The sequence below is a fragment of the Camelus dromedarius genome, chromosome 8, assembly GCF_036321535.1.
Source record: "Camelus dromedarius isolate mCamDro1 chromosome 8, mCamDro1.pat, whole genome shotgun sequence".
Taxonomy (NCBI): domain Eukaryota; kingdom Metazoa; phylum Chordata; class Mammalia; order Artiodactyla; family Camelidae; genus Camelus; species Camelus dromedarius.
The window spans coordinates 61,044,715-61,167,599 of NC_087443.1; the positions used below are offsets into that span (position 1 = coordinate 61,044,715).

The window sequence follows — 122,885 nt, forward strand, 5'->3', positions numbered from 1 at the left end:
ATATTTGTCAAAATCCATAGAATGTACATGGACTTTAGTTAATAATAATGTACCAATACTGATTCACCAACTGTAACAAATGTACCACACTAATGACACAAATGCTAATAATGGAGGAGACTGTGTGGTTGGTGGGAAGAGGAAATGAGGAGGTGTATGGGAGCTCTTTGTAATTCCTGTTCAATATTTCTGTAAACCTAAAAGTGCTCTAAGAATAGCTCTATTCCTACAAGGATTTTTTAAAAAATTATATATACATATACATATACATGTATGTATGGCTAATACGTAGAAATGCTTATTGTTACCTTAAAACTAGGGCTAACCATCAAGCTTTTCTTATAAATCAAACTGTGGTCTGGGTTACAGAAGCCTTTAGAAGAGAGATTGCTCCTCCTAATTGTTTTTAGCATTTCAGATTCCGCTTCACAGCAGTGAAACAAGCACTTGGGATAAGCAACTAGTACAAATACAAATAATTAAAATTATGACTATGACAGGTGCTTGAATGTGAAGCGTGACTTGCAACAATGAAACTTGAACTGAAGTGTTCATCCAGGCCTTCAACACTAGGAGACTACCTGGAGAAACCTAGACTTGGGTTCCAAAATTCATGCCATATTCTTTGAGTTATTTTGTGTCTGGATAATGAAATTTCCAAATCCTTTTCTTCCATGCCTCTAAATAAACATGGAAAACTTAGTAGGATAAACATGGAAGAAGTAACATGGCAGCCACACCATGAGGTGAGGGCTGCCCAAGGCTACTCAGCGGATTGGTTTCCTGTAGTCCTCAGAGATCAGTCATGACAGTCAATACCTAGAAATGTGCTAACTCACCTACTTGTCAAGAACAAGCAATAGACAAGTTACTCTGAGCCTCAGAGGAGTTCTGAGACAGAGATGAGTCAAGATCTAATCATCTGTGTTTTCCAAAATTTGGATAGCTACCTTGTTCATTGCTGAAGCTATGAGCTTCACCAATGTGTCTCCTTGAGGATGACTGGTGACGAGCACAGGATAAAGCAGGACATGTTTCCTCCACATTTCCCATTTCTTACTCCCACTCTTTGGGCTATCCTCATATACAGTGACTCCAGGAGGTACAGATGCACTCATTCATAGTATATATCATAAATAACAGAAATGTATAGCAACTGAGATTTTTAAAGATACATTCTGTATTTGTAAGGCACTGCTCCTCTAATATAAGAGGAGTTAGGAGATGAAGAGTTGGGCTCTGCATGGATACTTAAGTAAAATCTTAAGGGTGCCCTAAAAACCAGGACTCTCAAGCTTCAGAAGATGGGGTTCTAGCACTAACAGACCATGTGCTTCTGCAAGTGCTGGAGCATGGAGATGATATGGTGCTCTTTGCAGAACAGCATGAAACAAAGCCACATTTAATTTTGTCACTGGGAGCAAGAATGTTAGCAAGAAAAGTGACCAACCTACATGTTTACAAGTCTATACACATACACAAAAAAGAAAACCTTTCATAAAACAAATATTTGTTGAAAGTTGAATAAACATTTCAAATATATCAGTTTATCAATGTTTCCTCTTAATATTTATTTCTACCTTTTCATTCTGTTATCTGTCATCCATTAGCAGACACTAAAGTTTTCAGAAGAGTATATAGAAAAAAATTATAATTGGAAGCATTCTACTTCTTATTTACATTTTCCTACACATTTAGAAAATATCACCCTAATCTGATTTTTATCTGTGGCTCACAGAATACCATTGTAATATTAAAGCACAATTTGAGAAATTTTGGCTAAATGAAAGAGAGGAGAAGAGTTCTTTCATCAAGTAGCTCTCTTGTCCTGTGCCTGCCACGTGCCTCTATCCTCAGCTTAAGGTAATCACCACCTTCACCACCATTATGTTGAGTGTTGCTACCTGCTGAGTTCCATATGGAGCACATTATCTGCTTCATTACATTTAATGGAGTAGATATTATTACCCCATTTTAGATAGTATAAGGAAACAATTTAAGTGATGCCACCACTGATACGGCTTATAAAGACAGGGCTGAGATTTAAACCCAGGTATGTCTGACTCCACTGTCCATTCTCTTAACTGCTACCTATACTTCCTTCTTTATGACCTAATGTACAGCAACAAGAGTGGAAAATAACAACTCATTGTATTTTGCAAACCTGTCCCTAGGTCCTTTAATCAGGTGTTTAAAAACTTCTCAGTCGTAAATCTATCACTGTATTACCCAAGGAGTATCTCTGTCCTGTAATTAGGTCTATATACTTACAGAATATATTTTTTTTTTTACAGAATTAGTTGTTAAAAAAAAAAAGATGTTGATCAAAAAGGAAGAAGGAAGAGTCTATTTGGATTGTTGTGAAGGCAATAAAATATAGCTCTAATATAGCTTTTTTCCCCATGAAGCTTTCCTAGGCTTCTGGGGACTCTGTAAGCACTTTCCCTGTACTGTTGGCACTTTATCTCCCAACTGAATCCCCCAAATCTGCTAAGCCTTTTGTGCAGATGCTGGGGACACAGAGATCAAAGACAAAGTCCTTGCTCTCAAACAGCCCATGGCAAAGTATGTATTATGATACTCACAAGGTGCTTTAGAAAAGGAAAATCATTTAACTATAGCTAGAAGACGCAAAGGAGGGAAATAAAAGCGTTCTTTAAATGTAGCCCAACATATACTCACTTCTTGTTTAACTACTTGATTTGTTTCCCTGAAGCTGAAGTTATGGTTGGATTTCCATGGACCTGATTTAATCTTTACTCTCTTCCCTGGCCACACAGACTGAAAATTATGCTGTCTTTCACACGAGGATTGGGTAAAGGACAAAAAAGACAAACCTGTTAAAACCTAACCCATCGTGAACAAAGCAACTCAAAAGTACCACTTCCAGAGGGCTGGTGGCATCAACCAGAATGGCAGACCATCTTAGTGCTTGTTTCCACCACGGTGAAAGTAGCCTTTTTCGGTCCAATGACAGAAGCAACCATAAGAAATCATACGACATGCAGTTGAAAGCTTTAGATTTGAGTTTTCCCGAAAGAGACACTGTTCAATATGGATATTAGTTATGCCAGAGAATATTCTTCTCTGGAGATTTTTTTTGAGATTGTGGTAAAATATACATAAAATAAAATTTACCATCTTCACCATTTTTAAGTGTATTTTCTGTAACATTAAGTACATTCACATTGTTGTGCAACTATCACCACACCCATCCATCTCCAGAACTTTTTTTTATCATCCCAAACCGAAACTCTGTCCCCATTGAACAAATACTCTCTATCCTCCTCTCCCCCCAGCACCTGGTAACCACTATTCCACCTTCTGTCTCTATGAATTTGACTCTCCTAGGTATCTCATATAAATAGATTAATATAAGTTGCCCTTTTGTGTCTGCCTTATTTCATTTAGCATAATGTTTTCAAGGTTCATCATGTTGCTAAATATATTGGAATTTCATTCCTTTATAAAGTTGAGTAATACATGTATGTATATACCACATTTTGTTTAATACATTCATCTGCTGACGGGCATTTGGGTTGTTTCCACCTTTTGTTTATTTGTGAATAATGTTGCTATGAACATTGGTGTACAAATATGTTCAAGTCCTTCTTTCAGTTCTTTTGGGTTTATACCAAGAAATGGAATTGCTGGATCATATGTGTTTTAGGAAAAAAAATCCAACCTTTCTGCCTGTGTCTCTCCTTACTCTCACACCTTACCGTGCACACAATAGTTTCAGTCACTAAACAGTGGGTTTTTTCCCCCACACCAAGTAGTTCTCAGTGACAGCAGCTGGGTGTCCTATGATTTAACTCTATTCTGACACTGTCTACCTGGACATAACATCAGATTCCACAGGTTAAGGGCTCAGTCCCACCAGACTGTTCCCCCACCTCAGATGCCAATTGCTATTAGTAGGCCCCCAGGTTACCTACAACTTCTGACGCATTTGGCTACAAATTGGAGGTTCTCATGTCCTCTTTCCTCTTGGATTTGATTATTTGCTGGAGTAGCTCACAGAACTTAGGGAAACACTTAAGTTTACCAGCTTATTAAAGGATATGATAAAGGACACAGATGAACAGCCAGATGAAGAGATGCATAGGGTGAGATCTGGGAGGGTCCTGAGCACAGGAGCTTCTGTCCCTGTGGAGTTGGGGTGTGTCACCCTCCTGGTATGTGGATGTGTTCATAAACCTGAAAGCTTTATGAACCCCCTATTAATTGGGATTTTATGGAGCTTTCTTATGTAGGCTTGATCAGTTACTAACACCATTTCCAGTTCCTCTCCTCTCTAGAGAAATGAGGGTCTGGGGGTGCGCAGAGACCAACATACATTTTTTTCTATTGTCTCACAATATGATAATTCCATGCTTAGTGTTTTGAAGAACTACCACACTGTTTTCCACAGTGGCTGTACCATTTTACATTCCCACCACCAATGCAAGATCTTTTTAAAAATACAGGATTTTGCCTGGGGGGTTTACAACTGCTTTTCCCAAAACTCAGTCTTCATTCACCATGTCATTAAAGTCACTAGGCATTTCACTTGTATTGACCGTATTTAGTTTATCATCATTTATCTTTTTAAAGAGGGATACATTGAATAATTTGTCAGTAATTTGAAGGGCACAATAAAAGGTCTGACACCTGTTAATACTCCTTCTGTCCCTCCCTGTATTAGACTGCTACATTGTCACTCTTCTTATCTTGTTTGGAATTCTCACCTTTTGGGTTACTAATTAAATAATTAACCCATTCACCCTTACATTTATCCATTAAAAACACATTTGTTGAGTATCTACAGGTAAGCATCAAATGTTAATAAAGGCAAGGGCTTGAGTTCCAGAAGATGACAGTAAAAGCAAGCAGAGTAAAGCAGGAGTGTGTCCTGCAATGGCAAGTGGTGGGTCAGGGGAGTGAGCCTACCCTGGGCTTGGGAGAGTGAGACTCAGCTGATGTGGGAGGGCTGCTAAGAGGAAGGAAAGGTCATTGAAGAAAAAAGTCCTCCATGTAACAATTTTCCCCAGGGTTGGCACTGATTGAATTTACGTGTCCTTGGATTTTGTAAACTCCTAAAAATATATATTTACTTTTCCATCTTCAGCACCAGTACATCTTCCACAGTATCATCATAACGGTAGTTTTGATAAGGTCATAAATGAGAAAAATGAGGCCATAGAATTTAACTGAACCTGCCAGTCACATAGCTCGATAATTGTCAGTGGTAGGGTCAATAAAGAACTCGCTGCTCTGATTCAGTCTGAACCCCTGCTGCAGCCATAATTTCCATTGAAATGGGTGAATCAGAGAAAAAGAGTTGTAAACATCAATGTGGGTCATTTGTATTCACCAAACTTGTATTCAAATAAAAATCCCAAATGGCTTCCCCATTTTCCCCAATTTAAACTAACCCGTGATTATGTCATGTTTAGTACAGATTTAAGCAACCTCACCTTCACAATTTGTGACCACAGCCCATTTCATTCTCAACTCACTGCATACGGCAACAAAAATCAGCAAAGAAAAGGTTTGGAAGGCCAAAGAAAGATCAAGTGAGTGAGGTCTGTGGCTTTACAGCCTTACTCATTTAAAACTTCACCAACTGTAAAATGTGGCTTATCTCACTTACAAAATATAATCAAATTTAACCTGATTATTACAATACTCTATCAGTCCTAAGAAAGTATACCTATGTCTATCATGCATGTTTACATCTTCATTAATCATAAAATCTCGAACTTCCATAATCCTTTGTAGTTGATTCTATCAAAGGGTCTTAAGAATATGAAGAATGCATTTCTTGTTAAGAAATCATGATATGCTCAGAATTCAACCCCAGTTAAATGGGCTCAGTTTTTGTGGTGTTTGATCTGCTATTTGGACCTCAAAACCCAGGTTAAACCTGTAGGATAATTTGTGGTATGGAGTAAACAAGCCTATAATCAGAAATCTCATTATAAAAAATAGTGCTTTAAAATACAAGTTTTGTTTTGCTTTTTTAAGGGAAAGACACATACAGTAAAGATGTCTCCCTCCCTTCCCTTACTCTCCTACATAATTCTTGGCTGTGAATTTTGAGCTCTTGAGGACAGCTTCAGCTACAAACACAGTGGTCCAGGAAAGCTTCCTGTAATCTTAGCTTCAGCAGTTATTGATTGAAAGGTGATGGGCTTGGAAGGCTTGCCTTGAGAGCTGCTAATTAGTGTGTAAATGTCCAATTTCAGCCTCATAGGTATTCTCAATAGTCTACATAATTCTCACCTGCAGTCTTTCAAATCTGTGATAACATGCTATTTTTCACTCTTTAAAATCAAGTCACTTCAGGTACTGGCTCACTGCATCTACTGTTTGATATCTATGGATTTCTTTTTCTGAAATGAATTCTCTTTCTATTTTGGGGACTTAATCCCATTCTGAGTACAGAAGAATTCTATCCAGATTGAGGGGAGCAGTAAGCCTGATTCTTTCAAACTATAAAAATGGAAAATATTCATAGCAGACAGGGTTGTAGTGCTGGGTGAAACTGGTTGATTGATTTATCCTAAAAACAAATTGCTTGGGGGAGGGGGCTGTAGCTCAGTGGTAGAGTGTTAGCCTAGTATGCATGAGATCCTGGGTCAATACCCAGTACCTTCATTAGAAAAGCTTTTTTTTTTTTTAAATTAATAAATAAACCTTAAAAAAAAAGAAAATTAAAAGAAATTGCATCCCTGTAGACGATTATTGGAATGAAACAAGGTCAGCTTTACATACTTTCAAAACCTGAATAAAACAGCTCTAAGTGAAAATAGTATGTACTGGGAAACTGCTTTTTTAAAAAGAGGAACATCTTGCCAAAGATTCAAACTCATTCCTTTTGGGGCAGCTTAATTGCACAAGCTTTATGCTAATTATTGTTATATTAAAGATTTGGCAGCTTTACAAAAATCTTAAACTTGTACATGCAGGTTCAAAATACCCTATTTCAATGGCCTAGTGTTAGGCTAGGAAAGCATTTCAGATATTGCCAACCTGTAGCAATGCTTGTTTTTTTTTTCAAATGTATGGGTGGTTTATAATTTATAGTTTCATAGAAATTTGCTTAACAAATGTGGATGTGATTAATTGCCTGCCACCAAAACCCAAATCTGTGTTCTTTGCTATCTGCCAAGTGACAGGCTTTCAAAATTCAAGACCATCTTTGCTGCTAAATGTTATCCCTGCACTTGGTATGAACTGCACTTACAGCAGATCTTCAGCAACACAAAGGTTGAGTTTTCAATATCCAGCATTTATAAAAGGGCATCGATTCACAGGTTACAAAAGAGTGTAAAGAAGAGAGTTAACAGTACAATGGGGATAGAGTAAGCCATCATTCCCATGTACTATGGAGTATTGGAAAACAATTAAGTAACTCTCTCTTGATTAAAAAAAATAAAAGTCTGAAAGCGGCTGTAAGAAATGGATAATTTGACTCAGAGCTAGTCACTTACATCAAGTGAAAAATAATTGAGATGATTAGGTACTTGAGAGCTGCTATAATAATAACCAGAGTGGCACAAAAGGGGAAATTTTGGGAGGTGGAAGGGTTGGGAAGAGTTTGAGCTAAAGGTGTACACTGTTAAAGGAAAAGTATTATCTGTCTTAATTTTAAAGTCTAAATAGCTGGGTGAAATCTTGGAGAACCACGTCAGGGTGAATGTAGGCTGTATTGTATGTTTCATTTCCGGGATCCTATCCGTGGGAAAGATATTTTTCACTATAAAAAATAGTGATATCATTTGCTGATTGTGGGCCACCAGAATCATTATTAAACTTCTCACATTGTTTTTTAGCAGCTATAGAGGTGTGGCAGAGATGGAGAGCTGAGTAATGTTGACGTTATTGACAAGCAGTATAACTTAGACAACACAGTGCAGGAGACATGGGCGCTAGGCATGACCTTGGAGGTGGAATGGAGAGGATCAAGGAAGAAATGACTTTGCTCAAGCTGCCTCCCCCACCTTTGATCATGCCTCGCCAAGGGATCCTCCCTGGGGATTCAGACCTCTCTGTCAGGGTTTCTGCATTCAGTGGGTATGGTACTGTTCATAAAGGTCCATGATGAAAATCTAAGACATTTACGTTGTCTTTGACAGTGGTGGGAAAGGGATTAAGTGTCAGTCTAGCTCTCAGATCCTGAACTGGGCCAGAAAATTCCTGGTTATAGGCTGATTCACAGATTTTCTCTACTTACTATACTTAGCATCAAAGTTTGCTAAGGGGAGGAAGAGCAGAAGCCAAAGCTCAACAGAACATGGCAAATGGTCTTTTAACTCCTTATTTTCCTGGTACTCATAGACACTCTTACTCCCCCATCTTAAAAAAGCATCACCAAAAAGAAACCTTTTATATTCTCAAAACTAAAACAGTAATGAGAGGCAAGAGTAGAAAACTGAGTTGACTTCACCGGCACTTCAAACAGATTTCAATACTGTGAAATTATCTTGGCAGTTGTTATCTCTCAAACTTCAGGTGGTTAAAGATGATTATAAGACATGTTCTGTTGCTTAAGGATTTGCTGACATCTATTGCCTTTTTTTTCTCCAAATGAATGCAGGGGTGACATTTCTGAGTTAATAAAGGATCTAAGAAAGATGTGGCCTGGAGCAATACTTTTATTACCATTACTTTTCCACAATCTAACTCCTCTGCCATGACCCTCCCACTCACCCACACCCTACCCTCTTCCTCACCATTATTAATTTCATGTGAATCACTCTATTCTTCTTCAAGAGAACACACCCCACTAACAGCAGTGAATCACAGCCACTCTTGCTTCCCTAGTCTCTAATGGACCTGACAAAATGCCAGAGCTAATAGAATAAAAGGACAGGAACTTCAGGTGAAAGGAGCTCTTTCGATTCTTGTTCAGCATATTACCCTCAATATTAATTACCAGATAAATTTTCTGGTTGCCTCGTGGTGAACAGTTTTTTTTTTTTTTTAAATCACATTAATACTACTGAACTTCCCCATATCTCCATGCTTGAAGTAGTCATCCTACTCAGTAAGGCAACCTCTCAGGCATGCCTAAGAGCTAAGTAAAGGGCTCCTTCATCTTGAAGTTTAAAATAAAATCCTAAAGATGATTATACAGTTTACCCTCAAAGGTCACCCTTTGATATCAAAGTCTTCAATAGTCTCTACAGATGAATCAATCACACATTACAGAATTCCATATGAGATATTTAGGTAACAGAAAAAAGAAACAGAAATATTTTGTCAATTACTCAAAGGAAAATTTATGAGATGATGGAGCACTAAAACACATCTTCTTCACCATGGCTAGGTCTATGAGATTGAGACTTGAATTCATGACAAGAGAAACCCAGAGGAGAGATTTTGAAGGTGATTTTCAACTTATATACAAATGTCATAAGAAATACTGAAAGCCAGCTGAGAGAATTTACTAGACTTTCTTTTAAGTGTTATACACTTAGTTTAACTTGTCCTAATGGACTTATCAACTTTATCATGTGGATTTTATAAAGTTCTTCACTCAAGTGGATTTTAATTCTGGTTTTAAGTGTGTATTTATATTTTGTTTAAAGAATACCTGTGGATACTATGTCTACATGATACGAACATTTTTGTTAATATCGAAAAGTCAATGGAAAGAAATTTAGGTCACCCTGAGATTACTGTTAAGATTTTTAAAGTAATGCAAAAGCCAAGAATTTTTTTAAAAAAATCTACAGCAATAAAATTTTAAATTGTGGCTTAAAAGTGTGTGTGCCCTTGGTTGTATGGAGACAGAGACAGAAAGGGACTATTCACTATTCTCTTCTTGCTATTAAACAAGGAAAAAAAAAACCTCATAAAGGTTTTTAGGTTTATGTCATCATCCCACCAACAATAATCATAGACAAGAACAAACGGAGGAAGCACTTTACCACTCCCTGATGAATAATAAAGCATCTAACAGTAGCCTTGGGTATTGAATAAATTTAAAAACACAGAGAAAGCCTGCCTTAGATTAGTATTAATTACTATTATCATTGAATTCTATTGCTCAAATTGTTCTCTATGGTGGAGTAGAGTCCTTGCCTTCTGGTTCTCTGGGGCAGTATTTTTCCCAGACTGAAAAGTTTCATATGAAACACACAATGTCCTGCATTGAAAACAACAAACTCCTTATAGGCCAGTAGACTTCAGTTCTTAAAGACATGGAAATGGTTGCTAGGCTTTATCTAAAGGTACAACGAAAAGTATAGGAACTATATTCCAGATCCCTTACCTAAATTGAGAGTGAAATGTATGTTTCCATTTTAGCATGTGACGGGAATAAGTAAAATGCAAACTTGTATATGGGAAAATCATTCAATTCTAACAACACATGGAAGTCAGAAATGTAGGTCACCAAATGCACATTTCTGAAATACTGGTTCTTCTGAGTACTTGTTCTGAAGTTCTTTGAAAATCTGGCCAAAACAATCCCATTTAGTATACCAGTTCATGTAAGCAAGTCAGAACAATTGCAAGGCAAGATGTTTTCCTTTATGCAGCCAGTAAAAACACAGCTCTAAGCTTAGGTTGTAATGATAAAAGGCTTTTGGAGCAGCTGATTTTCGGGAATCATAAAAACAACCCAACTTTACGCCCCAAGGTGTAAAGAATATGCAGAGTGTGCACTGTGCTTCTAGTTCAGGACAAATCACTGCTTTTTTCAGTATGAAAAACTGGTGCTAATGGATAAGTAAATGGAGAAACAAATGTACAGACTGAGACCTGTGGCTTGCTGAGGTGAGTAACACCTGTATCACAAAATTGTAAGTTCTCACTTTCATTCTGTAAATTCTTTGAGCTTAATTTATATACTTTTTGAAAAATTTAGGAGAATATATTATTAATTGTATGTGGAGGCTCCAAGTTTTCTGCTATTTATAGCTTAAATTGTGAGGGATCCTACAGATAACAGCATCTTTAAAAAATCTGTGGCTTTTTTGCGGGGGGAGATAAGTGAAGGCATGAAAGAATTATATAATGCATTCCTTTAAATCAAATGAGTGGTGAATATAGCTGCACATATAACGTGAAAACTATTGAGTGCTTCCTAGATACCTACCGCCATTCTCACTGCCTGTCACGAATTTTCATTTTTCAATCCCTAGGAGGTTGATACTATTATGCCCACTTAACAGATGAGGAAACTGGGGCACAGAGACAGTACATTACAAAGCACATAAAATAATGATGCTGAGATTTGAACCCAGGCACTTTGACTCCAACATTTACGTCTTTAATCACCGCATTAGGCTGTCTTCAGGTTCTGTAACTACTTTCCACTGTTTAGGGCTCAGTTCATTTCTTTTGGGTCCTGGCTACTTCTAAGCCATAATTACCAGATGTTAGTAAAAAGCGTCAACGTTTAAAATGGCCATTCCCCGGGATTCAAAACACGGGCCCCTTAAAACTCCCAACTTCCATGTGACTCAGAAATTACTCAACTGTCTTTTCCTAAACCCAGTGCTCCACCCAACTGAGTTAACTTTGTTTTGCACAGCAACGGAACCTCACCACACAGGAAACCAGGATTATTTTAGACGAAGGATGCTGCTGCCCACTACTCAGCAAGGGCCCTCTCTGCCTCAGACACCCCAGTTCTGGACCAACCCAATCGTATTTAGAGATTGATCTGATTCCTATTGTGGCACCACTACAAGTTTCCTTGGGCTACATTTTCTCTCAGATTTGACGAAAAGATTCGAAGCCAACCTAAGGAATCTAACTTTTCAGGTAGATTCAGCAGAAAAGCCGCGGCGGGACCGCGGAGTTTGCGGCAGCAAAGACTAGAAATGAGCTCAACTGCATCCGCTGGGACTGTTGGAGGGATTTCTAACCTGTTTGATTCTCAACAGGCCATTTAGCCCGGCGCTGCTCTTTTGCGGTCTCTGCCCTTGGAGTTTACAAGCAGTAAATTTAACACACAGGCGGCCTCGCGGCCCTCGGTCCCGTAGCGGCAGAAGAAGGGTCTCTGCTGTGGGGAGCACGAAGGCGAGACTGACGGGAGCTACCAGACCGGGAGGGGCGTTCTCAGGAGTCCTTCCCACACAAAAACCAGGAAACAGGGAGGGAAGGCGCAGCACGCAAAGGGGAGGGAGGGGGAAGCCGCGAAGAGAAGAGCGCCCTTCTCGGGATCTGTTCGTCGTTTGGAAGCTCAGTCCAGCGCGCGCTCGACACCCGCGAAAGCCCGCGGCCGCGCGCGCGCGGTCCCGCCGCTCACTGGCGCTGGGCGGAGCCCAGCTGCGCGCGTCAGTCAACCTGGCCAATCGCGCGCCTCTTCCGCCTCCCGCGCGCGGGCCCGCCTCTGAGACGCCCGGCTCCCGGCTCCGGCAGCGCGCTCGCTCGGCAGCGTTGGGCATGGCGGAGGGAGGTAGCGTGTGGGCGCGTGGGTGGCTGAGCGCTGGACTCCGAGGATATGATGGGGAGGGGAGTAGCGCTCTCTTTCCGCGGTCAGGGCACCGCTCCACTCCATCTCAGGGCTGGGGTCTCTCGAGGGCTCGTGCGGGTTTTCTGCAGTGGCGGGAGGGGAGAGAGGACTCCTGCCTCTTGTTTTTTCCTTTTCCCCTCTGGTAAAGTCGATGGCCTTTGTTTGAGGAACAAGCTTCAGTTGACTCTCCTTTTCACCACAGAAACGATGCGGACTGTAGTAAATTTATCTGTGCCTGAGCGCCTTACTCCTCAGGCCTGGAGGGTCATTCGTTCTAGTGACGCAGCTTTTAGGATTTGGAGGTGTGAGAGGTCTGATTAGGTTTTTCTGAGTCACGGTTTCAGTTACATTTCCTTTCACTGTGAACCTGGAGTAATGACCCCTCCACATCGCAGTTTTTGAGGATATTTTGATTGATAAAAACAAATGGGGGAGTTGTTTATATGAGGTGCTAGCTAGTTATGAAAAAATTAGTAGTCACCATGTGGACCAACACAATGATTTAAAAGGTAAACGGAAAACTGCAAAAAGTGCAAGAATGAATCATAACTAAGTGAAAGAGGAAGTCGCCGGATTACTTGTGGATGTTATGTACAATAAAAAATTATTTGATAAAAATTGAGGCATATATCGAAGTGTGGGTTAATTTGATTTTTTTTTTCCCCGTAGAATTAAGCCAAGATATCAAGATGGGAAGCCCATCAGACTCAGCTGTTATTTTACCTAGCACTCCACAGGCCGGTGCCAATCCACTACCTCCCCAAACAAGTAGTTCAAAAAAACAAGTATGAAATTTTTAATTCTTTCTATTCTGTATTTCTAAGTATTGTGGCAGTGGTGGTTTTAAGCCCACTGATAATTGTTAATTAACATAATGTGTAGATTAATAAGTAATTTTATTAACAAAGAATTTAGGTCTTTCCCCTAAGATAATGAATGTATTAGACCTCCCCTCCCCTTAATTTTCTCTTGACTCAATTATTTTCATTTAATTTCAAGTTATTACAACATTCCAACAGGAAGTTTGAATCTGTGATATCATGAAGGTCTGTTGTGGAAAGATCTAGGACTTTTCCTTAATTCCTAACTCCGAAACACCTAGAACAGTGTCAGGTATGGGCTAATTTCTGAACAAATATTTGTGATTACTGGGATGAGTGTCTCAACACTGTTTTAGAAGGGTGCTGACTAATTGAAATAAAAAGAATAAAACTTAGTGGAGTTTCCAGGAATTAAAGGCATTTTGTGATGATTACTTGAGATATATGGAGACAGAAAGCCATCTAGTGGTGTCTGCCATAGAAATGTAACGTCTTGATTTCTAGTATATTTAAGACTGTTTTTCCTGATTAAGAGTATTAACTTTTGGTGCCTTTTTCAGCCTATGAGTGCAACCCTTAGAGAACGATTAAGGAAAGCTAGATCTTCATTTAATTCCTGTTACAGTGTGGTGAAACGACTTAAAGTAGAGAGTGAAGAAAATGATCAGACCTTTTCAGAGAGACCAGCATCTTCAACAGAAGAAAACTGTTTGGAATTTCAAGAAAATTTTAAACACATAGACAGTGAATCTGAAGCAAGTCCATATTTGAAAAATACCTTCAAGAATATCAATGTGTGTGAATCTAAATCACCAGATACTGAGTCATGCAGTGATCTCCAAAATGACTTTATGAATGAGAATCTTCCTAAACAAGAATTAAACAAAGAAAGAGCAAAATTGGTGAAGCAGATTCAGGAGAAAGAAGACCTTCTTCGGAGGCTAAAACTAGTCAAAATGTATAGGTCAAAGGTAGGAAGAATTTCAGAATCATTGCCTGATTTTTTTTTTTTTCAGTTTTAGACAAATGGTAGGGAAGTAATTTCAAAAAGAAAAAAAATGAGTTTATTTTAGCACAGTAAGAGATAAGTATCCAGAAACCTGGCTTCCAGCAACTTTAACTCAAATATAAGTCATAGTTTAGAAGAGGCCTCTAAACACCAGATACAACTTTTTAAAAGTCCTAGCCCTCATTTAATATACAGTTGAAGTTTTTCTCTCTAGTTTCCAGTCCACAGCAGTATTAGAAATTTCAAATGTTAGTTGCAAGTGCAATGAGAACAGAAGCGACAGTTGACAGTGAATGAGTAAAAAAGCTAAAAATGGGCCACAGAGTACAATAAAAAGTATTTTTAGGAATGATCTTTTGTTCCTCCAAGTTACTGAAATGTTCCAAGCATTTTCTTTAAGAAAACAATAAATATATATTAGATTTCAATCCAGATAGGTTGAAATAAATAGAACTTGGGCACTTGGAAGAAGGTAACCCTTACTTATCTGGATCATTCACATATATTATAATTGCTTCTTCTTTCCCAGCAATGTGGAATAAATTATGGAAACTATGTTTTATTTACTTTCTTGAATTTTTAGGATTTTTCTAAATATAACGACTTGGGTTTTATGAAATAGTGAATGTTGAAAAATATTAAGTTGAATATCATCATTTTTTAGTTTTTTTTCCCCTATATTGTTGCTTCTTTACATTGTTTTACCCTATTTAATGATTTGATTTTTCCTGGAGATTAAGGGTGGCCCAGAGATTGGACCAAACAAAATAGCTATGGAATTTTGGCTTAAAATTTTAGTGACACTGTAACCATTCTACTTAAAACCATCCTACTTTTTTCTTGGGTAGAAGTCCCATTCATGTCCAAGTGTGTTACCCTTTAAAATCTACTACTCATCGACTGATTTAACAACTTGTATTAAGTAAGTTAAATTAGGATGACTATCTAGTTGACATACATATATGTTTTTCTTTTTCCTATTTCAGAACGACCTGTCTCAGTTACAGTTGTTAATAAAGAAGTGGAGAAGCTGTAGCCAGCTGTTGCTTTGTGAGTTGCAGTCAGCTATGTCTGAGGAGAACAAGAAACTAAGCCTTACTCAGCTGATAGACCACTATGGGTTAGACGACAAATTGCTACACTATAACAGAAATGAGGAAGAGTTTATAGGGGTTTAATTCATAATTTTTTCTCCAGAATATCTTTGTGAATGACAACTTAATTAAAAGACATTTATACATTTTAAAGGGAAGATATAAACCATTAGGGCTTAGAGAAAAGTATCCTGGTGAACCTGGATCAGTTTAGGCCCTGTGTTATGTAAACTTGGTTCTAAAATGAAAATTTAATATTTTGAATAAATTTGTCAAAGAAAACTTAAAAGTTAAACAAATGTGAAAAAATTAAATTATGTTTAAAAAAATAATTTGGACATTTCTGGAAATGAGTTTTAATACATTGGTTTATTGTGGTAAAAAGTTTTAAATGTTAAAAAAAAAAACCAGTCCATCTAGTGAATGTCTAAACCTGAACTTGCCTAAAAATCCCTGCCTCTCCTAAGTTTATGATCCTTGTTTCCATCCATTTACCACATATTTCCATCTGGATGGCCTAGCAGGTAATTAAATTCAGGTAAATAAAATTATATTGGTTTATGTCTCTTAATATTTGTTACTTGTATTCCTCATCTCATCTAATGAAACAACCATCTATTTCTTATAAAACCACATATCCTCATCTCCAACTTCAAGGCATCATGGCACACAAGCCCTTTTACATTGTTCTGTGAAATAGGTTCAGATTAGCATCTGCTCCATTAACAGTGACCCCTCAGCCAGAAATCCATCTTCACTGGGTTGGGGTTCTGGCTGCCATGTTGTACGTTATCTGTCATCCTGGTCATAGATAGACATATATGACCCAAGCTGCCCCTGAGAATTTGGAATTAAGCTCAGGAAAAGAAAGCCCATCTCTTTTTGTGGCTGGAGCTGTTGTATGTAAACTTGGAAGCAGAAAAGCTGGTGTGCTTAAGAAGGGCAGTGTGTGCCCTTACAGAGAAAGGCAGAGATCATAGATGGAGAGAGAACTTTGTGGATCAGTGACTTCCTGGTTCCAGTTTCCAATCTTCCTGAGTGAGGGCTTTCTGGATTTCTGTTCTTGGGTCCTTTAAAGGGCCAAGACAGCTTTCCTTAGCTTTTGTTTTTGTGTTTTTCAATCTTTAAAAAAAGATACTTCCCTACTACTTGGTAAACAGCCACTACTCTAAGCTCCGCGCCTCCCCCAGGTGCTCCTCACTTTCAGCCCAGTCCCTTCCCACGGTCTAACAAACTTTTAATGTTCAGCATATCAGGACCCTGCACTTGCATACATTCTAGTTATTAGTGCTCATGCCAGTAACTTACCCCTCCTCACCCCCTAGTCTTGCCTTCCAGACACTGCCACTGTCATTGGCTTCTATGAACCCAAGAGGACTGGCCCAGCTCTCATGTGGGCCTTCCCTGGCTCTGGGATTCCTCAGTGGGCATCCCTGGGGAGCTGTGCCGTTTTGTGCTGACCAGCCTCCACTGCTTCTTGCTACTCAGCCAGAGGCCCTAAATGTGGAGGGGAAGCAATCTCCCTGGTGATGGTACTGAAATTGACTGCAGCTACTCAAGACTAACTAGCACGTCGCCTGGTGTCCCTCTTACATACCCACTTGGGGGAACGAAAGCATCATTAGGAGTCTGATTCTGGGAGAGTTGGGGAGCAGTTGGGGTTACAGTAATGGAGATTTCCAAGGCATTAGCTTGATGCTTAGGGCTCCAGCAGCTCAGTGGGCACTTCCACAAGAGAAGGTAGGTCATGGAATGTAGATGGGGCTATGGGAAAGTTTGGGACCTAGGGATGCCCATGAGGCAGTCCCCTTTTTAATAATTACTGTTGAATTTCACCTCCATTTAATAGTATACATTTATTAAGAACTAATGAATACCATATTTTTAATTCATAAAAATGAAATCTAACACTTAACATAGCATTTGCTTTGTGCCAGTTTTAAAAGTATGTTACCTTTATATAAAATAGATAAACAACAGGGTCCTACTGTATAATACAGGGAACTATATATTCAGTATTTTGTAATAACCTACAATGAAAAAGTACAGATATGTGTGTGTAACTGAATCACTATGCTGCACACCAGAAAATAACTTTGTAAATCAACTATACTTCAATACAAATAAAGACAAATTATGTGAAAAAAAAGTATGTTAACTTGTTTGAATACTGAAATTATCCACACCCCAATTTTAAAGATGAGGAAATTTAAGATTTAGTTATTTAAAAACTGAGTGGTCATGTAAAACTTAAGTGGGCAAAGCTATAATTTGAGCCCAGGCAACCCAGCAACAGAGCCCATACTCTTAAGTCCTATCCTTAAAGCCATGTTATGTTTGACCCAATTAATTATGTTACTCCTTGATAATATAGATAATATTTTAAATTATATTTATATAATTGCTGTTAGCTCAGCAGAAGCTGAGAGGAATCAGTACCATGGACATATCAAGAGAGGATTGGGGTGCATGACCCATGTGCCCTTCCAAAGCACCTGCTAACATCCCCAAACTCTCCTGTTGAAAATCCTGTTACCAGAATACAGTTTGGGGGAAAGAAGCTCCTATTAACCTCCACTCTACCTATGCCTCAAAGCTGAGGCATTCAAGCAAGGAGCATTGCCAGAATCATCTAGGGTGGACACTAGGAAGCAGAAACCACTGGTTTGTTAAGACCTGGGAATCCACAGAGCATTGTCCAGTAGAATTTGTGGCTTTGGCTAGTAGCACATGGATCCTTGAGCAGCTAATTTAGGTGACATGGAATTTGTATCACCAGGAAAAAAAAAAAAAAAAGCCTAGTATAACCACGGTTGACTCAAGCCAGCAGGACGGAGAACTTCTGATGTTCCATCTAAGTATACAGTATTTGCACCCCTCAGTGTACACTTCCCCACCCTTGGGTCCATCCTCGCACCTCCTACAATCCAATGTCAGAGATAATTTTGAAGGACCTTGGATGTAGGAAATGTTACCAGTGGGTACCCCTTGCTTAATCAACCAAATTGACTACTTCAGGAATCATTCTAGTACTAAGGAGAGTTGTCAAAAATGACATCGGTTCTTTTATTTTCCTTACCATTCCCATCCAGCACTGATCACTATATGGGTGATCAGTTACGGCAATTTCTAAATAGAAGATTTTAAATCTTCTAAAAATTTCTTTCTAAATGGAATATTTTATATAGCTGTCTTCCTTTACCTACACCAGTGGTAGGTACATTGGATATGGTGCTGTGGATTAAACTTAACAATTTCGCAAATTGCAGAACAATGAGACATTGACATCACTTGGAGATTGTGGTCAATGATTCCAATGGCATCATCTTGGAATCTACCAGTCCATAGGCTGTGGAAAGGCAAAGCAGTTTTCTGACCAGTTAATCTTCTCATTACTACTTAATTATCATCATCTACATGAATAAAGTGATAAAACTGTTTCATGGAAATGTAAGGGTTCTGATTGCCAAGTTCGTGTATATGTCTGTTTCTCTACACCAAACAGTTGTTGAACACCATCTGGTTGTCCTACAATTCAATTCAATTCTGACACTATCGGGAGACAGTGTCAGATTCCTCAAATTAAGTCCCACATGACCACCCTCCACTTCAGATGCCAATCAAAAGCCCAGGTTGTTATCTGTGCTTCTGACCAGCAGGCTACAGATCAGAAGTTCCCATGACCCCCTCCTTCCTTGGGTTCAATTAATTTGTTAGAGCAGCTCACAGAACTCAGAAACATTTTACTTGCTAGAAAACCAGTTCATTAGAAAAGGGTATAACTCAGAGCTGCCACATGGAAAAGCTGCACAGGGCAAGGTATGAAGAAAGGCTCAGAATATGCATGCTCTCTCCAAACCTCATCCTTGTGGGTTTTTATGAAAGCTTCATTACATAGGCATTATTGATTAAATCATTGGCCACTGGTGATCACTTCAACTTTCAGCCCCTCCTGGAGGGTGGGTGGTGTGGCCAAAAGTTCCAGCCCTCTAATCACGTGGTTTGTTCTTCTGGCAACCAGACTCCATCCTTAGGAGCAATCAAATAGTCATCTTATTAACATAACAAGACAACACTATCATCACTTAGGAAATTCCAAGGGTTTTAGGATCTCTGTGCCAAGAATGGGGCTGAAGATCAAATATGTATTTCTTATTATAAATCATAATATCACAAAATGAGAAAACACTTCTTTTCTGCTTGCTAAACTCTATTAAGCAGGGCACAAAATTAAGTTCTGTTGCAATACATATGAAATAGAGAAGACTGTGTTATGTTTATGCAGAAGAAAATATGTTGTAACTTACAAATGATTTCGATAAAACAATTCACCTTGTTCTCATCGGTAGGACAGAGAATAATCTTAAATATTGAATTAATTTTTTTCTGGTTGTAAAGAAATGCTTACAAAAGAAAAAGGGAAATACAGAAAAGTATAAATGATAAAAATCATACATAACCTCATAACTTTTCTGGTTATTTTTTAAAATTAGAAATACCAGTAATGGCTAAGGATATTTTTGTTTTGTCCTTAAGACTTTCTATACTATTATCATGAAAATAAATTTTGATTGAGTTAAGTCTTAATAAAATAGATGTTGAATACATTCTGAGTTAAAATCTTGTTTCATTCTTGAAAATATAGGCAAAACGCTATCTGACATACATCTCAAAAATGTTCTCCTAGAACAGTCTACCCAAGCAATAGAAATAAAAGAAAGAATAAACAAATGGAACCTAATGAAAATTACAAGCTTCTGCACAGCAAAGGAAACCATAAGTAAAACAAAACAACAACCTACAGAATGGGAAGAAATTTTTGCAAATGAAACCCACAAAGGCTTGATCTCCAGAATATATAAGCAGCTCACATGATTTAATAAGAAAAAAACAAACAACCCAATCCAAAATGGGCAGAAGACCTAAACAAGCAATTCTCTAAGGAAGAAATACAAATGACCAATAGGCACATGAAAAAATGCTCAATATCACTAATTATCAGAGAAATGCAAATCAAAACTACAATGAGATATCACCTCACACCAGTCAGAATGGCCATCATTCAAAAGTCCACAAATGACAAATGCTGGAGAGGCTGTGGAGGAAAGGGAACCCTCCTACACTGCTGGTGGGAATGCAGTCTGGAGCAGCCACTGTGGAAAACAGTATGGCGATTCCTCAAAAGACTAGAAATAGACCTACCATATGACTCAGGAATCCCGCTCCTGGGCATATATCCAGAAGGAACCCTACTTCAAAATGACACCTGCACCCCAATGTTCATAGCAGCACTATTTACAATAGCCAAGACATGGAAACAGCCTAAATGTCCATCAACAGATGACTGGATAAAGAAGAAGTGGTATGTTTATACAATGGAATACAACTCAGTCATAAAAACCTACAATATAACGCCATTTGCGGCAACATGGATGCTCCTGGAGAATGTCATTCTAAGTGAAGTAAGCCAGAAAGAGAAAGAAAAATACCATATGAGATTACTCATATGTGGAATCTGAAAACAAAACAAAACAAAACATAAATACCAAACAGGAACAGACCCATAGACATAGAATACAAACTTACGGTTGCTGGGGGATGGGGGATGGGAAGGGACAGACTGGGATTTCAAAATGTAGATTAGATAAACAAGATTGTACTGTGTAGCACAGGGAAATATATACAGGATCTTGTGGTGGCTCACAGTGAAAGAGAATGTGACAATGAATGTATGTATGTTCATGTATAACTGAAAAATTGTGCTCTACACTGGAATTTGACACAACATTGTAAAATGACTATAACTCAAAAAAAAAGCAAAAAAAAATCTTGTTCATTCTTGGATAAAAATAACTCATAATATTTTAGACATTTATTCATGCAGGATAAACATTTTTATAATGATTAAGGCTAAAATCAATTTGTCATCAAAAGTATGCAACTAAAAGGAGACTCTACTTAAATTTCCTGATATTAAAGAAAAAGAAATCATTAAACCAAATGAAATTATTTTTAAAGTGATTAATTTGGCTTTGTGTTTCCCGCCAGCATTTTTACATTTGAACAAGAGCAGGAAATGTTTTCATCCTTAATCTTTCAACTTCAGCCTGTAGTATTGAAATTTGCTCAGCTTGTTCTCTTGAAATTTTTGTTAACTTTTGGTATTGCATCATGTTTTCATAGCGTTCTTTGGCAATCTTTTCACAAGTCAGTTTAGACCCTATCCCAAAAATGAAGAAGAAAGGAATTAGTTGTATTATTATCGATACAGAAATAGCACTCAGAATCAATTAAACATTTGGAAAAAATACTGGTAGCTTTATAACCACTGTATAGATTTTAGGCATTCTGATTACTTTTAAAGAAATTGAGAATTGATTTAAGAAAAAAAAATCTTACCCATTGCATTACAGATGTCTTTTCTCTCTGAGACAGCCACCAACTCTTCTCGTAAATTGCAGCTTAGAGTATAATTTGCTATATCTTTTTGATTGCTGCACCGTCCCAACTTTTTAAGTAGTTTTTTGCAGTTTTCCACATTCTTTTTGTGGGTCTGAAATTTTTGTTCCCATGACATCCCACAAAAATAATTTTGAAAAAAATATTTTATAAAGACATTATTCTTAAAATTTATGTACATTGCTATCATTAAGATATCTTACCACCATATCCCTAGTGCCTAGCATAATGCCTGCACATAGCAGGTACTTAAATTATTTGTTAAAAGATAGAATGGTATGTTAATATCACATTTTAGAAGAAATTTTGTATATTCTTAAAAATGAGAGAAAAATTTAAAAACAGCCCTGAGATTACTTTGTTTTCATCTTATACATGCTACACACTAAAAACTGAGCATTTGTTAAGTAGTTAGGGTAAAACAAAGTCTTTACAATGCCAAGGAAAGACTATCAACACTTCTACTACATAAATCATAACCTAATGTAAATAGGAAATTTACCTACACTCAGGTATCTCCCAAGGGGTTAATTCAAACGTTAAAAGAATTGTTTCAGTTTACCACATTAGTTATGGTTGCAAAGACACTATTCAGGGACTTCTAATTACATCCTGAGTATCAGTATAAAAGACCAAGACTTTGGTAGGTTCTACTTGAATTGATGATTTGAAAACTATTACTTTGTTCAAATGATTCACAACTATTGGGATTATAATGATCAATATCTTTGAGACCTACCTTATCTATAACAGCAATGGTTTGCTCCATTATTCCAATCTGAACGGCAATCAGAGTGTCATAGTTTGGTTCATTTAGGTACTTCGAGAGAAAAAAAAAACCACAATATATGTAGGGATATTTTTCTCTATTTCTTTCAACAGATAATTTTGTAAAGATTATCTTAGTTTTGAAAGTTGCTGTTTTTCATAAAGAAAATCTATCCATCCAAGTTAGGATTGATTTGACTTTTGTGTCATAATATTTACTTTTATTTAACTATTGATACACTCACCTATATATTAATAATTGCAAATGCCTTGAGTTTATTTTCTCATTCATTCATTTATTCAACTCACCAAATATTTATTGTGTCTCATTTGAGAGTATCTCACATAAGTCTCATATTAACAGTGTCCCAGTTAAAGACACTGAAGTAGATAACAAAGATAGATAACATGACTAGCCTTCAAGAAAAAGAGGACATGTAGTATGATTAGTTGCCAGAAGATATGTATAGTGATATGCAAATAAAAGTGGTCTGGGATGGGATGTGGTTTCTCTGGACTGGATAGATTGGGAAGTGGGAAAAAAAATGAGGAAAGATATTCCAGGCAGAAGAACCAGTACGAGCAAAGGCACAGAGGTAGAATCCTAGAAAATAAAATCAATTTGGTTTGCGAATACTGCTGTGCAAGAGGAACACGAGGAATGAATTTGAGAAGATAGGTTGAAGGACACTGAAAGCCACCTAAGGATTTCATAATTCATTTGCCAGGTAAGAAGAGGCAGTTTAAAATGTTTGAGCAGTGCAGTAATGTTACAGTAATGGAGCTAAATCGGAATGTTAATCTGATAGCTGTATATGGTATCAAGTAGATAAAAGAAAGACCCAAGGATAAGAGACCACTTAGAAGATTATTATAAAATACTCTAAACCATTGAAAAGGAAGGACTGAAGCATGGTAAAGACTGTAGGCAGGGAGAATAAGGGAATAAATGGATAAACTAGGCAAGACTTAGAAGACAAGAGAAAGAGAGAAATCAAGAAGCACAACAGCTGTAAGCCTAAATGAGTGACTGAAAGAACAGAAATAAGCAAAATAAGAGGAGCTATTGGGAGGTGGGGGATACAGAAATAGAGCTTAAGAGAGGTCAGGGTCAGAGAGCTTAAACTGAAAGTGGAATTGAACTGGAATCCAGAGACCTTGGATGAGTCTTTTAGCAGTGATCATGAAAGTCAGAAAAAGATCATCAAAGGAGAGGCATGGAAAGAAACCTAGAGCTGAGAGCAGAATCTTAAAAGAAGAGCTGTATTTAACATTTTGAAGCAAAAGAGAAATGGGTAAAAGAAGCAGAGTAGTCTGACATGTTGGAAGAAAAACAGGAGAAAACAGGGGTGATTAAAGCCAAAAGAATGGGCAATTAAGAATTAAGATGGTCAAATGCTACAGAGGTATAGTGATGACTGGGAAAGGGAACACTAGATTTGACAATTAGGAAACCCTTGAGAATTGCAAGACAGAACTATACTACTGAATGTGCTAAATAGGAATGTGTCACGAAGAACCAGAGACAGCAAATGTAAACTACCAGAAGAAAAAGAATTCATAGTCACATTATGAAATACTACTGGCTTAGAATATGCTTGATATCACAGAGGCTTCTTATTAAATATTGGCTGAATGAATGAATACATTAATAAAACTACATTGAGGGGGCAGACAGAGAGCATTTACCTTTTGATGATCTCTTGAAAAAAACAGCATCTGAATATCCCAAGCCTTCTGATTTAGATCTTCCATTTCCATCTCCATTTTCTTATGTTCCCACTCAATCTGAAATATTCCTTTGTGGACCTCTTTACTTTCCATCATGCTAGCAACCTTCTTTTGTCCTTGAGTCTAAAAAAAAGTACATTCTGATATTCATATAATATGACTCTTTGTATAGAATACAGAATATTTAAAGCTGAAAGCTTTTCTTAGAAAACACTTGGAACACAGAGATAATTCTATCTTCTTAAAAATGTAGCAAATATTTAAAAAATTACTTCATGGGCAAAATCTGATCACTATAAAGCACAATAGTTACTAAACAGAAGGGATTATAAAATACATTTGAATGGCATAACCAATTTACTTTTGTCAATGATTTAGGCAGGAACTCCTTTTGCCATCACCAATCTACCAATCTGATTGCATCTGTACCCCTACTCTGCCCTGCTTCTTAACACTACAGATAAAGGATTGTGGTTTAATGCAGATAAGCACAACAGTATTTGGTTGATAGCTAGCAGAAAAGCCAAAAAACTGAATGGGTTAAATATGATATTCAAACACCCGATGTTTTGTACTTCATTTCAAATTGCCTGCATGAAGTTCAGGAATATTTTCATGAAGTTGTTCTCGCAGATTGCTAGCAGTGAAACTACTATATCTCTAAAATAAATCTGTACATAAGTTCTATCAGCTAATGTTTTATATTTTTCCCCTGTCCTCCTTAAAAAACTTAGCTTTTTCAAGTTCATGCCATTAGACTATAACAACTGTTACTCTTTTTAAAAATTATTTTCATCTTCTGATCCCTGCTTGGCCTCAGCTCCTTGAATTTCCCACTTTTGATGATCTTTTCTCTATCTCGCTCAGCCACCTAACTCTCATGATCATACCCTTGATCTTGTTATCACCAGCCTTGAAATCTTAAGGTCAAGCATTTCTCTGAGGCAGTATCTCTCACATGGGGCAAATATTGCCCCACCAGGGAACATTCAGCTATGCTTGCAGACATTTCTGGCTGATACAATTGAAGGAGGGCATTGCTACTGGTATCCAGTGGGTAGAAACCAGGGATGCCGATTAACTTCACATAGTACACATGACATCTCCTCCCAACGAATAACTATCAGGCCCAAAATGTCACTAGTGCCAAGGCTGAGAAACACTGCTATAGAAGTACCATATCTCCTCTCTGCTTTCCTTTCAGTCAACATTTTTGTAAGATTTATTTATAGTCCCAGACTCTACTTCCCCACTTCATATTATCTCTTTAGCCATCACCTATTAAGCTCCTGCCCCAACCATCCACTGAGACTGCTCTTGTTAAGTAATTAACATAGTGCATGGTTCCCTCCTCCTTGGAACTATTTCTTTCATAGTTTCTAGGTTTCCTACTACCTCACTGGCAGCTCTTTCTCAGTCTCCTTAACTCCTTACTTAACTTCAGATCTTCCAGAGTTGGACTTTGGGTTTTTGCCCAAACTCCCTCTTCTTCTATCTACCCACTTTCTAGGTGGTCTCAAGCAATCTCATGGCATAAATTATCTATATGTAGATATCTAGATGTAATAATACATATGTAGTTAAATATATGTGATCTGTATATATCCCAACCCTGAGTTCTGGCTGCCTACTTGATATTTCCATTGGGGTGTTCTATAGGCATCTCAGATTTAATGAAGGCCAAAACTCTTCATCTGATGCCCTCAGCCAAGGCTACACCTCTGTACTCTTTATCACGTCAGTAACACTGTCATCTTCTCAGTTGCTCAAAAGCCAAAATTTTAAGATTTATTCTTGATCCCTCTCTTTACCTTACTCTTAACATTCAATCCATCAGAAAATCTGATGATTTTTGCTCTTACCCTAACAGCAAATATTGAAGGAGAATTTAAAACATCCTGAGATAAACGAAAACTGAGGGAGTCCATCATTAATAGGGTTGCTCTATAAGAACTGCTAAAGAGATTCCTTCAAACTCAAATGAAAAGGTGACACTAACTCAAAGCCAGAAGAAGAAATAAATTAAAAATAAATAAATAAATAAGGTAACTATATAGGTAAGTATAAAAGCCAATATTTATTGCATTTTCGTTTGTAAGTATTCTTTTGAAAAACTTTAAAAATTTTTAAATTTTGATATTTTTCTAAGTACTCTTTTTTTCCTGTGTGGTTTAAAAGAAAAATGCACAAAATAATAATTGTAAATCTATGTTAATGCACACATAGTATATAAAGATGTAATTCATGATAATAATAACATACCAGGGGAGGAACAAAGCTCCATAGGAGTAGCGTTTTATATACTGCTGAAACTAAGTTGATGTTAATTTGAATTAGTCTGTTATAAAATTAAGATGTCACTTGTAATTCCCAGGAGTAACCACTAAGAAAACATATGGAAAAGGAAAAAAGAAGGGGCTCAAAATAGTACTCTGCAAGGGAAAAAATATCAAACTATATACAAAAGAAAGCAATAGGGAATGAACAACCAAAAAATACGATACGCAGAAAACAAATACCAAAATGGCAACAGAAAGTTCTTCTTTACCAGTAATTACTTTAAATGTAAATGCATTAAAGTCTACAATTAAAAGGCAAAGATAGACACAATGGATTAAAAAAAGATCCAATAATTATTGTCTAGAAGAGACTCACGTTAGATCCAATGATACATGTAGCTTGAAAGTGAAAGAATAGAAATACATCTTCCATGTAAATTGTAACCAAAGACAGCTGGGGTGACTATACTAATACGAGACAAAATAAAATTTAACACAAAGTTGATGATAGAAAGCCAATCCTTCAAGAAGATATAACAATTACAAATATATATGCATCTAAAAACAGAGCTTCAAAATATCCAAAGCAAAAATTGTCAGAATTGTAGCAGAAATAGACATTTTAATAATAATAATTGGAGACTTTAGTATTTCACTTTCAATAATGGATAGAACAAGTATCCAGAAGATCAATAAGGAAATAGAGGATTTGAACAAAACTATAACCTAACTTGAGTTAAGAGACATATACAGAATGCACTACTCAATAATAGCAAAACACACATTCTTTGCAAGTGCAAATGGAACATTCTCAAATATAGACAACATGTTAGGCCATTAAACAAATCCTAATACATTTTAAAAGATGAAAATCATACAAAGTATCTGCTCTGATCACAAGGGAATGAAACTAGAAATCAATAACAGAAAGAAAACTGGAATATTTACAAATATGTGGAGATTAAATATCACATTATTAAATAATCAGGGGTCAAAGAAGAAATCACAAGGGATATTAGAAAATACCTTCAAATGAATGTAAGTGAAAACATAACATACCACAACTTATACCAATCCTTCTGAAACACTTAACAAAAAATTGAAAAGGAAGGAACACTTCCAAACTCATTTTATGAGGCCAACTTACTCTGTATCAAAGTCAGACAAAGATACCAGAAGAAAAGAAAATTACAGGTCAATACTGATGAACATAGATGCAAAAATCCTCAACAAAGTATTAGCAAACCAAAGTCAATAGTATATTAAAAGGATCATATATATACACACACACACAAACTCAGACAAATGTTGAAACTGCTGAAAAATCAAGATAAAGAGAAAATCTCCAAGACAGACACACTTCATTAAGAGAAACAAAGATTTAAAAAATACAGTAGGCATCTTGTCAGAAGTTCTGTAAGCCAGAAGAAGATGAACACCTTTAAAGTGAAAAGAATGAGAGAGAGAAAGAACCTGTCAATCCAGGGAATCTAGCAAAGTATCTTTCAACAATAAAGGTAGATCAAAGATAATTTCAGACAGAGAAAAACAGAATTCTTTACCAGCAGACTTGCAATTCGGTTAAATTAAAAGAAGTTCTTTAAGTAGAGGTATATAGTACAAGACAGAAACTTCAACCCACAAAAAGAAAGATCTCTTGAAATGCTGAAATTGAAGAGAAATAGAAAATGCTTTTTTCTTATTTTTATCACTCTCAAAGATAACTATCTAAAGCAAAAATAATAACATATTGAGGTTTCAGAGCATTTATAAAAGTAAAACATATATCAACATTAGCACATAATTCCCAAATAGCACAAAATCCCAAATATTTTGAAATTAAATAATACACTTCTAAACAACCCATAGTAACTTCTAGTAGGAAGTCACAAAGGAAATTAGATAATATTTTAAATGGAAAGAAAATAAAAATACAAAGTATAAATTTGCAGAATGCAGTTAAAATAGTGCTTAGAAGGCAATTTCTAACATTAAGTGTTTATATTAGAAAACAAGCAAGGTCTGAAATAAATTATCTAAGCTTATGAGTAGATTGAGCCTAATAAAATGGTGGTATGTATATTCGAATGAACGTTTAACTCCGTGGTCTAAACTTCTTTACCTTAGAATATCTGGGAAGCTTTGAAAAAATACCCATGCCTAGGGGCGGGGTCTAGACACATTTGTAAACTTCTCCAGGTGGTTCTAATGTACAGCCAGAGTTAGGAACCACTGATTTAACTGAGTGAAAGTGATTTATCATAGAAATGGGAGATTATGAAAAATACTTGGTACAGCAGGTGGTATGTTGTTTTTTTTCTCCTTAAAACATGATAATTACCCGAATCACAGAATTTAAGTCTTCAATTATGTTCCTGTTGATGAGGACTGCATCAGAATAATCCAGTAGTAACTGGAAATTCTCCAGTTCTACTTGTCCTTGTTTAAGGAGGATTTGAATTGTCAAATTCAGCTGGAATTTCACTTTGTCTTCTTGTAATCTAAATTGAAAAAGACTTCAAAAAGTAAGCAGTTGTAATATATTTATATTCCACATTTCACCTACTATCTGATATATAAATTCAATAAAATTTAATATATCTGATATAAAAATTAAATATGAAATTCAGACTTTATTTTCCTTACGATAAAGGAAAACATGCTGGAGATTAAAGTGGAAAATATTCTCCCAATTACAAGCTTTCCTAGAGGTCTCTATGATACCTCCTCTTACTGATATGGAATTATACTTGGGCTGCTCAAAGAACAGTATGGACAGAAACACACTCAAAAAGTTTTACTTTATTATTAAGAAAAGATTAATATGGTTTTGAATGTAAGTGGGAGAAAACAGAGATGCTACCAAATAACAAATCTACTAAAGCTCTGACCTTATGTATTGACCTCTGATATTATATTAACAGTGTTTAATCTGCAAGCTACTTATCAAATATATTTTTGAGCAGTTCCCATTCCTACTTTAGCCTAGATCTGAAAATGATGTTTAATGATGAATTTGGGAACATCAGAGAAGAATATTTATCAACATGGCTGTAAATATGGCCAAAAGTGAAGCAAGGACTTAAAACTGTGTCCCAATCACTCAGGAAAATTCAAAAAGCTCCCCTAAAGAAAAACATCTTAGCTGCTTAGGAGTCTACATGGAAATTCTTGGATATCTGCTTAATTTTCCACGCAGTTTGCTTGTGTGGCTTGAGTCCAAAAGTACTTACTTGCAGATACATGTTCTTTGTATTTCATGTGAAAGGAGATTCCCCCAAAGTTGCCTATTTGTTAAAGAAGTCACAGGGATGTAACATGCAGCATAGCGAATAGAGTCAATAATATTGTAATAACTGTGTATGATGCTAGCTGACAACCAGACTTACTGTGGAGGTCACTGTATAATGTACAGAAATATCAAATCACTATGTCGTGTGTCTGAAACTAATAGAATACTGTAAGTCAATTATACCTCAATTTAAAAAAAGGGAAAAAAAGAAATTCAATAGTGAAAAAAAAATTTGACCATGTGCAATAAGAACAATGGAACATGTAGATAAATTCCTTTCTGAAATAAGGTCTTCTATAACAAAATGCACTTTTTCAAAGAGAAGTTATAAAGTCTGAATAGGTAAGTCTGTGCCAGCTGCAATAACACAACCTAACTTAGCCCTAGCTTAGACTTTGAATAAATGAACACGAATGAAAGGTTCAAATTACAGGATGAGCTCATGGAACACTTTTTCTATTTCATGTTGCACCTTCTCATCATCGTCAGTTCTCCTCCGGAGGAAAGCCGCCATTTCCATTAAACCAGCTGCTTTCTGCTTTACCTGAAGAAACCAAACTACAAACATCTCAGAACATACCAAGCTTTAAAAATAAAAAACTAATTTTAAAGAGCTTTAGAAAATGTACATCTTTTAACTTTGTACAAAGCCTTAACAAGTCCGTCTTTCTAAAACATTAATAAAAATTTAAATCCCTGCCATTATGTAATATAAGAAACATAAAATTTACATGGTACATTTGCTTCTCGCTGAAAGTCAATATGCAAACAACTAGAATTTTTCTTAAATCTTGTCATCCTAGATAAAATTTTAAAATCATAGACACTTTAGTGAATATGCCAGCTTGATGCACGTGGCACTGAATTTAGGGAATCTAGGGGACAGGAAGCAGCATATGATCAAGAAGCAACAAGATGAAGGATTCTCTTCTCAGTTAAGCACATTTTCAAATTGTTACCCTTTGTTACATTAAAAAAATATTCTTGGTTCTGGTGAAATACAATTGTAATCTATGCAAAAAGAAATGAGGACTACTCAAGATCAGGGCAGAGAGGAGAAGGGTTGTGTCTAAAAACAGTGCTGTCCAAGAGAAATGTCATGTGAGCCATCAATGCTAGCCATATATATAATTTTAAATTTGGTAGTAGCCACATTATAAAAGTTAATTTGACTTATTTTACTTAACACAGTGTATCCAAAACATTGTCATTTCAACCTGTAAAGAATATAAAAAATATTGAGACATTTTCCATTCATTTTTTCATACTATGTCTTCTAGTAACAGTACATCTTAATTAGGACTGTCCACATTTATTTCAAGTAAAAACTAATTACATGTGTAGACAATGTGGGTCTACAAGTACAGGCCTGTACCTAGCCCTCAGTAGCACTAAGGTTAATATTTTATTTCTTCATCATCGTTATTAACACTACTAATACTATTCCTATCAGGAAAATCTAAGTAATTAGCTTTTCTGGAAGCATTGACCCCCATAAAATATGTATTTTATACTAGTACACTAAAAGAAATGAAATGAATAAAACAGAATAATAAAATATGATTATATACTTCCTGTTCATTTTCCACTTTCGTTCGTCTGGTCATGCAGAAATGATCCCAGACCGAGGGGTCCAAACCTTCTGGCATGTTATTAATATTGTCCAAGTCATCCATGGCTTTCATTAACTGGGCGAAGGCATCCTTATTCAATTTCCCAGATCCTGGTCGTTCTCCAAAAGGCACAAGACTGTTCGTATCTGAGTGCACTTTCTGTTTGTGAATCCTGGTATTACCAATAAAAGCCCGTCAAACTTTCACATTCTCACAAACACACAAAATTACTGTTAAATAATACGACCCTTGGCATATATGTGCCACTGCATAACATTTTCCTGTAGCACTTAGGGGCTGGTGGGTGGATTACCCCAAAGAGAAAAGCACCCACTTGGACCTTACATCTTCTCTGGATCCCCAGACATGCCCTTGGCTGGACTATCAATGTCCCCAACAGCTGTCAGCACTGGCAGCTTTACCTGCACTAGAAGACATCTCCCTTCTGGGTGTTTTAAGCAGGCAAGTAAATGCCTGAGAGAAGCGTGGATGTTCCCTGGTTCTGTCCTATATATTCTCTGCTGGCATCCTTGTTGCAGGTGAGTAGCCTAGAATATGTTCAGATATATACGCAAATGGGGGAAGCACCTCTTTTTATCTGCATTAATAGATTAGTTTTGTCTCCCTGGCCTGCAACTGGGAGAAGAAGGGCACAGAGATTTTGTACCGGGCCCTCACTCTCAAGGTTCTTTACGTTATGCTATGAAGTTACTACTGTTACCATCTTCCTTTAGGTGAAGGAAGTGAGGCTCTGAGGGGAGGGACTGACCAAGCCACAAGTCTGATAGATGTGGAGTTGGGGTTTAAAGCTAATTCTGTTGGACAGAAAGCTTATGCTTTTTCCACTGCTGCCTCCCAATATAAGGGAGGTCTCACTTCTTTCTTCACAGGCTTATATAACTCATTCCTTTAAAAATAGGGAAGCCAAGACATGAGACATGTTCTAGGTTGAATTCCTCAAGTTGCACGTAACCTGTCAAAGGTGAGAGAATGAGTTTGTATCTCAGACACAAAGAAGTCTATACATATTTGTGACAAATTCCATGATTTCTACATTATGGCTGAGTAAAAATTATAGAAATCTAAATTGATAAAAATTTGGAAATCTGTGAAATGTAATTCTGATGCTACTGTCCGTATAAAAATCAGATACTTTAGAACTCTTTTGATAATGGCTATTTTCAATCATTTACACTGGCATTTTTCAAACTGTCTTTTGAACACAATTACATGAGATGCTCTGAGGAAAGGGATTTGTGGTCAAATGAGTTTGGAAAACACTGCTTACTCTATTTCTTATACTTGGAGATGCAAAGGCTAAAAACAATTTCCGAAAAGTTCTTCAGTAAAGAAAATTATTTGACTTTTTCTTTTTCAATCCAATATTTTTTTAAACTTGTTTTGTCCAGGAACCCTTTTATGTGTAATTCCAATTCATGCCACAAGGGACACATACATGCTGGAACACATCTTGGGAAAAACGGTTTATAAATCTGTATGCTATCTATGACTTACAAGGAACTACTTTCATTTATAAAATAGAACCTATAATAGCACTATACCTACCTAGATACTTAACTATTTTTAAATAATGAAAAGAAATATTTAGTCTGCATTGCTTACTGTAAGATGTAAGAATAATCTTTAAAAATAGAGTTATGATCAAGACATTTGAACATTTTCATGTAAAAAAGATGTTACATTGAATATTACTAACTAATTGGGAGAAAAACCCAAATCTAATAACACTCCTTTTCATTTACAAACTTTTTCTCAGAAACATGATAGCAAAGGAGAAACAAACCTTGGTCGACGTTTAAAAAGTTTGTAGAGTATGTCCACTTGATAACTGGGAATTTCAGAAAATTCCTTTTTAAAACTGCGATCCAAAACCTAAGGACAAACATATCATTGTTAGGGTTGAAACTCTGTTCAGAAACCTTTTATTTGTTGACAGTACTCTTCAAAATATAGGGTTGTATCACTTTGATTTAAAAAAGTCCTTACACCAGAAATTGACACAGCATTGTAAACTGACTGTATTTCAATAAAAAATATAAAAAATCCATGAAAACTTGGTTTATAACATAGACTTGTTAGAGGGTGATCACTCACTGTGCAAGGACTTCACAAAGACTTACTTTGAATAAGAAGCACCTCAGTAAATTAAAAATGTTATTTCATATAAGAGGTCTTAGAAATCATTTAGAACTGAAGTTTCACAGAATATTTACCTGTAAAACATGCAAGGTACCTCTATTTTATTCCATTCTGTTCTATTCTTCTGTTTGCTTTTCTACCCTATTCTTTTCCATTATAAGTTAGCTGGTCATAGCCTAGTAAATTGATTTCATGACCAACTAATGGTGCCTGCAAACTGAAGTTTGAAAAGCCTTAAAGTCTAGATGAGCTCTCTCTTTTTCTGTATAAGAGGAAGCTTAAACCAGAGAAGTTTACAAAAACTTATTTCACACAGTGATTTTTAAAAATATACAGTGACATAGAGTGAAGTTCACACATAACTGAGAATTATTGCAAGAGAAAAATCTATGAGGAAATTAAATTCTATCCTCTTTATCTCCCCAAATTCTGGCAATAGCAACTCTCTTGCATTGATGAGTGAGTGAGACAATGGAACTCACTTTGTCTTCTGCCACTAAGTTGTCATAGTGCTCCTTGTACACATCGAGGTCTTCTCTAGCTTTCCGGATGGCCTCTGCAGTCTGGCTCTATAACAACAACAGGAATAGAAGACTGGAACTGGAGATTTTTCAGGATAAAGAAAACTATTGGGATACTAAAAAGAACAAAGAATTCCCTAGTACAAGATAAATGTGGAGTATGGATAACACTTATAGAAGAAAGTAAACTGACTGGAGACTTCGAAAGAACAAATATCCAATCAACTGTTTTGAATACAGCCAGCTCTGTATGAGTGTGTAAGTGACTAGGGAGCACACTACATTCTTGGCAGGGCAGTATGGATGATGAAATTGCACGGGATTGGGCATCGCATGGACCTGGGTTCTGAATATATAAATGGACGACGGCCAGACCATGTATAGATAAAATAAAACTCTGACCCACAACCTGCAGCAACCAGCCAGGAAGTGAAACCACATCCTCTGCAGGAATCAACCATAAACTGTCAGCACTTGGTCAATAACTTTCAGCTTTCCTAAATTCTGCCATCGTTTCCAACTTAGGACCAACCAGAGAAAGCCAAATATGTTCCTCAAACAAATCACACAGGTTGCCCAAGATGGCCTCCTCATCTGTGAAAGAAGTCCCACACCCTGAGGGCTGTTATGAGTAGGACTGTATTTAGAAGGTGCTTTGTATATGCTCTTTAACAGACTCGTAGCAAAAGTAAGTACATATGTCACATAATACTTCAAATCACTCATTCATAAATATCCATTATTAATACTAATAAAAGCTGACATTTTTTGAAAATTATTACGTGACAAGCATTTTGTATTCATTGTCTCTTTAATGAAACATACCCATTTGTGCTTCTATTTATTAGATGGTGTTTTTCAGAATATGACAGCTTTCATTCTATAAGCTAACCCATTACTTACATGTTTAGTGAAACATGGTGCTGAATGGTCCAGAGAGAACAACATTCCCTAGAGAAGAGCTTGCAACTAGCTTTAAAGGTTATATGTCTTGCCCGAGGTCCCCCAGCCAGTCAGTGCTTAAAAGCAGGCCCCTTCAACCACGAAGCCACATGACCTCGTTTTATAAAACATATGTCATAGGAAAGTTACGGTTTGTTTGACTGAATGATTGCAGACGCAGAGTCACATAACTTTATGAACAGATTGGAGTGGGCAATTTCACTGGAGCAAGGTCCCAGACAGAGAGCCAAGAATGCACACTGTTGAGTAATAATAGAGAAGGAAGGAAGAGTCTAGGCGTGTGGGCTCTTGTTAGCTGAGAGCACCTTTGTCAGAAATGCTTGTGCTCACTTATCAGACACTATACTTACTTTCTCCTCCTGCTTCCTTGTAAGGTAGTTGTTCAGGAATGCTTCTCTGGAGCTTATTTCTTCATCCAACAGTAAAGAAAAAACAAGGTTATTTATTTTCAATTCCTCCTGTAGAAATAGTTAAAAAAAAAAGGGGGGGAAAGATCAATACTCCTACCTAAGAAAGGATTTTTTATTCAGGGTCATGCACTTGGTACTTATCAAGCAAGTGCATGCCATACAAGTAAGAGAAATTCTTTTTAAGAAAAAGGGAATATAAACTGTTGCAATAATTACTCCATTATTTTTATCTTTTTCAATTTTTCATTGTAAGATAAAATATATACATAGGAAAATACGTAAAACAAATGTATAGTTTAATGAGTTATTATAAAGGCAAACCATTCTTGTAATCATCACTCAGTTCAAGAACTAGAACTTTACCACTGCCAGAAACCCATTCCATTTGTCCCCATTGTAATCTCAACCCCAAAAATAACCACTGTCCTGACTTCTACAGTAACCACTTCCTTTTGTTTCTTTGTAGTATTATTACTCAAATATATATCTTTAGGTACTATTGTATAACTTGTCCATTGAAAATTATCACATTTTAAAAGTCTCTTATGATCCACGGTTCTCTTCTATCTCTTTCTTTTCCTTACATGTATTTGCAGTTATTTCTAGTTTCATCTAGTCTGGGTTGTACTAACTGCATACTTATGGTGAGTTCATCATAGTCCTTTATCCCATATATTTCCTGAAAATTAGCAGCTGGGTCTGAGGACTGATCACATCCATGTTGGATCCTTTTGGCAAGATCATATGTGATACTGTGTTTTTTGATCAGGAAATATAATATAGTATCAAGTTGACTTTCTTTTTGAGATGTTAGCAGCTGTAGATTTTCAATGCCCAGCTCCATTAAATCGACTGAAAGCCGCGAAATGGTGATATTCTATTTATATCATCCCTTTCTCACTTCTTATAAGTTGAAATCCTTTAATAAAGGAATGCTTCTCCCTGTCTGCTGTTTGGTTACCTATTGGTATATTTCATACAGGAAAGCAGAGTAAATACTTGAGGCTTTCATTTTATTAGTTTTTGGATAATTGGTTGTTATCCTCTGAAGGCATTTTTTCTTTTAAAAATATCACAAATTCATTATTCTAAACAAATTTGATGGGTTTCAGTTAATTGCAATTGTTATCATTGTTGAATCTTAAGTTGTCCCATTTACAGAAGCTTTTAAAATTGTCCTTTAAGTCCTTTTGATATTACTTAGTGGTCTTTGATAGTTTCCTCATTGTCTTATATGAAAAGATGCTCTAAGCATCTTTTTAAAATAACAGCTTTAAGATGTATTTCACAATACATACACTTCTCTCCTTTAAAGTCTGTAATTCAATGGTTTTTAAAATTATATTCACAGTTGTGCAGCCATTATCACAATTTTAGAATATTTCATCACTTCTAAAAGAAATCTGTTAGCAGTAATTTCCCACTTCTCACATCTCCTAGAGGCCTTCCTGCCTCTGCCCCAAGGCAACCACTAATTAACTTCCTGTTTCTCTGGATTTGCCTTTTCTGAACATTTCACATACATGGAATCATTCAATATGTGGCCTAGGGTGTCTGACTTCTTTCACTTAATATGTTTTCAAGGTTCTCCATGCTGTAGAATGCATTAGTACTTTTTATTGCTGAATAGTATTTCATTATATGGATAAACCATGTTTTATTTATCCATTCATAGTCATTGGACTTTTGGACTGTTCCCACTTTTTGGTAACTAATGTGCTCATATGACTAATGCTGGAGCTTTCATTCCCAGTCTCTCCCTACCCAACTACCATATACACATTTCCTCCCTGCTGGGCTGGTGATTATGTTCACCTATTTGTGGCCATGACTCCTGAGGAACAGCCCCTCTCCCATGTCTACAGGTCTTGCTGGGTCCTGGTAGTAGTGTCCATCCTTGCCTCTTTGGTTTCTAGTTCCTGTGTGTTTCACTGTTCTTTGCTATTTCCCTTAACTCTGCCAATATCTTAGTAAAGAGTCCCTGCATTAACCTCTCTTACATTTAACCCTTTTAGGATACCATTCCTGTTGGGACCCTGACGATATAAACATCCTCCTGGAGGTTCTTTAACTTCTCTCATCTTTTTTGGTTGACCTCCCCATCCTTGCTTTGGTGAGACACATCTTTCAACAGCTTCCAGAGAATGGGTGCTTATAAACTTTTGAGACCTTCTGTTTCTCAAAATATCATTATTCACCTCTTACACTCAATTGATCATTTGACCAGGTACAGAATCTAATGTTAGGAATAATTTTCCCTCAGAATTTACAGGCTTCACTCTTGGTCTACTTGCTTCTAAGTTATTGCACACTTCATTTATATTCTTACTGCTGAATCAAATTAGGCCAGATTTTTCATCTGATCTTTTGGGGCCTGTGGATTAATCACTCATTTAACATATAGTATGAGCCCAGCTCTTTGCTGGTTGCTGGAAACACAAGGATGAACAAGATAGGCTCAGTTCCTACCCTCATGGAGCTTACAGTATTGGGAGTATTAAAAAGTAATTTCACATAAATTAAAATTCAGTTGTAATAGGTGATAGAAGTAAAAGAACAGAGTATGTAACAAGAAGATCTAACCCAGTCTGGGGCCTGACAGATGAGTGGATATAGCCTAGGAAGCAAAGAAGTCAGCAGAGAGTGTTACTGGCAGAGTTGGGAGGAGGAAGGACACTGGTGTGAACCAGGTGCCAGAGAAGTAAGTATGGCTAGTGTGGGGGAGGGGGGCCCAGATGTGGGTGGAGCAGGAGTCAGGGCCAGCGAGTGAAGGACCTTGGCGCAAGACAGGGTGTTGGTTTTTATCCTGAGAACAATGAGAAGCCCTGAAGGTCCCTTAAAAGCATAAGTCATATTACGTAAAGCTTTTATTTACCTGGTTGACAACCATCTCTGCCTTCACTCTCTTTTCAAAGAGTCTTTTCAAATGTTCATCAAAACTCTGTGTGCTTTCTTGAATAGCATTTTGAAGTTTCTTCATTTCTGCTTCTAACGACTGAAAGGAAATCAACAGCAAAGTTAATGTTTCAGAATATCAAATGTTCCTAGAAGTGGTGTTCACATTTTGCCAAAAGGAACAGGTAGAGGGCAGGTCTTGTGAGATGTTCGGGGTGCCCTCTTCAACCAGAGATGTTACTCTTGGGTCTGTTATATTGTAAATCTGAGATTTTTGCTTGAAAAAGGTTACACTGGAAAAAAATTAAAATCACTGATCAGGGCCAATGGTGCAAGCAGACATAGGCCTAGTAAAACAAACTGCAGCAAATCCTTCCAGAAAATTCTGACCCTCTATATAGGATGGAAATTTACAGGCACACAATCTGGCCTAGGGAAATCTTGATTTTTGTTTTTAAGTCATAAGTACAGTTAATTCTTGAATAACATGGGTTTGAACTGTGCATGTCCATTTATATGTAGATTTTTTTCCAACAAATTCGTACTACAGTACTATACCACCCACGGATGGTTGAATCCATGGATGTGGGGGGCTGATGGTAAAGTTATACAGACTTTGAGGAGGTCAGTGCCCTGAACCCTCAAGTTGTTCTAGGGTGAACTCTGTCTCCCTCTCCCTCCCTCTCCCTCTCCCTCTCCCTCTCCCTCTCTCTCTCCTGTTTTCCTTATGTTTTGTCCCTCCAAATAGTTCTACATCAGGGGGAAAAAAGTCCTATCTCCTTTTTCAAAATTCTACCAAGACTTAGAGCTAAGCACACAGTAGGTAAGTGGAAAGCTATAAATTTACATTTTTAAGGAGAACAACATCTGCAGATAAATCCTAGACACAGTGTTACAAACTATTTTTACCTTAAAATTTTTTGGTAACTCAAAAGTTTTCATAAGCTTCAAAATTTACCAAAAAGTTCCAGGAACAGGACAAAGAATTCCCATAAACTTTTCACCAAATTAATCAATTCTTAATATTCTTCCCCATTTGCTTTATTGCTTGCTCATTCTCCGTCCCTCCTTCTCCCTCACCCCATCTTTGGTCTCAACCATTTGAGAATAAGCTGCAGACACTGGAAGACAGGTCAGTTATTTTGTGAACTGCTGCTCAGTTTAGGTCTGTTTGGTGTTTTCTCATGCTAGACCGGCGTATACATCTCTAGCAGGAACACTGCATAAATCATACTGCATCCTTCTCAATGCACCACACCAGGACATGATGTTGCTTTATTTCACCCTGGCTGATGTGCTCTATGATCACTGGCTTAAGTAGTGTCTGCCAGTTTCTTTATTGTACAGTTACATTTTTTTCATTTGTAATTAATTTGTGGGAAAATATGTTGATACTATGTAAAAATCTTGTTCCTCATCAAACTTTTATCTGCCAGTTTTAGCATCCACTGATAATTCTTACCTGAATCAATTATTACTATGATAGTATAATGCTGTTATTTTAAATTTATTTAAAAACCAAGTTCTCTCTATGCTGGTTAATAAAGGAAGAGACTAATCCTGGGAAGATTATGGAAAGAGAAGTTGAGCGAAAAGTATAGAAACATGATGCAAGGAGAAACAGCATCTAAATTAGGCTAATTAAGCAATGAGGAAGTATTAAAAATAAAACAAACAAGTACACACCTCTGGGCCAATTTGCTTCTAATAATGACACTATCTCACAGGAATGGAAAAATCCCATGGATTGTGGCCTCCTAGTAGTTGTTTATCAAGCTCAGTTGTTCCTGGGTTATGGGAGCACCATCATACGGCAAATGGTCAAAGACTCAGCCTGCTGAGGCCAGATTGTCCAAGGGTCCCCAACCCACCCATCTTTAAAACACTGAGATTTCAGGCTTTTGAAGCTCTCTGGTCTGAAAGGAATTTTTTATAATATCAAAAAAATGCCCCACACTCTTCACATGGCAGGCCCTTCTCCATGCTTTTCCATCTGTCTAGGCTTGGGCGGATGTGATTTCACCCACCACAAACAGAAAGGCAGGGAGGATCTATGGGTGCAGTGTGGGTGAGCAGCAGATGCAGTGGTAGAAGAGTGAGGAAAATCTCTTCCAGCTGCTTCTCTTCTCCCAGTGAAATAGAAAATAAGGTGACAGTGAGCTGAGGGTCAGCTGTTAGAAGAAAACACACGAAGTGGTCCTCTAGGATTTGCTGCTTAAGGTGCAGTCCACTGACCAGCAGCAGCTGCACGGTGTGGTTACTTGTTAGAAATGCACAATCTCAGAGTTCTCCCATTTCCTCAGAATGACAGAAGCTGAATTTGCATTTTTAAAAAGATCCCCCAGGGGCTGTGGATTAAGGTAGGGGAAACTGAAAGCTAGGGGGAATAGCATCATTGAGCAGCTCTAAAGACCCAATAGAGATAAAGGTCATCAGAGTGAAACCAGTCAGTATTTTTTCTTTACCCACTGTGTGGTGCAGGCGCAGAGAAGACAGAGTCCTGGTTTAAGGCTGAGGGTCAAGGCTGGGGTTTTACCAGGTGAGCCTGGCCAAGGAGCAAGGAGGTGAAGGTGTCGGCAGCAGGCTATTTTACAATGCAAGACCATGGGTAAATGCCGCCACGTTAGGCATCTATACTCCATAACTCCTTGAAATCTTTACTGCATTCAGGACTACTCATTTTGGTGTTTAGGTAAGTACTATCTTAGGATAAAATGCAGGGGCACTGTTAGATGGCTGCAGCGAATTAAACAGGGCCAGGTTAACAATAGGTTCGAAGAGATAAAGCCACTACAAAGCTGACAAACTGTCCTGCCTCGAATGATAGTACGATTTTACTTTCTTCACAAAAGAATAAATATTATTTACTTGGTTGTATACCATCACGTTTTACATTTCTATTATAATTGTAAGCAATTTTAATGTGAGAATACTTCTTTGCAATGGAAAGAAAAGTAGAACTGCACTGCAAAAATTTCAAATTAGAACTGTATTGATTGTGTCATTCTTCTCTCAAGTCTTTTCCTTCAAATTGAGAGCAAACCAAGCAAGACTATACTGCTCAAACTGACTAGATTATATAGAGCAGTACCTTGCAATGCCTTGAACATACCATCTAGGAGTTCATTAAACATTTGAAAAATGAATGAGGGACCAAATGAATTTTAATGATGTGAAATGTTGAAATCAATAAGAACTTTAAAAATTGCTATATGTTCTTTCTGTTTTAAATGTTGTAAGTCTTTAAATTTATCTCTACTCATTTCCTCAAATTTCCTTGAAAACTTAAGCTGAAACACTATCCTGACACACTGAGAAAATAAAGAACACTTCATTTGAAAAGATACTGAAACAAAACCCTTGATAAGGTATGTTATATTCTTTGCTCTTCTGACCTTTCTGTACTTATCTCTTTCTTCATTTAACTCCTTGACTTTTTTCTCATATTCTTTGAACTTTTTCCTTTCTTCTTCAGACCACAAAGTCTCAGGTTTTGCCATGAAAGCAGGTTGAGGAATCACCTGAAGATATAAAGGAAAGCATGTAGTCTAGGTCAAACATAAATGCAGAAGTACAGTAAAACTCAAGAGTTATTGTCATAGTTCAAAAAAAAAGAGTCCTTTAAAGGGCTTTAAAAAGGACAGTTCTTCACATGACCTAACACTTAGACCAAAGGATATCAAAAAAAAAAAAAAAAAAGTTACAACTTTTTTCTGTGAGTTGAGCAAGGTGAGCATTTTGGGATGTGCCCTGACTGTTAGGTGACAGGTCAGAAGTGTAAGTTGATATCTTCATAGCTAGAACCATGCCTGAGCTTCAGGGATGCCTATGTCAGGTATTAAAGGGAATGTTTCTTGGTGTAGCTGCAGAATTACAGGTGCAGTTCTATCCTTGCTTTCTGTAGAGACCAAAGCCACTGTGGTTGCTTGTTTTTGTTCATTTGTTTTCTTTTTGTCAGACTGGAAGGCAAGCCTGAGGTTTCAAACTTCTTATTTGCTTGATGTGGTATGTTTATTAGGTACTGGGAGGTTGTATATTTGTTGCTGTAGAATTTCTAAAATTCAGGTTCACATGCGAAAAAAATGGTCATATTTAAGTAGCTCTCCCCACCCAATTCCACCTTCTATAAGGATGGCCAGAAATCTTACCATTCTCAAAATGTCTTCCTTCTTAACTTCCAGAACTCCTCCCATCATGTCCATGAGGGCTTGGCGTCTTAAGTTGGAGCCCTTGGGAAAGAGCCAGGGTCAGAAAAGGTCACTGAGCTAGAGATCTGACATGACAGTGGCACTAGGGGCAGCCCCCACCCAATGTTAGAATGACTGCATTTAGGATTAGGGAGGGTAGGCAGTGGCATGGAGGGGAGAAGAGGAGGCTGTTGAGATTCCAGTGACCTCTGACCATTACAAATGCTTTGATGTATTTCTGTAGTGCAGTATTAGTACAAGATTATTCAACCAAGTTAGGAACAAGTATCCCTAAAGGGAAAAGGGTCTTAGGTAGTTTGGGCAAAACTGCATACCTGTGACACAAGCCATTGCTCCATTTCATGGGTCACAAGCAATTCTGTTTTGGCTTTTTGCCATGCAGTAACATGTTTCAGAGTTCTAATCTGAAAGAGAAAACATAGTTTCCTGCTATTATTCTTACAAAACTCAAACCAAACTTTCCTTTCACACACTGGCAGGACGCTAGAAGGGACTAAGGGCATGGAGGGACTATCCGGATTTTGCAACCAATTTCCTATCTTGGAATGAAGATGAGTTCTAAAATGAGAGAGTTGGAAAAATAGATGGTTACTTTCAACACTTTCAACAGCAAGTGTTTGCTATTACTTCTTTTGCCCCAAAGGAATCAAGATGGCTTCATATGAGCAAGGTTATTTTCTTTGAGTATTCTCTAGCATTTCTTACTTTTTATAAATGAAATATGGTTATATTTGAATTGTTTAAGCATTTACTGTAACTGCCTCTGTGCCAAACGCCTTTTAAGAAGGCTGTCCAGTGAGCCCCATTCTCTGAGACTCACACTGCTCTAATGACCTAATTACTGGAGCTCAATCAGCCCTGCTCCCATGATGTGACCCGATCTCCCTGGGTACAGGTGCTGGACCCAAGCGGGCCAAGGAGCCCCTTCCCAGGAAAATCCAGAACTAGGGTCAAGAGAATATGGCTTGGACCAATTGCTCTCTTGAATGTAGGAGATATAACATAGAAACTGCTAGAGGCAGGTGAAATGCAGAGAGAAGAGAGTCAAGAGATGAAGAAAAAGCACTTCCAGACTCCCAACAAGCCCTACAAGGCTCCAGCATGTGGTTCCTGATTCTTTCTAGGCTTAGTGTCCACATAGTCCCCGGACTCCATGGGATTCATAAAAGAAATTATCATTATTTTCTCAGGTTATGTTAACAGTTCTACTACTTGTAGCCGAGAATGCTACCTCATACAGTTGCTTCTAGTAGAGGAAACAAGATGATGACTACATAAGAGCCTGGAAAAATGTCATGGGAAATTAGGGAAGGGATGATGTATGGATGATCATACCTCAGCATTTTCCACAACAAGGGTTCTCTCTGGCTTCTCACAGTCCTCAAATTCTGGTTGCCAGACTGATTCTTGCAAGTCCAGATCTAAAATAATTTCGTGAATTCTTACATTTCTTTCCTTTATACGGGCAATTTCAATCTCTTTTTGTTTATATGCAGCATCAAACTCATTATTGAAAGCAGTTTTTACCTTATAAATAATATCCTGAAATATCAATACATTATTATAAATGCATCACATATCTTATCTTTACTGGCATGGTCCCACAGTTTTACTTTCCCTCCAAACTCATTTTACAAATTGTAGGCAAATTAATCTTTCTAAAAATACTGTTTGTATTAAGTCCTTTCTTAGTTCGGATTAAGGCAACAGCATAACTGTTCTATCACAAATTACTTCCAGAAATGTAAGTTGTAACTCAGTGTGCAGGTGTGTTGATAAATGCTCAAGTGGGAAATGGATACTTGGAAGCTCTTTGGCCAATTCTCTCTACTTTTGTGTATGTTCTTTAAAAATGTCCATCATAAAATAGTTAAAAAGCAACATTCAGTATTTAAGTTAGGAAATGTCTTTTCTTTAGATCCTTGTTTGGGGGGATGAGGTGAGGAAAAGACGGCCTAGTGAGGTTGAAGAATCTTCCAAAGAATCACAACCATGTACAATATTCTTCCTCTTATGGACAGGTCATTTTCAAGTAGAAAGAGAACCCAGGCTGGCCAGCTGGATCAGCCAGTTACTAAGTTGGCTGTGGGTCCAACTGGATCGCCCCGAGCTCTGCTGAGGAGCAGAATGGTGAGTCAGCTAAAAGTAGCCTTTATATTACCATCAGCATTCAGTCTATATATCTAGCCTACTGAACATAAAACCATTAAAGCAGGGTGGAGAAATGATCTTAACAGCCGGCAGGAGAATTCCTCTTAGGCTGAAATTATCTTGTTGGAAAATGCCTTAATAAAGCAGCAGGAAGGTGAGACACTGAGGGCATGGGTCATCAAAAGCTGAGCAACAAAAGAGATAACAGTTCTCAATACAAATGTACAGGAATTTCAGGGATTGGAAGACATGAAGAAGAGAAAAAGATAGCAAGAGAGAGCAGTGTGATTTGGCAGGAGGCTAGAACTCAAATTGCAGACATGACTGAAGGATTTTCAGGGATAGGAATGGCCAAACATTAAATTTCAAACCATCAGCACTGGCGTAATCTCAGTTACTGAACTTTCAAAAACCTTCAGTAGGCATGTACAGATGTGTTCTGAAACTGACTTGTTTGGTTGAAAGCCTGAAGGACCCCATATTTTAACCCTGGGCCCCTGTACAGAAATCTTAGAGAGGAAATTACATTTCCCCAGGTTCAGGGGATAGATAAGCAATCATCGTTATCTGACAAGGAGGTCCTTACTGACGTCTGGGTTATCTAGCAGGTGTCATTCAAGGATAACTTTTTATCTTTGAGTTTCCTGAAGATCTAAGTAGGAAAATGGTTTGTGGTGTTAGCCAGTGGAGGGTGCTTTTTAGAAAACCTGGTATCACAGAACTAACTCCAAATGGATGAAAGCAACTCTTGTCTACAAACTCTGTTTAAAGAACATGGATGCTAGCCATCTGGATATATCTCTGTGTACTTCAAAGACATCATTTGATTGGCATTAGATTTCAGTTTAAGCCTTTGCAAGACACTTCATGGAAAATTTTAGACATTTTCAAGGATAAAGAAAAAATTCACTCACTTTCAGTAATATAATTTGGTTGATTTTCTCCTCTCTGGAATGAAGCTCCAACTGGCTGGACAGCAAAGAAGTATGTACCCTAAAATCAGTACTCAGACTGCCAAGCAGGTAATTGGGCAAGTTGCTGTCTTTTACTGTCTTATCTTCCTCTTCTTCATCCTCCTCCTCATTATGCTTTTTAACCAAGGTAATTCCAGACTGAGCCTCTACAATTTCCTTCTGCAGCTAAATATAGAAAAAGATGAAAGTTATACAATAATAAGAATTCTCTAAAGGACAGTTTTGGGGCAACTTACTTATTTCAACAATTATTTTAAGATGTTAATTGTGTTGCCAACAGCTGAATTTAAAGTGATAGATAGTTCCTGAACCTGTTGAAGAGAAAGCTTCAGAAACTGATAAACTGTGACTAAATCAAAAGAGTAAAAATTGTTCTGGATAGTATGTAATATTCATCTTTTTCTGTCAGAATGACAGCTGCTTGTAAATATTTTGAGTATTTCTTGGTACTTAAGCATTAAAAAATATACCTTCTCTTCATATTGTACAAAGGCACTTATTCACATAGGACTGGTGGGTATAGGTAAGAAGAATCAAGCATGCTTTCATTTTATGTTTCAGAAAAAGAATGGATGCAGAGTTCTAGCCAAAATGAAACTACACCCGTCGGGCAGTGTTTTGGTTACGGTTTGACAGAGATTGCTGGGGGCAGAGAGGGGGAAGCTGGGATTGCTTTAGGAAAACCATAAATCGCATCAAGACAGATTCTACTTTATCCTTGGCCAGTTATCTCAAAATACAATTGCTAGTGATAATAACATGATAAAAAGGCGTATGTGTGGATGAAGAATGTCTGACCACGACAAGAACAAAGTCCTAAATCTAATTTTTTAAAGTATAGCATCGTATTTGACAGCTAGCCAGTGTGTTAGGATATAGTCTCCCATATTCATTAGAATATATTCTACACATAAACATGGACTAAAAACATAAATACAAATAATATCTAAACTTAAGCAGTATTTCAACTCAAACATGTATTAGGAAACCTGGAAACAAAACACATCACTTAGATAAACATATATAGATTCAAGATTGTACTCTAAGACACTCTGCTTCAATATTCTTTTGCTGCACAACTTTCTTCAATTCTTTCAACTCTTCATCTGTGCGTTCTTTCATTGGGAAGTTCTCGACCACATAGGGGATGTGAAAGCACTTGGAGAAAAAAAGAAAAGCAAGATGAAATAAATTCATTTTTAGTTAATTGTTTGGAGCCGGAGCATAGTGGAGGATGTTTTCCCTGATTAAAATTAATTTATAGGTTATCATCATGCATGAGTGAAATGGCAGATGGAAGTTTTCTTTAAATTAAAACAATGTATTCCATCAGTATTGGTGTAAAATTTGTATAAAAATACCGTGCTTTTGCAGAAGATTTATTTCTAGAGCAGCGCATCTCAACTAGATGTGATTTTTGCTTGCCCCTGTCCCTGTCCTCTCCAGCCACCCAGGGACATTTGACAATGTCTAGAAATATTTTTGATTGTCACTAACCAGCATGGTAGATACTACTGGGGCCTAGAGGCCAGGGATGTTGAAAAACATCCTCCAATCCATAGGACAGCCCCCACAACTAAGAATTATCCAGCCCCAAATGTGCTGCTCTTGAGAAACCCTGTTTTAGAGCAATACTTAATCACATAAATATAGGGTGACCAATACTTCATTATCTAAACAGGGGAGCATACTTGAAAGTGAAAAATGCTGTTAATAGTTATTCTAGGACCACAGGCATAAAATGTGACTTTTGGTCACCCTACACAAAGAGGGAAATTGTGTTGGGAGGAATCTCAATAAAAAGGCATGAAAAACAGCCTTTTAAAAAATGTGGAGGCAGGCACCGGGTTGAAATGTGAACAATATTATGTCTTGTTTTCAGTCTTTGTGGAATGTGAGTGAGGTGGCCTTTTGGAATAAACAGATATTGAGACCCGGATATGGGTGGCATCATAGAGGAAAGAGGAAAAGAGGTGCTGAGACAAATCATAAGAGATGCTGGCTTAGAAGCACATGGGGACTGAGAAGGGAGGGAAGAATGAGACAAGAGAAAGTGACATACCGAGGTGGAATTCAGTACAGGAAGGCACAAAGCATGCTTCAAATGCTTTCCTATGTATAGATTTTCTTAAACTTTTTCTTTTTAAAATTTTCTGCCATGAGACTTTCCATGAAAATTCTAATTGGCTAAGGTGTCATACCTGGAGTTTTATCTGTTACCTTAAGAGCTCGGCCTTTCACAGCCATCGAATTCCAGCATTCTTCTTTGATAAGTTCAGCCAAATATCTCTTGGCTAGGTTTTGCATCTCAACATCCTTCCTTATCTTGAAGAGTGCAAATGAAAGAAAAAAAAAATGAAAATATGGCCTCTTAAAAAAAAATCTCAATTGTAAATTCATTAACCAAATGCACTTGGAGGAGGACTTTTCTGTCTTTGAGAAGCTAAAGTTTAGTCTGAAGGTTTAGGGTTTCCTTCCTTGAGAACCATGGTGCCAATACAGACTCCATGAAGGGCAGGCAGGTTCTACACAGGAGCCAGGCAGGTGTGTAGGCAGTTGTGTGGCTGCAGTGGTTGGATAGCTAACACACACATCATCACAGACCTGGCTGGTTGGTGGAGGGCAGTGAGGCAAACCCACTGTGCCAAGTCTTCCTGTTTTATTAGAAAAGTTTGAAATTTTTAATTTTATGAAACTGCCAGATATCTAAATGTTGTCTTAAGTCTTGTCAGTGTATATTTGAGGTGCCAGTTTGTGACCTCTGTCTTGGGGTCTTTATTACACTTAATTCTTCTATTATTTATGTCCACCAGGAAATGAATGTTCCACTGTTGTTGGGGATCAGATGATGTACCTTCTCCCATTTAGAAGCATATGTGTTACCTCAATCAGTTTTATCTCCTTAAGTGATTCTATTGCTTAATATTTAATTGATTAAGTATTCCTTTTTTTTAACTTTTTTTATTGAGTTAGTCATTTTACAATGTTGTGTCAAATTCCAGTGTAGAGCACAATTTTTCAGTTATACATGAACATATATATATTCATTGTCACATTTTTTTTCACTGTGACCTACCATAAGATCTTGTATATACATCCCTGTGCTATACAGTATAATCTTGTTTATCTAGTCTACATTTTGAAATCCCAGTCTGTCCCTTAAGTATTCCTATTTTAATAAAGTTTGCACAAAGAGCTGGTTTGAAAGAGACACTCAACAATCTTCAGTCTTTAGGGTCCTCTTCAGAAGTATTTTTGCATTTCACTTTGTTGGCAGAATTATTAGCAAATCAGCTAAAAATAATATCTCCCAGATTAGAAAATCTTTTATTCATTCATTCATTCATTCATTCATTCATTTATTCATTTATTTATGTTTCCTTTATCCATTGTCTGAACAAATACTTTGTTGATTTACATTTATTTTTTATTTTATCCATTGACTTAATGGCTAATACAATTTTTTTTAACTAAACAGCTATTTTGGCATATCAATTGTCAGAACCTGCTTGATTCCCAGCCTCCCCTAGACCTCCCCTTGCCATTCCTGAGGCTATTTGATCAATCCCTCCAGAAAAATACCAGTACTGTGTCCAGGTGGTCATTACTGGGTTTGGTTTTGTCCCTATTGTTGAGATTCTGGACAGGCTGGCTAGTAACCTGGTCCATTTAGGACTGGGATCCCTAACTCTTCCCAGGGAACAGTATTCTGCTCCCAGCTGGGTTTGTGGTGCCATCTGCTAACACTGTTCTGTTCTGGACTGTCTGATTCCACTATCATGTCCAATCTAGCACTTGAGCATGGAGAGAAAAGCAATGACAGGGTAAGGATGGGGCAGGTACCTACCCCAAACTCATTTTGGAATAATCAAGATGAACGGGCTGGGAGAAGCTGATGCCAGAATAGGAGGGGCATTCCAGGCCTGAGTGAGGCCAGGGCCAAGGAGGATGAGCCAGAAGCCTGGTGGGCAGACAGGGAGAGCTTCCTGGCTCAGACTCAAGTTGTCAATTCTTAGCTAAGTGACTCTAGTGCCGAAAGTTTAGTTTCTTTAAGTGGGGAAAACAATAACCTACCTTTTTGGATTGTTGTAACAATCAAGTAACATTCAAAAAGCCCCTAGATTGGTGCCTACCTGTTATAATAAGAAAAAGGGATAATTTCTAATAATTTCCTATTGTATGTTTAATAAAAAAAAGCCAAATTCTTTACCACGATACGCAAAATCTTCAGTGCCCCCCTCTGCCTACCTCCCCCATCTCATTCCATGAGGCTCTCTCCTGTTCACTGTGCTACAGCCTTCCTGGCCTTTCTGTTCCTGGAATGCTTTGAGCCATTTCTGTCCTAGGGCCCTTGCTCTTGCTGCTCCCTTTGCCTGACACTCTTTCCTCAGATCTTTGCATAGCCAGCTCCCTCTCTTCTCTTAGTTCTCAACTGAAATGTCATCTCTTTAGTTGTCTTCTTTGATCACAGAAGTAGAGCCCTCACATCTATCATAATATCCAGTTTGTTTCCATCATACCATATATAGAGATTTGTTTATGGTCTGTGTTCTCCGCTAGATTAGCCCCATGTGGGTGGGACCTGTCTGTCTTAGTCATTGTATTCCTAGCACCTAAAATAGTGCCTAGCACGTAACAGGTGTTCAGTTAAGTGTTGCAGAATGAATGAATGGATGGATGAATGATCATCCAGGTAAGTTTTACCTTCTTGAGTTAGTCCCTTGATGTATTTTTGGTCTTGATTCTGTTATCCAATATACTTCCTCTCATTCGCAGCCTCATGTCATTTGCCAATTTGATAGATCTCCCTCATTTTTATATCTTCAGTCATTAATAAACATGTTTAACAGGACAGAGTCTTGGGGCACATGATTGGAAATCTCTTTACTAGAAACATCTGTCAAATAATCAGCCTCTTTTTGGTGTAGTTGTTTAATCAACTATAATCCACTTAAATGTCCTTGAATCCAGCTGTATTTCATCCTCTTGTTAAGAGGGAAAAATATTTCTATACTTGCATGCTCAAAAAATCAAATGTACTGTGCAGACTGAGAAAGAGGTTACTTAAGAACATCCTGTGTAAAACACAGTTAGAGCTTTTACCTAAAATAAAATCCATACGAGTAAGCAATGTGATGTGACTGCCACAAAAAGATGTAAAGGATAAATTAACAGAATTATGGTATCTAGAAAAATGGAGGTTTCAGTTTATGCTTCTCTCTAAACTGGAAAGATAATAATTGGAATTCTTTTGTGGGTGCCATAAAGAAATAAAATGAAATTAGAGGAAAACTACATGGTGACGATGAAGCTATTTTAAGTACAGTATACGACAGTCACAGGAGCTGGGACAGCTAGCTTAGATAAGAGAAGATACACAGGTAATGTGGTAATTGCTAATCTCTAACCATTTTCAGAGTGGCTATGGAGTAGATGGTGCTCAAAGAGTACAACAATCAGTGAGTACAGGCATAAAGATTCCAACTCTAATTAAGAAAGAGCTTACCGAACAAAAAACGCTCGAAGTTGGCACGAGGTGGCTGAGGAGATTTCTAAAAAATGTTCAAGTATACGGTAGAAGATGGTTGGCACGAATGTCATGGGGGAGAGACAAACACAGATGCCTGGCTGGTCTAGATGCTCTTCTTTCCCCTATTCCCCCAAATTCAGAAATTCTCTGACTCATTCCATTTATATGCACTAAGTTTGCTTTATTCGCACCATGCTGGGAAAGTTTCGTTTTATTTGCATTATCCTGGGAAAATTCTGCTTCCTATTTTCTTTTTACTTTATTAAATGTTTACAGTGCTTGACTCATACCTTTGCCACTTCTTCCTCACTTTCATCATGGAGCCTTTCCAGTTCCTCAAGATCCAGGCCAAATTCTTGTGGCTCTAATTTTGCGATATTATCTACTGCTTTGTTTTCTTTCATCATGTCCAGAACCTGAATTTTCCAATAGGAAAGGATGGTGACAAGTATAAGAATTAAACTTTAAAGAGATGGTTTTCTGAGTCTCTTCAGATAGTAATCAATAAAAAAAGACATATTCTGTTTATCTAAATGTAACTATCAAGTAAAGAATTAGGTTATAGGCTTATTTAAGTTTTAAGGTTTAATCCATAAAAGCTCATGGATTATGTTTTAAAATGACATAAAATATGTAAAACAACAAAAATATGTAAACAACAAAAAGTAAATTCATTACTTCATTGAATGATATTAAAGAATTACTGATATTTAGATGTGCTAATGGTGTTACCATTATGTGTTCTCAGAGTTCTTATCTTTTAGAGATTTACATAATTAAAGATGAAATGATCTAACATCTGGGATTTATTTTAAAACAATCAAGGGAGAGGATAATGGATGAGGTATAGGGAAACAAAACTGGTTATTAGATTTATATGTTATTATTCCCTCTACTTTTATATATATTTGAACATTTCTATAACAAAAATATCTTTAAAAATTTATAGCTTCAAAAATTTCAGGGTTAAAGGATATACATTGCAATATATATGAAAAAGTATTAATAACTTCACAATATAAAGAGCCCTTACAAATTAAAAAAAATAAGGAAGACACTGTGATAGAAAAAAGATGAGGACTTCAGTTTCAGAATGGACTGAGAATGGGCTTTACAATCTTCCTTTCCTGCCCCAATCCATAAAACTAAAAGAAAGAAATGTATAATAAATAGATAAATCCAATACTGCCATTAAGAAGGGGAAAAAAGGATCCTTCAGTAGCATGTAAACTGTAACATCTGAAAGATGAAAATCAGGTGGATCTGAATAATGGGTCATAGCCCCTGGTGTCCCCCAAACTGTACTCAGCAAAAAATTGGAATACCTGCTGAAATCACATCTCCTACACAACTTCCTCCCAAGCTGCTTAACAGGTGTAATGGAATTATTTTTGGGGGGAGGGGGTAGAATTAAACATTTTTATTTTAATGTTTTTGTTTCATTCCTTTTCAGGAGAAGTTATTCCACTTATACTGGGGGGGGGGGGAGTCAAGTGCAATTTTACTCACTTACTTTTTTTTTTTAATTTTATTTTTTATTGAAGTGTAATTGATTCACAGTGTTAGTTTCCAGCATACAGCAAAGAGATTTAGTTATACATATACATACACATAGATTTTTTCCAGACTCTTTTCCATTATATGTTATTATAAGAAATTGAATATAGTTCCCTGTGCTATACAGTAGGTCCTTGCTGTTTATCTATTTTATATATACTAATGTGTATCTGTTAATCCCAAACTCCTAATTTATCCCTCCCCTGCCTTTTCCCCTTTGGTAACTATAGTTTGTTTTCTATGTCGGTGAGTCTGTTTTGGTTTGTAAATAGAATTTGTATCATTGTTGTTTTAGATTCCACATATAAATGATATCATATGATACTGTTCTTTCTCTGTCTGATTTACTTCACTTAATATGATAATCTCTAGGTCCATCCATGTTGCTGAAAATGGCATTATTTCATTCTTTTTTATGGCCAAGTAATATTTCATTATATATATCACATCTTCTTTATCCAGTCATCTGTCAATGGACATTTAGGTTTTTTCCATGTCTTGGCTATTGTAAATAGTGCTGCTTTAAACATTGGGGTGCATGTATCTTTTCGAATTATAGTTCTCTCCAGATACCTGCCCAGAAGTGGGATTGCTGAATCATATGGTAAGTCTATTTTTAGTTTTTTAAGGAAACTCTATACTGTTTTCCATAGTGGCTGCACCAATTTACATTCCCACCAACAATGTAGGAAGGTTCCTTTTCCTCCATACCCTCTCCAGCATTTATTATGTGTAGACTTTTTAATGATGGCCTCATTGTAGTTTTGATCTGCATTTCTCTAATAATTAGCGATACTGAACATGTTTTCATGTGTCTGTTGGCCATCTGGATGTCTTCTTTGGAGAAATGTCTATTTAGGTCTTCTGTCCTTTTTTTTGATATTAAGATGTATGAGCTGTTTGTATATGTGTAGTGGAATTATAATAGGGAATTTCAATTATAAAGATGAGATTACAATAATAAAAATAAAAATCAATCACTAAATATTTAGAGAACAAGACCATTGAAGAGAGGCAATAAATTCAACAAATAGAAAACTAGTTATCAAAAAAAAAAAGTTAAGATGAGCAGAATTTTACAGTAACTAGAGATGCCAAATATTATATCACAAAAATAATCAAGAGATCATGGAACTTAAAAGTTTAATCTTTGAAACAAAAAATTCAATAGATGGTCTAAATAGCAAAATGGACACAGCTGAAGATAATTAATGATCTGTAAGAGTCAATTAAGTATTCTACCTAGGTATAACAAAGGATAAGGAGATGAAAAATGTAAAAGAAAAATTAATACACATGTATGATATATCTAGAAGTACCTATTTCTAATATGACTTTTAGAAAGAGCTAATAAAGAGAACAGGGGCCATGATGTTTGAAGAAACAATAAGGGAGAATTTTTTTAAAACACAATAAAGCATGAATATTCAAGATTCAAAGAGTATAACAAGTGTTGAGCCAGCTCAGGTCTAGACACAGAAATGTAGTGAAACTTAAAAACCAAATCCTAAAACATTTCCAAAGAGGAAGACAGTACCACAAAAATAGAAGAATCAGAGTAATAGAAGAATTCACATCAGCAACACTGAATGCAAGAATACAATGGATCAATAGCTTTGGATCAAAGTTTTAAATGGAAGAAAAACCTTGAATCTCTAATTCTATAGTCAAACCATCATTCAAGTATGAGGTCAAAGAGAATTAAGTCATTTGTAAAAATTCAGGGGCTCAGAAATTTCACTAATACCTACCCCTCTGAAAGGAGTATTAAGGATGTACTGAAGCCAAAGGAATGGCAGGAATGGCAGGTAGGAAGACTAAGTCTAAATAAGATTTACACAAAGGGTTTCTTAAAATAGCAATTTAGAACTATAATCCTAAATGAGTATCAATAAGAGAAGGTGGGGGAAGCAGAAGGAGAAATGAAAAAGTAAAAAGTAAGAACAACATAAGCACTCTGGGGCTCTTGTCTTATTTGGAGGGTAGATAAGGTATGAGTCACACTAAACCAGAGTTTCTCTAACTTTAATGTGTCTATTAATCACCTGGGGATCTTGTCAAAAATGCAGATTCTGATTCATTACATCTGGGATGGGGTCAAGATCCAGATGATTGTTAATGCTTCTCTGTGCTGTACCACTGAGTAGGAAGGCACCAGGTGATGTTAAAAAAAAAAAGGTCAAGCATGTGGGCTAGAATTTTTAAAAAGAAATAAAATTATGACTCCCAAAATGGTGAACAAGTAATAAATAATAATAATAACAAAAAGTGCAAAAGAAATCCAAATAGATGGGAAGGGGGAAAAGAAAAAACTCGAAAATAGGTTAAATAGAAAACCTAAAACAAAATGATTGAAATTAAGCTTAAACATATCAATAATTATAATAAATGTAGCTAAACTCATCTATTAAAACTCTTAGGTAGGATTTACAGAAAACAATCTAGCTGTATCCTGACTAGAGGACAGAAGAAAGTTGGAAATTAAGCAACGGAAGAAGACATATAAACAAGTGCTAACAAAAAGAAATATAGCAAAAAAGTCATTATAAACCTCCCTCAAATGACATTGTGTTGTAACGGAAGAAGACATATAAACAATTGCTAACAAAAAGAAATATAGCAAAAAAATCATTATAAACCTCCCTCAAATGACATTGTGCTGTACACCAGACACTGACACATTGTAACTGACTGTACTTCAATTAAAAAAAAAACCCAAAATGTAGAGTTAAGAACATTTAAAGAGACAAAGATAAATATTTCATAAAGATAAAAGGAATAACCTATTGAGGTGATCTGTCATGTACATTTTTGTACCTAACATGATAGGAATACAAGAATAAACTGGCAAACCACCAATCATAGTCTAGAAAACAGTTTAAAGAGCAAAAACGTAAACTTTACTAAGAGATTGCTTTGTAGGAATTTAAAAACATTTTACCTGCCCCCCAAAAAACCAAAAAAACCCAGAGAATAAAATATTCTTTCCAAACACATGGAACATTTATAAAAAGTGACCAGATATAAGGCCACAAAGATAATCTCAATAAGCTTTATTTACTGAGCATAGTGAAATAAAGTTCATAGTTAGCAACAGAAAGGTAAACAAAACAATCTATAAATAATAGACAAAACAATCTGGAAATTAAAAACAGAAAAATACATTCACTCTTGTAGAAAACCTTTTGGTAGATATGTTCAAAATGGAATTACAAATACTTACAACTAAGCAATAATGAGAAAATTGCATATCAAAATCAGTGCAACATAATCAAAGTGGTACTCAAAGGAATAGAAAAAAATAGGAAATAAATCACATTTTCAACTAAAAAGAGTAACAAAATGAGGAAAAATAAACCTGAACAAAGCAAGGAAGAATGAACAGAATTCTAAGCTGATCAAATCCTAAATTTATCCAATGCATAGGTATAAAACTATGTATAATGTTCTTTTATAATAACAGAGTCAAATCAAATCATACCTGATTCTTTGAAAATATTAATAAAATAGAAATTCTGTTGGAAAATGTGATCAAAAAAAGATAAAAGGCATAAACATACAACATTAGGAATAAAGATAGAACTATAACTGAAAAATCAGAAGAGACTTAAAAATTAGAATATTATATAATTTTATATAATACATTTAGTTGGACAATTTTCTGAGAAAATATAATTTATTAAATCTATACCTGAAAAGAAATAGAAGACCTGATTAGACTAATAACCATAGAAGAACTTGAAACAATAGGAAAGAATCAACTCCTGCAACAGACATCAGCCCGAGGCAGTTTTATTTGTGTGTGTGTGTGTGTGGCAGGGAGGTAGGTGGGGGGTTTGTTTATCAAATCTTAAAGAAAAGGAGAATTCCCATTCTACACGAACTGTTCCAGAGTATAATGGTAGTATAATTCTGATACCATAATTAGACAAAGTATGAGAAAATTAGACCAGCATTACTTGTGACTAGATACACAAAAATCCTAAATAAAATATTAGCAAATTGAATCTGCTGTACCCCTTAAAATAACCAATGTCTCTCTAAGTAATACAAAGAATACAAGTCATTTGATAAATATCACAATAAAATTTACAACAAAATTTCATGGGAAACAAGGGCTAGAAAGATATTTCTTTAACTTTTTAAAGGATATCTAATGAAAACTATAGCAAGCATCACACTTAAACGTTAGAAGCACTTCTATTAAAGTTAGTAGATAAGCATGTCCACTGTCATGGCCACTATTATGTTAGAAGCTCTTGCCATAAGATAAGGAAAAGAAATAAAGTACATATAAAGATTGATAAGTAAGAAGTGTGACTTTCAAGAGATATGTAGTCTATTTAGACAATCCAAGAGAATCAACTGACAAAGCAATAGAACTAAAAAGAGAATTCAGCAAGGTGATCAGATATAAAATCAGTAACATTCATATCCAGTAGTAACCAACTAGAAAATGTAATAGAAAAATATTCCATTCACAAAAGCAAAACAAACTATAAAATATCTAAAATAAACCCAAGAAGAAATTTATACAAAGTCACTTTTGGACTATAAAACTTCACTAAACAACTTATTAAAAATCTGAATAAAGATATATATTTATTTATATATAATATATAACATATAACATTTACATTATAAATATATATAAAATTTCAAAGATGGCAAATAAATTCTTCACCAAATCAAACTGTAAATAGTTATTCTCAATCAAAATCAAATCAATTTTTAAAGAGCTTGCCAAGCTGATTTTAAAATTCTAATGAAAAAGTAAGCATAAAAAGGCCAACGCTATTTTGAAAATGAAGAGCAAAGGAAGAATTACTTTCAAGATATGAAAACATTTTATAAAGCTATAGCAATCAAAGTAGTTTAGAATTGGCTAAGGAAAAGATCAACACTCAATTTCAGAATATAGAATGTCTAGAAATAATTCATATTCATGAGAATCCGAGGACTGACAGAGGAGGCACTGTAAATCAGTGGAGAAAGGATGGTATAGTCAATAAAAAACATTGGTAAATGGGCTATTCATCAGGAAAAATAAAGTTAAATCTATACCTCATACCATTCATGAAAATAAATTACTGGTGAAATAAAGGAGTATTAGAAAAAAATACATTAGATTTGGAAAGCCTTTAAAATACAGATAAGCAAAAGCTAAATAAAATGATCAATACACTTGGATAATAGTTTTAAATTTTCTCATTTAAAAAGGCACATTATAAAAGAGACAAAACAATATTTGTAGTATATTGGGCTGAACCATATAAAACAACAGTTTCATGTGGTTCAACCTAATAATAAAGGCCACCTCTAGATTTGCCCCATGCGTGCTTCCATGTTCTTTTCCTCTGCCAGCTCAGTGGGATGAGATCAAGCAAGGCAACCTCAGAAGCCATGTGCAAGAGACAGTAGTTTCCGTCAGCCCGGGAACCTGAATATCTGCATGGAACAGAGCACCCACGCACAACTGCTGTATAGTAAAGAAACAAAACTCTCATTCCTATGCCATTATGTTTTTGGAGTTTATTTGTTATCACAGCTTAGCTAACCCTAATTATTATAAGTAAATATAGGTTAAAAACAAAAATAAAGAACTTCTATAATCAACAAGAAAAAGACCAGCAACCCAACAGAAAAATGGGCAAAGGATGTGAACAGGGAATTTACAGAAGAGGAAATTCAGTCTTTAGAATTATGAAAAGATGTTCAACCGCTTTAGTAATCAGAAAAATAAAAAGTAAGGGAAGGAAATAATTTAATAACATTTCTCAGACCTGAGAGAGAGAAGGATTTCTTGTTAAAAGTACTCCAACGCCTAGCACATCAAAGAGAAAAGAAAGCCCAAACAAACTAGCATCCTGGTATATAACATATGACTCGCTCAAATTGGGTAAGTGGGGAGAGGAACCTTTAAAAAAGATTTGGCATGGTAGGCAAAATCAGCACGGCATGATAAAGCATCTTGGGCTAGCAGCCATGGGAAGCTATCACCACTCCCGGGTCTGAAAGGCAAGTGTGGGGAGTGGTTACTGGAATCTGGGGAGATCAGTAGCTGTAGGAGAGGGCTGGCAGTCACTGCCAACTCACACAACCACAGAGAGGAAGCTGGAGGAATAAGAATCCTGGCCTTATCTTCTCCTGCCCCCGATTTCTGCTGATGCCACTTATTGTCTAAACCCAAATGGAAGCCAGAGGCAAGAGAGCCCACAAATGCCATCTATTTTGTAAAAATAGAAATGTAATCATAATATACCATGTGGCTCAGCTTTGAAAAATATCTATATAATAGTATGGATTTATGCATATACAGTATTGGTGGAGGGTATCAAAGAACGTAAATATCTATCTTCCATACCTGGAAGCCCATAGTTAGTGTCAAAATAGAAATATCAAGAAATAACAGTATTAAGAAGACCATTACAAAGGTGGAGGTAGATATCCAAACAAAAAAGCTGAAAGAACTGAAAACATTTACCTCGGGATTGTAGGAATCATAGTTAAGAAAAGCAGGGCAAGTGCTGCTTTAAAAACATTATTTTTAATTATGCAACTCTGTCTTATTTAATTTGTAAAAATGTAGATGTATAACTTTGACAAAAATATGTATTAAACAAGACAGTACTGGGGAAGACAGGGAAAAAACCACTGTTTCTATATCGTGTGATATGATAAAATTATATCCTGTTAAAGTGTCCCAGAAAACTGAGATTACAGGTAGAGAAAACAAACAAACAAACAAACAAACAAAAATGGGGTATAGTTCCTTATGCTGTTGAACAAAAAAAAGTTCAAAAAAATTTTAGACTGAGGACCAAATGTATTAGTATATGAAATCACAACACTTACTGTTTTAACAAGTGCTTTGATTCCTCTTTTTATCTCTGTCCTTTTGTTGGAAAACAATTTAACCTCCTTTTTGATGGCCTGGAATAGAACAAGTATATCATTTAAACAACAATGATAGAGAGAGATAGATGATAGAGAGATACATACATATATATATAGCACTTTTCTAGAAACAGAAATAAAGGAAAAATTTAAAGACTAATAATATAAAGTATACATGAAATAATACCACTGCAGTAGTTTGCTTACGTCTAAGCTGCTAGCATGTAAGTGACCACTGAAGCAGCTTGAAACTGATGTCAATTATAAGGCCAGCAGAAAGAAAATAATCTAGCAAAAAATTAAATAAAGAATAATTGACAAAGAAAAACCAGTCTGCTATTTTATTGGGAACTTGAGTGAGACTAGGTTAGAAGGCTAAATCCAGACACAAGCTGCCACCTACGTCACCTTCTGACATACCTGAAGCCACTATGTCTCTTCTGTTCCTGGCCCACCTGTTTTATTTACGCCAACCTTGCAGCATCCCCCAAATGTACTTCAACATGAGGTATCACAGTTCATTGTTTCCTTGGCTTATCTGCACACTTTTCTTGGGTTTCATATTAGCCTAAGTATAGCACTTAAAGCTCATATAAATTAATCTGAAAGACTGAGCTGTGTTTAGCGTGTTTGCTTGCTTTCAGGAAAGTTACACTTACACAATGTAATGCTCTGCTTAGTATCTCGTTCCACTTTCTAACTTTCCAATGGGTTTTCATAGGAAACTAATCTATTTAGCACACCTACAGAGCATTATTTCAAACCTCTCTCATGTTTTATAAATACCTCTTGAGGGGTACATTATAGCTCAGTGGTAGAGTGCATGCCCAGCATGCAAGAGGTCCTGGCTTCAATCCCCAGTACCTCCATTAAAAAATGAAGTAAATAAACCTAATTACCTCCCCCCAGAGGAAAAAAAATTACCTCTTGGCTTTTTTGTTCTATCCAGGGAATTTCTTCCATATTATCAACGTGGACTAATTCCTCTTGCGATGAGCTTGACTTCATATTCTCATTTAAAGAAGACAGACAGACATTGCTTAAATTAAAAATTCATCAAATTCTCCTACCATTTAATTGCTTTGAATCCCTTTTGCACGTGTTGCATTTTTAAAAATAATATCAAGCATTTTGCCTGCTCAAGATGTAATGTCTTATTAATTTAATTCCTTCCAGTCTGTCCTTATTATTAGCCACATTTTTCCCTGAGAAAGCAGCAATGATCAGACAGGCCACATGTTCACCAAATCAATCTCTGCCTTCTTCCTGTTACTGTAGACCAAATACTTTGTCTTGGTCCCCTTCTGTTTCTTACCATCCATTCTTCCATGAATACCTTACCCAGTTTTATGGTTTTAAATTCCATGCATATTCCCTTGACTCTCAAATCAACATCTCAAGTCCTGGCCTCTCTCTAGAACATCTATCCAACCACCTACTTGGTTTCTTGCTTGGATGTTCAATGGGATTCTCATGCTCAACCCCGGTAACTGATTTCAGATTCCCTCCTTTTTTCCCACAGTGGCTCCCCTCCCCACAGTCTTCCCCATCTCTGTAAATGGTACCTTCTTCTACGTAGTTCTTCAAGTGAAAAATCTAAGAGTCATCCTCCAGTCCTTTCTTTCCCTTTCTGTCTATGTCCAATCCATCAACGAGTCCTACCAGCTGTATCTCTGCAACCTGCTGGAACCTGCCACTTCTCTTCTCCACTACGTTCATCCACCTCCATCACTGTTACCTGAGCCTCCTAACTCCTCTCTCTGCCTCCATTCTTGTCCCCTACAGGAACCATTCTCCACATAGCAGAAGTAATTATTTTGAAAATGTAAATAAGATCTTGTAAATCCTCTGCTCAGAACACTTTAATAGGTTCTCATTACATGTAAAATTAAATCCAAACTCTACCTGGTTTACAAAGCCCTTCATTACCTGGTCTTTTCCCACCTCAAGGACCTCATCTCCTATCATTCTCTCCCTTGCTGACTTCAACTGCACAGGCCTATTTTTAGTTCTTCACCAAGCTCTTTCTCTCTCTGCCCTAGTACTTGCCCTTCCCCTGCAAATTAGCAAGCTCTTTTAAATCAGATCACAACTTAAATGTCTTCTCATTGGAGAGGCTTGTTCAGCCAAACACTGTCGCATCAACTCATTTTTATTTGGTAAACAGATCTGGTTACTATCTAACTTTTTCTTATTTATTTGATTATTTATCTCTGTCTCTCTGCTTACCCCGAACCCCCAATTAGAATGTAAGCTCCATGAAAACAGAAACTTTTTCTATCTTATTCATGCCTGTATCCCCCAAAGCCTAGCACTTTGTAGGCAATCGATAAATATCTGTTAAATGATTGAGTGAATAAATGTTCTCTAGCTAAACATATCCTAAATAATGTATGTGATGGAAAAGTATAAAGAGACTAGTTTGAACAAGCACCAGAACTGTAGTAAGGTTTTTTTTTCCAAGCAAGCCCAGACCTTCTACTATGGTTTAAATAGGATCTGAGATGTAATATTTGTGATTGCTTTGAGAAAGGCTGAATATTTTCTCTTAGATGCAGTGCATGCTCTTTTTGAAAATCATGACATAACTGGATAAAGAGAAATGTTACCAAAATATCTGCTAAAAGAAAACCACAAACTGAAAACCAGTATCTGATTTGGAAAGAAAGAGGAAGGAAGGAAGGGAAGAAAGGAGGAAGGGATGAAGGAGAAAGAAAACTATTGAAACTCAACTGCATGTTCAGCTTCTGACCCTGAATCCAAGGAATCTCTTCGTGTTATACTTAAATAATCGTTCTCTTCATCCATGGTGTTCCTCAAAGAAGTTAAAAGTTGCTGGCTATGCTCAAGAATTTCGTTAGTTAAGTTTCCTCCAACCCGCCTATATTAATAAAAGAAGAAAACACATAGGCTACAAAATCACAATTTAAAAAAGACATATTTAGCAGTATCATTTCCAGATACCTAACCATTTCTACACAGAGAAATATGTGGACATTTCTCTGCAGTGCCCTGTACTTGTTAGGACTCTGCTTCTTGGGGCACAGCCCTTTCACGGGCTCTAGGACATGACAAGACTCCTGACCTCTCTGGGGTGATGTCTCCTCATGCTCTCCTCATCCTTACCTGACATGTCCTCGGGTGATGACCCACCTTGGCCATTGCACAGAAGAGCCACAGCTCTGGCTGAACCCTCAGAGTGTACTAGGTGCTGTGCTGCTACACATACATTGTCACGTGACCACATTCAGTCCTCACAGTCCTCACTCCCCCATTGATGGAAGTATCATTACTTGCACTCAATACACAGGGCATGTCAAACCCAAGGCACATCAACATGGCCTGGGGGGTTTGTTAAAACAGATTCCTGGGCCCCACCCACAGAGATTCTGATTTGGAAAGTCTGACTGAGGCCCAAGAATATGCATTTCTAACAAACTCATAGGTGCTGCAGACTCGACCTTGAATAACATGGTTAAGGATGATTTAGAGAAGTTGTCAGGAGCCTAAGTCTTGGACCAAGGTTTCAAACTCAACTTTGTTTTCAGTCAGAGGGCCACAAGATTAGCTGCCAATGGATGGAAATATGCTTACTTCCATAAATAGGGTTCCAGCATATGTTTGCTATTGCCTGAGATGCACTTACTATAAAGGATGCATTAGGACTTATATAGTGAGATACAAGTTAATATTTTATTCAGGATTCCATGTAAAAAGTGGGCATGATGATACAGTCTTCAAACGAGTCTTTGAAATAGGTGGCTAACAAAATTTCTATGATATAGAATCTCCATAATATGTAGCATTTTCACAACATCACTGAGAAGAGCCATCCTTTATTACTGTTTTACTCAAAGAAGGCACCATGAAACAGTATTTTTGTGAAAATGAATTGCATATTGACTAGCGACATCACTGACAGATCAAACAAGGCAATATTTCAAGTCCAGGGCTCCCTACACCCTGGCCATCATCTGTATGTTTGGCTAATATTTGTTCATTTAGAATTTTAATTTTAGTCTAAGCAAAGTCTAAATAATTTAATATTGTCTAATATTGTCTAATTAGGAAAGTAAATCTGTATGAGTGTATACATATATACACACCTACGTCAGATTTTTTAGGGATAAATAGGAGTTTTTAAAGTTATCTACTGTTCATAATTGTCCTCATTCCTTGTGCTCCTCCAACAGATGTTATGAAAGAGAGTACTGATCACTTCATAGGTCTTAACTGTGTCTTTTTATTTTTTGTATTTTGATGCTTTGACATCTGGGGTCTTGCTAATAACCCTGGAGGAACTGCCCCCCCAAGGACTAGCAATTTCTAGAGATTGTAAACAACTTGCCTGGAGCTCTCCTTTCAAATGCAAATCACCAACCCAGAGACCACACCCCCAACCAGCTCCTCTACTGGGCTTTCATACTGGGGCCACTGTTTCCCTGTCCTAATCATCCCTGGGTCAAGTACCAGAGAAGCAGAGGCAGCCCCTGTGGTCCAGAACCCACTGGAATTACCCAAACTAGCCAATCCTAAACCTGCCTGCTCCTTCCCATGGAAAACATAATAAAGACTCTTGCCTATGTTTTCCCTGCTCCCTCTGCCTCCTTACCCTCCCTGGTGCTTCCCCATGTGGCCCCACATAGCATAGCATATCTCTTCCTCTTGGGATCATCAGTATAATAATCTTTTCAATGGTAGTTGTCTCCTGTTATGTTAGACTTGCTGTACCTAAATAATATCAAAATCTTTATTTTAAAACACCGTATCATGTGAGGTCACTTACTGTATACTGCACATACCTCCATCTTAGGTTAACAAGGGTGCCGTCATCTCTCCCATTCACTAGAATGTTTTGTCCATCCATGGAAATTCTCACCAGCTGAATCCCATGCCCCTGGGGAGAATGACTCCGACACCGAGCAAATGTTTCCTTAATAGTTTTAGAAACAAAGTGCAGAAATTACAAATGCAGTTCTACTACAGTTTTTCTAAGGGGGCTATGTGCACTTTTGCTTGTGGATAAATGTTTTTCTATTTTTTAACAGCATTTTAGTTGGCATGGAAGTAGCCTCTTAGTAATATGTAGCACTGAAAATTCCTAGTACAAAATACGTTCACCAGTACTGATTTGTTCTCCCATTTGTATAACATGGATGAAGGGATTATTATCACCAATTTATAATATTAAAATCAGACACAGAGAAGTGAATGGACTTGCTGAAGGCTATGAGAAGTTAGGGGAGGGGTCTTGAACAAGCAGTGCAGGCAAATTCAGGTGACTTCCAGGATTAGGCAAGTTCCTTTTATGTGCGAAGAGGCTGAGTGTGCTGAGAGAAAGTGATTGGGCACTGTGAAGAATGAAGGCGGATGCCAATTAAACCAGTTTCATTAGAATCCGGACACAACACTAACTGGTACACAGGACAAAAGTTTAAACTCTTTGACTAAAAACTGGGATTTCTGTGTCACACTAGTTATCAACTGTGATGCTTTAAAAAAATTTACATTTTTGAATAGGCAATACATTCAAATATTTCAGTATTAAAAAACTATAAAAGAGTTTGCAGTGACATCTCCTTCCTGCCCCCATTCCCCAACACCTCCCAAAGGCAATCAGTATAATTAATACCTTCAGTATCCTTTCAGAGTTTTTTTTAATGTATATAAACAAATTTTTGTACAATTTTTAACATAAATTATAACATAATACGTGCATTACACACCTTGACTTTCCCCCTTAACAACATATCTTTGGATTCCATATTGTTGCATAAAGATTTCCTCATTCTATATTATAGCATAATATTCCCTATTTTATTTATGTTCTGTACCATTATTTATCCAGTCCTCTGTTGATGGACATTGGGTTGCTTTTACAAGCAATACTGCCATGAATAACCTCTTCTGTGAGGTACTTTGCATAGAATCACCCAGAAAAACTCTGACGCATTGCCATGTCATGCTACTATTAATTGTAATGGACATTACAAATCATTTGAATAAGAGACAATGTAGCAGAGTTTGCACCTTGTTTACTTAAAAATAACTTCTGAGGGATTTAAGATTTTTCAGGTATAATAATAATAATATCACTTTTGCCCAACTGTATTCCAAATACACTTTCTTGCACAGTGAGCAAGGAGAGCTGGATGTGCACAACAAGGGCCCAATTTATCCATGCCCTGTGGAAGAGTGTCATGTGGGTGATTGTGATGCTTCAGGTGTGTGGGGTAGAAACTTGGGAAAAAATAAATGACCACATTAAATTACACTGATAACCAGAACAACTTGGTCTCAAAACGTAGAAAAGGATCTTCCATTTTTTGGAGAGAAGAAACTATGTTCATTTTCTCAGAGATCTGAGAGCAGTGGAAATCAGAGACGGTAGTGGTACTGTTAAGACTGAGGTCTGCAAGTGATGGGGGAGGCCACATCCATCTCCATTATGCTCTTCCAGCATCACGTGAAGAGGGGGTGGGAAGCAGCAGCAATCAGCCTAGAGGTCCCCCAGGCTGAGGAGCTAGCAGCAATTATTCCTAGGTTTGCATAGCAATTCACTATTTCCAAAGAAGTTTTGAATATACTTTCTCACTGGCTCTTAACAGAATCCCACAGGGTGAGAGCAAGCAAGTCTTCCCTAACACAACAAGGGAGCAACTGAAGCTCGGTGAAGCTCAGTGAATTTCCAAGACACACAGCTAAGGGGTGACTGAGCTGGGTTGGAGCTCCCCTACTGCATCCCTGCACAGTGCTCCTTCTTTGCAGATTTCAAGTCTATGGATTGGTGTTTCCTCCCTTAGAGACTCAAACCATGGCACATCAATACACCCAATGTTGAAGTCAATAACACCATCACTGGTAAGTAAGTTATGAGTTAATTCACTTAAGAAAGAGTTCCAAATCTTTCCCTAAGGGCTTTTGTTCCTCAAATGAGATCAAGACAGACATTCCATGATAGGAAAAAAAGGGAGTTTACCAAAGTTTGAATATCCCGGATACATAGAAATCCACATTTAGCTATTGTTATGAGCCACAATCCATGTGGAGACAGAGAGAGCATTCCAGGTCCATATTGTTTGCTTTGCACTTTTTGATATGGCTTAAGAATGCAAATACCGCTATGATCCTGCCAATCAAAGAAAATGACCACATTAGAGAAGAAATCAGGGGAGCAGTAACTTGGAGTTTGCAGTTGTGCACATATAGTCAGATTAAAATATGAAAACACTGTCATTGGAAATACACTGATATGTGACAAAATGGGTACCTGTATTTGCACCGCATTTTTCATCTTTGATTGCAAATAAAAGTTCCTTTTGGCCAATTGAGAAAAGTTTTCTTTGTATGTTAGATGCCATTAAAAATCCCAGCCTACAACTGACAATCTTTATTTCTCATTAATCCTTTTCATCCTTGGCAAACTCACTCCTCTGCCCAGATTGTACACAATATTTCTCCATGTCTAAATCTGACCTATTCTTCATAGTCCAGTTCAACTATTACTTCCTCCAGGAAGTTTTTCTTGACTACTCCTTACCATAAATCATTTCTTCCGTGTTTGAATGTCTGTCTCATACTTTGCTGACAATGAGAGAGAAAGCCTTTGATTAAAAGGTTTAGAAAGGAAGGGTGGTAGATAATTGGGTCAGTGTATGTAGGAAATGACACACTATGGGAAAAATTTGAAGAGAGTGTGATGAAAGGATGCCAGAAACATTGTTCAAGTATTTTGTGCAATTTTCTCTAGGGCTTAGGTACAGAAGTCTACTGAAATTCAATAATCCTGTGGGTCCTAACACTTGTGGAATAGATTTTCTAATGATAGATTTTTAAAAAATATTTTTTAAAGGCACTAAACTAATACGGTCATCTGCATGTTTATTTGACAAGTATGATATATGTGGCACAAGTGTGAGGTTGCTCAAATGTATTTTATGATGAATTAATGAATCATGCTAATATACATCCAATTCAAAGAATTTTATTACTATAATAAAGACATTTGTTGACTGGACTAGAATGTTAAAGCATGGATCATGTCTAGGTAATACAATGTGTAAATCTTGATTAATAAGATAAATAATAGCATGCTTAAGTTTTAGCATACTTTTTCAGGAAGAAGATAGCTGCAGATGTATGGCACTTGATTACAGAAGCCATATATCTGGTTGCTTCGAAAGCTTAAGACAGCAGAGGACAGAGTGTGCTCTATCTCATACACGGACTTAGGAACGAATTCATCTCTCAGCCTCCCTCGTTGATCGGCAAAGCTTGCAGAAACTATAAGATTTGAGGAAGAAGAGAGATTACTTGCACCATATATTGATTTTATTTTTTAAATTGTTATGAAAACTATGAAAAGCAAAATAAAAAACTTAAATGCTCAGTTAATACAGAGGCTATTAGGGGATAAAAATGATTTGAAAACAACTTGGCTCCATTAGAAATACTTGAGTATTAAATGACGAATAGTAAAAATATCTTTATAAGGCCTTGGTTAATTTTATCAATTAAGTAGAGACAGCATTAAAAGAGAAACTCATAAGAGTCTAGAGAGTCTTAAGACACAAAACCAGGGGAGGGTAGAGCTCAGTGGTAAAGAGCATGATTAGCATGCAGGAAGTCCTGGGCTCAATCCCCAGTACCTCCATGAAACAAAAAAAGACACAAAAGTACTTTGAGGTTTTGACTCGCTTATATGCTATAATTATATATTTGCAAAATAGCTACCTAGATATATTTGTTATCTAAAACAAAGGAAGTGTCTATTTTATCAGACCTTTTTATCTGGAAAGTTTTCTTTATAATTTTATCAGTGAAAGTGACTACACAGTAACCTATCTGTATTTGACTACATATATTTAAAGGTACGAAAAAGAGATCATAAAACGACAAATCAATTTGACAAAAGTGACAGTCAATTCTGGTTTTTTCTGTGGCAATAAGACAGATTCACATGAATGACAGGGCCTAGGGGAAAGTCCACATTTCACATTATTTAGCAGCCATTTCACTTTGTAAGATACACAAAGGTGGTGGCCATTTTAACCTCTTCACATGTTAAAAGAAAAACAATGCTATCACCAGAAAAAGAAAAGAAAAAAATTAAAAAGGAAGCTATAGCAACCACTCAACTGGGCACTCAGGACAGAATTGGTTGCTTATTTTTTCTTTACCTTGCGGAAGTCTTTTAGGCAAAGTAAGTATTTCCAGCCTGCTTCTTCCCGTTCCTGGAAGTGGGGAAAGCACCATCACTTTCACCATGTCTATTTCCAGAAGAGAAACTGTGGATATTTGTAAAATGTCTTTGCCCACCTCTGAAAGCAAACGAAAACCAACACCACAAGTGGTCATTGATACATTTATAGAATATTTTCTTTTCCCAGGTAAGATATCAAATTATAGAACTGCCTTCACCAAATCTTTAGATCCAAATTTATTTACTGGATATTTAAGTGATCTTTAAACATAAGTGATGGAAACATTTCTGATGAATAGACAGGGGATTTTCCCCATTAAATGTCTGGGTTGGCGGATTCCAACCAGCTTCTTTCTCAGCCAGGGAGTCCTCCAGAGTCTGCCCTGTCCACCCCACTCAGTAGCACCTGCTCTGGCCACTTGAACGTCCACCCCAGCCATTTGCCCACTTGCCAAACTGGATAAACCCAGGTATCGATGTTTTTTTGCATCTATAGTCAAAGTATTTTAAGTGTGGTGGGAATACACATGCCTCTATGAGTTTGTCCTCCAGAAACCCAGGTAATCTGACCTCAGCAAGGCACCTTGCCTGGGGCACACCTTGGACTCTTTCCAGATTCACTACTGCCACTCTCCACAGGGGCTGTTCTGTGCATGCCCACTTTCTCAGGCCCATTTCAGCCCCTCCCCTCAGTGGATGACCTTTCCTATGACTTAACAAGGAAGACAGAGAACATCTGACACAAACTTGACCTCAACTTTCTTGTCCCGAATCTCATATTTTCTCTCTGTTTGTTCTATCCTCCCCCTTCATTTCCTGACATTATTGTAGGAACAAAATATAACCCTTTCCACCTGTGCTTCTGAACCCACACCTCCAATGTCCTATTACACCAAGTGCTATCAATTACTTCTTTTTATTTTCTTGTGACTCCCCTATCTTCAAATTAGGACCTTCCTTCAACCTCACTTCCCCACCAGTTACTACCTAGTTCTCTTTCCTCCACTGCAAACTTCTCAGAACAGACGTCGCTGCTTACTGCCTTCCTTTTCTGACCACCACTCCCTCCTTAAACCCTTATCTCTTTTCCAGGGAAGTAGCTTTCCCAGGGCTCACACACTGATGCCTCCTCACCCTACTCACACTTCTGCCACAGTCCCTGCCTTCTCCAGCCTTCCTTCTTCATGCTCTTCCTGGAGTGGGTGACTCCCATTTCTCTCATTACCCCGGCCCATCCTCAGTTTTCTTCACTGCCTCATCTTCCTCCATCCACAACATCAAAGTAAGTAGCTTTTCCCATTCCACACTCTGACCAATCAGGTACATTAAAAAATGAAATATTTAGGCTGGGCTTGTACCCATTCTGAGGTCAGCAATAGGTCCTACCACACTCCATGCCATCTAATTTACATATTACCTGTTTGACAACACTAAGCAATTGGGTTTGCTTCTACTCTGTCTTCTTAAGCCATCTCATCAGCTTCTGTGATTTCAAGATCAGAATTCTGTCATTAAACTTTGAATTACAAATCTCCAATTCCAAACTTATACTAAAGATCACCAAGGGAAGAGCTTATTGGCTTCAAATCTATGGAGCTTGTCAGCTCACCCTATCTCTCAATCTCCACAACTGTCTTTTTCTTGAGTTTTTACTTCAATTAGTGACAGCATAAACTTCCACCATCCAGGCTAGAAACTTTGGAGTCATTGCTGATCCCTCCCTTTCACATATAATCAAATATCAAGTCCTCCCAGTTCCATCACTAACAGCTGTCCCCGCCTTTCTCTTTCTATGACTGCTGCAAGGCCTTGTACAGTGTAGATAAGAGCACAAGCCCCACAGCCAGTCTTCCTGAGTTTGAGTCCTGGCTCCACCACTACCTACCTGCATGGCTTTGAACAAGTACTAAATCTCATTGTGCCTCAGTTGGGCATAACAGTAGTTTCTATCTAAAACTTTGTAAGAATTAAATGAATTAACGCATGCCACATACTTAGAACACTGGCTATCCCATGGTAAGGAATCCCTTAATAAATGTTGGCTATTGTTACAATTAGTATCATTTCTTGCTTGAGTTACTATAATAGTTTCCTAACTCATCTTTTTTACTGCATTCTTTTGCCTCTCTACTCTAGCCTTCACAGCAGTGCCAGAGTCTTCCTCTAAAAACCAAGTCAAATCACACCAGTCCCAGCTGACAATATGTCATTAAACACAGAACAAAGTCCAGACTCCTTGGAATGATGTTCAAGACCCTCCATCTTCTTTCAGACTTTGTCACCATGATCCTTATCTAGTAAACTCTTCTATTTACCTGTTATGCCAAACTTCTGACCATTCCAAGCACCTTTTGCTCAGACTTTTGTCCTGAGCTAGAATCCTAACAAGCCCCATCCTCCACTACTTTAAATCCTTGGAAAATTCTCCCCCAGTCCTCTGTGCCCTCCCTGCCACTTCACCTCACTCCTTTCCTCACATCTGGCAGAATTAATTGCTTCTTCCCCTGAGCCTACACAGCACTCTGCTATTCCTCCTCCACTAATTGTCTGCTTGACCTTTCCATGCTCCACAGGGCCTAGGGTCAGCATTTTACACCTAGTAGGCACTCAATTTTTAAAAATCAATAAATGGATTTTACAATCTATTTTGCGGGAAAATATACATACATATTTGGTATGTAAAGCTAGAGAGAAAAGTATTAGTTCTTACTATGCATCACTTAAGTGTCACCTTACCTACCAGATTGGTGGCTTACCTAGGTATTTGGATGCACATTACTGAAAAAGCTGGGTATCATTTTGTTTAAAGAGGAAACTTTAAAGATACATGTAGTAAAACTTTCTTTAGGTTTTATAATTAAACAAAAATAAAATATTGTTTAAAAATACTTCAGGGATAAACCAACCCAACTTTTCTTTGTTGTAACATCAGAAACACTTGCAATTTCATTATTCATTAATTAATTCAAGAAGATTTATTTAGGGGGAGGGTATAGCTCAGTGGAAGAGCATGTGCTTGGCATGCATGAGGTCCTGGGTTCAATCCCCAGGACCTCCATTTAAAAATAAATAAATAAATAAATAAATAAATAAATAAATAAATAAAATAAACCTAACTACCTCCTCCCCAAAACAAATAACATAAAATCTTAAAAACAGATTTATTTAACATCAACTATGTACCAAGAAGATAATAATAAAACCTCTAAATACCATGTGGGAATCCTCCTAAGTAACTTTTAATAGCTATTTAAATGTTTATCTTTTAGAAAACATGCTTCAATAACTGTTTCACCATAGCCCCATTTTTACAACCTTAAATTCTTTGGAATAAAGTGACCAATATTTAAGTTAATAAGCATTCTATGTAGTACCTATGAATCCAAGAATCTGAAATAAGCTTGAGGGTTTGGCATTGATAACAAAAATGTATCCTTCTGATGTTCCAACTAATAGATATATGCCTCTCTGGTCATACCTAGAAAAGAAGAAATCTGATTATCAGAGTCTACTTGTTCCACTAATAAGATGGTAAACAAATGTATTGAATGACAGCATGGAGATACATTCAAAACCAGTTATTATAGTTTATGATTTTTAATTTTATCTGACCTTATAAAAGGCAAATGATTAACATATAAAGGTAATCATTACATTCTAGGCTAATGCTGTTTCCAAATTGCAACTTACAAGTATACAGTCAAGAAGATTCAATAAAGATGGGCAACTATTTCATCATAAGTGAATGAAATATGACAGCAGATCTTTCTTGCTATTTCACGTGGAAATAAGCAATTCTTAAATTAGTGATGAGTGGGACATTCCAATGCCCTTCAGTACCAGTCCTGGCAGGAAGAGGAAGAATGTAGTGAAATGTTTCTACGTTTTTATCAAATTAGAAAAAATGGGAAATGCAAATTAGGGTAAGAGATAAGGATCTGAGGAAAGAGAGGCACCAAAAAATATGGTACAGAGGGGCAGAATTTAAATGGAGGGAAATTACAGAGCCTTCCCAACTGGGCTGGAAGCAGTATAGCACAAATGGTGGAAACCCAACTCCTTCAGGTGCTAGCTGAGTGATCTTGGGCAAATGCTTCTCTTAACCTCTCTGAACCTAGATTTTCTCACTTGTGGAATACGGACAAGCATAATTCTTTTCCAAATGTGTGGCAAGTATCAAATTCAATAAGCTGTAATATATAATGGTACCTCAAGCTGTAAAGCAGGGCATAAAAGTCTTTTTTTGTTAAACTTACTATTATGATAAATTAACAAAAGAAAGAAAAATAAAACACATGCATCCAAATCCAATGTCTCTACGTTGTCTTCTTAAAAGTATAGCTTCAAAAAATTTGAAATCATTTAAATGCCCATCAATATACTGTCATTTAAAATTATGGTATATCCATATAATGGAATATTATGTAGCTGTAAAAAAAAGAGGGAGGTCTTCATGTGTGGATAGAAGACTTTTTCTAAGATATACCATTAAGCGAAAAAAATTGAGGTGCCGAACGTTGTATATGGCTTGCTGCCCTTTAAGAGCAAAGGCAATGACTCTGGAGCCCAACTGCCAAGGTTCAAATCCTGACATTTGCCATTTACTACATGTGTAATATTAATTATTTAAATTCTTTGTGCCTCATCTTCCTTGTCTGTAAAATGGAGACAATAAGACTATCTATCTCATGAAGTTAATACAACAGAAGTGCCTGGCACACTCTTAAGTACTTGGTAATTATTTGTGTAATTAAAAGGATGTACTTACCAGGAGAGGGTATAGCTCAAGTGGTAGAGTGCATGCTTAGCATGCAGAAGGTCCTGGGTTCAATCCCCAGTACCTCCTCTAAAAATAAATAAACCTAATTATCTCTCCCCTACAAGATAAAATAATTAAATAATACAATAATAAAAGGAAGTACTTATCTCTTTGCCTGTTTGTGTATAAAATATCTCCAGAAAGAAGACATGAGAAACTGCTAATAGGCTGCCTCCAGGGAGGAGAACTAGGTATTTGGGGACAAAGGTGGGAAACTTTGCACTATACACCCCTCTGTACTTCTTGAATGTTGAACCAAGTCAATACATTAATTTTCAAAACAACACATGTAAAACTTAAAATTAAAAGAAATTAGGGCTTCACTGGAATTCTCAGCAGACAGGCCTGACAAAGTTGCTGCCAGAAGCAGGCAATACTTACAGGAGGTGCTGCACTGGTGATTTGGATAGAAAGGCCTTGTGAATTGCCTGAGGGGATTCGACATCCCGGACATCGAGGAAGTGGACAAAGCCACCCTGGGTGCCCACGGCCGCAGAGAGGGATGAGGGAGAGCAAGCCAGAACTGTTCCCTGTTTAAAATAAATGCAAAACAGAAACAGACTCACAGATGTAGAAAATAAACTTCACCAAATAAAGTCACCAAAAAGGAGAGAGGAGTAGAGAGGGACAAATTAGGGGTATGGGACACAAAATGCTATATTTAAAACAGATAAGCAACAAGGGTATACTGTGTAGCACAGGGAATTACACCCCTGATCTTGTAATAACCTATAATGGAGTATAATCTGCAAAAATACTGAATTCCACATGCTGTACACCAGAAGATAACACAACATTGTAAATCAACTACACAACAATAAAAAATAAACCCTCAGATGCTCAACTTCACTGCCCCAGAAGATGAAGCCTGCTCTCCTACACATAAGAATTCCACAGTGTATTTGAAAAGACTGCAGAATGAGGAGAGTGGCATGTGTCGGGTGGTATTACAAGCTATACACCATCATCTTGTTTTATAATTGATATTTTAATTTATAATGGGGCAGAATTGTAACTTCCCTAACTACTACCAAGATCTATATTACATCTAGAACTTTGTAATATAGAAAATGATGAAAATTTAAGAAAAAATAGCATTTTCATTGTTTCTTGGTCTTTCCATGTTTTTTAAATATTATTTTATGTAAAATGCACTGTGAACATCGTGGAAAGAATGCCAACACCTTGTGGTAGGTGTTGTGAGTAATTGTGGTTTGCTCTCAGCATCCATACACCTTCTTTCTCAAAAATTTCTTGAATATCCATTGAGAAACCATCTCTCTCCTATTTTCAGGGTTGAGTGGAATAGACCTGACTCCCATTTCCAGGGCTGAGTTTAAGCCAATTAGTATTTCTCATTCCCCTGTCCACAGTGATAGCTCAGGGTATTATTAAGACATTAGGAGAAATTTACAAAGCCTTCTGAAAAGGAGAAACTTCTTTTCTCTTCCTCCTCCCACTGTAGGAGGCTTTCTGCCCTGATGATCTGATGTGAGGCTGGCACCTGTGGCATTTGGGTACCACTGAATGAAGCCTAAGATGAAACTAAAGACATAGTATACAGTCAGAGAGAAAAACAAGATCCTTGGTAGTATCATTTGAGTTGCTGGATCAAGCCACAGGTGAGCCCAGGCAAACTCTATAATTTATAGTCAATTGAGTCAATAACCCCCACTTTTTATTTTTTGACTCAAGTTGGTTATAGTGGCAATTTTCTTTCATTTCTAACTGAACTTCTTGAGGTTAGATGGGGTCATTTAACTAGTTATGGCCAAGAAGATGTTTCATTTTTGAGTAAAAACACTCAATTGCTAATTCAAGACTCTCCAGGACAGTTGGTGGAGCCCCTATCAGCCTCCTTCCCTGAGAGACCATGTAGAGAGAGACCCTGTCAGTCCACAAAGCATGCATGAGATACAAACCACTAAGATCTCAGAAACAACTGCCACCACAGAAAAACTTGTTCTTTCCTATACACTAATATAGTACCTTATTTTCCACCCTCTGGGCTATGGAATGTACTCTAAGTATGTAAGGTAAAAATGCAATAAGGCATCTTCATTATCTCCACAAACATGAATATGAGAAAGTAAGTTGGAGTAGAATTCAATGTTCTTAAAAATATCCATTTATAAGGCACACTTACTGGCATATTCAGACAAATCCTGCTGACACAAACACCATCATCTATACCCCAAACACAAACTTCCCCTGACTGTGTGAGTGTCTGTAAAAGAAAGAAAAATAAAACTCAAATGGAAAACAAGACTATGCTATGGAAGCATGTTCTAAATTTCTGTCTAGCATGTCAATCACTCTGATGATTTAGCATAAAATTTTATTTTATTTATGTGGGTTATAATTACTTTCCAATCTCAGCGTCAATACTTCTGACTTGAACAAATATTAACTATTATCTTTAATACAATTTGAGTAACATGTAATAACTAATGAGAATTAGAAAAGTGAAATGAATATTTTGTGTGTGTAACATAATTGAAATAAAAGTTACTAGGAAATTCAGTAAGGTTATTGCCTAGCAAATAAGTCTAGAAATAGAAAATTATAATTGTTATTTTTTTAAAGCTAATCAATCTTGCTTTAAGAGCAGTTTCAGGATTACAAGAGAATTTGATCAGAAAGTACAGAATTGTTCATTCCCTCCCTGCCTCTCCCAACGTACACACAATTTCCCCTATTATTGACATTTTGCATTATTGTGGTATATTTGTTAGAACTGATGAGCCAATACTGATACAATATTATTGACTAAAGCCCATAGTTTACATTAGGGTTTGCTCTTTGTGTTATACATTCTATGGGTTTTGACGAACATACAGTCACATATACCAACTGTCACAGTATCAAACAGAATAGTTTCACTGCCCTAAAGATCTTCTGTGCTCCACCTCTTCTTTCCTCTCTCTCTCCTCACTGAACCTCTGGCAACCACTGATTTTTTTCTTTTCACTGTCTCCACAATTTTGTCTTGTCCAGAATGTCTTATAGAGGGAATTGTACGGCCTTCTCAGATTGTCTTCCTTCACTTAGCAACATGCATTTAAGGTTCCTCTATGTATTTTGAGGGTTTTATAGCTCATTTCTTTTCAGTGCTGACTAATATTCCATTGTATTATGTACCACAGTTTATCCATTCTCCTATTGAAAGACATCTTGGTTGCTTCCAAGTTTTGGCAATTTTGAATAAAGATGCTATAAAAATTCACATGCAGATTTTAGTGCGCAGATTAGTGCAGATTCAACTAATTTGGGCAAATGCCAAGAAGCTCAATTGCTGAATCATATGGTAAAGGATGTTTAGTTTTAAAAGAACCTGCCAAGCTGTCTTCCAAAGTGGTTGTACCACTTTGCCTCAGCAGTGAATGAGATTTTCTGTTGCTCCATATCCTTGCTAGCAATTGGCATTGTCAGGGTTTTGGATTTTAGACATTCTAATAGGTGTGTGGCATCTCATTCTTTTAAATTGCAATTATCTAATGATGAATAATGTTGAGCATCTTTTAATTATACTCATGTGCCATCTGTATGTCTTCTGTGTTAAGGTGTTTATTCAGATTTTTTGCCCATTTTCAATGGGGTTTGTTTTTGTATTGTTGAATTTTAATAGTTCTTTGTATATTTTGGATACCAGTCCTTTATCAGATATATATTTTGCAAAGGTTTTTCTCCTATGTCTTTTCTTTCTATTTAAAGAGTGGAAATCTTTTCTTTCATGGATTGCATTTTTGGTGTTGTCACAAATTTTGAAAAATTCTCAGCCATTATTATTTCAAACATTTCCTCTATTCCTTCCTCTCTTTCTTCTTCTTCTGGTATTCCCATTACGTGTATGTTATACCCTTTGAAATTGCCCAATGTTCTTGGATAGTCTGTTCTTTCTTTTTCATTCTTTTTTCTCTTTACGTTTCAGTGTTGGAAGTTTCTACTGACATTTCTTCAAGCTTATTGATTCTTTTCTTTGCCATATTCAGTCTATTGATAAGCCCACCAAAGGCATTCTTCATTTCTGTTACAGTGGTTTTTATTTCTAATATTTCTTTTTTTTTCTTTCTTAGAGTTTCCATATCTCTGTTCATACTACCCAGTCATTCTTGTATGTTGCCCACTGTCTCCATAAGAGCTCTTAGTATACTAATCATAGTTGTTTTAAGTTTCTGGCCTGAAGCAGGGGATGGAGGGATAAATTCAAGTTTGGGATTTGCAGATACTACTACTACATAAAATAGATAAACAACAAAGTCCTACTGTATAGCACAAGGAACTATATTCAATACCTTTTAATAGGTATTATAAATTAATTAATTAGTTAATTAATTTCTGGCCTGATAATTACAACATCTCTGCCATATCTGAGTCTAGTTCTGATGCTTGCTTGTCTCTTCTGTTGTTTTAGTCTTTTAGTATGTCTTATAATTTTTGTTAAAACCTGGACATGATGTACTGGGCAAAAAGATCTAAATTAAATAAGCTGTAGTGTGAGGTTTTATATTTATCTGGCTAGGAGTTAGACTATGTTTACTGTTTACTGTAGCTCAATGTGTCAGAAACTAAAATTTCCTCTGGTGTTCTTGTTTTTGGTCTTAGATGTGCAGATTATTCAGTTGTATTCTTTGCATCTGTCTGTCTGTCTCCATAATTTTTGGGGCAGTGGTTTTCCCTATGACCTAAATTCTCTGCTGAGTCTAAAAATTTTTTCTTTCAAATTTATTCAGCTTTTTTCTTGTTATAAGGCTCTTTACATGCTAGAGTAGAAACCCAAAGTTCATATTGTTTGTTTTTACAGATAATTTTTACTTTTTCACAGGATCAAGACTAAAAGCACATTAAAGTAACTGCAACATAATACAATTTAAATTCCGTTTCTTTAATACTAGGGAGTGGGTAATGTGAAAATGTGGATCAAGTATCTAAATCCTAAACAGGAAAATCTTGTATGAAATTTTTTTATTGAGTTGAAACAATGCTAAGAATAGACATAATTCTTATTAGAGAACATCTGGAAGAAAAATCACATAATCAGAATCTTAAGATTGGAAGAAAACATTAAGTTACCTATTCTATACTCTATGTATTTTTTAATTTGCTAGAACTTCCAAAACCTTAATGGATTTGTTGATGAATCATAAGAAAAGTGAAATATGTTTCTTGAGACCAAGAAAAGGTAAAAAGTTAAAATACTAGAAAAAAAGTTTCTTTTCTAAATGTAGAGGGTGGATTTGTTTTTTTTTTTTCCTAAGGAGACTGAATACATGTTCTGTGTATGGCAACTCTTTCATTTTCATCCTCAGATAGGGCTGCATCATTCAGAAAGAAGGGAAACACTAATAGTTTAATGGGTGTTGACAACTCATTAGCAATGAATGTGTTTAAAGATCTGGCTTGGGAAGCTTGGATGGCGAATACAAATAGGATGGCTCCTAAGATTTTAATTGCTTTGGTCATGTTCAGAGATTTAATATCATGAAGTCACAATATGATGATGACATTCTAACTAGGGATTAGAGTTGATGATGGAAGTCGTTGGCATTTCTACCACATCTTGAAGACTAATCTGTGCCTCTTATTTGCAACAGGTTGCACATGAACTTTCAAAATCTCATATTTAAATCCTATTGTGAAACAGTAAAATATTCCTTACCATGAAGTATTCATTTCCAGGTGTGATAAAGTCTGTTGCCTGAAACTTCCCATCACAAGCTTCGAGGACTTTTTCAAAGGTTGGCTCCTCACCAAAAGTGTAAATATAAATAGATCCCTGTTAAATATATCAAAAAATAAAAAAATTATGCAACTGTTGTGTGTGCAGTCCAACAAATAAATATTTATTAAAAGCTTTTTAAGAACAAGGCGCTGTGTGGGAATAGGTGATGGGAAATTAGAGATAACCACAGGAAGGCCCTGACCTTGAAGGAGCTTAAAATCTAGATGCTTAATTTGTTTTTTTATTGATTCATTCATTCACACATCAGTTAAAATGATCAATAAATAGGATTTTCTTCTTTCCTCCATTTTCCAGGCATTTTGTTTTTTTAGGTTACAAAACATAACAAAGCACTTCTTTCCTGACTTCAAAAAATAATGTCTACTTATGCAGAAAATTTAGAAAATGTAGAAAACCAGAAAAGTTGTTAAGATGAACTAAATCCTATCATATACTAGACCATGGCAGGCACTAATGAAAACTTTTAAATAACCATTTGTGAAAATTGTAGAGTTGTGGCTGAAGCTGTGATTTGCTTATCATTCCCAGCTCCCAAATTCACCTCTCCAAAAAATCTATTCCATATGTTATGCATCTCTGCCAAGTAACTGTAATATGGTATGGTTACTTAATTAGCAGTTAGAAGTCTGCTTTCAATTGACCACAAGTTCTTCAAGTTTACTTGAGTTAAACATGAATATTTTTATTTATCTAAAAAATACAATTCTGTAAAGTCTAAAATTTGATAGGTATTTACTGATTTTACCTTTCACTCATTCCTTCAACAAATATTGAGTGGATACTCTGTGCCAAGAACAGCTCTGGATGCTGGGGCTACACCAGAGGACAAGACAAACAAAAGTTCCCTGCCCTCATGAAGCTTACATTCTACTGTGGACTCAGTCAATAAATAAGATATCTAAATAATATGTATTGTAAGTTAAAAAGTAGTAAGTGTGAGAAGAAAATAATTAAGCAGGGAAAGAGGACATGGCATAGCAAAACAAAAGGATGAAACTCTAAACTGAGTGTCCAAGAAAAACTTTACAGAGAAGATGACCTTAGAGAAAAGATTTGAAGGAAATGAAGAAGGGATTCATGTGGATTCTGTGGGAAACACATTCTAGACAGAAGGAACAGCCAGTGTAGACCCTCTGAGGGAGAAGCATGCCTGGTGAGTTCAAGAAAACCGCATGATGATCAGCATGATGGAATCAGGGTGAACAAGAAGAAGACTAGGGGAATGAGACCAGGGTAGGGAGTGGAGGCCACATCATGAACGGCCATCATGAAGATTTTGACTTTTACTCAGAATAACATGGGAAATCACTGGAGGGCTCTGCATAGTAGAGAAAAATGCTTTGCTCACTTTGGCTGTTGTGTTTTAATTTACTTTCAATGTTACTATATTTTTTTAAATTTACTTTCATTATTATGCTTTAGATATGTCACTTGTAAACAGTGCATAGTTGGGTTTTGCTTTTTCTAAATTCAATATGGTAATTTTACTTTTAACTAGACCAATTATTCTGTTTTGCTTTAACTGTAATTTCTTTACAATTAAAAAAATGTATTTGAGTTTAAACATTACATTTTAATTTATGCTTTCTATTTTCTCACTTGCTTTGTGTTTCTTTTTGTCTCTTCTCTTACCTTGTTTTGGGCTGCTTTTTTTTTTTTAAAAAACATTTCACTTTCCCCCTCTATAATGTGGAAATTTCATCTGCTGTTTCAATTCTTTTACAGTTACCTTAGAGGTCAGAACATGCACACTTAATTTGTAAACGTCAGAAGTTACTTAAAACATTTATTTTCCTCCTGGGAAATACAATAAATTTGAAATACTTTATTCTATTTACTCCTTCTCCTCCAACTTGTATTTTTGTTGTCTAGGATTTTAACTCAGTGTTATTTTAAAACCCACCATCACATTATTTTTGCTGTTTTATATAGTCAGTGTCCACTTACACTTCTCCACACATTTACTACTGATTGTCATTCTTTTTGCATCACAGTCCTTCCATCTGGGATCATCTTCCTTCTGCCTGATGTACATACATTCTTTAGAATTTTCTCTAATGATGATGTGCTGCTAACAAACTCTCATTTTTGGAGCGTCTAAAAAAATGTCTTTTTTCACCCCTATACTGAAACGTATGTTCACTGGATATACAATTTCAGGTGACAGCAACCTCATTTCACTAAATCAGGGGTCAGCAAACTTTTACTATAAATGGACAGACAGTAAATATGTTAGACACTGTAGGCCATGTGGTCTCTCACAACTACTTAATTTTACCATTGTAGTGTGAAAGCAGCCATAGACAGTACATAAGTGAGTGAGTCTGACTGTGTTCCAATAAAACCTTATGTACAAAAACAAGCAGCAGGCTGGTTTTGGTCCATGGGTCCACAGTTTGCTGACCCCTCCACTACATGGAAGATATCACTCCACTCTTTCTTACTTACATTATTGCTAGAGAACTCAGCTGTTAGTCTAATTGAAAGTCTTTTGAAATAATCTGCTTTTTTTCTTTTTTGTTGTTGTTTTTTTGTTTTGGGGGGGAGGTAATTAGGTTTTGCTTATTTATTTATCTTTAGAGGAGGTACTGGGGATTGAATCCAGGACCTTGTGTATGCTAAGCATGTGCTCTACCACTTAAGCCATAGCTTCCCCACTAAAATAATCTGTTTTTCTCTCTAACTCCTTTCAAGATTTTCTCTTTGTCTTTGGTTTTTCAAAAATTTTAGTTTACGTCTAAGTGTGAATATCTTTTCATGTATTCTGCTTGGGATTCACTAAGCTTCTTGAAGCTATAAAATCTTATCTTTAATCAGTTCTGGAAAATATCTCTTTAAATATTGCCTCTGTTCCGCTCTCTCTCCTCTTTGGGATTCCAACCGAATATATGTTAGATCTTTTCACTATATCATTCATTTCTCTTACCCTCACTTCTCCATACTTTCTATACTTTTGTCTCTTGGGTACATTCTGGGTAATTCCCCTGATCTATCTTTCAGTTCATTAGTTCTCTCTCTGGCTGTAGCCAGTCTTCTGTCAGACATATTCATTTAATTTTTACTTTGTTAGTATAGTTTTCTTTTATACAACTTCTATTTATGACTTTCTCCCCTCTGTTATGCTGCATTTTTCATTTCTTCCTGTTCTGCATAGACATTTTAAGTATGTCATTTATTAAAATGTAGTTAGTTATTTAACTTTTGGTAATTACCAGAAACTTAAGTCTTTCCATATTTAAATTTAAATTTCTTTTAGGCAGAAAATGATTTTATTCTTTATTTCTCTCTCTTCTTTTACAGAACCCCTATTTTCCTTAGAGAACCATCCATGACCCCAATCTCAGTTCATGTTTGGGTGGATTGACTCTACCCAGGGTCTAAGGGTAGGTATGCGACTTAGGCCTGGTCAGTAAGAGTTTAGAATCCCTCTGGACAAAGTAACTGACCCGGGGTAGAGAGGTGACCCAAGTTAGTACAATGCGTCTAGATTCCAGGACTTTTTTCCCAGCTGTTTATCTTTCCACCAGGGTCACCAAGAGGATAAAAACACAAAACTAGAGCTGCAGGAGGCTCTTCTGACATCATAGCGGAGAGTCTACATAGAAAGGGAGGAAACAGAGCCAAGATATGGCAGAAGAACAAGGCCAGTAGCATCATGGAGGCTCCTGGATTCATATCAATTCCTTGCACTTTTAGTTAAACACACAAAAACAAACATCCTTGTGCTATTTAGGTCTTTTAAATTGGGTATTTTTTCGTTTACAAACTAAAGAGTCCTGACTAGTAGTGTATCATTATGCAGCACACTCTGCCCTTCATTTCTGTCATGCAATGATGATAATAACAATATCTGAAAATTGCATATCAAGAAATCACTATCTAGCATACCTTGTCTGTCTGAATCAGCAACATTCTGTAACTGGGAGAAAACATCAAATGTTCCACGGGCCCTTCAACCTCAAGAAAATCCTCCACTTTGTAATTTGTATCTTTAATAAGAAAAGAATACACAAAGCCATCCTAGAGACCAAAAACAATGAGATAAATGCAGAAAATCAATCTCAGTCAATGCACAGTACACTTTCCTCATCAGATAAGCTAAGAATTATTATCATCCACTGTTCATTTTGGAATCATCATCTATGTTTACGTTATTTAGAATGCCCTGTCTTCTTACCTTTATTTTGCCAACCTTTAACTATGTTTCCTGGTAAATATTCAGTTTTATCTATTTTTGTGATTTATTTTTCAATTACCTAAAATTTTACTGATCTCTCCTTTCTTTGAACTTCTTTAGCATTTGTCCTCTTCCCACATTCTTCACTATATAGTGGTGGGGCAGATGAGGCAGTTTATCATGTGGCTGGCATATAGCAGTCTTTTGACTTCAAAGGACCCTAGCCTTAATGTATGTTCTTTAATCATTATTATGTGCATTTCCTATCTCCATAAATGACTCAAAGGTAGGGAGTATGCGGTGTATTTCTTTTGTATCCTCCTTTCCAGTTTTTCACACAGTGCTAGAAACATGGCCAAGTATCAAGCAAAAATGGGCTGGTTGGTTGGTTAATCAGTTAGTTGTAAACAGATTCAGGGTAATTAAACTACTCTCAGGGGGAACTTAAGTTATTCTTACACTAGTGAAAAGGCTTTGGGAAAATTCACCCATCATTTCTTAGACCCCATTACAACTAAGAGTAGGCATTTGTGGGATCGCTGGGGGGACCTGAGGAAAAACGTGCAAGGTGCTTCCTCCAAGCTCATCATCGTTCTCCACCTCTCACCAGGGTGGATGCTCCAATCTCTCCTTTAAACTAGGTTAAAAAAAAACACCAAGGGTGGCCTCGAGAATGGTGATAGTCAAAAGGCCACAAATGTAGGAGGTGGGAGGTAGAGGTTGCAAGGTTCAGGAGAGGAGATTACGAGCTGAGTGTAGGTTTATGAGCTCCAGCTTGCTTGCTTCTCGTTGGTGGAACTACATCTCCCACCCTGACATCATTGGCTAGCTGCCCTCAGATTCCCAGAGATGTGATCTGTGGCAACAGAAAAGATAAAACTAGTAGTGTTTCGGGACAGCTACAGTGGATCTGAGATTTTAGTGTAGGTCCTCTCCAAACCTTAGCATCAATTACAACAGCATGGGAAAGTAACATGGTCTGGCCCCTTTTCATACTTCCTGAAGCTGTGTGCCCTGATAAGTGAGAGTGAGGACTTTGGAGTTTGACACTCCTCAGTTCAAGCCCCAGGTTCTCCACTTACTGGCTGGAGAACGCTGTAAGACTTGACTCCGTCTGTCTAAGAGGATGTTCCTACTTGAGAGGGTTATTGTGATAAGATAACGCAAGCAAAACACTTAGCACAGTGCTTGGCACAAAGTAAGCGCCAAGAAAATGAAGGCTATTAACACTGCTTCTAAAATGAACAATAGCCATATCGTACACGTAAGATAAATGCGCGCACACACAATAGGCTAAGCTGAGGCTTAGACAGAAGGTTCCATTTGGGTCTGAGAACCCGATACATTAAGTGCTCAAACAGGCATGGAATTCGGTGATAGATATTAGGTGTGGTTTTTTGGCGGGGCATGGGTTTTTTAATTGTTTTTGCTTATTTGCAATAAGATAGACATATGGTAGTTCATTATACTGTTCTCTCTACTTTTGTATATATTTAAAATTCTTCATAATGAAAAGTTTTAAAATGGTATCCCCAAAGCAAAGAATTTTCATTAATAATCTGACATAGTCTGACATACCAAATTATGGCTCATCATAGTAAACTGCAGCAAATGGAAATTGTATATTTTCTTGAAAACAATTAATTTTGAAGGAAAAAATACATTACAATTCCAGAAGCAAGCACGCCTCCCTTCTGATATGCCATCGTGACTGGACTGATAAGATTTCTTCCAACTTTGGAAAAGAAAAACAAGGTAAAACAAGTGACACATAATTAAAAGTGCCATACAGAGTAGTTAATCTCATTTGCTTTCCTAGGACTATTCGTTTCTTTGTAATTCTTTCCACAAATCAACTTCACATCCGAATATATGCTACGATGCCTCTCAATGAGGCACTGATCACTAATAAGAATCACACTAGTTTTTTTATGTTCTGTAGCATCAGATCTATGGAACTAACACTGTAGAATTGTATACTAAATATATTTTCTTTTTTAGGAAAGCATTGTCAGAGATTTTAAGGGGCCAGAAAAAAAAAAGACCAAAACTGTATTATCATCAAGCTGTAGACTTAAGTTTGTACATTTTATAGCATGTAATTTATACATCAATAAATAAAACACAGTGGATTAAGAAAAGTAAAAAGAAAAAATATTCTATAAAAATACTTATTAATAAAATATTGTCCTGGGGGAAAATAACAAAAAGCATATTACCTTTTATATAGAAAAACCACAAGAACTACAAGATCAAAGGCTCAGAAACATCCATCAAACTTTTATTTATTGCATACAACATGCTTGGCATTTTGCCAGGTGCTAAGAAGCTTACTGTCCTTTCCTCCAAAGACTATTCACCTCCCAGCAGTCCCTTGTTTTCCAATCCAACTGCCAACAGAGTCCAGGTTGCTATGACTTCTGGCCTAGTCTAGGTACCTACTGCTTATAGCCACCTGCTTCCAGGATTGTCCTTTCCTGAACTATGGCTGAATTAATCTCCTTAAGCACATTCCCATTCAGGAGTTGATGTCAGTCAACTGACAGCTGAATTGAGTATAAATGCCTTAGTAGGACATTCAAGGTCAGATATGGTATAGATATCCCTTTGTTTCCCACTACTCCTGCATGACCCTCGATGCTCCAGACAAACTGGACCACTTCTTGTTTCTCAACCTTCCCCATGTTTTCTTGCTTATGCAGATACCACTGCCCAAAATTCCGCCTACCCTCATCTCTGCCTGTGACCCATCTTTCAAGGGTCATTTCAAATGCCACCTACAAAATGGCTTAACTTGGCCTGTTTCCCTCATCTGAATTCCCATAGAACTTTATGAAGTTCTACTCACATCTTAATTTTCCTGGCTGTAATTATTTGCCAACTTGTCTTATTCTCTTTAATAAAATATAAATCCCTTGAGGGTGTTGATTATGAGATTATACATTTGCCACCTATGTCAACTCTGAGGCACTTTGCTTAGTGTCTTCCACACTATATAAGATTCCATATTGTAGATAAATACTTATTTAAAAGTATTCATAATACATTGTGAAAATGATACAAAGTAGTATACAGGAGGAAAATAGTGAACAATATAAGATTACATACCACTAAGTCTTAAATTATGTAAAACATATTGCAAGTGTGATAGGAGTTTGGAAATGAGAAACATTGTTTTATAATCCATTTTACAAACACATAGAGGTGCCAGTTTACTCTCTAGCAATCCCTGAATTGCTATTAAAACTCTGGAGCCAAAGGATGAGTAAGACACAGTTTCTAACTTCAAAGAGTTGATGACTAGTGGGAAGGACAGACATGCATGTGGGGCATTGTAATGGCCCAGGATGAGGCTGTAACAGAGAAGTGAGTCTGATGGAACCCCAAAAGGGGTTCCTGATCTTGCTGGAAAGTTGGGGTGAAGATAGGGAAGGCTCCACAAAGGATAATTCCTTCAGGTAGACTAGGAAGACAAGGGCATCCTAGACTAAGGTAAATACAAATGCCAGTGGGCAGAATTTGGAGGGAGCACAGGAATGATGAGAACTTCTAAATCTCAAGTGGGAGAGCCAGAAAAGAGGCTTATTTTTTAGAGTTAGGGATGGCATTGTGGATGTGAGATCAGAGGGTGGACCAGGCCTGAAGGTACAGGTGAGAGTAAAGGGAAGAGAGGGAGGGCTGGGGCAGGAATGCTAAACCTAATGGCTTTAGTTTTATCAGTGGAATGTGAGTCAGGGAACAGGAGAGGGTGTAGATGAAGGACAGTGCAGTTGGGGAAAACCTGCTGTAGGAGGTTTTGAGCTGGGAACTGGAAGATTCAGAAAGCAGGGTGGCAAGGGAAAGAGCTGGGAAGCATGTCTGTGAAATGATGGGAAGAAATGATTGGTTAGATCAGAAAACTCATACTGGGTAGTAGTAGGAAATAACATTAATGGCACAGGTAACATCAGATTAGAGGGCTTGAAATCAAAGCAGAGTAGTGTTTGAGTTATGTGTTGGAAATGGTCTTCAAGAAGGGCATTTTGGCAGGAATGAGATGCCTGATTTGGGTCAGCTGTAGATTAAGGTCAATGAAGTCAGTCCTAAAGTTGCTGAAGAAATCAAAGTGTGAAATAACAAGGGGAATTGGAATGGAGAGTGCATTAGTCAGGTTGGAGAACTTGTCCTGGCAAGACTCCCTTCTCAAAATGTCTCCAGGGAGCCCTCACAGGGTGTACACTGGCTTCTCTGACCCAGGCTTAACCTTGATCACAGATGATGAGACCAGGAATGGACACCAGATCTAAGAAGAATAGACCAGATTCTCGCAGCAATTCTAACCAAGCAACAGAAAAGTAATTTTCAAGATGGAAATTAGTCTTAAAGGAAGGTCATCATGGAGCAAGCGGTTGAGAGGGGTGGAGAGAAGGAAGGGGCACAATTAGGTAATTTAACAGAACAGGTATATGTACAGGGAAGGATACGGTATAGTAGCTAAGGACTTGGACTCTGAAGTCTTATCGCCTGAGTTCAGGTGTCAGCTTCACAGTTTACTAGTTATGTGAATTTAGGCATGTTTCTTAACCTCTCAATGCCTCCATTTCCTCATCTATATCATGAAAATTAAAAATGTATTTCCTTACAAAGTTGTTTTGAGGATTATGTGAAATATGCATATAGGGTGATAGCAGAATGCTTAGAGCACAGAACACTCCATAAACGTTAGCTGGCTATGAGGAGCATCCACAGGACTTGGTAACTAACTAGGGGATAAAGAAGAAGGAGGAATCAAAGATATCTCTAGAAAGAGACAGAAAAATAGGGAACAAAACATCAATTTTTCAAGTGCAAAACCATCACCAGTGGCTACACTTGTGGGAGAACGAAGCAAAGCACTCTCACCCCTTGGTGGCTCGTCCTCCATCTTGTTAAGCACAGTTGCCTTGAAGTTTTCTCCGCTAATCATTAAAAGGTGACCCTCTTCACAGCCAACGTACAGGTCGCTTGTTGGAGTCCAGCAGTGCATAGTCGGGTGAAGCAAAGTATATAGATCATCTTTAGGCTTCAGGGAAAGATTTAAAACCTTATGTTAAGACAATAGTCATAGCTGAAGAGCCAGAGAAATACCCAGCAAAAAAAATTTCCAAGAAGAAACAAATGAGTATGAGCCTACACACATTAACTGGCCCCGCCCTCTGCCAAGAACTAAGTGAACTCCTTCCTGATCTATTTCTCTCTCTACATTTTTAATTCACTAGGGAAAAAATTAGGTGTTTTTGCCAACATGTTCAGAATTCTAGGGTTGCGGGTTTTGGGGAAAGTCTTGAGTAATAACTTCTACATAGTATTTTTGTGGACTTTTTGGTATCCTGGATCTAAGAAAGCCATTGTCTAGCTAAAATCACCCCTTTTGAGGTAGATTTTTGTCAACAATTTCCCTCCTGATACTACAGGGCGCATGAATATTATTTTCCTAGAGCAGCTATGGAGAGGTTGATCTCCATCTTCTGCTTAGTTAGCTGTCATGGGGAATGAGAAGAGGACCTGATTCTGGCAGCCTCTCTAGTTTGGTTCATGAAACATCCTACCTGACTTTGATTCCATGGAAAACTCATAGAGAAATGCAGAAAATGTAGGGAATGTATACCTACAAGAAAAGCAGTCTTTCGGGACTAAAAATAATGAGCCAGGGGTCTAAGGCAAATTTTTTCTGCAAAGGACTAGGTAGAGAATATGTTAGGCTCTGTGGACCATATAGGTCTCTGTCACATATTCTTTTTTTTTTTTTCCTTTTTTTTTTAAAAATTGAAGTGCAGTTACAATGTGTCAATTTCTGGTATACAGCATAATGTCCCAGTCATGCATTTACATACATATATTCGTTTTCATATTCTTTTTCATTAAAGGTTATTACAAGATATTGAATATAGTTCCCTGTGCTATACAGAAGAAATTTGTTTTTTCTTTCTTTTTATAAAAACAATTTTGAAAATGTAAAAAAATCCTTAGCTTGAAGCTATATAAAAGAAGGTGAGAGTTTGTTGATCTGTACCTTGGATAATAATATCTTGGTGTTATGCTCCCTGCAGCCTTAAACACTCTGTCCAGCTGGGGAGAGGCTGCTTCCCCCTTCTGTTGGCACAGAGCTGATCTTTAAGTCCAGGACTACCTGCTCCCCTTCCTGGACATCAAAATGACTGTGGCAGCTACTCTAGGCATATGCCCCCCACAGGACTAAGATTCTGAATTCAAGATACTGTAACACAGCATTCTTTCCTTTCCACTTAAACAAGTCAAACATACTACCTTACTTTTATTTATCTATTTATGTATTTATTTCTTTATAACATAACATTTAGTACTATTTGAGTTTTTTATGCTCTATTATTTAGAATTGCATTAGCTACAACATAATGTCTTTGTTTTCTTTAGGCATCCTTACAGCCATAGGAACAGAAAACATTTTTAATAAGCTAATGGCCAAATTAATAGAATTCTTAAATTCCTTGAGAGTTCAATATTTCACTGTTTCATTCATTCCTTTATTAATTCATCTAACAAATATTTATTAGACCCATTACATTAAGAGGCATGTTCTAAACACAGAGATATAGCAGTGAACAAAACAGACAAGAAAAAATTCTTGCCCTCACGGGGTTTACATCCTGGTAAGGGGAAACAAAGTGAAAATAAGTTAAGAAGTTAAATATATAGATAGATAAACAAGTTTATACTGTCAAGCACAGGGAACTATATTCAAAATCTTGTAGTAACTTAAGGTGAAAAAGAATATGAAAACTAATATATATATGTTCCTATGTGACTGAAGTATTGTGCTGTACACCAGAAATTGACACATTGTAAACTGACTATACTTCAATGAAAATATTTTTAAAATGTATAGAATGTTATGTGTTGAAAGCGCTGTGGGAGAAAAATAAAGCAGGGGAAGTTGGAATAGGTTTCACAGTTGGGAAATACAGTACATCTAAATAAATAGCCATTTTTTTCCACTCAAAACTCTTTAATAAATGCAAGCTACCATTCTATTAAATACTCAGTTGTTTGAATAATATGTTATATACTGTTCTTTTAATTTAGGAAAGGTTTGTAGATTCAAGGTAAAGCAGGTGTGGTACTGCCAAAGTAACTACTCTACTGGATTCCCAATTGGTACAAATTTGTTGCATAATTGACATTTCCACAAACATTTATTGGGTGTTGGTTATATAACAGGCATCGTGCCAACTCCTAAGAGATCCCTCTTCTCAATAGGATAATCACCCACTAAGGGAAAAAGTAGTATCAACAAATATCAGAATCAGAAAACACAGTAGGTTATAGGAGAGGGGTACTTAAATGTTATGAGAGCATTTATAAGAAAGCAACTGGTTCTTCTTGGTGGAGTGAAGGAAGTGGAGAGAGAATTATCATTTGGGATGGACCTTGAAATATGATTAAGGTAGAAATCATACATAGGAGTACTCATCATGATAATTTTTTTTAAGGATAGATTGTTTTTAATTGTACAATTGGTCTATTTCATGCCCTCAGAGCCTTAGATTGTTAGAAAATAAATACTTGAGTAACAATCTGGCCATCCAGCGGGCCAAAACAAAGGGGCAAAACCACTCAAAAGGATTAAACCGCTGCTGATAAATGACATTTTTGGGGTGTTTAACTGAGATTTAACTCATAGGAAAGAGTTACTCATTATATAATCACCATTATTTAGAAGTTCCCTGGATTGTCTTGATGACATCTAACCTGAGACCATAAATCACAAAAGACAGACTCTTACCTAGTACGACTATGGGCTCAAAAATCGTAAAAAAAACAAACAAAAAAAACCCACCATGCATATCTGGTTCTCGTAACACAAGTGAATTTGTATGTATATCACAGAAGGAGAGGATTAAAAGTTGGATTTTTTTTGCATTAGTATATTAAACTAGCATTGTGTGTGGCTTTACTTAAAGATAGGCTTGTCTTCCTATTACTTTCTTTCATCAATAAATATGTTTTATACCATTTAATGCGATATTATGTGGTGCAAGCAGAACACTAATTTTCAATTCTGGAAATTGAGAATTTTAAAAGAAAATATGCCAGTAGTGATTAAAAGTATTTGTTGATAACACCACTTCCTTGTTCAGTTCTCTGGAATCAAACATGAAAAAATTCAAGTCTAACTTAATATTGTTTAGAAAATGTAAGCATCTGAATATGTTTCATAATACTTGAGTTTATAAAAGGAATTTCTATTTAGCAACTTTATTTAAATTAAAAAAAAAGGCAGATGGAAAAAGAAAACTTGACACTTGAGATTAAATTCATTATCTTGGATCCAGTTTCTGCCTAGATAACATCGGCCTTTGATTTCCCCCATGCTACTACTGGGTACTTTTTCTAATGCCCTAAATAAGTTGTGTAATGTGACACAGGCCTGTTTAAAGGTCTACTGTGTGCCTTTCTAGTGTTAGCCATAAGAAAGATAATGGAAGTATTTAATATTTGTAATTTTATAAAAGCCCACAGCTTGTCAATTTTTAAGACTCTTAAATAGGTCCAGTCATTACTGATTTCTTTGCCATTGGTACCTGGGCCACAAGAAATGTCATTCAAAGGAAGGAACAGAATCAAGACATTTGAGATCTATTTTTGGTTATGCTTTCACTTATTGTACACAAATTAATCAATGTTTCAGCAATTTTTCTCACTGTATTTATCTATAAGATGAAAAAGTAAATACTGGGAAATTTAATTTCTAATTAAATTTAAAGTATGTGCTTTACTAATACTCAGTGTATAATTTAGAGATGTCCAACTTCAACATTAAATTTGTTTTCAGAAAAAGGTTAAAATGCTCTGAGTTACAAAAGTCCTAGGAAATAAAGACGTCTGTTTAAGGACATTTTAAAAAATGGTAACTCCACATATAAGTATTTAAAGAAAGCATTTCATAGCATATTTCAAATGACAAGAACAATAGCCTGAATTTTAAATGTCTTATGTAGGACCCATCAAGTTGGTGCAAAGGGTTAATGATGAAGGCTCCCACAGAAATTTATTGCACACGTGCACGCGTGCGCGCGCACACACACACACACACACACACACACACAGATTTGATACAGTTGAATATATGGGTTCCTTGGCATCAAATATTAAGCATAGAAACATTCTTTCAAGTTGCAAACCTCTATGGCTGATCTGTTTGTTTTTACTTTGCTGCCCCACTGTGACTGAGTGTGGCTTCCAAGGAATTAATCATTTTCTGTAATTTAAAGAAGTGAATTAACTGCCATCCTTTAAAAGAAATACTAAGAGCATACAAACTTTTCTCTTCCTTGCCAGAGATTTTTAAATTAATTATCACATGGAATTATTTTAAATATCTATAGCGTAATTCTCTGCAGTGGTCAAAAACATTTGGGAACCTGTACTTTCTTTCTCCTTGGCTTGGAGCTTTCACACAAGTATTAGCATAATGCGGGCTCAGAGGCTTAGCAGAATCAAACCCCTTACTGTCATTCCAAAGGCCCTGCATGTGCTGCCCTCTGCTCCCTGCCTCCCTCTTGACCATCACTGCACCTCATTCCCTCTCATTCACTGAGCCCAGGCCACCCGAGTCTTTTCTCAGCTCCTCAAACACTCTGAGCTCTTGTCTTCCCTCAGGGCCTTTGCACATGCAGTTCCCTCTGCCTGAACACTCTTAACCCTGCTCCCTGTCCTTTAGAATCATCCTCCCAGAGGCTGTCCTTGACCAGCAGGTGTTAATCCCTTCCTCACCTCTACCCCCCACCTCCCACTTATACTGTTACAATCACTGTCACATTTTGCGATGATTTACTGTATCTCTTTACTTTTGGTGTTGGTGTTATTGCTGTCTCCCCGACAGAATGTAAGCTCCAAGATGTAGGATTATGCCTGGTTGGTTACCATGTGACCCTGTTGCCTAAAACAGTGCCTACTGCATACAGGGAGCTTGATAAGTGCCTGTTGAATGAAAAAAAAAATGAGTGTATAACTGTTGGCAAACTCCCTTTTGAAACTGTTTTCCATGGCATATTCTCTCCTGGATTTGCTCCTCCTTCTGTGACTGTTCCTCTTCAGGCTCCTGTTCCTCCTCCTGTCTCTTGGCAGACACTTTCCTCTCTGGCTCTCTTCTCTAACACTCTTTCTCTCCTTTTCCTCACCACCCCGCCCCTGCCCTGCACCCAGTGCTCCCACGAACCTCTCTGTGTGAACAACTCTGACTTCCGTGTCTCCAGCCCTGTCTTCTCCCCCCTGACACTAGGTCCATGTGGCCACCTTGCATCTCCACTTGGATGCCGTCCCAGCACTCCACAGTCAGTATGTCCAAAACTGAAATCACATTTGGGCACCTGATTCAGTTAGCACTGCCACCATCTAGTCACTTGAACCCCAAACTCCAGAGTCTTCATCTCTTGTGGCCTCCAGGGTGAGACTCCCTATCCTGCATGTCTCATGGGATGGTCATGAAAGCAAACAGGCAAACAAGGCGAAGGGCAGGTCATTACCCTGAAAGTTTCTGCCTCTTCACCTACTAGCCCGGCGATGGCCGACACTGGGAGCACAGGTCCGTAGATAGGATCCTTGGGCAATGACTGGGGAAAAATTACATCCGTTTCATTAAAGAATGACCCATCTTCCATAGGCAGTTTTACTGACCTGTGGAAAAAAAGAGACATGAGAATAATTAGATTAACAGAAACTAGTCACAGATGTAACTGCAGCATATCAGTGGTAAGCAAAGTGGGAGGTGTCATAATTCATTAAAAAAACTAACAAAAAACAGATAAAAGCCAAATAGTAGATTTAAACATATATATCATAAAAGGATAAGTAACACACAGTTACAAATTAAGTACATAGGGATTTTTCACATTTTTTGAAGTTAATATCTAAAGCAGGAATTGTAGATTTGAAGGCTGACAGGGGTCAGGCAGGTGATGTGTGGCCAGGTGGGATTGTGGCAAATGGGAAAGTGTTTTCCCTCCTGTGAGACAACAGAAAAAATATAAAAAGTAAACATTGGTCTCTGTTCTGAAACAGAGCTCCTGAAACCCTTGTAAATTCCTAAGTGACAAGAGCATTAGGAGCCTCTTTTGTTCTACCGAGGCGACTCTGGGTGGGCTCCTGGATGACTCCTGAATGGGTGCTCGTCACCAGAAAGATCAAGGCATGACTAGGAGCTTGGAAGTTTCAGCCACAACTCCCAACCTCCAGAGAGCGCAGTGGGGCTAGAAATGGAGCCAATAATTGATCATGCGACATGAGGAAGTCTCCAGAAAATCCCAATGGTAGGGATTTTGTACAGCTTCCAGGTTGGTGAACATATACATTGGGATAGTGATGCACCCCAACTCCATGGGACAGAAGTTCCCTCATTCGAGAACCTTTAAGACCTTGCCCTAAGTATCTCTTCATCTGGCTGCTCATATGTATCTTTTATCACATTCTTTAATAAACTGGTAAATGTAAGTGTTTCCCTGAGTTCTGTGAGTTGCTCTTGCAAATTAATGGAACCCACGGAGGGGATTTGAAACCTCCCATCTACAGCCGGTTGGTCAGATGTACAGGTGAAGAGGAGGGGGGAAGACAGTCTTGTAGGACTGAACCCTTAGTCTGTGGAATCTGATTCTATCTCTGGGTAGATAGTGTCAGAATTGAGTTAAAAGGTATGACATCTAGCTGTTATTGTGGAGAATTGCTTGGTGTGAGGAAAAAGATCTACCACAAATGTCAGAAGAAAAGAAGACTCACTGCAGGGTAGGGGAGAAAGGGGTATAGCTCAAGTGGTAGAGTGAGTGCTTAGCATGCAGGAGGTCCTGGGTTCAATCCCTGGTACTGCCTCTAAAAATAAATAAACCTAATTACCTCCCTGCCCCTACCCCTCTGCCAAAATAAAAACAAATAAGTAATACAATAATAAAACATTAAAAAATAGAAGACTCACTGGGAAGAAAAATACAGGAGAGGAGAATTAGTTTTTTCCCTATATAGAAAAAAAGTCTGAGTTTTCTCCCTGTACATGCCTCCTAAAGCTGGCAGGCATCACTTAGTTCCAGCCAAGAGGGTTTGTTAGCTTGTGAGAATTTTGGTTCCAAAATTTCACAAGAATATCATAATCTGGATATTTATAAGAAATTTCTCAAATTTTAAATATTGGCAAGTGGTTCAAATTTTAAAATACATGGACCAAAATAAACACATATGTAGGTTGTTTTCAGCTACCTTTACAACCTCTAGTATTAAGAATTCATTTTCAGTTGTGGTATATTTATACAATGGAATATTACTCAGCCATAAAAAATAATAAAATAATGCCATTTGCAGTAACATGGATGGACCTGGAGATTGTCATTCTAAGTGAAGTAAGCAAGAAAGAGAAAGAAAAGTGTCATATGATATCACTTACATGTGGAATCTAAAAAAAAAAAAGACAAATGAACTTATTTACAAAACAGAAACAAACTCACAGACATAGGAAACAAACTTATGGTTACCAGGGGGGAAGAGGGTGGGAAGGGATAAATTGGGAGTTCAAGATTTACAGATACTAAGTAATATATATAAAATAAATAAGTAACAAGTTCATATTATATAGCACAGGGAACTATATTTAATATCTTACAGTAACTTATGGTGAAAAACAATATGAAAATGAATGTATGTATGTATGTATGAATGTATATATGTATGACTGAGGCATTATGCTGTACACCAGAAATTGACACAACATTGTAAACTGACTATACTCCAATAAAAAGATATATACCAAAAAAAAAAAAAGAATTCACTTTCAAATTTACCATATATTTACTTTTAAACCATAAAATGGCTACAAAAATTAGTTTGGAGAATTCATGGCTTTATGCATTAAATCCAAAACATCTTTGGTTATGTTTTATGAATGATGAATAATTTTGAAAAATGATCATGTAAAAACAGTACTTACTACTCAAATATAAGGCTTAATTAAGTGTTTTCAAATCCTGCTTGTTTTCTGAACCAGAACAATCCACTCACTTTGCTTCCCACTTCATTTGCTTACAGAAAAATCACAACTCAAAATTCAGAACTAGAGAAGAATATTCAAGGGAAGCAAAATGAGAGAAAGATGTGATAAATTACTTGCCTGTCCTGGGAATGATCTGATAGAGACATTACCCACTTTATGAAAAAGTACAGTATTGTCAATTCTGCCTAGAGACAGATCTGGCTATTCAATGGGTTCTTACAAAAATGCAATTGAGACATAAAGAATATTGAGAAGAAAAAAGTGCCTCTCTTACAGTTCTCCACTTCGATAACTTTATTTACTAGTGTTACATTTCTCTTAAGAAGGAAATTTTTCAAAAACTGCAATTTCAAGGATATGCATGTTCAACGTCTCCTTAGTCTTTGACTTTGGGGAGTATGGTGAGAATGGTCAGCTCAGGGGAACCTTGAGTCTTTGAATTCTTTACAACAAAGGTACCATAATCATCAACTATCACCAGGACACTGATCATAGAATTTCTCTTTGACTCAGTTCTATTTAAACAGGTAATTCTCATGACTTCAGTACGTGCAACTACCCTTTCATTTCTAGATAATGTGGCCGAAAGTAAAATCTACACACTTCTTCTATCTAAAAATGTCTTATTTTTGAGATTCCAGTTGGGCATCAAAAAATAGGAGCAAAAAAGTCATAACATGATGTTTTTTAAAATATACAATAGGCATGTTTAGAAATAGTCAGAGCAAATAAAATTTTGGAAAATTAAACTATGTTGGAAAAAGCTTGATATTTAAAAGAGACTCAGCGGGAAATCAAATTACAGAGAATCCTTTCAAAACACAACCACTTCAAGAAAGATCCATGTATAAAGCCACTTAATTCATCAAATTGATCCAATCACATTACATGAATGCAAACAAAGATGCCCACTTTATTGTGTTGTAATGATGTCTCTTACTTTGCTTTGAGATAATGCTCCTGGTTACTTCTTTCAATGGTCCACACAGTCAATGCACTTGGACTTGACAAGCACAGCTGGTGCCAGTTCATGGGGTTAAAAGTCATCTGGTTCACATCTGTCCCAGGTTGTGACTTTTTGCACAAAATGACACCCAATTCCCAGTTCCTTAAACGAAAATTGAGTTTGGTGAAAAATAATTAATTTGAATTTCATATCTTGAGACTATTTACCTCTAACTACTTGAAAATGATTTACATAAATTGATAATTTATATCATTAATTAATCTATGGTCTTAATACCAAATTTATAAATAATTATGCTTATCATTATGCTGTATCCTTCTAGGAAAGCAAAATAACTATTTTAAAATACTAGTCATATGCTACTAAGGTTGTTTTATCTTCCTTATTAAATTTGGATTTGACCCATTCAAATCTGGAAAATGGAATAAATCATCACATTTGCTGAAAAATAAGTGTAGGTATCTAAATGTCTAAGTACTACACATGAGTACTCCACATAGATCTAGGTATGCTGTACACATAGATGCCAACTGATCACTCACTGAGTTTTTAAAATCATGGTTCTAGTATCTTAAAAATGGAATAATTCATTTACCCATTTGAGAGAATATCCTGAATGCCTACAATGAAAAAGGTCTTTTGCTAGATGAAATGAACAGGAAAAAATTAATGTGAGCTGTCCCCTCACACAAGGAGCCAGTGCTCCATTCAGGGTTGTGATTAGGAAACTGGAACTAAGATGTCAAGCTTGCCTTGTCTATTGGCTCCCTCCTGCTCCCACCTCCATCCAACCCTATGACAAAGGTCCTGTCACTCAATCATTCTCTTGCTGGTATTGTCAGTTCCCTGGATATTTTGACTTTCTGCTTCAGGGGCCTGGGAAAACCCATCAACCCTGTGTGGATATGACTGAAAGCCTGGGCTGCTGAGACATAGGAATAAAGACCACAGGACTATGGTGTCAGTGATGCTATAAATTTGTGGTTACCACTCCCCTGGACCCTCAATACAACCTCCACTCCTGCTATGTCTTTCTGGTTGGTTCTCTCTCCTGTTCTATAAGGTGGTCATTTTTAATACTTTCCATTTTTCTGAAACCTCTAACCCTTCACCTCCTTCTTACTGTTAGTAAATGGCCTTGATTTCCATGAAGAAAATAGAGGCCATCAGCTGAGAATTTCTCCAAATTTCTGCTATCAGGTGAAACAAGCTGCTAGGATCTGTATCATTCTTTCCTTCTCTTTTGTTACAATGTTAGGCATATCCTTCCTCCTACCTAAGGCCAATTTCATCACCTGTGCTTTGGATCCTACAGGTCCTGATTTCTTAGGATTGTTAGTTTACCCATTATTCCTTCTCTTCTGCGTCTTCAGACTCTCCCTTTCTCCTGACTCCTTCCTGTCAACACTCAAATTAAGTGCTTGTCTATATTATAAAAAAAAAAAAAAAAAGGCCTCCCTCAATCTCAGCCTTCCATGTCTCTCTCTCCTCCCCTTGGAGCCTAACTTCTTGAGTGAGTTGTTTTAAATCAGTCTCCTCTTCCTCGATCCTGCCCTCTCCTCATTCTGGGATATCTGTATCCCGTCACCACCATTCAACTGACACTGTTCTCTCCAAGATCCACTGATATCCACCTGCATCCTAAATCCAACAGGCACTTCTCAGTCCTTGTCTAATTTTACTTCTGCAGGATTGGACCCTGCTCACCACAGTGACCCCTGGACTCTCTGAAACACGCCGTACCTCTGTCTCACACGGATTCTGGGAACTTGATCAGCTGTCCTAGCGGACCCGGTGGTGGTACAACTGTGTAGGCTTTGACTAACTTCATGAGCACACACTGCCTGTGCCTCACTTCATGCCTGTCCCACATGCCCAGGGCCTCTTGTAGGCCCTGGGTTGCAATAAATCTGAAAGTGTGGCGGACTGAATACCTTGTGCAGGGAACCTCTGATGGACGGGGTAACAGGAGTTGGTAGGTAAGTTTCCATCTCTTCCTCTCGCCTTCCCACCCCACTGTCTGTCACTGCCCGAGGACTGTCCATGTTCACAGTCGTCATACAGCCTCTCAGAAGTCCACCTGCGAGACACAGCAGCCAAGTGGTGCCCAGCAAGTTAATGCGTGCTCACGTTGGTTCTCCTCCTTCCCCGCCTCCTTTCCCTTTTCCAGCTCACCTCCTTCCTGGGACTTCACTCCCTTCTAAAGAAGTGGCTCATGAGCTTTTGCCTCAGGCTCTGCTTTCTTTGGAAATCAGGCTGAGGCATATTCTGGAACCCTCCATGCCCAGTGTCCCATCTCGCTCCATGACTACTCCTTCTGAGTGTCCTATGAGGTTCCTCCTCCTCTTTCAGTCCCTTTTATTGGTGTTCCTCTAGGTTCTGCCTGAGGTTCCTGTATAGGTGCTTTTATCCACTTTTAGCACTTTGATTACCAATCTAATTTAACAACTTCCAGATGCCAGTCTCCACCCCTCTCTCCTGAGCTCTGGTCCTGATTATCTGGGGCATAGGCAAATTGTGTCTCTCAACATCATTTCTCCATTTCTCCCTCCAACTAACAGAACCCCTGGTTTTCAGCCAGGCACATGGTCACCCACAGTGAGGACCATATTTCCAGACTCCCTTGTAGCTTGATATGGCTTGTGATTAAGCTGGACAGTGAGAACTAAGTGGCAGTGATGTGTGCAACTCCCAGGCTATGCATTCCAACAAAGGTTTGTGCCCTTCCCATACTGGCTCCCCAAAAATGCACAGCTGGTGCTGCACTTTAGAATAGAGATGAGGGCATCTCCTAGGAGTCGTAGGACAACGAGATAGGAGAATTAGGCCCTGGACACTGGGGAACCACCAGACCAGCCGTGGGCTTCTCACACCCAGACTGCTGCACTTGAGAGAAAGAAACTTCTGTTTTGTTTAAGCCATTTCTAGGGTGATTTGGGTTTCTGTGACAGCAAATGAACCTAAATCCTAACATACATCAATTGCTGACTAAACATCTCCATCTATTTATTTCAGGCACCCTCAACTCAGCTTGTCCCAACTCATCTTCTCCCATTGCCTCGTCCAACCTCCCTCCAGCCATGACCTCCTATCTTCCTGAAGAGTACCATAATGTTCCCAAGTTGCCCAACTCATAACTCTGGGTTAACCCCCAACTGCCCCTCTCCCTCAGCACCACACCCAACATTTAGTCATTCACCAAGTCCCAAGGTGCTGCCTCCCAAACACCTCCCAAATATCTCTACTTTTCTCCTTCCCATGCTAGTCCATGCACAGTCGTCTCTCCTCTGGACCACCACACCCTCCAAAGCAATGTTCATGTCTTATTTCCCTCTAATATCCTTCTGTGATATGACTAGGAGTCTCTTTATGTGCAGATCTGATCAAGTCACATCCCTGCTTTAAACGCTTAATAGAATCCCATCCGTCAGCTTTAGGATAAACGATGTGCTCACTAGCATGGCTTGTACATAGGGTGAGTATCCTTCTGTATTAATTATTAATAACATCTCCCTTTCACTCTCACAAGTATCCTGATTTGGATCATAAAATACACAGTAATTTATTTACAAGGCTTCTCATGAGCTTGCCTCAGACTGTCCCTCCAGGCTTGCCTCTCAGGGCTGACCTCTTGTTCTCATCATTATGATCTTTTAATTAAATCTTTAATCTGCCATGTTTTCTCTGACCTCATGGCCTTTGCACATGCCTTTCTTCTGCTTGAAATCCCCTTCCTTCTCCTCTTCACAAGGCTGATTCCTACTCATCCTTTAAGTATTGCTATGGGTTGAACGGTGTCCTCCAAAATTCACACGTTGATGTCTTCCCCCTCAGTATCTCAGAATATGACTATTTGGAAGGATGGTCTTTACTAAGTCAAATGATGTCATTTAGTGTGGCCCCACTCCAATGTGACTAGTATCCTTATTTTAAAAAGGGGAAATTAGGAACCAGACACACATACAAAGAGAACATCATGTGAACATGACGACAGTTATTCACAAGCCAAGGAGAGATCTGGAACAGATTCTCCCTCACAGCCCTCAGAAGGAACCAACCCTGCTGACACCTTGATTTCAGACTCCTGGCCCCCAGAACTGTGAGACAATAAATTTCTGTGTTTTAACCAGTCTGTTTGTGTTACTTTGTTAATGGAAGCCCTAGCAAACTAACAGAGCCATCAACAAGTGAGTGAGCAAATTATGGTATACTCATACCATGGAATAGAAAGGAATAAACTATTGAAATACAGAAGCATGAGAAAATTTTTCTTTCTTTCTTTCAGTGGAGGTACTGGGGATTGAAACTAGGACCTCTTGCATGCTAAGCATGCACTCTACCACTGAGCTATACCCACCACTCCACTGCCATGAGAGAATTTCAAACTAATTGTGCTGCATGGAAAAAGCCAGACCACAAAAGAGTATATAACGCACATGCAATTCTAGCAAACACGAACTAACCCAGAGTAAGGGAAAATACCTCAGTGGTTGCCTGTGGGTGAGGGGCAGGGCAGTGATGATGTAAGGGTACGTGTGGCAAGAGCCAATCAGGAAGGATCTGAAGGAGCACAAGGAAACTTTTGGGGATGATGGGTATATTCATTGTGCTGATTATGGTGATGGTTTCATGGTGTATAATACATAAATCAAAACATCGGAGTGTATGTGTGTGTGTGTGTGCATATATATATATGCAATTTATTATATGTCAATTATACCTCAATAAAACTATTTTTTTTAAAGAGAAACTGAGTAAACTAAATGTGACTCTCTGAATCTAGATTACCTTTTTCTATGAGAAATGCTGGTATATAAAGAGTATCCTCAATCATTCCTGGAACATTCTGTATTTCCTTATAATAAGATATATTTCCCCCGAAGGAGTTTATATCATGGATGGAGTAGTTGAGTGCAGCTTTGAAGCTGGCCACATGAAGTGACCCAGCAAAGACCACAGATGTGTCTTTTTCACAAGTATTACATATACAGGTGTCAAATGGTGTATTAATGTTCTACCCTCTGAACATACAATTGTTCTAATGTCTCTAAAAATAATTAATTCAAACTGAGCTCTAATACAGAGACTATCTTAATTCCAACATTAGTGGAAAGTAAGAAAATAACTCAAAGATATCAATTATTTTAAGAAAAGATGAAACTTTATGTATTTATCCGTGTATTCTTTACCTGACAAAGGAAATATTGAGACATACTAATAAAAAGAAAAAGACAGTAATTAATCTTTTAGCTTTTCCCCTGCCAGTTTTCTGCCTAAAAGTAGCAATTATGTTAAACCTTATGATTAGGACTCTTATTCCTTCCATTTTTCTTTGTATATCACCTTTGATGAAATCCAGAAGAACACGATTAAAATGCGACTCAATGAAAGGAATTCTGCAGGAGCCTGCAACTTACCAGAGGGCCAGTTCAAATTCTGGGAGGGAGGAGTAACTAGCCAGGTAGGTGCCACAATAACTGAACGAAAGCAAAGTGTAGTCCAGAAGAACATTGCCTAAAATATAAAATCCATTACAAGGATTTCATCATCATGTTCAGATTAATGATAGTTTTATAGTTCAATTTCCCTTATCTAATAATTTTCTGTAATTCAAAAGCATTTAGCTCCTGGAATAAGAGATATGTTGGCTGATTTCTAAACTATGACCAGAAAACTAAAAGCAAGGTTAAGATCCATTTTTAAAATATTTTAGAGCCAATTAAGACCATGAGGTCACTGACTCTACACTTCAATGCAGAACTGAGCACACTGCATCATGTATATTCCCAAATGGCTTGAAATGATCCAAGAACCATTAGATGTTCCATAAATATGAAACATGGTAATTAGAAAAGTTATTCAAACAACTTGAAACACTCTGAAAAGTTGTAATAATCCTAGCTTACTTCCATATCTCTGTACCTTAGACATATCTCAGCTTAGTATCTTCCAGTTCTTGGAAAGACTATAAAAAGTTCTATTCTCATTTGCACCTACAGTTAAAGAAACGAAACATGACTTTAGACGTCTTAGCAACAGTATGTTTAGAATATGTATTGAGGATGCTAAAACAGGACCGTGTCTGCTTCTGCCTCCTTGTATGAGACTCTGGTTTTCCCTCTTTTATCTGCTGTTTTGCAGTGTGGTCCATAGATCCAAGTTTTGCCTTCTCCTTTGTCTGTCTTTTTTATTTTCATGGTTTTGTATCAATTTTTACTCCCACCTTCAACAAAAAAGAATGCTATCAATTTCACTGTACTCTGCCTAGCAATTATGAGCTTTAAAAAATTTACCTTGATAAGCAGAAAAATCTCATCTTGGTTTAAATGACACTTTTTAAAAAGAATATTGACATGGAACATTTTTTGATGTTTTTGGTCATTGGTAGTTTTGTGCTTTGGGCAAGTTCCTTTTCCATTGTTCTAATGGGATGTCTACACTTTTTCTTATTGTCATTCTGAAAATATTTGACCATATTTGTTCCAAACTATTTTCCTGTTTATTATTTGCCTTTTAATTTTTCATAATGTTCATAAGGCTTAAATTTGTATGTAATCAAATATGTTAATCTTACTATTTTTAATTTTTTCCTTTGAAAAGTTCTTCCTCATCCTCAAATCGTTTCAATTTTCTACCACATTTTTCTTCTACTTTTCAATGTGTTTTTTTATATTGGCTGTTTTTGTTGGATATATGTTTTGATGTACAGTATGACGTGAGTAGCCAACTTGATACTTTTGTCCAAATACTTTTCTTAACACCATTGGTGAATAATCCATATCATCTATTTGCTGTGTGGTGAGGGGAGTGCCTTTCATCATATACTTCACTCTATATATCTAGAGTCTGTCTTCAGCCTTCAGCTCTTCCACTGATCAGGTGATCCCTGCACCAATACCATAAATTACTAGAGCACCATAATGCTAAGAGGCCCTCTGCCTTGTCATCAATCTCTTTCAAATTATTTCCATTTCCACTTTTTGTTCTGAAAGAACATTCATTTCATTTAAGTTCTCCTGGCTCTCTAAAACATAAACCTGTGAATTATATTCTGTGAAGAATATCAGAAATGCATTTATAATAACCAGGCTTTCCATGCAAGAATATGCCTCTATATGTTTATATCAGTGATTTTTGTAGTTTTCTTCATCACAGTCAATCAAAGTTCTTCTTTGGAGTAGTCCTGAATATTTAAATCTTCTAATTGCATGGACATTTATTTTGAAACCAGCATCTTACAGAGCATTCTTGTATCAGTCATAGTAGACTATTGTATTGCCCATTATCTCCTTTTCCACAGCTATAATTTTTCTGTTTCATATTTTGTTGCATTGGCTAGAACTTTCAGGTTGATATTTAACACTAGTGTAACATCAGGTATCCTTAATGACTTTGTCTTAGTTTTATTGTGAATGCCTTTAGAGTTTCATTATTCAATACGAATGTTGGCTATTGGTTTGAATTAACTATCAATTGCTTGGACAGGGCTACAGCCAAATAATCAAGTCGGGGAAATTTTAAAGATGTAGAGTGGTTTTAGTCCATATACAGAGATACCTTGGAGACACCATGGGTTTGGTTCCAGACCACCACAATAAAGCAAGTATCACAATAAAGCAAATATCACAATAAAGCAAGTGACTCAAATTTTTTTTGGTTTCCCAGTGCATATACAAGTTATATTTACACTATACTATAGTCTATTAAGTGTGCAATAGCATTATGTCTTTAAAATGTACATCTCTTAATTAAGCATATTTTATTACAAAAAAAATGCTAAGCATCATCTGAGCCTTTAGAGAGTCATAATGTTTTTTGCTGGTGGAGGGTCTTGCCTCAGTGTTAATAGATGTTGACAGATTAGGGTAGTGTTGCTGAATGTTGGGGTGCCTGTGGCAATTTATTAAAATAAGACAAAAGGAAGTTTTCCACATCCTTTGATTCTCTTTCATGAATGATTTCTCTGTAACATGCAATGCTGTTTGATAGCATTTTACCCGTGGTAGAACTTCTTTAAAAATTGGAGTTAATCATCCTTTCACATCCTGCCACTGCTTTATCAACTAAGTTTACGTAATATTCTAAATCCTTTGTTGTCATTTCAACAAGGTCACAGCATCCTCACCAGGAATAGATTCGATTTCAAGAAACCTGTTTCTTTGCTCATCCATAAGACAATTCCATATGCATTCAAGTTTTATAGTGAGATCAGAGCAATTCAATCACACATTCAGGCGCCACTTCTAACTCTAGTTCTCTTGCTATTTCCACTACATCTGCAATTACTTCCTCTCCTGAAGTCCTGACCTCCTCAAAGCCATCCATCAGGGTTGGAATCAACTTCTTTCAAATGCCTGTTAATATTGATATTTTGACCTCTTTCAAGTGAATCACGAATGTTCTTAATGGCATGTAGAATGGTGAATTTTTCCAGGTTTTCAATTTACTTTGCCCAGATCTATCAGAAAAATCAACATGTATTTCTTGAATGCAGAAATTACTCCTTGGTCTATGGGCTGCAGAAGGGATGTTGTATTAGCAGGACATGAAAATAACATTAATCTAGTTCATCTCCATCAGAGCTTTTCGGTGACCAGGGACACTGTCAATGAGCAGTCATATATTGAAAGGAATCTTTTTTCCTGAGCAGTAGGCCTCAATAGTGGGCTTAAAATATTCAATAAACCATGTTGTCAACAGATGTGCTGTCATCCAGGATTTGTTGTTCCATTTATGCAGCACAGGTGGAGTATAGTATAATATATTTTTATATATAATGCAGTAAAATTCTTCAGGGCCCTAGGATTTTTTGAATAGTAAATGAGCACTGGCTCCAATTTTGAACCACCAGTTGCATTATCCCCAAACTAGAGAGTCAGTCTGTCTTGTGCCTGTCCTTTGAAGTTCTGAAGCCAGGCATTGACTTTTCTTCTCTAGCTACAAAAATCCTATATGGCATCTTCCTCCAATACAAGGTTATTTCCTCTACATTGGAAATCTGTTGTTTAGTATAGTAACCTTCATTCATTATCTGAGCAGGACCTTCTGGATAACTTGCTGCACCTTCTACATCAGCACTTGCTGCTTCACCTTACATTTTTATGTTATGGAGATAATTTCTTGCCTTAAACCTCATGAAACAGCCTCTGCTAGCTTCCAACTTTTCTTCTGCAGTTTCCTCACCTCCCTCAGCCTTCATAGAATTGAAGAGTTAGGGTTAGGTTTTGGCTTAAGGGAATGATGTGGCTGGTTTGATCTTCTATCCAGACCACTCAAATTTCTTCCATATTAGCAATACGGCTGTTTTGCTTTCATATCATCTGTATGTTCACTAGAGTACCACTTCGAATTTCCTTCAAGAACTTTTCCTTTGCATTCACAACTTGGCTAACTGGTGCAAGAGGCCTAGCCTGTGGCCTATCTTGGCCTTTGGCCTATCTCAGCTTTTGACATGCCTTCTTCACTAAGCTTAATCATTTCTAGCTTTTGATATAAAGGGTGAGAGGTGCGACTTTTCCTTTGACTTGAACACTTAGAGGCCACTGTAGGGTTATTAATGGGCCTAATCTCAATACTGTTGTGTCTCAGGGGATAGGGAGGCCTGAAGAGAGGGAGAGAAGCAGGGGAATAGCTGTTTGGTATAATAATCAGAACATACACAACACTTAGAGATTAAGTTTGCCATCTTATATGAGTGTAGTTTGCGGCACCTCAAAACAAATACAACAATAAAATCAAAGATCACTTATCACCACAACAAATATAATAGTAACGGGAAAAGTTTGAAAACTTGCAGGAATTACTAAATGTGACACAGAGACCTGAAGTGAGCAAATACTATTGTAAAAAAGGTGCCAATAGACTTGCTCAATGCAGGGTTCCACAAACCTTCAATTTGTAAAAATGTAGTGTCTATGAAGCACAGTAAAGCAAAGCACAATAAAAGGATATATGCCTGTAGACAGTTCCCAGTGATGAATGGGTTATGTTTTAAATGTTGTTTTAATCTGATGAGAACACAGGTAAATTTCCCCACAAATAAAATGTTAAATTACAGTGAAGTTCCCAGGCTTGACCCAAACACTTCTTTGATCCAAAGACCTAAGACCAACCTCAAGCCCTCCTGAGCTCTCTGTGATGTGTTAAATGAGGGAATGGGTATATGGGGGCTCCAACAGATGTGCAGCAGCCCAGTGTGGGTCAGCTGTATCTATGAATGAGTCACTAATAACTTAAATGGTAGGAAACACAGATTGACATATTGTGTATATGACAATGATTGACACTGTATATACAACATATGTCATATATGTTATATACTTAAATATCTTATATATTATAATTTAATTTATCATCACAGCATAACAGTAGATACCATTATTCCCATTTCATGGATAAGAAATTTGAGGCTCAGAGACTTGTCCTTGGAAATTATACACCAGCAATCCCACTCCTGGGCATATATCCAGAAGGAACCCTAATTCAAAAAGACACCTGCACCCCAATGTTCACAGCAGCACTATTTACAATAGTCAAGATATGGAAACAACCTAAATGTCCACTGACAGATGACTGGATAAAGAAGTCGTGGTATATTTATACAATGGAATACTATTTAGCACAAAACAACAACATAATACCATTTGCAGCAACGTGGATGTCCCTGGAGAATGTCATTCTAAGTGAAGTAAGCCAGAAAGAGAAAGAAAAATACCATATGATGTCACTCATATGTGGAAACAAAGGAGGAGGAAGAGGAGGAGGAGGGAGAGGAGGAGGAGGAGGAAGAGAGGAAGAGGAAGAGGAGGAAGAGGAAGAGGAGGAAGAAGAAGAAGAGGAAGACGACGACGATGACAAATGAACTTAAATATAAAACAGAAACAGACTCACAGACATAGAATACAAACTTGTGGTTGCCAAGGAGGAGGAGGGTGGGAAGGGACAGACTGGGAGTTTGAGATTTGTAGATACTGACAGGTATATATAGAATAGATAAACAAGTTTATACTGTATAGCACAGGGAAATATATTCAAGATCTTGTAGTAGCTCACAGTGAAAAAGAATGTGAAAATGAATATACATATATATATATATTCATATATGACTGAAGAATTGTGGTGTACACCAGAAATTGACACAACATTGTAAACTGACTATAACTCAATAAAAAATATTTTTAAGAAATAAATAAAAAAGAAATTATACAACATCCATTCAGCTAGATGTTCAATAAACCATCAGGAAAGAAAAAAAATTGTTCTGAAAAAGGATTTCAAACAGTATTTAGTGATCTAATGCAATGTTCTAGCCCAGTGCTTCTCAAGATTAATGTGCATACAAATCACTTGGACAATATCACTAAAATGAAAATTCTGATTCAGTAGGTCTGGGATGGGAGCAGAGTTTCTGCATTTATAACAAGCATCCTAGGTGATGCGGTGTTGAAGGTAAGCAGACCACAATTTAAGTATGAAGGCTCCAGCCTACTTAATTAAATTCTCTGTGATCAGTCTGATTCCTTTCTTATAAAAGCGTATTACCTCCCCACCAAAAAACCCAAAAAACAAAACAAAACAAAAAAACTCACCAACCCTCCCCCCCAAAAAACCCTTCCTTTATAAGAACTAGATCTGTTCACATCTTAAAACAAAATCCTTCAGTTATGGCAGAGGAAGGGTCTTGCAGGATACCTTTTAATTTGGTCCTTCTGGTCAATCCAGGAAAGTTGTATATGTAGATGAGGGGTCTTAGCCGCCGGTCAGAAAAAGCCACAACTTCATAAGGAACATTAGTTGCCACGATGCCCACAATTCCATTCATACACTGGAGTACAGTCTTTTTCTTGGTTTCAATATTAAGAAATATCACAAAATTCCCACAAGGGTAGCAAATGGTACTGTCGTTGACAAAATGAACATTCTGCTTAGGGAATCCTTGCACCCATCTTTGGGAAAAGATATGTCACCATCAGTATAATGAATTTCAAATACTTTTCTGTTCTTTTTTTTTTTTTTTAAAGCAAACAAAAAGATCATAAAAATCTTTGAAACCCATCTATTCTTTTCAACCCTTTCCTGCCCAAAACAATCTCAAGATAAGAGAACACGCATACTTTCTGTGAGACCAGTTTGAGTCCAGGCACTATAGAGAAGCTTAAATATAGACCTAAAGTTCCCTAAGTCTAAGAGCCTTTTTCTGAGAACTTTTCTAGTGAAGCATAGCCTCTGTTCAAACCTGAGAAAATCTCAGAAGGAATTCTGGGATCTTGTATACGTGAAAAGAAAAAGTGAAAACAACATAGAGAGAAAAAGAGTTTGATCCTAATAGAACACAAGGTGCATTCTGGGCCTTTCCTTTATAACTCTTTTGATTTTAAAAATAAACTTAAAAAAACAACTTTGAACAGGGCAGCCTGCTTTGTGGTTATAAGTCCAGTAGGAAGATAGCTTTCTTTACAAAGATGGAGCCTGTGTAGTCATGTTTTAGATCTAAAACTAGAGATAAATGCAGAAAATAAAAGGAATAAGTCAACACGAATAAAAAGGTTAGAATACAAAAAGAAAAAACAAAACCCACTTTGAGGGGGAGGTATAGCTCAGTGGTAGAGTGTGTGCCTAGCATGGACAAGGTCCTGGGTTCAGTCCCCAGTACCTCCATTAAAAATAAATAAAAGGAACACACTTTTAAGTAAAGAGTGTGTGGTGTATGCTAGATGGAAGGAGGGAGTCTGAGAAGAGAGGAGATTCTGCCTCAATTTAAAAATATGCTTAAAGACGGTGAAGAACTCAAGAGAAGGAAGAGAAACTCAAGAGACTGGAGAGTACATCCGGGACCCGCGGGGAAGGCTGTGTGGACAGAGTGCAGGTAACACTCTAGAATGTGGAAGGAATGAAATACCACTTACATCTGTGCAACGCTTTAGCTTTTCAAAGTCCACTATAAGTGCAAATAAATCCAAAGTCAGTGGACGGGAGTTACAAGGGAGGGACTGATGGCCTTAACTGTGGGGAAAATTACCAGGGATCACTAGCCTCGGGTGAGGGCCGTCGTTGGGATGGGGGTGGAGGGTGGGGAATACATATGAAAGGAAACGGATCACTAAAGGTAATACTGAGCCAGAAAGAAGAGGCAGAAATGAAGAATGGAGGAGAGCAATCTTGGGTAAGGGAGCGAGGGGTTGGGGATAATAAGGCGCCGAGGGGATCCGGGAAAGAGCTGGAAATGTGGTCCTTGAATATGGGGACGGGGGAATGGAGAGAAGTCACACAGAAAGGACGTCAGAGGAAGGCACGGGGTGGGGTGGGGGTGGGGTGAAGGAGAAGAGGTCGAAGTTGGCGGGAGAGCACGTCTACGGGATGCGAGGAAGCTGAGGGTGGGGAGAGGATGTAGTTCTGAGGGAAGAATTTCCGCGGGAGTAAGTTAGTCGCGGGCCCGTGGACGCCGCACCTCACGGACAGGGACGAGCCGATAGCGACGTTGTGGGCCTCGTCTCGCTCCCGGCCTTGCGCCATGGGCCGTGTGAGTCTCAGCCGGGCGGCGGGCAACAAACGCGGGACCGCGGGTGGGGTCTGCGACGGTTACTCTGAGGCCCCTGGTTGCCCCGCGGACAAAGCCTGCACAGTTTACATCGTATCCGGGAGACTGTAACCACTGCGCCCATTGGCTCCGCCCTTTCGGCTGCTCCGGCTCGAGCCAAGCGGATTGGCGGAAGGACAGGGGAGTCTCGACCAATGGGAGAGCGGCGAGCAAAGCGAGGGACGGGCTTCGGGGTGGGTGCTGGACTGGCCCAGACCCAGGCAAGTAATTGCGGTATCAATATATATCAACAACAGACTTTAATATTTAGTGGTGACCATGCCATACTTTGTTCCAAGCCTTGTCCATATATTATTTCATTTAATATTCAAATCCGCCATCAGACTTATTTTACAAAAAAGGAGAGCAGAGTAAGAGAAGTAATTTGTCCAAGGCTACAAATCTGAGTGGGACTTTAAAGCCAGGTCTAATCTAAATCTAGAGCTCCAAGCCTTTAACTACTATATGACACTCTCTAATGACCCTCCGCTACTTCAAGGAAGCAGACAGCGTCTGGAAGTAACTGATCAAAAGGTCAACAGTTTGTCGTTGCTTCTTCCCTTCACTCTCATAGCCTTCTGCCCCCCCCACCCCATTTCTTCCCTTTCCTCCAGTCCTCTCCCCTTCACTTCTTTAGGTCTCTCCTTCCCATCTTACCACCTTCTCTCGTCATTTCATTCACAAATATTTACCAAGTGTCTCCTGTGCATTGTGCTAGCTAGTCGCTCGGAACAAAACAGCGAGCAAACGAGATACAATTCCTTCCTTCATGGAACTTAGAACTTCCTTCTTGGTGGGGCCCAGGGAATGGGCGATAGGCATCCACTCCATTACAAAAATGTAGAGTCACAGATTGAATTAAGAAAAAAAGGAACATGATATTCTGAGGGCTTATGTTGTGGTCTTCACCTAGTTGGATGTGCAGTTTAGGAGCTGGTTTCTGAGTGCATGCACTATTTTCATTAAGATTTGCAGGATGAGGAGTGATTGCTGGGGTAGAGGATGGGAAATGGGCAGAGGGAAGTTTTTATAAAGGTATTAAGGAAGGACAACAGGATGTATGAGCTGGGCAGGGCATTATGACTGGAGAAGACAGAGACCAGTAGAACATACTGAAGGCTAGAGAAAGAGCCAAGGGCCAGGTAACAGCCAAGGTGAGGATTCTGGTCTTTATCTGAAAACCCATGGAGAGACATTAAGTGGTTTTAAACAGGGAAATTTCATGAACAGATTTATGTTTATAAAAGAACATTCTGGCTTCAGGAAGATTATCAATTGGGGATGGAGAGTAAGGAGAATAGAAATAGGAAGATCTGTTAGTTGATTTCTGGATCCTAACAAGGGAAACAAAGCAGAGTTTTCAGGCTCAGCACTACTGACATTTGGGACTGGATGGAGGGTGGGGGAGAGTTTCATGCATTATAGGATGTTTATCAGCATTGCTGCCAATAAGCACCTCCACAGTTGTGACAATCAAAAATGTCTATGGACATTGACAAATGTCCCCTCAGGGGCTAAATCACCCCCATTTGAAAGCCACTGATGAGACAATGTATTAAACATTATTTTAATGGTAAAACTCTGCAGAATTTGTTGATAGATTGATAAAGAAGGGTGAGAAGGAAGAATCCAGGATGCTCACAGTCAGAGACGGTGGTGCCCTTGCTGAGACACGGTGAGGAAGGAATGGAGCTATTTGAGTCCTTTCTTCCTGGAAGAGTTTCTTTGCTGAAATGTGAGTGCCAAACACAGGCAGTGATTAGTATTAAGGGACTGCACAAAACTGGCTGACAAACTCCCATATTTCTTTTTTCTTCCCCCAGCTTTATTGAGATATAATTGTTATATAATATTGTGTAAGTTTAAGGTGTACAATGTGATAATTTGATACACATATATATTGTGATATGTTTACCACATAATGTTAGTTAATGAATCCTTCACTTCTCATAATTACAATTTTTGGTTGTATGGTGAGAATATTTAAGATTTACTCTGTTAGCAATGTTCAGTATACAAAACAGTATTATTAACTATTGTCATTGTACTATATATTAGAATCCCAGAACTTAATTCATCTTTTAACTGGAAGTTTAGATTTAGATTACTTCCATATCTTGACTATTGGGAATAATGCTGCACTAAACATGAGAGTGCATGTATTTCTTGGTATCTTGTTTTCATAGCGCATATTGCTGAGTCACAGGGAGAAGTGGCTTGGACAACACTCAAGCTTTCTCCTCTAGTACTTTCGAAGCCCTGGGCAGTTTCTGTTGCCATTCCCTCCCTAGTTCGCTTATTTGTGTTACCATCAAGCCCTCCCTGCCCTTCTTCTTCCCTTTAACTACAACCTGAGCATTTTAGAGACAAATGTGATAAGGCAAGTCTTGCCACTGCTCCCAGAGAAACAGTAGGTAGAGGATGTCATCTGGGCAGGAAGTGTAAACATAGGAAGGAGATGCTGCCATAGGAAGGTGGAATCTGCCATGACTCAGGGAAGCTGAACTTGCCCTGTGCTTAAGCAAAAGAGAAACTGAACAAAATCAAATTGAAAAAGTAATCTTGGGACTGTCTTACTTCTTGAAACCCTGACTGAGTTGTAGATGAAAACCGAGGTCTCCACCTTGGTTTCTGGGGGTTATCTGTGACTGGTATTCAGGAGGAGATGCCCTGACCTCTGCACCATGCAGATCACAAGAAGATGAGTGGCCTTTATTAATCTAGAAGGGCAATGGGATGGGAGGGATAAATCAGGAAAATGAGTTCCAATTCTCACTGTGAAAGACTTACCAGTACTGGAAACAAAATCTAAGACCCACAAGTTCTTTCTCTAATCAGTGACCCAAAGGACAGCCCTGAGTTTTTTAAGGTGAAAAACCAGTGTGTTCCACCATTTTTGGAAGTGCCCAAGCCCCCTAAACCCAGTCTACCCATCTCAGCTCCCTCTCTCCTTGCAAATCTCCCCCCCCCCCCAATCACTAGACCAGTCTTGACAGAATGAGCCTAATCCTCAGCATGAGGTTTTATACCTTTGTAGGGGAATTCTGCTTGTCCTAAAGGCCAAAAGAGCAGTTGTCAATTCAAATTTATTGAGCCCCAAACCAAAACTTGTCCACAACCACCCACAGAACACAAACATTTATTTTCCACTAAGAGTTCATCTCACTCCCAGCCTCTCTTGAGTTCCAGCCAAACTCCATATCTGAAAGATGAATTTTCGCTAAATTTTTCACCCTTTCAGTAGGTTTCCCAGGATCACTTAAACATGGGAGAAGATTTTACAGCATATTAGGATATAGTTCATTAGTAGATGAATAAATGTCCTCCTGTGTATTAGCCTGTTACGGAAACAACAGGCCAGCCAAGAAACAAGCACCACTCAGAGGGTTGGAGTACTCAGATTTATTACACTGGCAGGCTTAGAGGGCTTCTGCTCCAAAGCTCTGAACACCTCTAAATTGTGTGCATGAAGTTTTATAGGGTTCATCACAAGCTTGGGGTATTTGGCCAATAGTCATGGAATAGCTTTAGCAGCATCATTATCACAAAGCAGACACAGGGAGGCAGCAAACCGACATTCCAAGGCCAGATATGTCTCTCTGAAAATCCAGCTGGCTAGCAAAAAAAAAAAAAAAAAAAAAAAAGCAGGGAATCAGCAAACCAACACTTACTAACTTAGATTTACGAGTTAGCCCAGCCTGGGCTTCACATTCCCCTCTCTTCATGCTTTCACAACCCTTGTTGGAGTAAGCATCATCACTGACCTGTTGCAGAGGCTCATAATTGGAGGCTAACATCTGGAGTTTTATAGCCTCTATCTGCTCACTGACAAAGCAGGTTAGGAAGTTTAGGATACAGGGCCCAAATAGCAGAGCTGCAAAAATTAGGAGCAAGGGACTTATGACTGGTGCCAGCCAGGAGGTCCAGCCCCAGGGGCCCATCCATGGGCCCTTGTCTAAAATATGTTTTCTCTTTCCCACTCGGTCTTGTAACTCTTGGACCATCCCTCTGACAATTCCTGATTGATCAGCATAAAAACAGCACTCTTCGTTAAGGAAGAGGCATTGTCCCCCCTCTCTGGCCGTGAGCAGGTCCAGACCCCTTCTGTTTGTGAGACCACCTCGGCCAGAGAGTCAGTCTGATTTTGCAGAGCTCCCAGGGTTTCTGCTGTTCATTGGAAATCCTGGCTGAACTCACCTGTAAGCTGATAATAGTAATAAGAGGATGAGGCTATGCCACCGATTCCTGTACCCACCCCTGTTGCCACTCCGAGCCCCACTAGCAAGGGGAGTGAGGGCATTAGCATCAGTAACATCAGCCTTAGGATTATCTTAGACATGATGCTGCGGTGATGGCACCAGTTATAACAAGGTATAAAATAGGTATCAGAATCTTATGGCCTATATTTCAGTCAGGTGGGGCAGTGCTGGCCAGCCCCACTGCCAATAAGCAGGCTAGTATTGCAAACAAGGAAAGAGGCAAGGGAGCACAAGAGGAATACATTTAACAGTTTTGTTGAGCTTTCTTCAAGCTTTGGCTGTGTGTTGACTAGCCAGCTTCAGGGTGTGGCTAGAGCAGGGCTTGTTGATCTTTCTCTGGTCGCTCTTGATCTTGATCTTGAGCAGGTCTCCCGGGAAGCTCTCAATTCTCCAGGGACCCTCTGTCTGAGGTGAAGTCGCTCTCTTAACCCCGGAGTGGTGGATCCATGGGATGATTCCTGCAACCTGAACAGCTGTAGGGGTAGTTAATACCACTAAATATGGTCCTCTCCATATTGGTTTGAGAGGCTCCTTTTTTCAATCCTTCACCCATACTTGGTCGCCTGGCTTATGAGGATGCACCTGGACTCCTAACGAAATGGGGATTCTCTCCATTACCCAACCCCAAACTTCCTGTAGTACTTGTCCTAGTCCCAACAGTTGTTGGTGGAGCCCTAAATTTCCTGTCTCCAGGTTGGGATTTCCCATCTTGACTAAAGGTGGCGATTGCCCATAGAGGATTTCAAAGGAAGAGTACCCAATGTTAAATCTTGGGATGCATCTAATTTGCAACAGAGCCAGGGGTAAAATGTCCACCCAGGGGAGCTGAGTTTCTTGACTGATTTTAGCTATCATTTGTTTTAGAGTCCTATTCATTTGTTCTACCTTCCCTGGGCTTTGAGGCCTGTATACTGTGTATAGTTTCCAGTAGATTCTCAGTGTCTTTGCCACTTGCTGTACAATCTCTGTCACAAAGGTGGGTCCGTTGTTGGACCCAATGGAGGTAGGCATTCCAAACCAAGGGATGACATCCCTGAGGAGAGCCTTTGCTACCTCTCTTACTTTCTCTGTCCCGGTGGGGTAGGCTTTTACCCACCCTATGAAGGTGTAGACGAAAACCAGCAGGTACTTATATCCCTTACTGGGCCCAAGTTCAGTAAAGTCCACTTTTAAATCTTCGAAGGGAGCCAATCCGCATCGTTGTCCTCCCATTGGCCCAGTGGGCCCTTGTTTTGGATTGTTTTGAGCACAGAGCAAGCAGCGTTGGGAGACTGATGCACACAGAGTAGGGAGACGAGAAATCAGGAAACATCACTTTAGGAGGGCCTCCAAAGCCGTTTTTCCCATGTGTGTGGCTTCATGTTGTTGTTGGACTATGTGATAAGCTAGTCGTTCCAGGACGAAAACCCTTCCATCCATCACGATCCACCATCTGTCCTTTTCTTTCTTCCCTTCTTCAGCCTGTGCCCACTTGTCTTCATTGTGGCTATATTCTGGGGTAGCGGGTAGCTCTGGCGCTGCCATAACTTTAATTACTGGGTGTTTCCAGGCAGCTGCCTCTTTTGCCTTTTGATCAGCCAGCCTGTTCCCTTGGCTCACAAGGTCATTTCCTTTTTGGTGTCTCTTATAATGAATAACAGCTACTTCCTTTGGATCCCATACTGCCTCCAGTAACTGTAGGATCTCCTCCTTGTTTTTAATTTCTTTTTTCCCAGCAGTTAAGAGTCCTCTCTCCTTACAGATGGCTTCATGTACATGTAACTTTGCAAATGTGTATTTGGAATCATTGTATATATTGACTCGTCTTCCTTTCCCTTCCCTTAGTGCCTGGACCAGTGCCTAAATCTGCTCACTGAGCAGACCATCCTGGGAGAAGGGACTCTGCCTTTATTGCCTCTCAAGTTGTTGTTACAGCATATCCTACTCGCCATTGTCCATCCTGCATGTAACTGCTGCCATCTGTGAAGAGTTCCAGGTCTGGGTTTTGACAGGCTTGTCAGTTAGATCAGGCCTACTAACGTAAACTTCTTCGATTATTTCCTCACAGTCATGGTCAGGCTGCCCTTCCCCTTCAGGTAAATATGTGGCTGGGTTTAAGGTTCGCATGATCTCTAGATGGACTCTTGGATTTTCATATAGGAGCCCCTGGTAGTGGGTCATCCTTGTGTTAGTTATCCATTTGTAACCTGGGCCATTCATCAGGGCCACCACGGAGTGGGGCACTTTTACATTTAAAGTCTGTCCCAGTGTGAGTTTGTCTGCCTTGTTGACCAGGGGGGCTGTGGCAGCGAGGGCCCACAGACAGGGTGGCCATCCTGATGCCACAGGGTCCAGTCTTTTAGATAAATAGGCCACAGGGTAATGCCATGGCCCCACATTCTGAGTCAGGACTCTGAGAGAAAGTCCCAATCTGGTCTGGTGTCAGAGGCCCGTGTCATGGCCCATCCCTCAACATCCAGTGTGTCCCTGGGGGCTTGGCCCTGCAGCCATTTTCATGTTTCAATGAGAATGTGTCTGTTTTCCTCAGTATTGAAAAGGGTCAGAAGCAGCTGTCAAACATCTTCCCAGGTGGGCCGGTGAGAATGAAAGATAGACTCTACAAGGTCAGTCATAGCCTGCGGTTTGACAGCTGATCACAGTCGTCATACACCACCAAGTAGAAATCATCGTGGGCTGGACAGAGACCAAATATTGGCATGTCTTCATGACAGAGCTCCATGACTGTCCCAGCATCGCTTCGGGACTGGGCGGGGACTGGCACTCCCTGAAAGTTGCCATTGCGGTGGCGGTGGTGGCAGCGGTGGCGGCAGCAGCGGCGGCAGCGGCTGAGGTGGAGGTGGTGCCGGGCGGCTGTGGCCGCTGCTCCACCCGCTGCCGCCACTTGGCGCAGCTCCCCCTGACGTCATCCGTGGACCTCTCAGACATTCTTTCCGCTCCTTTTCTTTGGAGGGCAGGCCAAAAATCCTGACCGGTTGGTAAAGTGGCTCTTCATCTGCTATTATTGTGGAAGTTCTTCTTAATTATGTTCAGACCATAATGTGATTGAAATGCCTGCTATTTTTCAGAGTAGGAAGGAGTACGATGGCGCCAATTGAGAAGGGCTGTAGTGCTAAAGGGTTGGTAGCAGAGTACGGGGTGCCCAGGCTGAACAGTCCCGTCTCCCCCAACTTGCTGCAGCCCTTGTGTCTCCCACAGCGGCATTTGGAGGACTGGCGGTACTGGTCTCCCTGTTTGTGCTGAGCGAAGTCTCCTTCCTACTGGCTCAGGCTGGGGGCTGGGCTCTGCCTCTGGGTCCTCAGGTTGGGGAATTGGTAACACAGAGGGTGGCAGTGTCTCCAGTGGGACCGGAGGTGTTGGTGCCCTAGGGGCATACAGAGGGAGCAGGCACATCTCGTCCTCTGTGTCTCCCTGGAAAATAGGCTTTTCTCTATATGTCTTTTGGCCTAGATTGGTTGAGCTGTTAATATCTTGCATTGTCCAGGTCCATTTGAGTAGAACCAAATCCCTGGGGGTAGAGTCTGGGTGATATTCAGCCAGGAATTGATCTGGGTGGCCTGGGGTTCTAGTGATTATTCGATAGACTGCTTTAGACTGCTTGCACTGTCGCTAGGTCCAGAGTTTCTCCTGGGGCCACCTGACTCTGAAGGTTGGCCATTCAAGCTCACACAAATTATGGAGCCTTCCAGGGCTCATTTAAACTCCATAGTCTCCTGAGAACCACTTTTCAAAATTCTTAATCATGCAGTCCAGAACTGTCGGCTTTGATTTTGAGGTTCCCATTATTATTAGTTAACAGATTTTATGGCCTATAGGTGTGGGTCTGTTCCTGTCACCGAGGACTATGATCCCAGTATCTCTGTTTTTGTTTTTGTTTTCACTTCTCAAAACAGTGGAGTTCTCAAAAACTCTGCTGCCTCGCTGGGCCTAATATCTATCTGCTTGGCTGTCAGTGCTGCCAATGAGTTAGGGTTCCATGATAGGCAGGTGTCCCTGAGGCTCTCCTGGGCCTGGATGAGCTCTAGGGGGTCCCTGCACAAAGACTTCTCTATAGCCTAAATTGACAAAATATGAGGCCAGGATGGCTGGCTGGTGGCAGAATAAATGGACCAAAAGGGGACCTCAGAAGAGGGTTCCAGTCAGTCCTGGGGTAGCTCCCTCTGGCTCAGATCTTGTCGGCTTTATTTTAGACAGAGGGGTATTATTAAGGCTGGTTTATTAATCGCGACAGGATATACCGGGGGACTGGTGACAAAGTCGCATCCCTTTTTAAAGTAGCCTCCTTTCAGTCCCCAAGGGCACAGGGGTCGTTTACTTATATGCTGTTTTATGTCCCTTTCCCTCCCAGTGTAGCCACCCTGTGCCAGTGTCGCAGACAAGACAAGGGGGGGTTTTCGCTGCGTCTGCCTGGCCGCTCCCCTTGTGGGGATGAAGGTGCCTCTTAGCTTTGGCAGGTCAGTACAAGCCGCTGACTCAGATTGATACCCCAAGGGGTCAATACCGCCCTGAGCTATATGAGGTCGAACTCCGTAGCAGAATGCTGTGACGCTACGAACTCGAGCCTGACCACATGCTTCACAGGCCGCACATTCACTCACACAAACATACAGAGGCTATTTGCACATTCCCCTCCCTATCACTGGGGCATCCCTAATCTAACCTGATCTCCCTGTCCAGAATACTGTCAGACGGGGAGCCTGTAGGAGGGGATCAGCCTCTTCTGTCCACTAGGGACAGGACTTGATTTACTCCCCAGGGGTTCCTAACTTGTCCGGACGGCCACCTGGTGAGTCTGTCCGTCCCTCCACCAAGTCTGGCTCTGGTTGTAGCCCAGCCACCTGGGGGCGGGGAGGGGGGTGCCAAGTCGCTGTCATGAAAGAGAACCTGGAATACCGTCGGGTAGCCCCACTTCATTCGTTATCAGAGTCTTGTCCCCAAGTCGGCTGGAGCCACCAGTCCAGTGGCTCAAGGGGCCAGCGTAGTTGAGTCTCACTGGGGCCTACAGAAATGTTACGGAAATGACAGGCCAGCCAAGCAACAAGCACCACTCGGAGGGTTGGAGTACTCAGATTTATTTATCATGCTGGTGGGATCAGAGGGGCATCTGCTCCGAAGCTCTGAGTACCTCCAAAATGTGTGCATGAGGTTTTATAGGGTTCATTACAAGCTTGGGGTATTTGGCCAATAGGCATGGAACAGTTTTATCAGCATCATTATCACAAAGCAGAGGCCGAGAGGCAGCAAACCGACATTCCAAGGCCAGATATGTCTCTCTGAAAATCCAGCTGGCTAGAAAAAAAAAAAAAAAAACATGAGCAGGGAATCAGCAAAACGACGCTTATTAACTTAGATTTATGAGTTAGCCCAGCCTGCCTTTTCCTTCACAAGGCAATTATTTGCTTTTTGTGACAGGTGGCAATGTTTATAAAAGTTAGAAAAAGCAAGAAGTGAGCATGGTTTCTGTGGGTAAAAAGATGGAAATAATGAATGTTTTTACAGTAAATGAATAATCAATTGCAATTAGAAGTATCTACTTATTCTCTGGTAATTGACCCCTTTTATATAATTGTGACAATAAATCACAATTTATTGAGCTCCTACTATGTGTCAAGAACTTAATAAAATCTGATCCTTCCAACAACCATGCCACAGAAGAAACAGGCTCAGAGAGGGGAAGTATGAGGCTGCAGTTTGCATATTTAGTTAGTGGCAGAGTTGGATTCAGACCTGGGTCCACCTTCCTCTGGAGTCTCAGTGTGCCCAGCACGGATTTCCTCTCTGCTCTGCTGTGATAATAGAGCTAACTTGTAGAAAGCTGCTATCTGTGCCCGGGGTCTTACACACTTAGGGATTATTTTAAACCTATTGTATAGACAAGGAAACTGAGTCTCAGAAAAGTTAAGATTTTTGGCCAAATTCTCACAACTTTCAAATGGATTTGAACCTAGGTAGTTTTAAGTATCTAAAGAATCCTTCCTTCTAGGAGATGTGCAGACCTGAAATTTTAAATTGAATTGGGCATTTAACTTGAATGGACCATTTTTTTGGAATAAGAAAAAAATAAGGAATCCTTCATAATTCCTGAAAGTTTTAGAATAAACAGTATGGGAAGAGGTCACATTTTTATGGAGATTCTGGGCCAGATTGTAAAAATGACTGAATGTTATTATGTTGTGCATTTAATCTAAGCAATTCAAACTATTTTCTAACTTTGAATATGTATGTGGAAAATAGCTTTATGATTTCATTTCTTGTCCCAAGTTTGCCTAACTTGATCTTGATGCTGAAATAAGTTTAAACAGATTTAAACATGGAAAGGGTTTGTAACCAACATCCAAGCAAATAAGACACTAAACATACAGTTTTGGATAATGCTTCAAAGAAGGAGACTGAGGGAGTTAGTTTGAAGTGGAGAGGGAGACTGTCAAATCAAGCCCATTCCTAATTCCAGGGCAAGAGATCCATAAACCATTTACTCAACTATTTTGAATGCTTTACTTAAATTTAAAAGTCAAAATAAAAATTACAAGAATGAAAGAGTGAAAATACAGATCGAAACGGTTTAAAGCTAAAAATTTTATTTCAATTTTGATTTTTGATCTTTAAAAATATTTTATATAAAGAGTGTAATTCTAGTTGAAAAAGTAAAGAATTGGTATCAGGCTTCAACATGTTTCATCTAGACCTACATACCCAAATCAATGTAGGCTAATAAGATTTGTTTTCTATTGAAAGCATTCCTCAGCCTTCTTGTGTTACTATTGCTAATACTACACTAATTCATAAGAACCTCTGGGACCACAAATTGGAACCCAAGAGAAGTTAGAAAATAGTTCACTGATTCCACTAGGAAAGGATAATTAGTTATAAGAGAAGCAATACATTCATACTTTCTGAAAGGATGGGGTGGACAAATTCACTAACCTGCCTTCTCCCTTATCCAAACACTTCGCCACTCAGATCTTCCCCACACTCCCTAGTGTCCACCTCCGATGTCAGCAGGGGCACTAAGTACAAACCTCACAGCATTCAAACACAGTAAGCAGTCTTGTTTCAAAGTGCAAAAGCAGAGAACTCTGAGTGGGAAAGGGTTTAGTCACATGAAACCAAGCAGGACCCTGTGGAGCCTTCCCAGGGAGACTCCCCCATATTTCCTGCCTCTTGTTTGTAGAAAAGCTAGCCTCCTAGGCTTTCCCCCAGTTCCAAAGAGCAAGTTTAAGAAGGGACATGAGAAACAACAACAACAACAAAACAGTCAAACAAGACAAAATAATGATAGTTTAGCCATAAGGTCAAAGACCTTTAGTTCCTCATCAAGGGCTATACATA

The 122,885-nt window shown here is 38.0% G+C and overlaps 2 protein-coding genes across 6 annotated transcripts; one reads left to right on the plus strand and one right to left on the minus strand.

The window, feature by feature from the left end:
* The first annotated feature begins 12,327 nt into the window (after positions 1 to 12,327).
* SFR1 (SWI5 dependent homologous recombination repair protein 1) lies at positions 12,328 to 17,516 on the plus strand. Of its 3 annotated transcripts, none has more exons than XM_031461702.2 (4): positions 12,328 to 12,400; positions 13,127 to 13,242; positions 13,839 to 14,249; positions 15,274 to 17,516. In XM_031461702.2, the coding sequence occupies exons 1-4, from the start codon at positions 12,388 to 12,390 to the stop codon at positions 15,463 to 15,465; spliced, it is 732 nt and encodes a 243-aa protein (XP_031317562.1). In that variant the 5' UTR covers positions 12,328 to 12,387; the 3' UTR covers positions 15,466 to 17,516. The 3 variants fall into 3 exon arrangements, with proteins under 3 accessions (XP_031317562.1, XP_031317563.1, XP_031317561.1); XM_031461703.2 differs by lacking the exon at positions 12,328 to 12,400 and adding an exon at positions 12,407 to 12,966; XM_031461701.2 differs by lacking the exon at positions 12,328 to 12,400 and having other exon boundaries at positions 12,407 to 13,242.
* A 3,709-nt stretch (positions 17,517 to 21,225) lies between these two features.
* On the minus strand, positions 21,226 to 111,347 carry CFAP43 (cilia and flagella associated protein 43). 3 transcript variants are annotated; one of them, XM_010987114.3, is made up of 38 exons: positions 111,172 to 111,347; positions 109,416 to 109,669; positions 103,142 to 103,238; positions 97,698 to 97,865; positions 94,254 to 94,404; positions 88,612 to 88,771; positions 85,398 to 85,465; positions 83,442 to 83,573; positions 79,470 to 79,586; positions 75,957 to 76,037; positions 74,192 to 74,340; positions 72,366 to 72,469; positions 68,969 to 69,109; positions 67,900 to 68,072; positions 66,769 to 66,918; positions 64,592 to 64,722; positions 62,523 to 62,670; positions 60,714 to 60,800; positions 59,748 to 59,825; positions 51,626 to 51,751; positions 48,026 to 48,130; positions 46,847 to 46,963; positions 45,746 to 45,970; positions 44,016 to 44,222; positions 42,995 to 43,084; positions 42,621 to 42,701; positions 41,868 to 41,993; positions 38,453 to 38,572; positions 35,518 to 35,625; positions 34,166 to 34,252; positions 33,328 to 33,416; positions 31,482 to 31,695; positions 30,342 to 30,454; positions 28,960 to 29,119; positions 24,298 to 24,462; positions 22,580 to 22,660; positions 21,781 to 21,934; positions 21,226 to 21,601 (listed from the first exon to the last, which is right to left on the minus strand). In XM_010987114.3, the coding sequence occupies exons 1-38, from the start codon at positions 111,234 to 111,236 to the stop codon at positions 21,435 to 21,437; spliced, it is 4,989 nt and encodes a 1,662-aa protein (XP_010985416.1). In that variant the 5' UTR covers positions 111,237 to 111,347; the 3' UTR covers positions 21,226 to 21,434. The 3 variants fall into 3 exon arrangements, with proteins under 3 accessions (XP_010985416.1, XP_031317565.1, XP_031317566.1); XM_031461705.2 differs by lacking the exon at positions 75,957 to 76,037; XM_031461706.2 differs by lacking the exon at positions 46,847 to 46,963.
* Between the last annotated feature and the right edge of the window lie 11,538 nt (positions 111,348 to 122,885).

Coding starts and splice junctions, on each gene's coding strand:
- SFR1 (XM_031461701.2), top strand. CDS start 13,042: ATGTTATGTACAATAAAAAATTATTTGATAAAAATTGAGGCATATATC. Junction 13,243..13,838: donor CAAGTAGTTCAAAAAAACAA/GTATGAAATTTT, acceptor TGCCTTTTTCAG/CCTATGAGTGCAACCCTTAG. Junction 14,250..15,273: donor TCAAAATGTATAGGTCAAAG/GTAGGAAGAATT, acceptor TTCCTATTTCAG/AACGACCTGTCTCAGTTACA.
- CFAP43 (XM_010987114.3), bottom strand. CDS start 111,236: ATGGCGCAAGGCCGGGAGCGAGACGAGGCCCACAACGTCGCTATCGGC. Junction 62,671..64,591: donor CTTGTTAACCTAAGATGGAG/GTATGTGCAGTA, acceptor TTATTAATATAG/GCGGGTTGGAGGAAACTTAA. Junction 59,826..60,713: donor TAGAACAAAAAAGCCAAGAG/GTAATTTTTTTT, acceptor GTTCTATTCCAG/GCCATCAAAAAGGAGGTTAA.